At 34.3% G+C, this 144,179-nt stretch overlaps 3 protein-coding genes across 21 annotated transcripts in view; 2 read left to right on the forward strand and 1 right to left on the reverse strand.

Moving 5' to 3' along the window:
- The first annotated feature begins 20,767 nt into the window (after nt 1–20,767).
- Nucleotides 20,768–57,215, forward strand: BCLAF1 (BCL2 associated transcription factor 1). Of its 15 annotated transcripts, XR_012489180.1 has the most exons (14): nt 20,768–20,899; nt 29,820–29,914; nt 36,148–36,273; nt 36,731–37,645; nt 38,920–39,585; nt 39,747–39,916; nt 42,522–42,627; nt 43,753–43,837; nt 47,274–47,449; nt 48,656–48,836; nt 49,830–49,976; nt 54,043–54,255; nt 54,460–54,548; nt 56,668–57,215. XR_012489180.1 is itself a non-coding variant. In XM_074309750.1 (13 exons), the coding sequence occupies exons 4-13, from the start codon at nt 36,170–36,172 to the stop codon at nt 54,283–54,285; spliced, it is 2,793 nt and encodes a 930-aa protein (XP_074165851.1). In that variant the 5' UTR covers nt 20,768–20,899; nt 29,820–29,914; nt 35,758–35,871; nt 36,148–36,169; the 3' UTR covers nt 54,286–57,215. The 15 variants fall into 15 exon arrangements, 12 of the variants coding, with proteins under 12 accessions (XP_074165851.1, XP_074165852.1, XP_074165854.1 ...); XR_012489179.1 differs by having other exon boundaries at nt 54,043–54,548; XM_074309750.1 differs by adding an exon at nt 35,758–35,871 and having other exon boundaries at nt 54,043–57,215.
- Nucleotides 56,668–99,192, forward strand: MTFR2 (mitochondrial fission regulator 2). 4 transcript variants are annotated; one of them, XM_074309761.1, is made up of 10 exons: nt 56,668–56,771; nt 57,941–72,339; nt 75,736–75,803; nt 77,167–77,280; nt 79,436–79,540; nt 81,723–81,847; nt 83,455–83,681; nt 90,668–90,980; nt 96,995–97,166; nt 97,935–99,192. In XM_074309761.1, the coding sequence occupies exons 3-10, from the start codon at nt 75,741–75,743 to the stop codon at nt 98,013–98,015; spliced, it is 1,200 nt and encodes a 399-aa protein (XP_074165862.1). In that variant the 5' UTR covers nt 56,668–56,771; nt 57,941–72,339; nt 75,736–75,740; the 3' UTR covers nt 98,016–99,192. The 4 variants fall into 4 exon arrangements, with proteins under 4 accessions (XP_074165862.1, XP_074165863.1, XP_074165864.1 ...); XM_074309762.1 differs by having other exon boundaries at nt 57,941–72,099; XM_074309763.1 differs by having other exon boundaries at nt 57,941–58,092.
- Nucleotides 99,193–129,692: 30,500 nt separating this feature from the next.
- The window catches only part of PDE7B (phosphodiesterase 7B), a 427,322-nt gene continuing 412,835 nt past the window's right edge, over nt 129,693–144,179 (reverse strand). For both annotated transcript variants that reach the window (XM_074309766.1, XM_074309764.1), the window contains 3 exons: nt 141,247–141,343; nt 134,353–134,433; nt 129,693–130,081 (listed from right to left, as the gene is read on the reverse strand). In XM_074309766.1, the coding sequence (XP_074165867.1) occupies nt 129,849–130,081; nt 134,353–134,433; nt 141,247–141,343 (411 nt within the window). In that variant the 3' untranslated portion in view covers nt 129,693–129,848. The remainder of the gene's footprint in view (nt 130,082–134,352; nt 134,434–141,246; nt 141,344–144,179) is intronic.

The following is a 144,179-nucleotide window of genomic DNA, read 5'->3' on the forward strand; positions in this document are numbered from 1 at the left end:
TTTTCTGGTCAAGATTACTAGAAGTTGTTAGAAATTAGCATTCGTTAGCTGCCAGAGAGGGGTGCAATCAGCCCCACCTGAAGACTAACCCACTTTGCCAGAGGCAGGCCAGTCCTTTCATCAGATGATTATTTTTTTTTTTCTCTTCCCTTCTCCCCTTACCTCCACTACCTAACTTAATTTAACATTTACTTCAGCAAGCTCACTTTGAAAAACAGCACACACTACAAAGGGATGAATTCCAATTTCTTCTGCTGCAAGTTACTGGGGATCTCATCATCTGGTTTCCTAATGATTATGACTTGGATTCTAGCTCCCAGACTTCTTGCGGCTTATTTTCCTTATTTATCTTTCAAAATTCATGTCATGGCTACCTCTAATTATATTCACTGAAATGCAGAAAAGAATTGAAACAGAAGTTGCAGCAGGAGCATGTACCTCGGCCTTCATATTATAATGCTCAGGGTGAGAAAAGGTCCAAGGGTCCCTCTCCACCCAAAGGCCCACAATCTTGTCATCTTCCGAAGTTGGCCAAGAAGGAAAGAGACAGAGTAAAATATTGAATCAAGCTGATCCCTGCCTTTTGAATACTCCTTCCCATGTCTGGCTCCATGGCTAAATCACAAAGGCTCCTCTTCACCATACGGTTGGTGGACTGGAACCAGTTACTAATTGTCTGGGTGTGCTCCAAAGTTCACCCAGCTGAATACATCAAATGGAAATACTGTACTCAATCACAAGAAGTGGGCTCTAAGATATCAGGGAAATTCTTGGTGATTTCTTGAAAGATGCTGTCCAGGCTCATTTTTGATCATGTTTATAAGAGTCCATTAATTCTTAAATTTTCTTTCCTTGATCCATCTTCCATGTCCTTTGTTTTTCCATTGAGATATTTTACATTTTCTTTTGTTTTTTTCTTCTTTTGATTTTGTTTGGTTCTTGATGTCTGAGTCACTAGCTTCTACTTGTCCAATTCTAAATTTTAATGAATTATTTTCTTTACTTAGCTTTTTTTTTTTTTTTTTTTAACCTCCTTTTCCATTTGGCCAGTTCTACTATTACAGGAGTTGTTTTCTTCCATGTATTTTTTTTCCAACTCACCAATTCTAATTTTTTTTTTAATTTTTATTTTATTTTATAATTATAACATTTTTTTGACAGTACATATGCATGGGTAATTTTTTACAACATTATCCCTTGCACTTACTTCTATTCAAATTCTAATTTTTAAGGAGTTGTTTACTTCCATGTATTTTTTTTTTCCAACTCACCAATTCTAATTTTTAAGGAGTTGTTTTTTCAGTCAATGCGTGTTCTTCCTTTTCTAAGCTATTTATCTTTTTTTGTAGTTCTGCATGTCCATTTCTTTTCCCAATTTTTCTTCTACCTCTCTTACTTGATTTTTAAAATCCCTCTTGAGTTCTTCCAAGACAAACTTTTGAGCTTGAGACCCAATTCATATTCTTTGCAGTTTCACATGTAAGCATTTTCCTATGGCTATCCCCTTCTGAGTTTATGTTCTATTCTCCCCGTAGCCATAGTAGCTTTCTATGGTCAGAGCTCTTTTTGTTTGTTATTTTAAATAATTGAGCTCTGCTTTGCTCAATTTGCTATGCTTGGCATAGGGGACAGACACTGAACTGTAACCTTCCACTCTGAGGCTACTGATTGCCAGGGCCATACATTCCAAACTTCCCCGAAAAGACTTGGAGACTAGACCTATGATAAAATGTCAAACAGCCTTTCTTTATTGGTAATCTCAGCAGGGGTTAGCAGGAAGCAAGAGCAAATGTATGTCTTTGCATCTCTCTTTGCATCCCTGTCTTCTCTGCATCCCTGTCTCTCTCTGCATCCCTGAATCTCTCTGCATCCCTGTCTCTCTCTGCATCCCTGAATCTCGCTGCATCCCTGAATCTCTCTACTCTCTGCATCCTTCCCCTGCCTATGGGAAAGCTGGCCATTTATATCTACTCTCCTCTGGAAGTGCCCTGTGACTCACTAGTGGATCCTCAAAGGGAGACACATAGTTAGTGCTGCATCCTAAGAAAAGATCTAACACCTGTAAAATACAGCCTCCTGCCTCAGAGACCAAACCCCTTTATACCTCCTGGGTCCACCCTATTAGCTAACATGGCCTATATAGCAATTCTCAGAAGGAAAGTCTCTTTACACTGAACCAAGCTTCTTTTGGTGGAGGCCAGGGATCTAACCAGTGCACTTGGCCTGGCCTGGTCTTGTCTGTTGTGTAGGCACTCCAGGGCTTGCATTGGGGCTGGAGGCCTCAGCTGGCCTGCAGAGCCAGGTCTAAGGGGCCTCAGCTACTGCCCTATGCCTAAAGTCTCCCTATTGATTCCTGGCATCATACCTGCACTGCCTCCCATACTTTACCCAAATGAGACAGACCTTTTCTGAATTCCTTTTAAATTATTTTAAGCTGGAAATTTGTTTCACTTCAATCTTCTTGTAGGCTTTCTCACTCCAGATTCCATTTAGAGGTTTGATTTAATATTGTTTCCAAAGGAAACTGGGGAGAGCTCAGGCAACTTCCTGGCTTCTCTTCACAATCTTGGCTTGCTGCCTTTAGGAGGGGGGGAAATGGGAGAGAGAAAAAATTTGGAATTCAAAATCTTAGCAAAATGAATGTTGGAAACTATCTTTACAAATTGTTAAAAAAAATACTATTATGTAGAAGGGGGGAAAATGAAAAAAAAAAAGAAAAAATTGGGCTCATTGGCTATTGTTCTCTGTTCTTATTATATATCATCATCAAAATAGCAAGCATTTATATAGTGCTTTAAAGTTCGTAAAGTGTTTTTCAAATATCCTCTCAACAACTCTGGGAGATTCTGGTGCTGTTTTTATTCCCAATTTGCAGGTATTCTAACCTAAGCATCAGTTAAGAAACTTGCCTAAGGTCATACAACTCAAGTTTCTGAGTATAGATTTGAACTCAATCTTTCCAACTATAGGTCTAGTGCTCTATACAATGGACTTCCTACTGTCACATAAGCACAAATGTACACAAACATATAGGTACATATATAAATATATACATTCATATGTCTATGAATATGCTATAATTTTTTTCCCTAAACATAAATGATGACTTCAAACATAAACCTAAAGTTCAAAGTATCCTTGGATTTTAAGTTGAAAGGGACCTTTGAGATAATCTAATCTGTCCCCTCATTTGACAGATAAGGAAAAAAGATCCTAAAGGTAAATTCACCCAAGGTCACAGAAATAATAAATAGCAGAGCCAGGATTTGAATCTGGAGATCTTTTGCCTCTAATTCAGCACTCTTTCAGCTATGACACGCTGTTTATTTTATAACACTGTAATGGGAAAGTCTTTAAATTATCTTTCTAGAAAGGAAAACATAAAAATTGGGAAACTAAAGACTTTATTTTAATTTAATTGTACTTTTAAATATTCATTTCCTTATAGCAGCATCTGGATCTTCTCTCAAGTGACTGGCCATAAAACTGGAAAATGAAATTAAAATGCAAACATTTCCAAAGACTAATTTCCTTTGTAATCAAAAGTAGTTTTATTTGATCCTAAAATGCCTGATGAATCATTGTTTCCAAGTACTATAATCATTCAACATGTGAATAACTCATAATACTGTAATTTCTTTTTAAAATATCTTTAGTACATATTTAAATTTTTTCCCAAGTTAATTATACAAGTAAGAAATTATAGGAATTATAGAAGTACTATAAAACTATTAAGCTTCACAAATGTAGGTTGCTGGTTTGAAGCTATTCAATGTGTGATGTTAATAATATTTCTGAATCTGAATAAAGATTTAATTCTAGGATTATATTTTTTAAATAATGAATACCTCCCCCACTCAACATTTTCTCACTTCAGCTTTTAAAATTATATTCAAATTCAATAAACTTTGATTAGCCTAGGAAAGATACAAAGTTTAGGTAAAATATAGTCCCCATTCTTTTGGTATAAAACATTCCCAATACTTTCCCACCTGTGACCTAAGAGTAATCGATCCACCTTTCCCACTCAAGGCATCATAATCAAAATATCAAGGTTGAATTGGCCTTTGGGATCATCTTATGGAACATATTCCTAGTTGCTATCTTTTGTTCCTGTTAAGCATGTAGGAGCTTTGAGGCCTGTTTCTGGCCATGTGCAATGTCAGAGTAAAAGAGCTTGGACTTTGAGATGAAATAGTTCTTTATTGGCCAAACAGCCACATGAACACAAGAGAGTTATAAAGGGATCCTTCATGCCCTCAGATTTTCTCTTCATTTTTGGCAGAGAATCATACATATCCACCTCCTCATCAAAAGGATTTGAGGGAGTTTGTCCTAATCAATCGTGTGGCTTTTAACGGTACTTTAAGGAGCTTTTGAGGAATATGAACTACATAAACAAGCTTGAATTTGATTTTGGACTACTTCTTTAGAGTTTGGTTTTTTCCTTATTTATTTTTTAACCTAAAATGAATGAGAAAAGACTTGGAGGCAACCTTGTGAGTTTAAGAAGTCTAAGGTTTGGGCCCCAGTGCTAGAATACCAAATAGGAGGGTTTTGTGGGGTTCTTTTTTCTGAAATTCAAGCTCAGGCAATCTCCAACCTAAGCAAGAGCATTTATTTGAGTTAGTAAGGCAACAGGGGTGATGCACTCTGAGGATTCTCCTCCTTAAGGAAAGGAGAAGCTTCCCAGCAGAATGTGGATAGAGTTTATATAGAGAAGGAAGAGAAAAAAAGAAAAAACCTCAAAGAATTGGGTAAAGCAGGGAAGATTTTTCATGCATTTTTGATAATCGTGGGTAAGATGGAGGGGGTGGGAAAAATCTCTGTGATTGTATTTATTTCAGGTAAGGTATGCATCATTCTAGTATGATCTATCTGAAAGAGTGACTAGATTATTGGGCTTGGGGTAGCAGCTAAGATTCCATCACATTAGGTCTAAATTATAAATGGCAGCAAGAAGGGATGCCCCAGTAACTACTCCAGTGCTTTCATAGAAGATATTCTTTGAGAAGAAAGTTGGCCCAAGTCTGGCTGTTTTACCAGCAAACATGTACCAGATTGTTTGAACAGGGCAGAACTGTAATAAAATGTTAAATGCCTAATTAGCAGTTCAGTACTAGCAGTTCTATGAACAGCTTTCTGTTCTGATAAGATATAAACATCAGCTTCTAAGCAGATTATAGATAATATAAATTTTATGTAAATTAAATTATTGAATCCTTTTTAAAATTCTGTTCATTCATGCTCTTGTAGAGGATTTTATGTGTAGAATAAGTTTCTGGTTCCATGCCCGATACATGTTATACACTGAGTACCTTTTTACTCTGCTTTTTTTGAAGAAGCCCTAGAAAAGAACCATAACTTAAGCTACTTAGGATTGATTATATAACATGGGAGACATGGCATGGTGTGTCCTCATCAGAGAAGGTGTTCTACTCTATGAACAAAGCAGAATTGAATTAGCTCAGAAGAAACACTAGATGTGCAAGGTTAGAAAGTCCACCTTAAATGTTCGTAGGGGTTATTTGTGTTTGACCTTCTGGAGAGTATTTTGAGTATGTATTGGTCTGATCAATTACAGTTGGACACACTATAAGTCAACTCTAATATAGATGTAGAAGACCCTTACCTAAAATGACTAGTCAAAAATCACTCAAAAGTAGAAAGCAGAAAGGTTGTTTATTAAACCTCCAGAGGATGAGTCCTTCTATTATGAGATAAAGGAAAGAGAAAACTCAAGGTAGGAGAGCTAAAGAAGTAGTAAAGATGCACAGCTTTTATACAAGAGATTACATCACAAGTAAGAGAGCATTGAAAAGGGGGCAGGGAGGCATCTAATTGGTTGTTGCTAACCAGGGAGATTGGAATCACCTGATTTCTAGGAAACAGAACTTCAGGCTTCAGATAATTAAGCAGACAGTGGTTGAGTTAATAGACTAAATATAGATAAATGTCATCATCTCAGATTAAGTAAATAAGTAAATATGTTTATAGTTGGCCAAGGCTCAAGTAAATAAGGGCCTGCACATATTATACAGGTCATAGGGGAAACACAGAAATAATGAAAATAAAATATAGAAAAAGTATTCACATGTTCCTGTAAGTTCTTCACCTTTTCTCTCTATTCCACACATAGTGATGTAATTTTAGTCCCTTTTGAGAATGAAAGATCCCAACCCACTGACCAACCAACCGATGGGGTAATTAACTGAAGAGTTTGAGAATTGACAGGTTAGCTCTATTTCCCAATTCCCAAAATCATTGTTTGTCTACTCACAGTTCTATTGTTAGCATCAAACTCTGTTCCTGTTTCCCAAGTGCTTCATCAGTGGGGCTCCTGACAACTCATTCATCTTTAGCAGGGCTATGGTAGCTGACATTATGGTGTTTATTATCTCATGTGATCCTCACAAGAACCATGGGAAGTTATTATTCCCATTTTACATATAAGAAAGTGGAAGCCAATAGAAATTTAAATGGCACACAACTATACAACTAGTGTCTGAGACTAGATTTAACTTAGGTCTTCCTGACTCCATGAAGACGATTAATAGTTGAGGATAAATTGGGCATAAAGGAAAAAAAAAGTTATCATTCCTCCTACTCAACTTTAAACCAGTATTCTATAAAAATCCAAATATAAAATAATAAAATATGATATAACACATTAATTAAACATGGACTGTATATAGAACAGTATGATAGATATTACAGAAACAAAATGTTTACTTAAGAAATCCATTAGAAAATGATAAATATTGGATAAAATGCTAATGTATGGTTGGTGGAATTGTGAACTGATCTAGCCATTCTGAATGACAATTTGGAACTATGACCAACGGACATAATATAAGTATGATATTAATATTAATATCATAGCTAAAATATAGTTTTTTCAGATTTATCTCATCTCATACAACTCTCTGAGGTACTGTGAAAGTTATCCCCATGAAGGCACGGATCTGACCATGTTACTCTCCTCCTTAAAACTGGGACCTGCTTTCTAGAATTAAAAGCAACTTCCTTAGTTTAACATTTAAAAACTCTTGATAGTCTAGGACATATCCCATTTTCACGTCTTATTTCACATAATTTCTCTTAGCACATTCTTAGTTGTAACCTAACCAGCTATTCCATGACATAGATAAGCCACTTCCTATGTACTTTACTCATTCTTCAAATCTGCTCTCAAGCAGCTCATATGCTAATAGAAAGAGATAACACAGATAGGTGGAGCTGCAGGATAAACTGGAAGGTTTACTGGTCCTTAGAGTGCGGCAGATATCATTGGTACTTTGTTGAGAGGAAAAAAGAAAATTCCAAATTAAATTTCAGTGACTAGGATTATCCCTAAAATAAGTTGGTTGGCTTAAGTCCCCTTAGTTCCTTTTAGAATTTCACAGATGAGAGCTCTTTCCAAAATGAAATAAATGACTTGGGAAAACCAGCTGTAGTGAGGATAACTATTCTTTTGTTCTGGCTTATAAAACTAGAAAAAAATACAAGCTTTTTATCTTTTTTCCTTCTCCCCTCCCACCTAATGAGGGGGAGATCCTAATTTGAAATTGAGTAGATACCCATCACTTGGGAAATGGCTGAATAAGTTATATATAATAGAATATTATTGTTCTAGAGAAATACAGGAGACTGAATATGGATCAAAGCATAGTATTTTGTTTGTTTTTTTTCTTTTCCATGGTTTTTTTTTCCCTTTTTGGTCTGATTTTTCTTATACAATATGATAAATATGGAAATATATTTGAAAGAATTGCACATATTTAACCTATATCAGATTACTTGTTGTCTTAGGGAGGGAGGAGTAAGGAAAGGAGAGAGAAAAATTTGTAAGACAAAGTCTTACAAAAATGAATGTAGCTAGGTGGCACAGTGGATGGAATACCAGCCCTGAAGTCAGGAAGACCAGAGTTCAAATCTGACCTCAGACACTTACTACTTCCTAGCTGTGTGGCCCTGGGCAAGTCACTTAACCCCAATTATCTCAGAAAAAAAAAAAAAAAAAGAATGTTTAAAATTATCTTTACATGTATTTGGAAAAATAAAGTACTATTGAAAAATTTTAAAAATAGAAATCTAAAATGGCAGCTTCAAGGGTCATCTCTTCTGGTGTGAAGCAGAAACAGATGTGTCTTCTATAAAAGGGAATTTCTAGGCAATGCTTTGAGGTTCGTATTATTGACCAAGTTCTTAGAATTACATAATTCAAAATATTCCAAAGTATGTCATAAAAGCAAAATTAAAACTATAAAATTCTATGATTAAAGTCTTAGAACAATGTTCCAAATTCTATAAAATGGACACAAACGTGTGTGTGTGTGTGTGTGTGTGTGTGTGTGTGTATAAACTAACAAGGGCCTCTAGTGTGCTATAAAGTATACATATAACTTAACTGTATCATAAATGTAGCTTATCCCTAATTAGTAAAATAGCATAATAAACATTAATTAAGCATTTTATTAACAATTAATTGTTTTGCATTAGCATTTAGAAAGCTCTTTGGGGATAATTTGGATGGCCCATATTTCTTTAAAAAACCACTTAGAGAACAGACAATTTCCTGTTGAAGAAATTGAAACCATTTCTAGTCATATGAAAAGGTGCTATAAATCACTATTGATCAGAAAAATGAAAATTAAGACAACTCTGAGATACCACTACATACCTGTCAGATTGGCTAAGATGACAGGAGCAAATAATGATGAATGTTGGAGGGGATGCGGGAAGACACTGATACATTGTTGGTGGAACTGTGGAAGGATCCAACCATTCTGGAGAGCAGTTTGGAACTATGCCCAAAGAGTCATCAAACTGTGTGTACCTTTTGATCCAGCAGTGTTCTTACTGGGCTTATATCCCACAGAGATCTTAAAGGAGAGAAAAATATTTGTGGCAACCCTCTTAGTAGTAGGGAAAAACTGGAAACTGAGTGGATAGCCATCAATTGGAAAATGGCTGAATAAAGCATGGTGTATAGATGTTATGGAATATTATTGTTCTGTAAGAAATGACCAGCAGGATGATTTCAGAAAGACCTGGAGAGACTTTCATGAACTGATGCTGAGTGCAATGAACAGGACCAAGAGATCATTATACATGGCAACAAGATTATATGGGCCTGGCTCTGTCCAACAATGAGATAATTTAAACCAGTTCCAAAGATCTTGTGATGAAGAGAGCCATCCACACTCAGAGAGAGGACTGCTATGGGCCAGAACTTGAAACAAGGTGCTAAGTCACTGGAATGAATAGAGACAATAATTATCTAATTCAGTACCATTGATTTAATCCTACAAGGAGATGTTATGGGCCAGAACTTGAAACAAGGTACTTGAGGGGACAATAGTTAAATCTAGTTTAGCACTGATTAAATCCTACAACAAATAATGATTTCTTAGTGATGAAATGATTGGTGTGTGCTCAGTGTAGGTCATATAAGCAAGAAGCTCTCAGAGCCTTAGCCAGGATTCAATCAGGGAGATTCTGAAGCCAGAGCTCAAATTTTCTGAACCAAGACTACAGAGGGCCGGGTCACAGGAAAAGAGACAAGACATTCTTTATTATGGAAAAAGATAATAAAGAATTTGGACTTTAATACCTGGTTGCATTTGGGGCGATTACTGAACTGAAACTGAGGCTGCCCCAAAAGCCCCCCAAGAAACCTGCTTCCAGAGAACATTACATTTTAGAGAAGAATATTACAGAGGACTGTGGGAAATGAGTGTGGTTCAGAACATAGCATTTTCATCCTTTCTGTTGTTGTTTGCTTGCATTTTATTTTCTTTCTCATTTTTTTCCTGTTTGGTTTGAGTTTTCTTGTGCAGCAAGGTAATTATATACATATGTATGCATATATTGGATTTAATATATATTTCTACCATGTTTAACATATATTGGATTATATGCCATGTAGAGGAGAGGGAGGGGGAGAAGGAAAAAATTGGAACACAAGGTTTTACAAGATTTAATGTTGAAAAATTATCCATGCATATGTTTTGAAAATAAACTTCAATAAAAAAAGTTGTTAGTCAGCATGAGTAAAAAATAAATTAATAAATAAATTATGATTCTACCTACTTACTTTTTGTACCTACATTCTATGTTTTAATTGGGACTTGGCTCCAAAACACTATGGATCTGGGCATAATTTTGATAATATTATTTCCTTATTTGAAAAAAAGGATATTAATAGCACTTAATGTAATAAAGCTTGTGAAAACCCAGCAACAGGCACTGGATACAGAGAGCTGTATGTTCAGAAAGATAGGCACAGCCTTGACCAAACCTCCATTAAGTATAGTGACCAATGGAAAAGAGAAACCAAAAGAAAGGAAGAATTTTAAAAAAACTCTACAAACCATAATTTTATATTCACTTATATCACTTATTATATATAATATATGCATTCACCATTGGAAATAAATTTATTCTCCGGGCATGCAACTGAGGGTTTTTCATAATTTTCAAAAGAAGATTCAATGTAATAGAAATATAATGAAAAAAAAAAATAGGACAGAAATAACAGAGTAGGTAGGGAGAATCCAAAATATTATTATCTTGGAAAAAAATGTAACATAGATCCTATTTTGTCTTTATGTTCCTGTTACGTAGAGAAAATTTAAAAAAAGAAAAAAATTAGCAGAAATTCTGCTTTCATTATAGGCAATTAACATATAGAAATAAATAGCTGTTATTAAGACAGCTTTGAGGTACCATTTCACATTTCTAATATGACAGGAAAAGATAATGATAAATATTGGAGAGAATGTGGAAAAACTGGGGCACTAATGCTTTTTTGGTGAAGTTGTGAAATGATCCAACCATTTTGGAGAGCTATTTAGAACTATGCCCAGAGGGCTATAAAAGATTATATGATGATCAACTATGAGGGACTGGCTTTTTTTCAACAAAGAGGTGATTTAAGGTAATTCTAGTAGGCTTTTGCCATCTGTATCCAGAGAGAACACTGTGAAGACTGAATATGGACTAAATCATATTTATTTACTTTAATAGTATTTTATTTTTCAAACTACTTGCAAAGATACAAACCATGCAAGAAAAATCAGAACAAAGGGGGAAAATAAGAAAGGGAAAAAAAAAAACAACAACAGCAACAATAAAAAAGATGAAAATACTGTGGTTTGATCCATATTCAGTCTTGATAGTTCTCTCTCTGGATGTGGATGTCATTTTCCATCACATCTATTAGAATTAAAGCATAATATTTTAACCTTTTATTTGCTGTAGTTGTTTTTTTTTCTTTCTTTTGATATGATTTTTCTTGTGCAGCTTTGTAAATATGGAAATGTTTAGAAGAATTATACATATTTAATCTATTTACTTCAGGTTGCTTGTTGTCTTGGGGAAGGTGAAGAGTGGAGAGGGAGGAAAATTTGGAATACAAGGTTTTGCAAATAGATTTGCAAATGGATGATGCAAGTGAATGATGAAAACTCTTTTTACATGTATTTGGAAAAATAAAATACTAAAAATAGCCTTGAGGGTAAGTAATATGAAAAAAAATGTGAAAACCACAAAAATAATTAAAATAATAGGTATGGTTAAAAAGCATATAACTTATCACAAGATTCAAAATAAAATGCAGTAAAAATGTAAAATAATAAGTAATAACTTGAAGAAATGGAATCCTTTGCCAAAAATAAACATCTTTTAATGCAAAAATGAGAGAATCATGTTTAATGATACCTTCAGGATATAGAATACTTAATTATACATTTATGTACAAACTTTAATTTTGTAGGCTTTGGTCAGAAAGTTTCTTTGGAAGTAATAAACTTAAATCTACTTATTTATTTTCTAAAGCATGTCTGACTAAATTATTTCCTTGCTCATTGAGCTCTGGTAATTTCATATTACTTCCAGTTCAAATTGAAGCTCCACTGGCATTTAAACATTTTTACACTTAAGAACTCTGATCGGTGAAATGAATCAATTATGATTCTAGAGAACAAGTAATATAGAATATTACCTACCTCCTAGCAGAGAAATAATGCACTAAAAATGAAAAAGGAAACACATTTTTTTTGATATGTCCAGCATGGGAATTTGTTTTGTTTGACCATCTATATTTGTTACAAAAGGCTGGTTTTTCTTTTCTTTTCTTCTAGAGGTAGGAGGCAGAAAAAAACCAAAACACTTTAGAATTTAAAATAAAATAAAGCTACTTATCCCCTAGTTCCTTTCTGCCTTCTGAGTCTTGTACTTCACCTCTCTTCATATTCTAGGATTCCCTTTACACCGGCCCACTTGCTGCATTTCACACATGACATTGGCTCTCATTTCCTTGCCTTGCACTGGTTGATCCTCATTATCTGGATTGTTCTTCCTCCTCACCTCATCCTCCAGGTTTCTTTGAAGACTCAGTTCCAGTCCCCTTTCTGCGGGAGGCCTTTCCTAGTCCCTTCATCCCTAGTCCTCACTGAGATTCCACCATGAAGCAGGTACCCTGTATCGTGGGCTATGACCAGTCACCTCATCTTTTTGCCTCGTCACTGTATTTTGATGACTCTGAAAGAGTAAGACAGGTAACTTTGTACAACTCTGCCTCCCCTCAATCCAATTCCCATGTGATGTGATTCCCAACAGGTGATGTAATTGGTTCTTTTTGACAATGATGGACAAGCAACAACAATAATCTTCCATATACTCTGTACCTATCTTATGTGAACCTGGTTATTTATATGTTGTCACCCCTTTTATAATAAAAGCTCCTCGAGGGAAGGGACTATATTTATGCCTTTCTCAGCTAAGCAATATTCTCAGGATCACACAGCTTGTGTGACTGAGATAGGACTTGGTCCTATCTCTTGGCTCTCTAGCCTCCTACCATGTCAGGTCTCTAATCAACACAATTACATAGATAATTTAAGCAAAAGAACTGCATCTGCCAGAACAGCACAGAAAGTTCATGTGTATAAATGTTAGTTACCAGTAATTACAGGAATAAAGATAATGTAAATGTCATTTCTTCATATTTTTTTTTATTTCAGGAATTCCAGAATTAGACAGAGAGACAGACAGAGCTTTTGTTAAATATATATTATGTGTTGGGGCAGCTAGGTGGCGCAGTGGATAGAGCACCAGCCTTGAATTCAGGAGGACCGGAGTTCAAATCTGATCTCAGATACTTAACACTTCCTAGCTGTGTGACCCTGGGCAAGTCACTTAACCCCAGCCAAAAAAAAAAAAAAAAAAAAAAAGAAAGAAAAAAAGAATATATATTATGTGTCAGGCATAGTACTGAGTGCTGGGAGTGGAAAAACAACCAAAAATAATGAAAATCCCCATCTTCAAGAAATTTCCAAACAAACAGGAAAGACAACTCCTAAAAGGGAGAGAAAAAGTAGGGGTGGAGAGAAGGCCCAAGGTATTCAGAGGGTTAGGAGTGAGCCAAAAGAGGGGTGAACATGGCCATTCTGGGAATTTCATCATCTGAAAGTTCTGAATAATCAGAGGAGGAGCCAGAGGGGGGAAATATCTCTAGGATGAGAAGGCACCTGATGCAGTGGTAGAAAAGTCCTGAGCATCATATTAAGTCAAAGGAAATGATAAGTATTTTTCTGAGCAATTATATGATCATTTAATATATTTATTCCTATACTGGTTGCTAATCTTAAATTGCCAAAATTTTAATTTAAAATTTAAATTGCCCTAAATGAGCTACTCTGTTTCTCCTCCTCCCTCCCCCACAACCAATATAGTACCAAACCCAACTGGATACAGAACTTAGATTTCTTTGGAGCATCAATCTATGATGGCAAATCATTTATAAAAATGACATCAAAGATCAGGTTCTCTTATTTTACAAAACTCCCACACTTTCCTCGGGAGACTTCCAAACTCTGAGCTAGCCCCGACAATGTGTGTCAGTCTCATTATTGTTGCGGACATCCCTGGAAAGTCTACTGCCAAGGTAAACGTGCTTTCCCATATCATTCAAAACTTCACCATTTACTGAAATAAGGCTGCTTATGTGCTCAGACCATCAGTCCCGCTTCTAGCTGGACCCTCTTAGCCATTATCTCTCATGGAGAAGGGCCTAGCCACCCCTACCAATTATCAACAAATTGCCCTTCATAGGGCAGGAGAACTAGTCTGGATGAAGCAGCAAGCTTCCTGAAGGAGAAAAAGGAAATAGTATGGGTCAGTCAGGTCAAATCACCACCATCATGCCCTTAACTACTACCCCTCCCTTGGCCTATGGAGACAGCCCACAGATGCCTGAAGCAGAGAGGTATTGGAATGGTAATGCTTCTGTGTGGGACATGAGAGACCCCTACCCAAAATAACTACTCAGAGATCACTCAAAGTAGAAAGCAGAAAGTTGTTTATTATAGCTTCTCATGAGAGGGGGGCAGTCCAGCTATGAGAGATAAAGTGAAAGTACTCACAGCAGGAGGGCTGAAGAATCAGTGAATATACACAGCTTTTACAGATTTTGTTACAAGAGATTACATCACAAGTAAGGGGGGGAGGGACATCTATCTGGAGAGATTGGAATGGAAGGTTTATGGCTTAGGCCTTCAGGCTTTAAATAATTGAGGCTACAGTGGGCAAGCTAATAGACTAAATATCAATAAATGTCCAACACTGATAAATGTCACCAACTTAGGTTAAATAAATATGCTTGCAACTAACTAAGGTTTAAGTAAATATAGGCCTGCACATATTGTACTTAGGCAGGTCATAGGGAAACACAGGAATAATGAAAATGAAGAAAAAGAGTTCACACAGTACTCTAAGTTCTTCACCTCTCCATTCCACACACTTCCAATCCATTTACTGCAGCTATTATCATCCTGGGAAGCAACTCCCATGCAGTGACCTGGCAATTCTGTAGGTGCTACAAACATATCGAACAAAGACCCAGAAAAAGTTTTTGTCACTGAATTTTTTGCCATGATCTGGTGCTTCAACATCAGAACATTCCACCAATATGATTTTATGGATGAAAATAATTTTAAAATAATGTTGCTATCCTCTTTGCCTTTGAACCCTAAAACTCCTGGGATTTTTCCCATGTGACTTGGAGCTGAAACCTTCATGTGTTGTCCCTCACACAAGAATGAGAGCTCCTTGAGAGCTGAGATTATTTTACTTTTTTACTTGTATCCAATACAATGAATGTTTAAGTCGATTACACAGGGCAGCTAGGTGGCGCAGTGGATAGAGCACCAGCCCTGCAGTCAGGAGGACCTGAGTTCAAATTTGGCCTCAGACACTTAACACTTCCTAGCTGTGAGACCCTGGATAAGTCACTTAGCTCTGATTGCCTCAACAAAGAAAAAAAAAAAGTCTATTATATGACAGTTATGCTAAATGCTGGGGATTAAAAACAAAAACTCAACAATCCCTGCCCTCAGGGAGGTTATAATCCAATGAGAGAAGACACAAAGGGAAATTGAAAGGAAGTGAATGTCAGAAAGTATCTATCAGGGACAGTATAATATAGATGTCAAGCAGGACATGGGCAGCAAGTAGGTACTCAGACAAGTAAATACAGATGTACAAGTTTCCTTTTGGCAGCAAGTAGGTACTCAGACAAGTAAATACAGATGTACAAGTTTCCTTTTGGAGTACTTTTCTGTCATGCTTGAAACTCCATCAATGCACTGGGAGAAATTTTTAGGGTTCCACTTCCTGGAGACTGCATACTTGGGTTTTAGCATCTGTATCATCTGATGAAAGAGGAGTCTGTTGAGGGGTGGGAGAGTTAAAATAACTAGCTTGTGGGGCACTGATTATGACTAGTCAATGTCAGATTGACAAGGGGAACCCCAAAACTATTTCTCTTTCTCTGACTTTGGGAATGAGCACTTGAGAAGTTCCTTGAAGGGGAGATTCTCCTTGAAACTTGCCTCTGTGAAAGACCCAACCCAGAGAATCAAGATCTAGGTGGGACAACTGAATACCACTCTTAGCCAGAGCTGGAGATTCCAACCCCACTGAATTGGAGATTAGCCCAGAGATACTCATTCACTTCCAAGATCTTCTATTCTGATTCCAGTCCCCATCAAGAGCCACACCCAGCTTCTAGCCTAGCTTCAATTATAAAAAGAGGCAACTTGAGGCTCAATCCTTGCAGATGACCTAACATGCCATGCCATGCTATGCATAGCAGCAACCCTCTGCCCACTGAAATGATATTCTCTTTCAGCTTTACCCCCTCTTTATCACCTGTTTCCTAACAAGACTTTATACCTCTCTGTCAGGATTTCTCTGCAAGAAATTCTCTCTCTCTCTGCCAGGACGTTGCCACCAAGGAATTCAGGAAAGGCTGACTTCCCAATGCCAATCATAAACTTCTTTTGCCAGTCTAGCTTTTCTGGTTCGTAAATTCCTTTACAAAGGACCTCTGTGCTGCCAGAAGGGGGTTCCTACAAGTCCCTGCCATGAACTAAATTTTAGGGGAACATAACCCCAAACCTCTTCATTTGGTTCCCTGAACCCTGAACTAACCTCATCAAGATCATAAAAATGTAAATGTAAGCTATGAAGTAGGGTTACTATCATGTCTCTAAATTTAGGAGTTCCATAAAGATCTTGAAATACAATCAAAAGAGTAGGCCGCTAATTACATTACTGTCTTCTAAGAACAGAGTTTTGGCAAAGAGAAGGGTCACTATTTCAGAGTGGAAAGGATATATTGTTGAAGTGTGGAGTAGGGGAGAAAAGGGAGTTCATAATGAAAAGCATCCTAAAAGTTTTCTAAGTAAAGTAAAGTAAAGTAAAGTAAAGTAAAGTAAAGTAAAGTAAAGTAAAGTAAATTTTTATCTCTTGATTTAGAGATGTTCTGAATCTACAAATTCTTTTGAGGCACATAACACTGGCCTGAAACCTCAATATTTTTAGAATTTACCACTCTGAGCCCTAATATTTGGCAGCTCGTAGAGGGGAGTACTGGAACCCCAAAATATTTTCCAGAATTCAGCACTCTGCACCCATATGTCCCATCATTGGGAGAAGGCTGAAAGCTTAAATCAATCAATCAATTCAGCACTCTGCACCCATATGTCCCATCATTGGGAGAAGGCTGAAAGCTTAAATCAATCAATCAATCATTTTTAAATTACTTCTAAATGCTTGGGGATTCAAAAAGAGGTAAAAGATAGTTCTGCCCAGAAGTGCTTACTATTTAATGAAAGAGACAACATTCAAACATACAAAGCAAGTTATATACAGAAAATAAGAGAAGGAAAGACCTAGAATTCAGAGACTTTGAAATAGTGTACAATTAGCCTGTGAAGGAAATCCAAAATGCAGGCGGGCAAAAATAGAGGGATTGGGAATTCTATGTAGTGGTTCATAGTCATCTCCCAGAGTTCTTTCGCTGGGTGTAGCTGATTCAGTTCATTGCTGCTCTATTGGAACTGATTTGATTCATCTCATTGTTGAAGATGTCCACGTCCATCAGAATTGATCATCATATAGTATTGTTGTTGAAGTATATAATGATCTTCTGGTCTTGCTCATTTCCCATAGTTCTTTCACTGGGTGTAGCTAGTTTTCTTCATTATTGAACATTTGGAATTGATTGGTTCATTTCATTGTAGAAGATGGCCATGTCCATCAGAATTGGTCCTCATATAGTATTGTTTTTGAAGTATATAATGATCTTCTGGTCCTGCTCATTTCACTCAGCATCAGTTGATGTAAGTCTCTCCAGGCCTTTCTGAAATCATCCTGTTGGTCATTTCTTACAGAACAATAATATTCTATAATATTCACATACCACAATTTATTCAGCCATTCTCCAATTGATGGGCATCCATTCAGTTTCCAGTTTCTGGCCACTACAAAAAGGGCTGCCACAAACATTTTTGCACATACTGGTCCCTTTCCCTTCTTTAAGATCTCTTTGGGATATAAGCCCAGTAGTAACACTGCTGGGTCAAAGGGTATGCACAGTTTGACAACTTTTTGAACATAGTTCCAAATCACTCTCCAGAATGGCTGAATGTATTCACAATTCCACCAACAATGTATCAGTGTCCCTGTTTTCCCACATTGCCTCCAACATTGCGCATTGTCTTTCCCTGTCATTCTAGCCAATCTGACAGGTATGTAGTGGTATCTCAGAGTTGTCTTAATTTGCATTTCTCTGATTAATAATGACTTGGAGCATCTTTTCATATGGCTAGAAATAGTTTCAATTTCTTTGTCTGAGAATTGTCTGTTCATATCCTTTGACCACTTATCAACTGGAGAATGGCTTGATTTCTTATAAATTAAGAGTCAATTCTCCATATATTTTGGCAATGAGGCCTTTATTGGAATCTTTGACTGTAAAAATGTTTTCCCAGTTTATTGTTTTCCTTCTAATCTAGTCTGCATTAGTTTTGTTTGTACAAAAACTTTTCAATTTGATATAATCAAGATTTTCTATTTTGTGATCAATAATGATCTCTAGCTCTTCTTTGGTCATAAATTCCTTCCTCTTCCACAGGTCTGAGAGGTAAACTATCCTTGATTTAATTTATTTATAATCTCATTTAAAGTTATCTTTTAACTGGTCTATGTTCTACATATGTCTAATTCTATATTTCTTGTTCCTCCCTCCCATTAGGATATAAGCTCCTTGAGGAGCAAGCCCTTAAATACATACATATACATACATATATATATATATATATATATTTTTGCCTTTGCCTTTGCCTTTGCTTTTGCCAGCATCCAAAGCACTTTGCACAATACTTGGCACTCAATAGTACTTAATAAATGCTTGTTGTTTGACAGATCTAATTCTTCCGTTTTAAAGGGGAAAATGAGGTTTAAGAGTGTGAATGAGATTAGAATTTACCAGGAGGGAGGTTTATTCAACTCTTATTGTAACTGAGGCTGACCTTAGATATGTGAGAAATAACGACATAGGATTTAGGAGGGGTGAAATTACAATTATTTAATTACACAACCAGACGTGAATATCTTTTAGAATAAGAACCTCTTGGAATTAGTACTTGTCTTTTTAAAGTCCCCTAAATACAAATCCCTCCCTTGATGCCCTATTGGTACTATCATATTTGAAGAATTTAATTCTCCCTGATGAATCTAACTCTCCTTTGATAACATCACCACACCTTCCTTCTAAATCTCTACCTCTAATTATATTTTATGATGTGTTTCTTATTGAAAATTCCCATCCCATATTATATTTGTTTGCAAGTCTCAGATCCCCTCCCCATTAATTCCATTAGCCTTTTATTAGTTTTGTTTTCTTGCCCCACATCCTAACTTTGTTTCAATTTTATTTTATTTTATTTTTCTAATTTAAAGTTTCATTTCTCTGTATTTCTCTTAAGTTTTGTAATTCTGGAAACTAACCCCCATCCAAATTCTCACAGGTGGGGTCAGATGGAATTGGACTATCCGGCTCACACATTTTTAGAGCTGGAAGAGAACACAGACCCAGTTGCCAATCTTCATTTCTTTTGGAGGAAGTTTCCTTTAACCAGTGAAATCAGCAGAAGAGACTCACCCAGCCCCAAAAGGTGTCTGTGTTTGAGAGAGGTAAGGCAGGTGGTGATAACATATAAGAGAGTTCTAGAGGTGACAGTTATGAACTTGTTAAGGAACATTTCATTAGCTGAGGATCTCTTCCTAAACAACAAACAAACAAAACCTGGTCGGTATATTGAGAGCCAGTAGTGTTTTCCTGCCTTTGTAGCTTTTTCTTTCCGAATTCTCAATGTTTTGGAATGATCTGTTACCAGGTAATGCTGTAGCCATTGAGGGGATGGGAGAACTTAAGAAAAAGTGCAATCTAATCTCTGAATTGAGGTTTTTTCCTCTTAGGAATTCTGATCCGATACACTCTAGAGTTGAATTTAAGAAATCAACTTGGTCATGAACTTGGAACATCCATTGCTTCGACTACATTTTCACTCATACCCGTACGGGGGAGGGGAGGAGGAACGGAAGAGGGGGGAGGGGAAATTTTATCAGACCACAAATGCACAAACCAGACGTTATCGAGGTAGATCTTTAGATCAATGACATAGTCATCAAGCCTTTATTAAAGACTTGCTGTGTGATAGACTGCCGAGGATACAAATGAAACGCAAAATACGGTCCCTTACTCTCAAGGAACTTGTATTCTAATAGGGAAGACAGCGTTCAAGCAACTGCGTACGTTTAAAACAGTTCATCTGTACTGACGTTTGGGTTTTCTGTCGAATTTCTCTGCTTTGAACTGGCTCAGTTTGAAAGGTGCCAGGGAAAAGGGGAATCATTAGGCGGTTGTGCAAATAGCATCAGAAATTGCTTTCCTCGGGGTTAACAGACAGCCCGGGAATGACACAGCAATCTTTCGGACCCTCAGCGCGCTTGCGTGTTTGTATGTGCACTCCTTCCAGCGGCATCAGGGAAACTAGAATTAAGGACTAAAAACAATAAAATGTCAACAACCAAGAGTTTTGAGTAGGTGGCAAAATTCAATGTTTCTCCCCCCTTTTGTTGTTCAAAGGAAAGACCCGCCGGTCTAAACAAACGGGAGTTGGGGGGTGGGGGTGTAACAGCCACTTTGCAGAGCAACGCCACACTAAATCGGCCTCCTCTGGTTCCCAAGAGCCCAGAGCTAGGGCGGGAATACATCCCCATGACCCACTCACGAGAACGCCCACGTGATCGCCCGGAAGACCCCTTGCAACCATCAGTGTAGAGGGCAAAGAGCTAAGGACGCTCGACTTGAGTTTGCCCAGAAACGTGATGGCGACGGTAGGCCCCGCCCACCCAACGGAAGTGACGCTATTGATCTAGGGCGTCGAGAATGCCTCTATGGTTCTTCTCCTGTTTGTGAAGGGGCAAATGGCCGCTGTGCAGCTACAACGGAGATAAGTGCCGGGATAAACGTTCGGCCCGTCAGGTAAAGCCTTTCGGGAGGCTAAAAGACTTTACTAGATGTATAGATACTTAAGGGAAGGGTAGGCATTAGGAGGGATGACGGTGTTAAGGGGGATCAGGGTAACGTCGAGCCGTTATTTTTAGGGCCCGAGTCACTCGGGCTCTCGAGGCGCTGCTGGGCCCTGAAGAGACACCGGGGCCGGCAGGAGGGGAAGGGAAGAGAGAGAAAAGGAGCGCGCGCGGTCGCGGACTTGACTCGAGACTCCCCAACCGTTCCGCGCGCTTGTTCGCTCTAGTCTCCTGCCCTGTGGTGCTCTGCGGGCCCCAGCCCCCTGCGCGCACCCCGTTGCCTCCCTCGCTTCACCCTCCCCCATTCGGCTCGCGCACGCGCCCCCGTTGTCTTTCCTCCGCCTACGGGTCCTGCCGACGCCCGGCTGGCAACTTGTGTCGAGCTTTTATTGGCCGAGACCTTTTCTCCCAGCCGCTCTCCTTCCCGTCCCCCGCGGGAAACTATTCTACCTGGATTTGTTCTGGTAGCCGCGGGGAGGACTTGGGGTGGGGAGGGGAACGCGGTGAATCTTTACCTTAATTATCTTCCCCTCTACTTTTACTCTCCCTGGTCTGGGCCTTGGTCTGGCGGTTCCCTCTTAACCGCGCTGTTGTGACTCATCGGCCCAGGTAAGTGAGGCTTCCTTGCTTTTGCTCTGCCTTGGAGGGAAGGCTGGTGGCCAGGTAGGAATTTCCTTCCTTGCATATCCCTTTTTACACGGAGTTGGGTTAAATCCCTTGTGGCTGACTCTGGCCCCTGCGAAGAGAGGCTCGTTTTGGTATTTATTGGATCTGAGCCTGACTCCAGGTAGAGGGCTTTAGTTAACATGCCACACCTGGGCATGAGCAGATGCATTCTTGGTGTTTGCTGAGCTACTTCCGTCTTACTCCTTTTGAGACGCCATCCCCTTCGGATGTTTTTTTCTGTGGTACACGAAATGGTGGTCTTTTTGTGGTAGAATGAAAGGGTGTGGTGATTAGAAGTGGATAGGTTGTGATTAGTGACTTTTCTACGTGTTAATATATTAAATTGATTTATTGAAGTTCTCATAGATATTGGTATGAAAATTGACTTAACAAATCTTAACATTATAGATTTCTAGATTTAGAGCTGGAAGGGACCTTATGACCTCACAGAGATGGAAGGGACTTCTCTTTTATAGTTAAGGAAACTTGAATCTTAGGTTAAAAATAGCTTAAAGCATGTCACAGCTATTTACTCAATAGCCTTAGATTTGCCCATTTAAAATCAAGGATGTGTTAAATCCTATTTTTCTACTTTAAGTCTTGAAGATTAATGGATTGTAGATACAAACTTCAAAATTATTTCATTTCTAAGATTGTTTCCTTAAAATGACATTAAAACCATCCACTGCTGTAGTTTTCTAGTTTGGCCAGAACAACAACAAAAATCTCACATTAGGACAAATTTAGTACGTTATAAACTCCTTGAGAGCATAGTATGTACCATGTTATCTATTCTTTGTTTCTCCTCTCCCCCACAACCCTATCATTCTATACTGCACTGTAATTTGTAAAATGGATGTCTCCCTGAACTGAGCTGGTCCTGAGACAATAGGCCATAAATTGAACTTAAGACCTCTCAGAACTTCTGGTCCATTTTCATAGCTAGGGTTATTTTTGTGCCAGCATGAAACATCAAAATAGAACTTAAGTTGGTGGTTAAGATGAGTGAATAAGGGAAAAAATTTGTAAAGATGGGAACAAATATGTTTAAAAATAGAGAAGAATAGATAGAATATTTGATGTGTTTAGACTTAGGTATTGTTTCTGTTATTTCAATCTTGGGCAGACTTCTATATTGATATAATATCTATATAATATTGATATAATATCTATATTGATATATTATTCATTTATTATTGATATATTATTTTTGGATTTTAGTTAAAGCATGGTGTGAGGTTATGGATTCCTTTCCCATGAATTTGCTTTTATACAGAGAATTGCTATGGTATATTATTGTCATCCTTTTTTCCTCCCATATCTTTAGAAAATTCCTCTATTAATCACAGTAGGAGAACAGATTAATGTGGGTGGCTTATATAAAAACATTGGAAGTATAATATACTTCATTTGAGTGTAAGAATAGATTGAGAGGGAGACTTGACATCAGATTCTCCCCATTGGAAATCACATTACCTTCTCAGACTGCATTTTTAGTAACCAAGGAAATGATAGCAAGAAAATACTGGAGGTCTGTAGTCTTATTAGAAAAGTGATTACTACTTACTGGGTGCTCAACAGACTTGATTTAGGATTAGGAGATAGATGAAATTTTCAATTTTGAAGAAAAGAAAGTATGTTGCAAATGCAGATTATTTTCAGATTATTTTAAAGTTTATGATTCCAGCAAAATATGAAAATACCTAATTGATAAGTAATAAATTTACTTATTATGCCAAAATTTCTCTGGGACAGCAATCTGGGATTTAAGATTTGAGGGGCATCTTGGCCAAAACTTGTATTTGAGAACCATGTTAAAGATAAGTATACTTATCACTTCCTTGTTCAGATCCAATTAATTCATTGCCTAGCATCTGTAGAACACTACTAGTTATTACAACAAGGTATATAATAGATTGAACCACTTTTTATTATTGTTATAGAAATCTGAAATATATCACACACCAGGGCAATCACTTATATGAATATATATATATGTTTAAACAATATAGTTCTTCAATACAGCTCCACTGGACAGTTAATAGCTTTGTGGAATTTTAGAAGGAATTTCTAAATGACACGTATACCAATCCTTAAATTTTATAAATGAAGAACCAGGCCAAGGGCCTTTGGCAAAGCCCAGACTGGAACTCTTGATTCCTAATTAGATTTTTTTCCTCTAGAATAATAGGTTTGATATATCAAACAATATGAGAAATCAAAGTATAACTGTAACACTGTACTGTGTTGGGTGGGATCCACCTGGCATCCAGAAATTAACACAAATAATTCTTTTTGATTAATAGTATATTGGACAGATTTTTTTGGGGGGGTACAGTGGCAGAAATTCTAAAGGGGCCTACCAGAGCTAGTATTAGCCATGATTGCTTGTATGCTGTATGAGTCTAGTCAAATCACATAACCCATTTGGGAATGTGTTTTCTTTTAAGATTAGGGAGTTGGTTTAGGAATAGGAAGCTGCCTTGAGCACAGCATAGAGAAATGTAGAAGGACACTTAGTTATTTCTATGCTCATTTTTAAGGTTAGAAAAGTGTTATTTATGGTATTTGGGTATTTTTGAGTGAAGTGTTAATATTAATTAAATTAAAACTATTTTAGCGATTAGTCAATTCACTTTCCAGATTTTGTCTGGTATATATAAAATTTAATTCTGGTTCTGTTTCATTATCCCTTCCAAATCCCAACTTTTATAATTTTTTTAAACTAAGGTACATATTTTGGAGAATTAGAAAAAAAAATTTACTGAAATGAACACATTAATAGAAAACATTAAGCTAGATTATCTAAACTGATCAGTTTGGGAGAATTTAAAAAAAACAACACATTACTCAATGCTTCATTTATTCATGTATGTCTTAGCAAGGGTATATTAAATGTTAGGCAGATACAGGCTCAATGGATAGTGGGTCTTTCCTTGAATCTGAGGACCTGGACATAGATCTAGTTATGTGACTTTGGGCTAGCCACTTAATCCTTTTTTATCTCAGTTACTTATATGTACAATGAAGTGAGGAAGGAAATGGCAAACCACTCCAAGTATCTTTGTCAAGAAATCTATCCCAGCTTCTCCTAGGTTTGAGCCTAATATAGGTCCTAGCCCAAGTCCCAATGGGTCATTGTTTGGGTCCTAGTTGCCTTAGAGTAAAGGTAAATAACAATTTCTGAGGATCTTTCCCAAACACTTGTGTTTTTAGTTTTGACTAGGTATGAGGTCATACTCTGCCTTTTTTCTTACCTAGATTTAATTACCAATGGGTGTGGTTTCAGTTTAACTGGGACCTATTATAGACCTTAGCTTTAAAAAGTCAGAGTCTTGGAACTGCTTCCTGGGCCATCACTAGAAAAGGTGATATGATATTTTGCCACTGGTTCTAGATAGTTCTGGAGGAGAAAGTGACTTTACATAGCCCTAACTTAAATCCAATTCACTTACATGTTATGATATATATATGGGATAGATAATATAAATGAATTAAGAAGCTGCTGTCTTTAGACATATTCCTTTATTTTTCCTTAATCTTCATTTATCTCATGTCATCCTCTCAAGCTGTTACTTCTTTTCCTAGCCAGACTCTTAGAAAAAATTGGTGCATGCTGAGGAGAGGGCATGAAACACTACAAAAAAATATGCTTCCAGGATAAAGGACAAACCCCAACAACTTTTGTTAAGAAAATCCCAAATGGGGTCAGGGAGAGTTAGACAAGACTAAAACCTCAACAATTGTTAAATATATCATGGGAATAAAAGATTAGAAATCAAAGAGGAATATGAGGGAAAATGTCTTCTGAGCTTTTTATGAGCACCTTTTGCCCAAATGCTGTGATGTATTTACTGTCCTTATATCGGGAAAGAACTCTGGATTTGAAGTTAGATGAACAGTATTCAAATTCTGGCTCTGCCTTTTGCATCTATTTTTATTACTAGTAAAAGGAGGTTGGATGAAGAGACAGACCTTAGATGTATTTGATCCTTTTTTTTTTTTTTAAACTCTCCCTCAGTATTAAGGGAAGAAGACTGTATTAGTCATGTTATCTAGTATGGCATTTTTAGTAAACTTGAGAATGAACAAATGTATTTTTTTTTTTTTTTTTTTGGTTAAATAATCTTGATTTCACAAATGGTAATACTCTGGCATTTTGTCTTTATTATTACTAAGGACTTTATATTAAACTTTATTATTGGCATTGTGTGTTGCATAGTTCATGTATACTTGTCAGAATTCTTTGGCATGAATATTTGAGAAGAAATGTAATATGAGAAGAATATGAATATGTAAGCATCTGTAAACAAAAGCAAATATCCAATCTTTTAGTAATCTTGTTATATTCTCCAGGCCATTAATCTATTGGTATTCACTATCTTGGGGCTTTTTTGAATATAGGGGTTCAGTGTCGTTTACTATTATATCATCTCTGCACATATAGTATCACTTTTCTGTTTCCCCTTCAGGTTATCATTTAGAATTTTCAAATGTAAAAATAATTTTGGATAGAGTTTATAATAGTCTAGATATGTGGAAAATTTGATTGCAAGTTTTTATTTTTCAGTTCCCTCTGTTCTATTTACTACTTCTGAGTATTAACAGATTCATATTCTCTGGAAATAACATGAGATAAAGTGCCTAATTACTATATTGATATATTCATTTTAAGGGCCCTTTTTATTATCTTTTTTTCCCCTAACCTTGATGTAGATAGGAGGGAGTTTAAACATCTTGATTCTCTATCCTGATCTCTATCCTTGATCCTATCCTGATAATTTGCTATAGCAGAAGCTTACTTTATAAGAAGCCAGAATTTGAATTGCCATTCATTTTTTTGTCTTAATTCAATTCCATAAGCATTGTTGTCTGTTATGTGGAAAGTGTTGTTCTAGTTGTTGTTGAGCTTAAACTTGACTGGAGGATACAACATATAAATATTTAAATGTGTGTGTGCATATGTGTAGGCTCATCAACTCTATCCCCAATTCAGTATTTTTTCAAGTATGAAATGTGGTTTATTTTTATGATGATTGGGGCTCCAATTTTTAAAAAATTCTGTTTGTTTTTTTTTATTGAGAAGGTAAGAAAAGCATACCCATTGGAAAAATATAATCATACAAAGCCCTGCATTAGCCTTGTGTTCCTAGCCAAAGAAGAGAGCTTATTTCATTATCAAATAATATGAAGAGGGAGAAAGCACCAGTGACTTGAATTTATAATTTACTTTGAACAATTTGTAAGCTAGTTTGTTCATTTTCATACAATTTCTTCTATTTTGTGGATGGGAGAGGTTTAAAGAAAAATGTTTGCCTAAAGTCATACAAACAGTAAATAACAAAGCTGGTACTAGAAACTAGGTTTTCTGATTCTCAAGTTTAGTGTTCTTTCCACACTAAACACCTTTTTTTTTTTTCATCTTTTTAAAAATTATTATTAAGGCTTTTTATTTTTCAAAACATATCCATGGATAATTTTTCAACATTAATCCTTCTATAGTCTTGTGTTTCAGATTTTCCCCTCCTTCCTCCCACCCTCTCCCCTAGATGGGAAGTAATCCCAATATGTTATACATGTTAAAATATATGTTAAATCCAATATATGTAAACATATTTGTACAATTATTTTGCTGATGTTGAAGGCCTGATTGAATCACAAGGTATCTGACAGTGGAGAAGATAAAATAGTAGGAAAAGATTTTAGATCTTATTAGCACTGAAAAATTGACTGGGGAAACAATGACTTATAAAATTTTGTCTATTTTGTCATTATACAATTTTTAAAAAGATTTTTTGACATTGTTTTTGCTTTGTCTAAATTTTTCCTATATCTTCTTTTCAGAGAGCTGTCCTTTGTAACAAATAATTTTTTTTTTAAATAGAAAAGGGTAGAAGAGAAAAAATTAGTTAAAATGATCAGTACAGCTAAAATAATTATTTGTACTGTTTCATGCCTTCTTGGCATGCACCTTCTCTTCCTCAAGAAAAAAAAGGCACTGGGAAAAATTATCTTCCTATTTCTTCTTTGTGGCTAAGCTTGTTTCTGGTAATTTTAAATACAGTTAGTGAAAATTATCATCATAACAATCATATAATACTGATGGTATCCTTGAAGGAAGGAAACACAGCAGATTTTTACAGGTGATGTTTCACAGTGAACTACATTTTTATTATCACACTGGATTAAAAGATGTCACTACGAATATATGAGGTAGATAATATAAATGGATTAAGTTGGGCCTAGACAGAAAAATAAGTGAATATACTAGAGAGGAAATATATACTGGTTCTTTTCCTGCTGCCTTCAGACATATTCTTTATTCATCCATAATCTTCATTTAACTCATCTCATCCTCTCAATATTACTCTTCCTTTTCCTAGCCAGATCTTAAAAACTGGCTACACTTACTACTTCCATTTGTTCTCTTCCACTCACTTCTCAGCCCTTTTGCAATGTGGCTGCCAACTCACAGCTGAAACTTTTTTTTCTCATAAACTACAAAAAACAATCTTTTAATTGCTAAGTCTGGTAGTCTTTTGTTCATCCTTCATTTCCCTTGCAGCATTTGACATTATTGATCACCTCTTTCTTGAATATTCTTATCTGGATTTTTGTAACGTGGATTTTCCTGGTCTGAACACACTCAGTTTAGATTCTTAGCTTTGAAGAATCATCAGATCAACTATTGATACTTTAAGGGTTTGTCCTAAGCTCTCTTAGGCTCCTCTCTTTATACTTTATTGGCAATCTTATTAGCTCCCTAGTGTTATTATTTCAATGCATATGATTAACTCCTAAAGTATATATAGCTTTTTTTTTTTTTTCCTCTTGAGCACTAATCACATGTAACTAATGTTTGGGTGTTTCAAAATTGTCTAAAATAGAAAGGTTTTAAAAAACTGAGTTCAATCAAATTTCCCATTTCCATCAAGGATACATAAACAGTTATTTTCTAAGACTTGCCATTTTTATAGATACATTTTTTATATCACTTCCATTCTCAACAGCTCTCACAACTATCACCCTCATCATTTCTTAAGCATTTTCCCTGCCTCATATCAACTCTTTTCAATCCACTCTGTCAAAATGATTTCCTTATATACAGATTTTATCATATTGTTTCCTACTCAGTAAAAACTCTAATGTCTTCTTGTTTCCTTTAATATAAAATAGAACTTTTTGATTTTTTAAAGACCTGGGTAGTGACCTACTTTCCTGTTTTCATTATATTTTATTTCTTTTCTCCTCACTTGACAATCCTGCTAAATTGACCTTTCTGTTCTTCACACTTGGTATTACATCTCTATTAAGCTCTGTTGCATTGTCAGTTCTTCTATATCTGCAGTGCATTCTTTTTGTTTCATAAAATCTTTCATTTTTTTCAAGATACCTTTCCTAATTTTCCTTTCTACCTGTAAGATATTACAGTGTAGTATGACTAGACAACTATTTATATGTCCACCTGTGCCCCCACTTAATTAAATGTAAGTGCTTTGAGAAAAGAATGATTTGGTTTTTTTTCTGTTTGTATCTTCAGCACCTAGCATATAGAATGTTCTTTAGTATTTTTTGATTTTTGAGATGTATAGTTGAGAATAATGCCATTAGAGTAATAATACTATTCAAATAAAAGAATGTATTTGTGCAAATACGTCATGTGACTTTTATCCACAAAGTGTAAACTTGTTGAAATTTACTAAAAATTTAACGTAGAATAATTTATATCTAATGCTATAGAGAAAAAGAATGTTTATATCCAATTGTATGGCAGAATTTATGGAGATTATAAACTCAGAATAGTTTGAAATTTTAGGTAAGAATTTATTAGTTATATTTCTGTCGGAGATTAGATACTGATGCTTATATAATATTGCTTTAATTTCTTTGAAATTTTTTTTTGGAAAGATAGACAATTGGAATTTCCTTACGGAATATTAAATATTTCTCAATGCCTTGTTTGCAGTGCATATAGTTTTAAAAATTCCTAGTATTTGTTTATTGGGTGTAATTAAATTTTAAAATTTAATTTTTTTAGGCTTTCTAAAGACTTATTTTTAAAATTTAAAAATTCTTCAGTGTTAAAATTTTCATTTTTTCTCATCTATATTTTATGATGTTAACAGATAATATTTTAGTATACATTCCCTGTATTGCAGTCCCCATTAAAAGGCCTAAAATTAACAAAACTTTTTTGTCATTATTAGGAATTGGAATTTAGACTTTAAATTTCTGAGATTATCTCCAGGAAGAAATTTACAGTGTTTCAAAGACATCACTTGACAACTTATCAGAACCCAAGGTAAGTGTCATGGGTGCTGTAATTTTCACATATGGGAATTTGTGTGACAGATTTGTTTATTTTGAAATGTTTGATTTTAAAAGGTTTTTGCTTTTAAACTTTTCTGAGTGCATATATCATATTGCATCCAATAATTAAAAAGGTAGAGTTTTAAGAAAATGCTTGTCTTAGTTATGATATAATTTTTATTATACAAATTTCATATAAGGAAAAAGGTCTGTCTCCCATCATTTTTTCTAGTTGTGTAACTTCTGTAAACACAAAAGCAACTTTTAAAAGTTAAACACCACTGCTATGTTGACTCTCTTTCCAAAAGGGAAACTTTTTCCTCCCTTTCACCTCTTTTTTTGATCTTTTTGATTTTGAGATATTCAGGGAAAATCTGAAGGAAAAGTTAATTATAAAGTACCTATGTGCCAGGCCTGGACTGAACCCTTTACAAATATCTTATTTGATATGTAACATCAAGGTGGCATAATAGTCAGGAAGACCTGGATTTTAATACTATTTCAGACACTGAAGACTTAGACAAATCATAGCTATGCTCAGCTTCAGTTTCCTCATCTAGGTGGTAAGATGTGCTTCAGGGTGTTTCATGTTTCAGGTTATTGTTAGTATCAGATTATATAACATGCAAAATGATACAACTAAAATTAAAATCTTGGCATTTAGAGAGTTAAAATTTAGATATATCATTTGACCAAAGGCTGTGTTTTTGTTTTTAAGTGTAATTCCAATTTGTTTCTGGAATGGTTGGACCAATTCACAGTTCCATCAGCATTGTTCAAATCTGCCTCTTCCTACATTCCTTTTGAGAACTGTCATTTTTCTTTTTTGTCATCTTTACCAATTTGATGGGGTGTAAGGAGCTGCTTTAATTTGTATTTCTTTTATTAGTGATTTGTAGCATATTTTTATATCATTGCTAACTAGCCTTTGAGGACTGTTGTATATAATTTTTTGTCTATCAATTGGATGAATTTGTTTTTATGAATTGAATAATTTCTCTAAGTATTTTGGATATCAGACCTTCATTGGAGAAACTTGATGCAAAGATTTTTTTTTTGATAGTTAATAGTTTCTGTTCTGAATTTAACTTATGAATTATAAGTAGTCAAAATGATTTATTTGATCTCCTGTTATCTTCCTTACTGCTTATTTAATCAAGAACTCTTCTACTATCCATATATTGAGAAGATATTTGCTTCCCTCCTCCTCTAACTTGTTTATTATGTAATCTTTTATTATCTAGATTGCACCTTCTTAAACTGGGTCATGATCCCCTATGGGGTCTGGCAACTGAAGGTGGGAGATAGTGAAATTGTGATTTATTATCAGTAAATATTTGATATGTATATATTATATACTCTGAGTCATGTAAAAATTTCTTGAGTGAAAAAGGTTGCTAGTATTTTATTAATATAATTCCTGGGTGGATCCTGATAAATTGAAAACCAGATATTTTTTATATTTAACATTGTTGAATGGAATTTCATTTCCTGCTGAGTTGGAGAAAACTTGGTTTTTTGAGGGTGTGAGTAGTATATTTTATGTCCTATTTTGAAGATACTTGTTTAAATTTTTAGTTAAATCTCTGAGGTATTCTAAGGGATAGTTTTGTGTCATCTTTGTTAATGTTTCTTTGGATTGCTTTTTTTCCTTATAACTGTCATTTCTAGAACTTTATCATGTAATAGTGATAGATATTGCTAGAATAGGCCATTAGGGATTCTTCATTATAGGTTATGTCAGCTCTTGGTTTTAAAATACATACTATTATGTAAGGAAAAGATCCACTTATACCTATGCTTTTTATTTTTTAATTCCTTAAAATTTTTACTTTTCAAGCTTTTTATTTAAACAAATAGATGTTGTATTTTGTTCATCTTTTCTGAATGGTGTTACATTTATTGAATCAACCCTGCCTTCCTGGTGTAAATCCAACCCTGTCATAGTGCATTATGTTTTAAATATGTTGGTATAGCTTCTTTGCTGATATTTTATGGAATATTTCTTTTTTTTAAATTATAGCTTTTTATTTACAAAACATATGCATGGGTAATTTTTCAACATTGACCCTTGCAAAACCAACTTTTCCCCTCCTTCCCCCCACCCCCTCCCCTATATAGCTGGTAGTCCAATACATGTTAAATATATTAAAGCATATGTTAACTACAATATGTGTATAAATATGTATATATATTTATACAGTTATCTTGCTGCACAAGAAAAAATCTGATTTAGAAGGTAAAAATAAGCTGAGATGCAAGCAGACAATAACAGGAGTGGAAATGCTGTATTGTAGTTCACACTCATTTCCCATAGTTTTTTTGTTGAGTGTAGCTGGTTCTCTTTATTACTGAATAGTTGGAACTGATTTGGATCATCTCATTGTTGAAGAGAGCCATGTCCATCATAATTGATCATCATATAGTATTGTTGTTGAAATATATAATGATCTCGATCTGCCCATTTCACTTAGCATCAGTTCATATAAGTCTCTCCAGGCCTCTCCGAAATTATCCTGCTGGTCATTTCTTATATAACAATAATATTCCATAACATTCATATACCACAATTTATTCTCCAATTGATGGGCATCCTTTCAATTTCCAGTTTCTAGCTACTACGAAAAGAGCTGCCACAAACATTTTTGCACATACTGGTCCCTTTCCCTTCTTTAAGATCTCTTTGGGATATAAGCCCAGTAGTAACACTGCTGGATCAAAGAGTATGCATAGTTTGATAACTTGAGCATAGTTCCAAATTGTTCTCCAGAATGGCTGGATGTATTCACAATTCCACCAACAATTTATCAGTGTCCAAGTTTTCTTTTCTTTTTTTCTTTTTTTCCCCTGAGGCTGAGGTTAAGTGACTTGCCCAGGGTCACACAGCTAGGAAGTGTTAAAAGTGTTTGAGACCAAATTTGAACTTGGGTCCTCCTGAATTCAAAGCTGGTGCTCTATCCACTGCACCACCTAGCTTCCCCCTAAATTTTCTTTAATATTTTTTCATAGTTATTTGGGATATTGGTCTGTAGTGTTCCCTACTTTGTCTTATTGATTTAAATATGACTGTATTTGTGATCATAGTAGGAATTTATGAAGATCGTTTTTCATTGCTACCAAGAATTGTGTGATCCTCACTATGATTCTTTGCTACTTGAATTCTTACTTTGGCTGCTTGCATAGTTATTTTTGTTTTTGTTTTTTGAGTTTTAGCTGTATTTGAATTTGGGGATTCTTATTTTAAGGATTCTTTTAGGAGGTGACAGTTTATTTCTGATTTCATTTTGCCCTATTTTCTAGAAAATCTCGACAGTTTTCATTTTTATGGTTTCTTGAAATAAGAAATCTAGATGTGTGTTTTTATGTGTTTGGGGAGTTTTATTCTTAGATAATTTTTTTTTTTTTAAATGTATTTTCTGTTGCTTTTGTAGATGCCTTAGATTGGCTTCAGATTTTCGGTCTTTTAATTCTGTGTTATGTGTCTTGTCTCCCGTTTTAATTTTTAGATTGTTCATGATTTAGATAAGTTTTTTCATTTTCTTTTCTAACCTAATCTTCTAATTCCTTCCTCCAGAGCACTTTAATTCCCTTCAAAAATTTCATTAACTCCCCCCAACTTTTGTTTTATTTCTTCTGGGTACTGTCAGGCTCTTGGCGCACTGGTCTCCACCTCCTAGGAGTATCTTTGTTCAGAACAAGAAAAGGTCAGTGGTCCTCTGTCCTTGGTTGAGGTAGTGTTGCAGGCTACTGGTCTATTCACTCCAAACTTGTGTTGACTTTTTTAGTGGGACCCCTTTTACTGCTCTGTTTCTGTGTTAATTTTGTTTAGTCTTGGGCTGAATGAATATTACTAATACTTGGGATTTTAAATGAATATTACTGACACTTGGATTTTAAAATTATCATTTGTTCTAGTGCTCTTTATTGAAGAACTACAGCTGGATTTTTCTATGACCTTTTCCAGTGCCATTTATTTGAACTAGTTATCTTTTCAAATCTTGTCCCGAACTCTTTGTGCCTTTTCATTTGCTTCTCCTTCTCTAGTTCCCCTTCTCTCCCCCTCTCTCCCCTGGCCACCCCCATTTAGGGTCAATGAGATATATGGAATAAAATCTCATTTTACCTTTATTAGGGAATAACGTGTCGTACTTTAAAAATATATATTTTGTTAAACCTTTTCTGAGTTTAAGCCATGTGCATTTTTTTTGTGTGGAAGATGCAGATATCAATGATTTCCTGGGAATGTCTTCTTTTTACTCCCCAAAATATAGATATGAAATATATCTAAAAATACTTGAGATTAGTAAATTAAAAACAAAACTGCTAAATCACTTAAGTCCTAATGTCTACAAAATTAACTCCTAACTGTTGGGAGTAGAAGTAGAAAAGACCACATTAAGTTGTGAGGAACAATATATATGAGCGATTCCAACTTCAATTCAGATATAATGGTCTTATTGTCTTTTTGTTCTGGTGGCAAAACAAATTCTTCTTTTATCTTCTTTCATATATTTTAATTCATGGATTAAAAACCACATCTATTTCTGATGTTGAACTATTTGGTTCCAAGGATTTTGATAGTAGGAACTTTTGGGTGTTGATTTGCTATGTTTTCATTGCCAGGTTATATGTACCCCATTGTTTACTCTCTTGGGTGATAGTTTTGGAGAACTGAGCTTGAGGCAAGGCCAGTGGTCTGGGGAACACTTCCATTTCTGGAAGTCTGGCTTACCTGCTTCTTGTTAACAGTTGGTCAAAAGTTTGCATTGATTGTGTTAAGCGTGGCAGGCCTCCTCTTCATAAAGGTTGCTTTTAATGAACTTACAAGGCTGTAGCAGCTGCAGAAGCTATTGATGGTTCACATCTGTATGAGGATTACTTTCTTTAATGATGTCTTTGGAGGGTAGTCCAATAGTGATTTGAATGATACTGCTTTGCCCACAGTTAATGGCTCTCAGAGGAGTTAGCAGTGGTTTGGTTTGCTTGGTACATGTTATTTCCTGTATCTTCCTCACAATTCCTTGCTGCTGCAGTTAAGTTGGCTTTCTTGCTTCATGGGCTGGAACTGTTTGGCACAAAGAAGTGGCTAAACCTTTTGTTTCTTATGGTTGCCTGGAATAGACTATCTATTATGAGAAAATCCTAAAGTGAATAAGTTCATTGTAAACTCTTAAGGAGAAGTGTAGGGATGTAAGAGGGAGGTTATCAAATTGAAGCTTGTAGAAGCACAATTTAGTGTGGAAAGAAATGCCTTGAAGTGTGGCATTTCTTGAAATTTTGTTCCAAAGGCATGAATCAATGAATGGGTTTATATTGTTAATGAAATGCAAACATTCTAAATGCCTATTGAACTTAAATATCCAGTAGCATATGAAACTTAGTTTGTTTTAATTTTGCACTATATAGCATTTAGGGAAAAAAAGATTGCTACCCAAGGTTTCTTTTTGTATGTCTTTCTACTCTTTTTGATTTGACCTTAACCAAATGCTGTCTCTATTCCTTTTTTTTTTTTTTTTAATCAGTGTCATATAGTGCAGAACTATTACTTAGTTTTTATTTTAGATTATTATACATATAGTATAAATATATATTTAGATTAGACATTGTTGGAGCATTGGACTCCAGTTGATCAGGGAATTAATAATTCCATCACTCTTAGGAAATCTGTCCAACTTCATTCTCCAGTCATTATTGACTGGAATAGCCTGTTAACCCAGTTGCCAGATAAACATTGGTAGTCTGGTAGATTAATTTTTTGATCTCTGGCATTGTGCCATTTTCATATTCTTTGTTTCACGTTCCTTATTTGTAATATTCCAATATTTATCTTTTTAGCTGGAGTTAAGCATTTGTATTGGCCATGAAATAACATGTAATTTGTTGCTGCAATCTAACATAATTAACATCTGACTCCTGCAGCTACTGCTTTTTTTGGATTGAGCTATACAGGTGGGTTCAGAACTTAGAAATGTTGTCTTTTCCTGTTTTTTTTTTTTTTTTTTTTTTTTTTTTAAATTGCTTGTCCAGATGGAAAATTGGATTTTATTTGATGTTATCTTCTGCATTCATTAATTTGAAAAGAAAAAATAATAAATTCTGAATCATTTTGAGATGTGAAGTTATTTGTCATTTTACTTTTATAACTATTACAGGACATTTTAGAGTCAATATTGTACAGTTATACAAATCATATCTTGTTAATCTTTACTGCTCTTTTCATATCAGTAGGAAAAATCCCCTGGAAGAAATGGGTCGTTCCAACTCTAGATCACATTCTTCAAGGTCAAAGTCCAGATCACAGTCTAGTTCCAGGTCAAGGTCCAGATCACATTCTAGAAAGAAGAGATACAGGTGAATTTATCAATTTGTACCTTTTAGTTCCCCATTTATTGTTGTAAAAATTAGTTGTTTTTAGATTTTTTAATGCATTCAGTCATACATTTACTTTGATAGATGCATCAGTTTTATTCACATTGCATTCTATTCTTTACTACTTTTTAATTTTTACTCATTGCATCTTTTTTCTTAAATGTTTTAGTTTTTTTTCTTAACATTGACCATGTAGAAATGACTTGTTTACCAGTAATAATTTTTTTAAATCCAGACTTAACTTTTAAAAAAATAGATTTTTCTCGATATATTTTAACAAACAGAAGAAAAATTAAAAAAAAAAGTATTAAAGTTCTTAGTTTTGTTTTTACACAAGATATCAATATTGGTTTTAATTCCATTTGTATTATATTTAATGAAAAACATCCAGAACACTAAAATATGTTTTCATTACATTAATTGTTTTTTTCAATTTTAGTTCTAGGTCCCGTTCCAGGACATATTCACGATCTCGTAGTAGAGATCGTGTTTATTCTAGAGATTATCGGCGAGATTACAGAAATAATAGAGGAATGAGAAGACCTTATGGGTACAGAGGAAGGGGTAGAGGGTATTATCAAGGAGGTGGTGGTAGATATCATCGAGGTGGCTATAGACCTGTCTGGAATAGAAGACACTCACGGAGCCCTAGACGTGGTCGTTCACGCTCCAGGAGTCCAAAACGAAGATCTGTGTCTTCTCAGAGATCTAGAAGCCGATCTCGCCGGTCTTACAGATCTTCCAGGTCTCCAAGGTCATCTTCATCTCGCTCGTCATCCCCATATAGCAAATCACCTGTCTCTTCAAAAAGACGAGGGTCTCTTGAAAAGCAGACCAAAAAAACTGAAGGGGCTCCCCAAGAAGATAGCCCTTTGAAAAGCAAATCACAGGATGAACAAAAAGATGCATTTGAACATGACCCCTCTGAACCCATTGATGATTTTAATAAATCATCAGCAGCATCTGGTGATATTTGGCCTGGTCTTTCAGCATATGATAATAGCCCAAGATCACCTCATAGCCCTTCTCCTATTGCTACACCACCTAGTCAAAGTTCATCTTGTTCAGATGCTCCCATGCTCAGCACAGCCCACTCTGCAAAAAATACTCCTTCTCAACATTCACATTCCATACAGCATAGTCCTGAGAGGTCTGGATCTGGATCCCTTGGAAATGGTTCTAGTCGCTATAGTCCCTCTCAGAATAGTCCAATTCATCATATACCTTCACGAAGAAGCCCTGCAAAGACAATCCCACCACAGAATGTTCCAAGGGAAGAAACTAGAATACGTTCTTCATTTTATCCTGATGGTGGAGATCAGGAAACTGCAAAGACTGGAAAGTTTTTAAAAAGGTAAGAAATAACTACATTATGGCATTTAATAATCCTTGTTAAAAATAGTAATGTTCATTTCATTTTTTAAAGTCTTTGTATAAATTTGGTAATAAATATTACACATTTTAGCTTTTAGCCTGGTCACGTTAAAACTTTGTTTTTTTTTTTTTTGTCACAATATACTCATAATTTTTTCTTTAATTTTTTGAGTTGTTAGAAAATGAGAACTGAATATGAGGATAAGTAGATTTGTACTTTTTGATTCTATTGATTTTTCAGACCTTTCTGGCATAAACTTAGAACTATTAGGAAGTTAAATTATTAACTTCGGAAGTTTTAATTTTAGGTAGCAGAAGTTAACTTGTAAATTTGGGGTATTTTGACCCTATATAAGTAATGTTGAATTATTTAATGCTTTTCTTTGTAAGCCTCTCAGTTAACAATATCTGTCCGCATTATGAGTTTAATTTTCCAACTGATTCATAATTACAGTATTTTAATAGAGTTTAAATTTGAGTTTTATGTGTTTTGTTACATAGTTTTTAATTTACTGTTTCAATTTGAAGTTTTAGAGACTTGATGAGGAAGTATATCGAATATGTATTTTTTTTGGAAGTGTTTTTAATTTTGTTAGGAAATTGAATAGGCTTATTTATGCTGTTGCCACAGTTTTGTTTATTCAGCTAATATAATAATTGCTATTTATGAATGTCAGATTTTTTTTCCTAGACCAAAATATACTTATAAATTGGAAGCATTTTGTGATTGAAATGAAGTTTATGATAAGTAATGCATATTTTTGCTATTTATTCACAGAACTTACATAAGAATATTAGTATTGAAAGTAATTTGCTAAGGACTAAGTGAAATAGTCCTATTCTTTTTGGAAGGTGGTTTTAAACAAAAAGTAAATTTATGCAAACACTATGTATCTAAAAGTTATGTTAGCAAATTGAGACGCTACCTTTGTCAGTTATAGAAATTATTTCCAAAGCTTTGAAGAAGTGTGTAAATTTGGCATTCAGTGGTGTTTAGATGAACTTTTTAGAAGATTTTTACTTTTGTTAAATTGTAGTTTATTATATAATTGATAAAAGATTTTAAAAGTAGCTTGTAAAGTGCCACCTACATATGCTTAATGCTTTGCAAGCAGAATGTCAAGAGAGATTTTTCAGTGTGGGATTTATTCCTTTTGTTGCTGATCCTGTGATGTTGGGCAACACTTTAGGTAAAAAAACTGAATGATAATGAATGCAATCCAGAGTTACCATCCTCTTCTTTGCTATTTACAGGTACACAGATGAAGAGTCTAGAGTATACCTGCTTGATAGGGGTAATACCAGGGAGAAAGAGGCCCCAAAGGAGAAAGGAACAGAAAAAGGGAGGGCTGAGGGAGAATGGGAGGATCAGGAAGCTTTAGATTATTTCAGTGATAAAGAATCTGGAAAACGAAAGTTTAATGATTCAGAAGGGGATGACACAGAGGAGACAGAGGATTATAGACAGTTCAGGAAGTCTGTCCTGGCAGATCAGGGTAAAAATTTTGCTACTGCATCTCACCGGAATGCTGAGGAGGAAGGAACCAAGTACAAATCTAAAGTTTCACTCAAGGGCAATAGAGAAAGTGATGGATTTAGAGAAGAGAAAAATTATAAACTTAAAGAGACTGGATATGTAGTGGAAAGGCCTAGCACTACAAAAGATAAGCACAAGGAAGACGACAAAAATTCTGAGAGAATAATGGTGAAGAAAGAAACTCAGTCACCTGAGCAGGTAAAGTCTGAAAAGCTCAAAGAACTCTTTGATTACAGTCCCCCTCTACACAAGAATCTGGAGGCGAGAGAAAAGTCTACCTTCAGAGAGGAGAGCCCACTTAGGATCAAAATGATAGCCAGTGATTCTCATCGTCCTGAAGTCAAACTCAAAATGGCACCTGTACCTCTTGATGATTCTAACAGGTAAATGATCTGATAGAGGTGTTCAATAAATCTTGTGGATACATGAGTTAATATTGACCTGTTGTTAATCTTGTTTTTTCCCTGATAATGTTTCTCTTCATGATATTCAAACCAATGGTATTTTTTCTTGTGTGTGTGTTTTTGTTATTGATATACTCTAGACCTGCTTCCTTGACTAAAGACAGGCTGCTTGCTAGTACACTTGTCCATTCTGTCAAGAAGGAACAAGAATTCCGGTCCATCTTTGACCACATTAAGTTGCCACAGGCCAGCAAAAGCACTTCAGAGTCATTTATTCAGCACATTGTGTCCTTGGTCCATCATGTTAAAGGTAAGTTCAGATTATATAATTTTTACATAATAAAAAATTGGGAGAAATAAACAATTACGTAATCTGAACTAACTAAAGCTAACTATTAAGTCTTTGGGGCAAATTTTTTTTGGTAATCTTAGAGTGCTTAGTATGTCAAAGCCCTTTAATAAAATCTTTAATAAAAAATGTGACTTAAATTATAGATAAGTTGACAAAGAAAATCAATCCCTAGAAATCTGTTTTATAATAAAATGAGAAAATTTGTTTAACAAGAAACTTTATAAACTATTTGAATCCTGCCCAATTGGACATTTTGATGTGAAATTTCATATTATGAATTTAATTGTATTTAGTAGACAATATGGAGATCACTTATTTTATTTGTTATTGTGGTGGTATTGAATTAAAATAAATTCCCATTCTTTATCAGAATTATTTTGCTATGATATATACATTCATTAATGCACAATTTTACTACATTTGATTATGTAGTACACAGGGTTTTATGATAACAAATTTGACAGCACTTTTTGTTCATATTTCTGAAATAAAATATTTTGAAAGTTTTAGATAAATGTAGATTATTGATGTACCCTCCTGTACTAGACAAACAGCATTATAATTCAATAACTTCAATTTCTAAGTTTTCAATATTGCATTTGAAGTAATGCTGGATTTTAACTTTCTCTTCTCTCATTTTTGTGCTTCTTAGTTTTTATGGTGATAATTTATGAAATAGTGGATAAACCAAAAAAATAATAAATGTATTATTGTGGTTCTTAAGGGGAAAATATAATCCATTTAAAAGGACAAACTAAAAGATTAGGCAATTAATCAGTTTTTATATGTAAGAAACATATGGATTTAAATATTTTGGAATTCCTGTGTTTTCTTCAAAATGTAATGTTAGTTTCAAAGATTTTAAAGCTGTTCAGAAGTTTTGGGGCATTATTTTTTGGGCAGCTGCATCAGTTGAAGGCAGCTTACTTGAAATGTTTTTCCCCCCAGAATACTTCCTGGCTGGTTGGTATTGAAACCAAACCCCTTTTTCTTTCTTTCTTTCTTTCTTTCTTTTTTTTTTTTTTTTTTTTTTTTTTTTTTTTTTTTTTGAAGAATCTTTTGACTTCTGCTAAATCTACTAGCCTAAATTTGCCATCTATAATTTGTAGTGTACCATATTTTGACTGGTGAATAGACTACTGAATTTATCTTGAAATGTAGATAGCCACTAATAACCATGGGCAAATATTTTAGCCTTTGGTAGTGTAACTAGATTTGAGAACCAGTTTGTGGCCAAATTATTTTGATGAGCATGAAACATTAGGATTATTGGTTTCTTTTTTCCCTTTCATTTTTTCCCCTTTTTTTGGCCTATCTCCATATTTCACGAATAATACTGAATTTTGAGATCAGATTTTAGTAAATTTTCTCCTTTTTCATTTTATTTTTCTTTTTTTTAAACTGTAGTTATGTTTCATTATTGGTATTGTGCAACCGATCTGAACAGCTCTTTATTCATATAGAGCTGAAAATGCCCAGTGATGTTTTCTTTTTCATTGTAACTAGGTCCTGGAATATGTTTTGAAATGGCAAAATCCATGTTTCAAAGTAAAATAGCTGTTGAAAGATACAGATGCAAAAACAGGCAAAGTTGAATCTTCTGTCTTCCTGGCAAAAATGGCATAAAAACTGAGTTGCTAGCTCAAATTCCTGGGTTTCATGGAATTATGATTGAGGCACTACCCTTGTAGTGGCCGTTTCAAGTTTTAATGATTGGTTATGAGACATGTGCTGGATATTGGGCGGTAAGTTGACACAGATGTATGTTGACCTGTTAAGCAGATAGCTTGCTTCATATGTAACATTTCATAGTTCATGACTTTTTTGCGTCTTTCTAGTTTACATAATTTAAAACACATTTGTTGAGCTGGTCTTTAAAAACAAAAAAGGAAGTTAATGTTACTGGTTTCTAAAATTGTTTTAAAGAAAAGCAAGGAAAAAAAATCAGATATCAAATATGCTGTCAGGTTTGCCAAGATGCCAGATGTTTTTTTTTTTTAAATAAATACGAATAATAAAGGTGTTTTTCCCCCCACCCCGGTTAGAACTGGCAGTGTAAAGAGATTTCCTACATGTAATAATTTGTCTTAATTCTTGAAGCAGAAATTGTAGCTTGTGTTTTATGAAAACAGTCATTTCAGTATTGCACTAATTCGGAACTAATTTGTTTTCTCCAATTAATGACTTGAAACTATGTATGGGCAAGGTATAGTGATGCTCATAGACTACTGTTTATTTTTTCTTCTATTTAAGGAAAGAGTACATCAATGAAATGGGAAAAGATTCTTGACTTAATCCTACACTTATGTTTGGTTTATAGAGAGTATTGATAGGGCATATCTTTGAGGTAGCTTGCAGTGGTTGTGCTCTGTTAACCATCACTACAAATTGAGGTACAAGAATTAAGGGAACAGGGAGGAAGTTCTTTGTAACTTGCATTTTTCCTGCTAGGTTTCTTGAGTATTTTATTTACTTTTTCACCTGCTACATCCCCTCTGTCAGGAATGGAAATTACTTGAAAGTAGAAATTAACTAACCAAGTAGTATTTCTCCTAATCAACAGAGCAATACTTCAAATCAGCTGCAATGACCCTAAATGAAAGGTTCACCTCATATCAGAAGGCTACTGAAGAACATTGTACCCGGCAAAAAAGCCCAGAAATACACAGGTATGTAGCCTTGTATAAGAGTTTGGAATATTAAGACAAATGTTCATTAGGTTTTGTAATAATTCCTATACTTTCAAGTTCTACAACTTTAGTTTAAAATAATTTTAAAAATATAGTTTATTTACATTTTATTTCATAAATACTTAGCTTCATATGTAAAAATGTCCGGAATTTTTCATTGAACTTTTAAAGACAAACATATTTGTAACAGTCTGAATTTGATTGAGATTAAAACATAAAGTGCTAAATATTATTCCTTTCTTTAATAATATCTTATTTTGGAGGAACTGAGTGATGTTTTTGGGAAGTACTTCTGATGAAAACTTTCTCACTTTTTATATTGTAATTATAATAAATGTGTTATTAAAATAATTATGAAACAAGATATACAAATCTCACTTGTACATAGGAACTATATTACTAGACTTCATCATTCATGATAGCTTTTGTGGAATTAAGCATATTGTTCTGTGGATAAGCCTGAAAAACACCCATGAGTTCCAATGTAGTTGACTTAGATTTATTTGTAAATGATTAAAAAGTTTTCTTTAAAATTTTCCATTAAACACTTGATGGAAGAACAGCTGATTATAAGTGGGAGAGGTAGAGCTCTGATATTTAAGAGGCAGTGAAAATGGCAATTGATAGCATTATGGCAAGGTAATAGCCACCAAAAAAAGTGTTTTTAAAAAGATAAGAATAGTAAAAGGCACAGTATTTTGAGGAAGAAGTAAATGTCCATACATTTCTCCAGTTTCTAAATCGTTATTATAATTAGTATCATTTGTAATGATAATACTAAGTTATACTGAGAATATTTTGTTTATGGAGGCAAGAACATGCATAATTTTCTTTTTTAAATAAGGTTTCCATAGAAATTTTAAGTTTTGCGCTTAAGAATTAATTCAGTTGTTTAGACGTTGCTCTTGTGGAATGCCTATTCCTTAGTGATGGCAGATAAGAAAGCATTATCACATAAATTTATTACAACTGTTCTAATTGCATTTTATTTTTGCTAAATTATTTTGCTGATTTAAAAAAAATCCTACATTTTTTTCTTTTACCAGAATAGACAATATATAATCCTAAAGATAACAAATACACTTCATTTTAATTTATATTAAGGAGAATTGACATCTCTCCGAGTGTCCTGAGGAAGCATACCCGCTTATCAGGAGAAGAGAGAGTTTTTAAGGAAGAAAACCAAAAGGTAAGGTCTCGATGACTATTTCTATTTCATGTTAAATTTAGTGTGTTGATAATCTTGCATTTCATCTAAATGGCAAGCAAAATACATTAATAATAGCTATCTGTGTATAATTTTGAGGAATGTCTGGTTTGTTTTTATGCATATGTGTGTGTGTGTTTTTACAAAACATGAAAAAATGCAATGTTAATCTTAAAATAACATTATTCTTAACTTAAACATTGAATAGACTCAACAGGTATACTTTTTTTTTTAAGGAGTTTTAAGAAGGAAGATAGATGATTTTATTTATAAGTTATGTTTCTAACTATACAAAGGCAGTTAAAATTTTGAATATAAAGGGAAAAAAGAATAATAGATTGTGATGGGAATCAGAACTTTGATCTTTTTGTAATGGATTTGTGTTTATTTGGTGTAGATTTAGTGCTCAGTGAGGAAACTACCTTTATCAAAGTAGATTGGCATCTGTGTTACAATTTATGATTTGAGAATTGAAAGGGCCCTGAGAGGTTAAGGAATTTGTTCAGGGACATATAAAGCCTATTTATGTAAGATGTGATACTTAACCCAGGTGTTCTTACTATGGCCATTCTGACTCATGAGATGTGCAGAGACAGTGGAATTAAACTTTAAGTTTTAGGCAACTGACTTTAATATTGTTCTCAATGTAAAAAATGGCCAGCCCAGGAAAACAAATATTCCTTTCTTACTGGGTGGCTAATAATAAACTTTTATGGATTGTCTTAAGAATTTAACCATCATTTTTAATGCTATTCTCATATGAGAGTTTGTTCTGAATTCCAAGCATCTACCCTACAAATGAATCTTTGGAACATAAGCCTTTTTAAAGTTTGCAACAGAAAACCTGCATGTTGGAAAAATAAGGCCTAATCTTCAAATTTGTCAGAAGCCAGTGGAATGGAGTAAGCATAAAACATTTAAGTGGCAAAGTGAAAGATAATTTTACCTTCTGGTTATTATGTAAACCCATTTTCATGTTTACTTCAGAGCCAGATGTGGTTTTGAAGAGTAGAGTGGTAGAAATGTGGCAAAGGCTTGAGCTAACCTGAAATGCATTTCTTCCTTTTCAGGATATAAATTTTCACGATGTAAATTGCTTGATAGGGCATGACATTAATAATATCCACTAAAGACCTACACTGCTGGCCTCCTCATGATCTGTAAGATACCTTGGATTCTTGGAAGTTTTTGCCAACAATGACATTTCTGACAGGCACTACTAAGCTGAAAAAGAAATTGTTAGTTTGGGCCTAATGATGCCATGATCTGAGTACCAGCCTCATAAATTTGGCCACAAGGTGACACTATTTTGGCCCCAAAATTGTCTAAAATCACTAGTTTGTGTGGGAGTTGTAGTTTGTGTTGCTAGCAGGGGAAGAAACCATATTGATGAAATCATGAATCCTTTAATTATTGAAAACAGTAATTTCTTAAAGTAGATTTCAAGTGGCTACGGTAGACTCTGGGTTGAGAAGTTACCAAACTTGACCACTTTTATGTATGGGTTGGGAACATGTGGTACAATATTTTAATGGTTCTTTACAGCAAAGAGGGATAACCAATTTCCTTTGGTAGTTTTTTTTTTTTTTTTTATATAGATGTTGGAAGTTAGTGTTAATCATGATGAATTTGTGCATATCTGTGTGCAGGTGTATGACTAATGGCATGTGTATATTGATTGATTTATACATATGTGGGAGGGTAAGGATATAAAAATCCATTTCACACCATAGGAAGAGGTATTTCTCCCATTCTGTTATTTATGTTTTATAGTTCTTAGTAATAATTTGAACTGAAAAAATTTAGGAGAAACAATAGCAATGTGAGGTCAAGGACTATGTCTAATTCTTTTTTGTGTCTTCCACAGCACCTAGCACAGTGTCTTGAACATAGTAGGCAGTCAATTAATATTTGTTGACTCAATGAATGAATGGATCATTTAAGATCCTGTGCTGGAAACTTAAAAAGCACTGATATTCAGACTGTGATACTCAAGCTTCATTTAGCTCTTTCAGTCAGGTACAACCTATCTTTTCTGTAGCTAGAATATTATTTTATACAGACTCTTAATTGGATATACAGTAGATTTGTGACTTTTTTTTTGTTTAATGGCAAAGGCAAAAGTGGCTCCAGAGTCATCTAACTGTGAGTACCACTGCTTTAAAGGTTAAAAATCATGATTTTCCCTGGTCATAACGAAGTATCAGGAAGACATGACATTGCCAACTCTCCTTACCTCCTTTTTTCTTTTTTTTAAGTGGGGTTTTAATTATAATTTTGGCTCTGTGTATGGAGATGAAAAGAGCAAAAGTAAGAGGATTATAGCTCTTTTCTCCATTATTCTAAGCGCAAATATTTTAGTGTCTTAAAGTATTTTATATTTTTAGTAAATAGTTTTTCCTTTCCATTATTGATTACTGTCAAGCTTACCCATAATGGTTAGTATCTTATTTAAATCTGCCCTTCCCATATAATTCCACCCAAATTCATCTTCTGAAATGCCCAGTAGTTTAAAAACAAAAATCAATGGAATTGATTGTAATGAATAAAACTTCTTTAAATTAATATGTATTGGGGCAGCTAGGTGTGGTGCAAGTGGATAGAGGACCAGCCCTCAAGTCAGGAGGCTCTGAGTTCAAGTCTGCTCTCAAATATTTAAACCTTCCTAGCTATGTGACTCTGGGCAAGTCACTTAACCCCAATTGTCTCAGGGGAAAAAAAAATTATGTATTGCAATATTTGAATTGAAAAATGGCAAAATGTGGTCTAGGTTACTGAGTTCAAGATTTAATATATTTCTGACTTAACCTCTTAAACTATCATTTTAATTAATTGTTCATTTGCAAATTACAGAAAATGACTCTTCAGTTGTTAGGCATTAGGGTTGGTCAAATTAGTTTTTAGTGAAAATTGAGCCCAAGTTCCTGAGAACTCTTCTGGTATTTTATAAAGCTATTATATTCACAAAAGAAGCTACTGTTATATGGTTAAAGATTCTGTTTTTGATACCAGCTAATGAAAAATATGGTGGAAAAAGGGACACTCAATGATATAATATGCACAATTCTTCATTGTTACAATTAAAAATAATTCTATATATTCCTTGCTATCAGTTGCTACTATGTAAGGAACAACACATTTTTAAAGGCTTATAACATTCACTGGAAATTTAACTTTTAGAATATGCTCTTTCCCTCCATGTTGATATTTTTCCTCAAATTTTCAGAAAAATAATGTTTCTAAGTACATTTTTATTCTAAAAATTAACTAGTATAGAGTATATAGTATATATTATGTTTTTGTAACTTACTCTCTCTAACATTAAAAATCCACATTAGATAGGGGGAGATAGGTTGGCTATATTTTTCACTTTTATTTATATTTTAAATGTTTTATTTCACATTTGTTCCCTTAATAGGGAGATAAAAAATTAAGGTGTGATTCTGCTGATCTTCGACATGACATTGATCGTCGTAGAAAAGAAAGAAGTAAAGAACGGGGGGATTCCAAGGGCTCCAGGGAATCCAGTGGATCCAGAAAGCAAGAAAAAACTCCTAAAGATTACAAAGAATACAAATCTTACAAAGATGACAGGTAATTGTTAAAATAATCTAAGTAGGTTTTAGCTTCTAATTAGCCTTTTGTAATTGTCAGCTTAATTGCTTTCAATTTTCACTGTGTAATCGAATGTTTAAATTTAAACAATTAAAATTATTTGTTTTACAGCAAAAATGTATTTGTCTTTTACACGGCTTATGGTGGATGAGGACAAAAACTTTGGAATAGCAAGCTAACACTGAAAAAAAAAAATGACAAATTAATGTGTCCTATTATCCAGGCTACATCAGGAGGTTGGACTTCAATGCAGTGCATTTCTAGAAACAGTTTGTGTAAGAACTTTGGTTCGTTATGCTTGATTCCGCACTTTTTCAACTCATAACACCCAGAGTACAAAAATTTTAAAATGATGGCCAGAAATTTTTAACATGGGTGAGATGGGGGGGAGGAAGTACTAATTTTTAAAGAACTATCAATGTGTATTAGTCTTTCTTAGTAATATTTCCATGGATACTGTGTAGCAGTGGTAAGAGTTATTGCAGGTATGAACCTTTTGGGTGTTTTGTTAGGATCATGTAAATCTGATCACTAGTATCAAATGTTATTACATATATACACACATACACATATGTATATATGCATATGTTTATTATGTTAACTAGCTAGTGAAATCAAAATACTTAGTTTTTTTAATTGCTATTTATTGGGTCAATGTGGATTTTATTTGTGCTTCCTTAGCTGGTCTCTGTAGTATTATATATTTTGTCCTTCAATATGGTGCTATATAGGGACCGTATCTTACCTACTCTTGGTCAGGAGCATATAGCTATTTCAATTACATTGAAGAGGTAGCTACTTTGAAACTTTGCCTAAGAGACATTCTTCCTTTACCCTGCTTTTGATTTTGTTTCCCAAAGAAAAGCAAATTAAAAGAAACAAGCTAATATTTGAAATTTTAAAGTACAGAAACTTGTTCTTAATTTGCTGCCTTCTGACTGATTGGCTACAGTTTTTTTTTCCCCCCCCACTAACAAAATAAAATGAAAATATGGAAGGGTAATGGAAATGAAAATGTATCCAAGTTTAACATTCAATTATTTTACCTTTGCATTATTTTTAATAGGCCAGAGCTTTTTATAAAATAAAATAAAATAAACCCAAAGAACTCCTATAGTTTTAAGATACTACAAATTGTTCATCATTTTAAAAATAGCACACAGTATTTTTTTTCTATTTTTACAGTAAACATAAAAGCAGAGAGCAAGACCGTTCTCGATCTTCATCTTCTTCATCATCCTCTTCCTCAGCAAGCTCTCGAGAAGAAAAAGAAAGTAAGAAGGAAAGAGAAGAAGAATTTAAAACGCATCATGAACCAAAAGAATATTCAGGCTTTACAGGAGTCAGCCGGCCCAGAGGAACTTTTGTAAGTTCTGAAGTTATCTGGTCCTTTTGGAATTATATTACACATTGTACTATCCATCAGGAAAGTAATGGATCTGATCTATGATAGGAGATATATAGTTGTTTGTTATTCTTAAAGTTAATTCCATTTAGCAGTAGAAAGTCTGGCATTAGAAATCTTGCTGTCAGTAGTGTACCTTCAGTAAATGACAATGAGTAACTGTAGTACATTTGAAGGCAAAGTAGAGAGAATGGTGGACTCGGGAGTCAGGGAGACCTGGGTCAAAGCCCATCTACCTGGCCCAAAAACCATAAGCAAGTCACATAACTCCTTTGAGCCTTAGGCATTTCTAAAGACTATAAGTTAGACTGGTTGCTTTTTGGGTCTTCAGGGAGTATCCACATGAATGTTTTATTGATCTATATATAAATAAACTGGGCAGTTTCCCTGACTCTGGAAGTGATTGATTATTGTATACATTTTGAAGAAGTAGGGCAGTTAATTTTCCTTTGTGTGAAATCTGATATTTGCCACTTCTGATTTTGATTCCTACTCTATCAGAAGTTCCCTAGTAAATAACAGGGTGAATTAAGAGCAGTGGTTGTAGTAGTATAAAGTCCTTGGCTTGTAGTAGGTCAGAGGATTCATTCATTTAGTGGCTCTACAAGCAAGCAATTTCTAAAGGAAGTAGAGGACTTTGTTGGTTGTGAGAAAACGTTAACAATTGAATGTTTAGTCCTTGAAGTCTCCTTTTTTTTTTTTTTTTTTTTTTTTAAAGGGTTTTTTTTTTGTTGTTGTTTTGTTTTGTTTTTTGTTTTTTGTTTTTTTTTTAAATCTTGTGTATTTCCACCAACTTCTAGTGGGCAAGAGTTTTTTCTGATCATTATAAACTTTATATTTTCACTCCTCATGGGCTTTAGAGAGGCAGGACAAATAATGCAGTGAAATGATGGTTTGCATGTAACTAAACAGCTTTTGACTGCCTAACTAAACAACTTTGTTAATGTTAATCAGTTTCGAATTAGAGGCAGAGGAAGAGCCAGAGGAGTTTTTGCTGGGACAAATACTGGTCCAAACAACTCAAATACTACTTTTCAAAAGAGACCGAAGGAAGAGGAATGGGATCCAGAATATACCCCAAAGAGCAAGAAGTACTTCTTGGTGGGTGTTAGAAATCTGTGTGTTTGGTTTGCATTATTATTTAAAGCATACTGGGTAAATAAATTTTAGTATAGGTTTCCATCATGCTAATAGTATTTATAAATAAAATTTTACCACGATGCTTAATAACACAAAGAATAAATGTGTTAAAACATTTTTAGCTGGCTTGCAGTGTAGATAGCTTTCAAGGGCTTTTAATTCCCTTGCTCATCTCTCCTGGTTCCACTTCTTGTGTGTTCCAGTGTAGGGCAGGCTATAAGTAAATGGTAGCCATAATTAGAATGAAGTATTATAATTGCTTCATTGTTTATATGAATGTTGCTCTTTTGATGCAAAGTTGATCCTAAGACAGATTTTACAATCTATCTTTAGCATTTTCTTTTTTGAAGTAAAATAAACCTGAACAAAATTTTCTGTGTATTTTAAAACAATTCATAGAGAGACTGTTATCTTAGTACATGTGAATAATATATTAGGGAATTAGCTGATCTTAGTTGTAGGCAAACTCCTTGGCAGATTGACTTAGCCATTTCACTGATATTGAGATGATAATCATTTGCTAAGGAAAATACCTTTCTACAAAATGAATAGGTCAGGAGGAGAAAGGTTTGATTTGAGACAAATAATAGCTCAGTGTGAATTGACATACCTTTAGTATGACAGATATGATTTAAGGAGGGAAGGGTGGAAACAGCTGCTTTTTCAAGAGAACCAGTCAAGCTTTGGGAGGGTGACATAATTGTGTAACTTGAATTATTTTCTTGGTTCATTCAGAGAATCATTTTTTCCTTCTTCCTTCCTTTCCAAGACTCTAAAAGAAACTATTTCAGGAAACATTTCTTTGAATAGGTGAAATTTAGTGGATCACAGTGGAGATAAATAGTATTCTATAGTTTTTTTAAAGGGCTGCTCTTGGTTCTTAAGTGTTCCATGTATGTCAATTTCCCTAACATTTAGCTAATTTTTATAATGGGTGCTACAGCAATGTTCCTTTTAAATAACTTCTTTTTGGGGGGTCGTAGTAATAGTAAAACATTTTGCAATGTGTTTGTATTTATTTTTCTAGTTTAATCACCACCACCAAAATTGAACTGCGTTAAACATAAACTTTATTATGTTGTAAGTTTAGAATTATTCACTCTTATACCTAGTATCTAAAAATGAATGAATAAATTTATTTTTTTATAATTTCTAAAGATAATCCCACCACAGATTTAGATTCAGCTTTCTTTAATAGTTTGGCTCTGGTAGTGTTTATAATATTCAGATTAAGCTAGATAATTTTTTTCTTCCATATCACTTCAGCTTGATATAGCTACTGTAGCTCCTTACCTCTAGAAGGAGGCAAGTTATTATGACCATAATTGCATTGGTTTCTTGTCTACTTTTAGGTATGACTTTTCATGAACAGATTGATTTTTGAGTTAACAGTTAGATGGAATAGTTTAATCTTTCTGTCGATCCAATTTTTCATGATTAAGACTTCATATCCTTGGTGTTTCCAATCTTATAGTCCTGTAGTGTAGATACTAAATATAGTGTCTTTTAACATTTATTTTATTGTATATTCATTGGCTAAGTTTATAATTAACTTGAAGAGCTTTACAAATCACAAAAACAAAAAAAGGGCACTTTCAAGAATTAAGCTACCTGTAATAGCAGGAACAGTTAATTGTATCAGTATTAATTTATGTAAGCAGCAGCTAAGTGTCTATTATAGCCTAATTTTAACCAACAAAAAATTTCAAATTAATGATTTCTTTCCACCTAGTGGAAAGCTGACTAAACTTCTACCCTGATTTGTGGCCTATTAATAAATCATTTGATACACACACACACACACACACACACACACACACATGAATTTCATATTACAAAACTAAAGTCTGCTAAGGTTTTGAACAGGAATCTTAAAGTACTTTTGGAAGATTTTCAAGGGCGTTAGCAGACATTATTTAATGTAAAAGATCAATATGATAGATCATAAAACATTCCTTATCCAATTTGATCTATAGTTTCAAAGTTATTTGTTACATCATCAAGCCATAGTAGATAAATAGGTTTTAAAGCCAGGAGGACCTGGCCCAGGATAAAGCCCTGAACTTCATTCTCCTGTAGGCAACTGTCACACCATAGGTCTAATCTTTGGAGTTATGTTTTTTTTTTTAATTTCCCATAAAACTACATGGATGAACTGACCTGTGATACCTTGGATTATAGGTTGTTTAAAATGAAGGCTTTTTTTTGTTTGTTAAATGAAAAAGATAACTGTTATAGCATAGAAGAGAACCTCCTAAAGTCATGTGCTAGGTCGGTGGTGACAATTTAGTCTTAGTAGTCCAGTGGTATATAAATTATAATGACCCCTGGAGAAGGGGGTAGAGGAAATCTGAGTTTTATCTTTTATCCTGTCTAAATTTTAAAAGGAATTCATTCATGATGTGGGTGGTAGGAATGTTTTGTGATAGAAAAGAGATATAACTATGATAGAGTTGTCATGCCTCTGTTCTAGATTTGGTAGGTTTTTGCCTTGAGTGCATCATTTCAACCAGCTTGACTAGATCAGATGGTATTAGCATTCTTGTGTTATAGATTCCTTTGGTAGTCTGAAACCTATGGCTCTCTTCTCACAATATTTTAAAATGCGTAAAATACATAAGATTATACAGTAAAAATTATAGTGAAGTTGAACTATCAAAATGTTTAAAAACAAAACAGGCACAGGATGACAAGTTTAAAAACCCCATGGTATAGATGATTCTTAAGCTCTAGTTTAGCACAGAATTTAGCTCTTCGTTCTTGGATATGTGGAGCCAGTGTGAGAATTTGAGCATCAAAAGCTTATTTACAATTATCAAAAACCTTGTTTTACTCCCAACCTGAGAGAAGAGATTGCCAAGTTTGAGAGTTTTTACCCTGTCCTCCTCCCCCCAAATTATATCTATATGTTTTTTGTCGCCTCTTTTCTCTCTCCTTGAAAACATGCTTTATTCTACTTTGGAAAAGGATATTTCCTTTTATCCCCAGTTTAGTGTTTTGTACATTAACTCCATTTCCATTGTTTACAAAATCAAGAGGAGTATATACCTTGTCCTGTGTGCTCCAAGGAAATCTCTTTCAAGGAAAACACAAGAAATCTGAGGTTTTGAGAAATATGCCCAGAAGTCTCTTTCCTCCCTCCTCTCAGGCACTTTTTTAAACTAAATTTTTACCTCTGTAAATAAAATATCTTATGAAAATACTTGTTGAAACAAAAAGCAAAATTTGCTTTTCATTTGGCAAAGTATGAGTAGAACCTTTTGAAATCTGGCCGTGCTAATTAGGTGTCAAATGCTCAAATATTATCAACTTAATGTACATAGAGATAAATCTTAAAATTTTCAAATAAAAGTATTAGCACTTCTTGAATAATCACTGAATATTTTGAAACACCTTTAAGTTTTATGAAGAAATACATATGGGCTAAAAATGGCCATAATTGTCCAGATGTTTCAAGGAGATCCACAATTCTCTTGGCATACGGAATTGCCTTTACTGGATTTTCATTTATTTGGAATTCATTTCTTTATTAGTGGGTGGCATTTAATAGTAGCCCCTGTGATATATCTAGATATGTTTAGAGCTGTACATAACTTCATTTATAGAATGCTTCAAAGAGGAGGGATGGGACATTAGAACCAACTGTTAACATTCATGATTCATATGACATAGTTAAGTATTTGAAATGTTTGTAGGAAAAAAAATTAATCTTTGATAGAAAATTCTGTATATTGACAGATTTTATGATAATAAATATGATTTTATGATAATCTGTTTTTTAGGGTTTGCTCCAATAGAAGGAATCCTTGTAAGTTGGAAAAAATAACATTTAGTTATGGACCCAGAATCTCCTCAAATTTAGCAGGTCTCTATGTCAAATTTAGGTGTTTTTTAAAAACATACTTGGAGACCTGCTAACCAATTATACTTTATAAATTAAATTAATACTTAGCTGATTGTCAACGTAATTGAAATGGGGTTAAAATGCCCAAAAACATTTCATTGATTATTTTTAACATTCCTTTAGCATGACGACAGGGATGATGGTGTGGATTATTGGGCCAAAAGAGGAAGAGGCCGTGGCACTTTCCAACGCGGCAGAGGGCGGTTTAACTTCAAAAAATCAGGTAGCAGTCCAAAATGGACACATGACAAATACCAAGGGGATGGGATTGTTGAAGATGAAGAAGAGACCATGGAAAATAATGAAGAAAAGAAGGACAGACGCAAAGAAGAAAAGGTAGAAAATTCCAACTTGTCAGTGAATTGAAGAGCAGATTTCCATCAGTGTGGGCTAGGAGGGTGATGATTTGTTAAAACTTAGTAAATCTAATTTTATAAACAGAGCTTGCTATGGTTTATATATGCTATGTAGTTCCCCCTCTCCCCCCCCTACCCCCCCGGCTCTGTTAATCTTCACTTTCTGTGTTTTTTTTTATTATAGGAATAGTAAATCTGAAGTAAGATTGCAACTGAGAGCAGAACTTGCACCCACCATTTTTTTACGTGATTTTTTTGTTTTCAAAAACGAATGTAAGCATTTTACTTAAATTTTACTGTTTGCAAGTAGTCTGTAGAATTTTTGTTTTAAGTCTTTAAATATCTCAATAGTATAGTGTATGTTGAGGATTGTACTGAAGCAAAATAGAAAGTTGCTACGTACCATATTTGTAACTATCAACTTTAAAAAAAAAACTTTTACTGTTTTTGTTATATGCATTGTAATTCTGCTTTGTCTATAAGATATGGTCAAGTACAACTCTGTGAAAGTTCTGATTTTTTTCCCTCCCCCTGTTTGTCAGTGTTTTATTCCTAAGTAAACTTTAGCCCTATATACAAATCCCTGAACAGAAATTGTTTATACAGATCGTTAATTATTTTAACAGTACACAACTGTTAGCATCTTCCTTAAGTAGAACACATTTACACTGTAGGGTGACCAGTCTTTGAAGTATACCACAGAACAAGTTGTGTTGCTTTGGTGAACTAATAATAAACAAGTTCAGCACTACAGTGAATTTCTAAACTGGGGAAAATACCATTTTTGCTCAGCCTAACAATTGAGAAGTAGAAAAGGTAAGCACTTCTCATTATTTACATAATATTAAAATCAGATTAGATAGTTTGATGAAATGGTTTTTCTGCTGAGACTACTAAATAAATACAAATATAGGAAAACTTTAGAGCCCTTCCTCTTTTGCTTCAAAACTCACTGTTGGCACTCTTTGGGGACTGATTCATGGTCAACGGACAATCAGCTACTCTTTGAAGAATGAAATTGGTCTGTAACTAACAACATTATAGATAAAACTCTACCTAATTTGTACTGTTAAAAAAAAAAACCCACCACCCTTCAATGGACTTGTGATAGGGAAGCTTAGGATGGGGAAGACCCTATGAAAAACTTTTCATACAGATGTTTGCAGAGCTGAAGTATTTATTGGAAAGAAAATAGTAACATTTTAACATGATTTAAAAAAGTGGAATATCTTAAATTACAAAATCAGCTACATATACATTAGTCAATAAGAACAAACATTCACTAGAAGTGTTTTGAATAATTTGTTTTTCAAATGTCACCAATAAAACAAGTTTTTGTCAGGAAGTTTGTTGTAGCATTAACCCAGCTTCCATTTTTTTCTGTTTTAGTTTCAGTGTATAAAATGGCTTTAAAATTTTCTTTTTTTGGGTTTAATATTTACATCTTTAAAAAAAAGAATAAAAACCTGAAATAGTTAATATTAAATGTTAATTTGAGCCCATATAATTGGGGAGGAAAAAGGAGATTCCTCTTTTTCAGATTTAAGAAGAAAGCAAAATAGCTATGCTTAAATACAAGTGCTTGCTATTTCTGTTAAAGCTTTAAACATTTTAAAATGAAATTCTTCTTTTCTGCCATCATTTTTGATCAACATATGTGTTTCTGGCACCTTGGTGTTTGCAGCATTTGCCAAAAGCTGGTTTAAAAAAAAAAAAAAGGATAGAGTGGGGAAGGTAAAATATATTTGGTAAAACAAAAGAAAATTTCAGTTATGCATGTTTTCCCTGTACTAAGTTATTATCTTTAAATTGCTTATTAAAACATGTCAAAACAAAAATGCATATCATTATTACTCAGGAAATAATCAAAGGCTGAAATACCATCTTATCGATGAGTTGATCATATCCAAGCAAATAACATTTTCTTGGATATTGTAGCATTCATTAAGATAATTTATTTTACCATATTTGCTTTCCTTAGAAGGGACACTCATTGTACATTGTTGTAATTTTTGTTTTCTGAAGAAAATGAGTGTTTTTCTGTGGTAGGAACCAGATGGGACCCACAGGACCTTTGTAATTAAAGGCTATCCTGAGAGAAAACATCACATAATATTTTGAAAGCATATAACTGCTTTAACTTACTATATGTACAACAATTTTGGTTTAATTACTTCCCTAGTTTAGAGGGAAGAATCTCAGATTAATGGAAATGCATGTCTTCTCAAAAGCCCAAGGTAAAGCACAGTGTGCTTTTTTTTTTTTCTCCCAAATCCACAATTTAGCTTCATACTTACTGACACCTACACCAAAGCTAAATTGTTTTTGTTAAGAAATTGTCTAATGTTTACAGTAGCAGGAAATATTAACCCTTTGGTACCTGCATTGACAGACTTCCTTTTGCCCAGAGAAGGGAAACAAAATGAACCAAAGGATGTTTCCAGGAAGGATTAAGAAAGCTGCTTAATCACAAGAAGGCCATGACTCAGTTCTTAGGTGTGTATACCTTCCAACATCCTAGGAGTTTTACTATTAAGTGCAAAAATATATATTTTTTTTTACGCTATCAGACTGCTTTAAGGAGTCATTATTCCTTTTTTGTCACAGTTTAAATCAATGTTGGGCTTTAATTTGAGAAAAGTCTTCCCCAGTAAGGATGGCTATAAAGGTGGTTAGATGACTCCATTCAGTGTGATGTATATTGCAATAGGGACCCTTGTAAATTGTCATATGCCAATAAAATGTCATAAGTGGTAATGTGTTATTGTTTGATTACCATAATTATGAATAATTTTTCCTCCTATCAAAGTAGTTTTTCTGACCTCTTTGAGAACTTAGATTGCCTTCTAAACATTATGAATTTTATGCTGAGCTTTGTTCCATGGATTTGGAAGTGCTTTTTCAAGCCTCCTCTGGTATCAGTAAAGAACCTAAACCAAATATTTAGTCATTTGTATCACTATTTTGAGAAAGTATGTAATGATGAAAATGAATCTGTTTTATTGACTTTAAGCAACATTCTTTGAAGGTACTTTGTCTAGGTTCTAGAAAAACAAAATGAAATCAGATTGGTTCACCAGTTATTTAAGTACTTAAAATTCTTTTTTACTTCTTTGCCAGAAAAAGATGGGGGTGGGAGGTAGGGATGAGGAGGAGAAGCTTCTATTATCTATGGTAAGATCCGATTTAACTCTTATAATAAGTACATCTCCCAATAACTATTTGAAATGTAAAGCAGATGACTTCTTTTAGTTTTCAACAAAGCTTCACATAGATGTCTTATGATCTAAGAAAAATGCAAAATAAATAGTAATAATACAAATAATAATTTCATTGATTCCTTGATCTCATTGATGTGGGCACTTTTATCAGTGAAAAGTGCCATGCATCCTTGCCTTCTCACCCTGTGTGAGTCCTAGAAAGAAGAATCTAAAATGGAGACCTTTCTTAGTAGGAAGTTTTTTCACAGAAATGAGAATTTTGCTTTCTACCATATGCCTTTCATTAACCTGCACAATGAACAGGTGAAGTAATTATAACAAGTTAATAATGCATTTTATACAGTATGGGCTGCTGGCCTACTTGCCAATTTTTAATTGTCTCCTTGAAGGAAGAAAATGATTTAACTTAGGCCCCAGCAACTAATGGCCTTTACCTTGTTATAGCCACAGACTACAAGCCCATGCCTGGCCATCCAGCTTTGTAAACATATGCTACTGGTTGAAAAGGAGACTATGAGAACAGCACAAATCCATCACCACTTCTGGAAATACAACTCAGAGTACTCACCTCATTATCTAGTCCTTGGATTTGAAGGGTAATAGTCTTTGCTGTCTTATTTGAATAGTAAGGAAAGACTTTGTTTTAATCTTGTTTAGAAATTTTGGAGAAAACATTCATTGCATTTTGTATCATTTTTGGTAAGAAGCTGAATATCATCACCATTACCACTTCTGCATAAAGAAAAAGGATATATGTTTTTGGTAATGTTAAAAAAACAAAACAAAACATGGTGACTAATTATGATTATCTAAATGGATTGTCATTGTAGTCCTTATGTGACAAAAACCCATTCACTTCCCTGATGTTAAAGCAAGAAACCAGAGTCAGGTATTGTTACTGAATTTTTCTTTACCTACATTTCTCAAATACAGAAGTGGAACATTATGCTAATACTCATATGAAAACTTGAGTTTCATTCCAGAATTTAATGAAAAGAAAAACTATACCCTAGGTATTAACTATACTAAAAGGCCAATAATCTGAATTTTGTATTAATAATTTTTTAAAAACCAATCTCCTTATCTGTGGTAATCTAGAGATAAGCTGAAAATAGGCTGAATTTTACAGATTGTAAAATTCAGTCAGTGGATAGTAGATAGCTATTAGAATTTGGATCTCTGGATTCCATATTTTAACATAAACCTATTATTAAATCAGAAAGTTAGAAATTAGTTTTACAGTATTTCCTGTTATTTAGTTTTAGACTGTATCCTATAGCCAATTCACTTGGAGCAGTTTCAGTCCATAGCAGGAAAGGAACAGCAAAAATCTTAACAGAACTTTGGGGAAAAACAATAACAAAACTAACATTTCAAAAACTGATCAGTCCCTTCTTTTAGGACAAAATACAAACTATGTTTGGTACTGAAATCTTTTCAGAATTTGGCTCCAGTGTTCAGATTATTGCCTGTTACTCATATGCTCATCCAGCCAAACTGGCCTATATTTCATGCTGCTATTTCCCTGGTCCTCAGTGTTCATAAAGGACAAGCTGCTTCTAAATTATTCCTCTTCTCCCCTCCCCCCCTCGCATTTTGTATGTTTGATTAGAAAAAAAATAAAGGAAACTCCTGGTGAATAAAATTTCTTTACCTTTACAGATCACCTTCTTTTAGAATCTTGGAGTTGCCGGGGTCACTAAGACATTGAATAATTTAATTTGCCCATTTATTCATTCTGATTTGCCCTCATTTGTCACATAGTCAGCATGTTGGTCAGAATTTGAAGCTAGGTATCCATGACTCAGAAGTCATCTCTCTATTCCATGTCATGCCATTTCTTAGTATGTAGAAAATGAAATAAAGCATATATACATACAAATCTCTCCCATACCCGAGCTGAATGTAAGCTTCTTAAGGATAAGGGTAAAGATTTTGATTTTTGTCTTTATATCCCTTAGTCACTTAGGCCATCACTTGAGTTTTTGTTTTTATAAAAAGTGAAAGGAATCAGTTCAATTTTTTTTTAATTTTATTTAGAATTTTTTTCCACAGTATATATGCATGAGTAATTTTTTTTAAATAATATTATCCCTTGTATTCATTTTTCCAAATTATCCCATCCCCCCCATGACAGGCAATCCCATACATTTTACATATGTTACAATATAACCCAGATACAATATATGTGTGTAAATACCATTTTCTTGTTGCACATTAAGGAATCAGTTCAATTTTAATAAAATGTTGCTGAGATTAAAATTGGTACTTTTAAGCATTTTTACATTCAGTTTCCAAAAAAGGAGAATAGAAGTATTGAGCACATGATTTGTTTGTACTTTAAAAAAAGTCAGACTAAAAACCCTCATAAAAACTCTTGAGTATTCAATCTCAAAATTATATTTCATTTTTCTGAAACTATATGCTGTAGGATATGTGTGTATACATACATATGCAAAATGTCACTGACTAAAAATGATGGGACAGATTAATTGGTTGGATGTTTTTACTTGATTTTTAAGGTGAATGAAGAGGTACCGCTTTCCCCATTAAAAATATCAAGAAAAGGGATTAGGGATTAGCATTGGTACCTGCTAAGTTTTGAGCATCTAAGTTTTGCATATTAGAAACCTTTGACAAAGTATAAAAGTGAATTTAGTGAACTAGTGGGGGAAAATGGGTGGGATTATAAAGGAATTAACATAGGTATTCTTCATTACTCAATAGAGGAATCAATATAGTTGGAAGGGAATTAAGAGGTAGTTTTGAATTTAAAAATTCATTCCAATTAGAAAATTTCTGTCATTTAATCTGATATGTGAATCTGCATTTTTAGATTAGATATTTAAATCTAAAAAAATAGTTCTCATGTAGGGTATTTGATTTAATGAAGTAAAATTTTTTTTGATCAACTTTCAAACTTACTGAGTTAAGAAAGGGGGAACAAGTTTAATAGTATACTATGAGACATTCAAGAGAAGCAAGCTTTATATCAGGATACAAAGGAATAATAATAGACTATAATAAAGTGAATGTTTATATTATGATTTGAGGTTTGTTAAGTGCTTTGTAAATAATCTCATTTGATCCTCACAGCAATCCTGGGATGAGATATACTATTTATTCCCATTTTACAGATGAGGGAACTGAGGCAAAATTTCTTTGCTCAGTCAACACTGCTAGTAAGTGTATGAGAATCTGGTATTCCTAAGTCCCAAGTACACTAGCACTTTTTGCATGCCTTTTTTTTTTTTTTTTTTTTTTTTTTTTTTTTTTTTTATACAGTGGTCTACATCTTTACAGTTGACATACACAATGAAAGGTCCTTCTTGAGTTTGCTGATAATATTTTTGAATTACTCTAGCGAATGTAGGCTTGAATGGTTTACAGATAATTGACAAATGTAAAGAAACTTTTATAAATTTGTTCAAAACCCAATGGATATTGAAAGCACGATGTGCTAATTGAACATTGGTTGTTAACAAATAACATCAAGTTGGATGTATTTTAAGATTTTTAATAAATATTTATATGCTTCATAGTTTCATTAAAGCCTGTTGCACTTAAGGTCAGAATTTATATCATGTTAATGGTTTGCTTTTCATAGATGACATATTGATTGCATCAAGCCCAGAATATTACATTATAAAATCTTTTTAGCAGTGGTAAAAATTGAACCATCAGGAAAAACTGGAGAAATAATTAAATTTTAAAAAAAAAGCTCATAGCCTTTCATAATTATAATTAAGTAGTATTTCATTTGATCTTTGTAACAAGCATATTAGATAAGAGTAATTGGTCCCATTTTACAAATAAGGAAACTGAGGAGAGAAGTGAATTAATAACTAGGACCCAGGTCTTCTTGATTTCAGATTCACTATCAATTCACCATGCCATACTGCTTCTTTACATGTATATCATAAAAGAATTTTGATAAAATAAACTGGTTTCAGCAATGAATGAGAATTGAAAATCAGCCTGAAATGCAATGAGGAAATAGCATAGGACTTTCAGTGATGGCAAACTATTTTTTGCCATATATCTCTTAAGACTATGTTATGATTATACTGTATTTTTGTGAGTTCTTTTGCCTAAAAATATTTAAAGATGTCTAGTAGATATAAGTAAATATTAGTGAAGACTTGGCATAAAATATTCATGAGGCAATGTAATTAATGGCTAGAGATTTAGGTTGGTTGGTCAATGGTGTAATGATGGCAATTCTCATGGTAATTCTGTTATTTGAAAAGAAGATATTTTGTATTTTGAGTGGAAGATTTGTGGGAAAACTGATAAGAAATAACGCAAACTACAAATCTTTTTGTTGGTAGAGTTTGAAAATAAACTGATAGCAGTCATATAATTGTTTTATGTATTGCTGGATAATCATATAGGATGTTAATTGTATTTTTAAAATTCTATCTCCACAAGCATTGTTTACAGTCATATTTCTCAAGGTCTGATACCTTTACAAACTGCTTTTTGAAGTTGAAAATCTAATTATAGTAAGGCATTGTGAAAGTTAAAGAACCCCTGCCCCACAATGTTTAAAAATTATCGAAGTCCAAAGTCTTTGCCACTAATATTAAAAAAAAAAAAGTTCTGCTCTTTTTTTTTTTTTTTTTTTTTAATCCTTGAAAGATTCTTCTTTTTAAGTAATTAAGATGTCATAAGACAAGGGCCCTAGATGGATTCACATAAGAATAGCAACCTCCTCTTCTTATTCCTTGAAGGAATTGAGAGCAATAGTACACTTAAAAGAAGCTTCTAATTACCTTATTTATTTGAAATATTTCTTGTATTCACTTCTAACCTGTTGGAGAGCTCCTTGAGGACAGTTAAAGAAGGAACAAAATGCTTTTTAGGAAAATGGGGAAAAAAAAGATTTGCCAATTTAAATTAAGCAACTGTTTGATGAAACAAACTCTTGGTTGCCTAAACTCTGAATCCTTTCAAACCTGAATGAAGTAATTAAGATTCTTATCAATTGGGACTTTGAATTGACATGTTACATGGCTGTGAGCATAAGAGACTGTGCCAGTTGGATTATTTTTCTAATCTGGAAAAAAAAAATTAGATTTAGAATAATTATTTCTGCAGGCTTGGGCCTACAACAGAACAGTTTAGAATTTTCCACAGCATATTGCATGATCGAAGATGCTCTTCATCAAGGATCTTTTAAAGTATTCTAAATGGAGACAGACAAGAATATCTAATTTTCCTGTAGGCCTTATAAAATTAAAGGAATATGGATAATGTGAGGCAATATGGTGGAGTTAATAGTTTAGAAGACTTGAATTCTTGCTCCATCCTTGTCACTAGTTTTGTGTCCTTTGGGCCAGTTACTTATCTTATTGCCCTCAGGCAATTTTCTTTAAGAATATAGTCATTATTCCTACTCCATATTAGGTTCTTCTCTCCTCCCCCAATATAACTTTTTCCTATTTATGGTCATTAAAAACAGAGCATGATCTTTACAAAAGTCACACAAATTCAGAAAAGATGTGTACATTGAAGGACAGGTTAGGTAACTCCTTACTTGGAAAAGACTTCTAGTACAGGATTAGAATTTTCTATTACTAAATTGCAAGGGTATTGCATGACACAGACTTTTTCTCATTAATTCAAGGCTTTATAGCTAAAAGTTAAAGCCAGATTTGAACCTTTGTCTTTCTTACTCAAGCCTATCATATCATCCACTATGCTGTGCTGTCCATATTCCTCATATTTTAAAGACATTTTCCTTAGATTCTCCAAATTTGCCACTATGACAAACTGACTCTGAATGGTATTCTGAAAGATAATTGTTTACAAAACAAAAGATTAGAAAGTTAATGCAAATTTTTAAGTGATTCATTTTTTTTTAAAAAGATTCACATCTGATTCCAACCTAAATTAAAATGTTAGTGCTTTAGAAATACTTTACATACATTGTTAATTTAATTTAAAACCAGAGATTTTTTTTAGCTGTTTTGGGGGGAGAGGACAGAGAGAACCTATAATTTCATTTTTCAGGTCTGGGTGACAGAAAATTGTAGAAAATTCAGGTTGAAAACTATGTAAAATAATCTATCAAGTCAAAACATTGTAACTGTCAGATTCCTACTTAAATGCTAAGAAACAAAAATCATTCCTAAAGAAGTAGCTTTCAGAAAGGGGTTAAACTGAAACATTTTAAACATTATTCCCATTGAAATAAACACTGGTATTTCTAAAAGAGCACTTTTAATGTCAATGATTTTATTAACTACAGTAATTTTTTTTTTTTTTTTAATTATGGCATGAAATGTAAATAGTGTGAGTAAACTGAGAAGATACTTAAAAATTCATCTGGCACTTAAGTAATATTTCATGTTTTCAAAATTCTTTACACATATGATATCTTATTCTCCCCCAAATCTATAAGGTACGTTGTATTTTTATTTATTCCCCATTTACATATGAAGAAACAGGCTGATGGAAATTATGTGACAATCACATAATAAGTTACACAACATTTGAAGTAGAAATTGATGTACTTGACTCTTAAACCTCTAATTGTGCCTTTACACATGATGTTTCTCATAAATTAGGATGTCACTTGTTCTTTAATAGGAACGGTAAGCATATTACAAAAACTGAATAGATCGATTATACTTTTTTCATTTTTGGAAAAAGGCACACCAGTCTTGTCTGCTAAAAATTCAGTGCTGACCCAGATCTTTTCTATTGCATTATAGTCCTTTTTGCTTTACTCTTGCACTATTACATTTGGAACCATGGCTTTTTTACATGAGTCAACTATAGCAAATGTTAATTATATATCTGTTATGTACAAGGTACTGTGTACTAAGTTTAGTGATATATAGACAAAAAATAAAGTAGTCCCTACACTGAAAATGCTCATGTTCTCCAGATACTTACTAATTTTCTTCTACTCCGCTCAGCCATACCATAAATTTATCTTCATCTTAGATTTTTAATTTTTAATCAATTTCTCTAATAGTATTACCTTTCCAAATAGATATACTTCTTATATATATGACAAAACCTCTCAACCTTGAGCTTTCCTGAAGGGACCATTTCTATTTCCACAACCAAACTTGCTACTGAATTTTATCGCCACTTCACTCTATTACACTGAAACTGCTCTCAAAGAAAATTTAATTGCTAGATCTTTTTTGAATTCCACAATGTGGAATACAGTAGTGTTGACCACTATTGTTAACTTTCAGATACTCTATGTCACTGCATATGTAACTTTCCTTCCATGAAGAATCATCCAATGTCTTTCATGGCTCCCCTTTCTCTGTTTTTTTTCCAAAGTAAGAGATCCCCAAAAGTTTGTATTAAGATACCTTCCTCTCAGTATTTTTTTTTTTCATTGATTAACTAGTACCCATGGTTTCAGTTATCTACTCAGTAATTCCCTACTGTGGATTTCAAGCTCCAGACTCATTTACCATACATGCACATGTAGACTTTTGATCAGCTCTCAAAACAGGGGATCTTAAACTGAATTTGTCATCTTCCCCTCATTTTCTCCAATCCTCTGAAAATCTGTTCTAGTTTGTTAACTTATTTCTGTTGAGTATCATGATTTTTCCCAATTACTGTGGTTCAAAACCCCAGAATTATCTATACTCCAGGTCTGATCAGGTTGCAAAAATGATTGTACATTTTCAATTTCTGATCTGCTTGCATACACCTTGATATTCTTTCATTGTAGTGGCATTTCTAAATTCATTTACGCCCTCATATGATGATAATACCTCCATAGTGAAAAACTGGGTGATGGAATTTAGCACCAGATGTTATACTAATGATCACAATTCATTCTCTTCACTGGATTGGAAGTAGAGCAGAAAGATCAAACACCAAAGATTCTAAAGGTAAATCTCTGAAAATAGTTGAAATAAGTCATATTTGAAATATATAAAAGGCTTACTCCTTTCAAAGGATGACTTATTTTGATCTATATATTGCAACAATTCCGGGAATTGATAACAGAATGGCTAAAAGCATAAATTGCTGCTATGTGCCAGGTACTATACTAAGAACTTAAATGCCAGCTGGTAAAAAAGTTGTGCTGTTTGATTCTTTATTGCTATGATAGCTAACCCAAATATCTTTAAGTGCTTTACAATTTTCTCATTTTGATCTTAGCAAAACCCTGAGAGGTAGATGCTAGTACCACTTCCATTTTACAGATAAGAAAAATCACATAATTATTGTCAGAATCTGGATTGTTAACTCCAGATCTAGAGCTCCAGTCATTTTGCTGCCTAGAATTCCAGTGGTGAAATATGACATAATGTAGAGCTGGGGTGGTTGGGCTAGAGTTCATCATGATATTTCTTTGCCTCCCACAACTAAACTCTGTCTAGGTATTCAGAATGGTCTATAATCTGGTGTGATGATATCATTTAATGTTCCTTCTAGTTCCCCATCTTTTCTGCCTGACTTGAAATAGCTCCTTAATAACAAAGCAATAAAGTATGCTCATTCCCACCTCTATTTCTTTGTTCATATTGTATTGCCTTTTCACTTTTCCAAATTTTCCTTTAAACTCTAGATCACTAAAGTCTTACCTTTTCTACAGGGCTTTTATTTAGGACTGCAGAAAGGCAGAAATAGTAAATGCTTCCTAATCTGATAATGATGCAATAAAAACTACATTCAATAAAGTACCAGGGAAAGACAGACCAAAAACCAATAATTTAAAGAATGAAGGAATCAAACAAATCACAGAAATAATACAAAGTGTATGGGATACAGCCATAGCAGTTATTAGGGGAAATTTTATCTAAATAGTCAAATATAAGAGAAAAAGATAAGTGAATTGGGCATGCAACTAAAAAGCTTGAAAAAGAAACAAATTAGAAAAACCCAATTAAATACCAAATTAGAAATTCTGAAAATCAGATTAATAAAATTAAGTTGGTTTTGTGGAAAAAAAAAAAAAAGAAAAGAAATAGTTAAGCCTTTGGTTAATTTGCTTAGAAAAAGGGGAAAAAATTACCAATATCAAAAATGAAAAGGGTAAACTTCCCACCAAGGAAGAAACTAAAGCAATAATTAGCAGCTATTTTGCCCAACTGTATACCACCAATAAGTCTAACAATCTAATTGAAATGGATTAATATTTATAAAAATTCACCCAGATTATCTGAAAAAATAAATTATTAAACCCCATTTTAGGAAAAGAAATTGAATAAACCATTAATGAACTCCCTAAGAAAACACTGTTAACAGACCCTTACATTCCATCATACATACTCCTTTAACAATGAAAGTAAAGACAACAATGAATTTATACATCTGGATGCCTGTTTAAATTCATTTTTAGTTATTTCTCTTTAAAAACTTACTAGAATTTGCTATTAATAGCATATTTGGAATTTAACCTTCAGATTAGATTGTCTTTCACTTCATTTTTAAAAAAAATAAGCCTTTAAATAATGCTTACTGCACTAACTTTAAAAATATAAGATGATCTTCTAAAGGAGATCAGTGGCCATTTAAAAGATTCACAATCCACATAGGAAGAACCAAATGAATGAAAAATTGCATACTGTTTTGATCAAGTGTGTGACCTATTGAATTAGCCCAATGGTGTCTCTGGTTTGGACAGACACTTGAAAATGAGTTGGATTCAGAATTATAAGGAAAAAAGGTTTATTAACAATTATCCCAAATTTTTTTTTAATTTAATTTTTAATTTTTTTTAAAATTTCAAGCAGTGTTCTAATTTTTAAAAGTTCCAATAACATCAGAATTCTTATTCCTTTATTAAATTTGTTTCTATGCCCTTAAAAATCCTCTTATCTCACATCCGTTCTGTTATTTTATTTTAATCAAAGAATACAAAAGGATTGCTTAAAAACTTGACTGCTTTTCTCTTGAAGATAATGCCTTTTTTCTTCCTGAGGTCGAGTTTATTCACTAATTTATCTTTGAAAGGCATCTTTGCATTTACATTATTATTGTCATGTATATTTTCCTCTTGGTTCCACTCTTTTAAAATTCCATCTTTTTGACATCATTCTTTTTTGGTGATGCTCTATATCAGTGAGTTATGAAATACTACGGTCTCTGAAGAATGAAAAACAAGTGATTTCAAGATGAATGAATGGATGCTTGGTGAGTATAAGGAAGAAACAGCATAGGTTATTATCAAAGTGCAAGGAATGCTATAAAGGATGGAGGCTGAAGGTGTAGTAATAATTTCAAATAACTGATGTATACACCCAAGTGTGGCACTTGTAGTTAAGAAAAATTTAGATTTAAAGCAAGTTTCTTGCAGGTTAGATTTCCTTGAAGGACATGCACTAAAAATCACATAGGGAAGGCATGGATTCTACTTAAGTTCTGGGAGTGTCCACATCACTGAAATCCTTTAAAGTCTTAAAAATTATGTTAAATATTGTTAATGACTTTAAGAGAGCAAAGGAGAGAGCTAGGGGATGAAGCTCAGTTGATATTTTAAAAAACCTTTAATATTGACTAGATTTTCTTGTAATTTTCCAAAGTAATACCACCTAATAAAATATGTACTGCAACTCCCACATTTAGTTTGTTGCTTTAGTTTTTTAAATAAAGGAACTGGTACAAAATAAGAATTTCATAATTGGAGGCAATTTTCAAAATAATTTCGTTTAGAACAGTTTAGTACAAAAGTAAATCAATTTTCATATGGAGATAGTCCTCCTGAAACAATTTTTATAACCTTTAAAGAAGCAATGAAGCATATGAAAAATGATAGTTTAAGTGACTTAACCAAAGTCATTTAGTGATTGAGTTGGGATTATTATACAAACTTATGATTACCATACCCAAAACACCTAAGTATGCTGCCTTATAAATAAGAGTGGAAAGAAAACCAATTGTACACAGCATTTTAGGTCTCAGTACCTTCTTAGAAATTACTTTTTATTTCCTTGGGAATTCCCACTGGGAAAAGCAGAAGGCAAAATCGAACATATGGTCTTTGAAAGCAGGAGTATTCTTTTTGACTTCCTATGCACCTTATTTTTAGTTTTGTCCAACCTATTTGGTGCTCTCTTAACAAAGATAAATTTGACAGATGAGGAAATAGGCAAACAAGGTTATTTGGAATGTAATGTGACTTGTTCATGGTTACACAGGTAATAAGTATCTGAGGTATGATTGACCTTGGAAAGCTGAATGTCAGTGACTCCAGGCCTAGTAAATTATCTGCTGATTCCTGATTACTGTTGAAGCTAGAGGGCTGACCCATGAGATCTCCAGGGGAATGAAATACAAAGAATGCTGGGCTTGGAGTTAGGAAGACCAGAGTTTGAATTGTTTTCCAGACACTTAGTAGGGAATTTTTCCTTGGATCCTTGACCTCTCTGCCTCACTTGGCTGTAAAAAGGGATACCAATAGTCCCTGCCTTCCGAGGGTTATTGTGAAGATCAAATGATCTTAAAAGTAAAAGCTCTGGGCAAACCTTAAGTGATCTATGTTAACTATTAACTATTATCAGTATTAGTAATTTTAGCTTTGCCATAAGCTATGGGCCACTTCATTTTTCTGAGCCTCAGTTTCCTTACTGTAAGGTGAAGTTGAACTATATGATCACTAAGGGCTCAACTTTTTAACTTTTGTTATAAATAACTGATAGATTGTAGTGAACAAATTAGGGAATCTGAAATTAGTACATTACCTTATTCTCTATTATATTTCCCACAGTTAGTATACCAAATTTTTTCTTTTCTCCAGATTTCTAAACCATCTTCAGTATTCCATCCTTTTAGCCAAGGCCCACATTTCACTGATAAAAGTAAAGATGCTATTAGTGCTTTAAGAAATACAAAGGTATGTTTCATAAATATCCCTTGATCTTCACAAGAAGCCTGAGAAGGTGCAGGTTGGGCAGTGGATAAAGCAGTGGCCCTGAAGTCAGTAGGACCTGAGTTCAAATGCAGCCTCAGACACTAGCTGTGTGACCCTGGACAAGTCACTTAACCTCAATGCTTACAAAAATACCTGTTCAGGTAGGTGTTATTTTTATCCTTATTTTACTCATGATGCACAAGATTTAAGTGACTTGTCTGTAGGAAAATATTGCTAGTAAATTGAGGTTGGGTTTCAACTAGGTCTTCTTTCCAGTGCTCCTTTTTCCACCCCAATTCAACTTTTTAAAACTCCCTCTTTACATTAAAAAAAACCTCTGCCATTAATCCAATTTCTTGGTCCTTGTCCTTTGTAATGCTATCCTCCCTTAACACCCACTGCTCCCACACATCATCTGATCTTTAAAAATTTTTACCATCTATATGTGATAACATGTTCTTCCTTGTCGCCTATAAACAAGTACAGATCTCTCAAACTATGTCCTATACATTTCCATTTTACATCCAGACTCCTACAAAAAATTATTCTATGTACTTTCTCTTCACTTCTTAACCCTTTTCAATCTCATCACTCAATTAAGACCACTCCACAGTTGCCATTGATCTCTTGATTGCAATCTTTAAGATGTTTGTGGCTTTTGCAAACTACTGACTGATCACTCATTTTTTGTCTTGATATTGTTTTTGTTTTTGTGTTGTCATTGTCTAGCTTCAAATAAAATAGTTGGTCAATAACTTGGTCACAGGTTGTTACTTTGAATTCCTGCCAAAAAGTTGTCTACATGGAATTTCAACACTTTATTCAGTAGAAAGGAAACTGTCTTTTAATAAAATATAAAAAAATCTCAATTGATGAAGTAATCAAGAAGTATTTATCAAGGACTTACTGTGTGCCAGGCTAAGGGATAATGAGGATGCATAGATAATTAGACAAAAAAAAAAAATAGACCTTACTTACCTTCAGGGAGCTTACATGCTAATAGGAAGATAGCATTTAAACAAATGAGTGTGTGTGTGTGTGTGTGTGTGTGTGTGTGTGTGTGTGTGTGTGTGTATATGATAAAAAGTATATGGAAGATAACTTTAGAAGATAAAGTTCAACTTGAGCTATAATTTCAACCACTTGAATTAGCAAATTAGCAGAGTGATGTGGTGGAAATTGATTTTGAAACCAGAGAGCTTGAATTCAAATGCTGCCTCTGCTACCTAATGCCTGCCTAAATGACCTTAAAAAAAAATCACTTAAATTTTCTGGTGTTTAAGATTTTTAATCTTTAAAAATGAGAATGTTCTCTTAGATGGTTATTAAGGTGCCTTCTGTCTAAAACTTATGGTAATCAGAAAAAACTATAATTCTTAGTGGCTTTTGCAGATTGTTAGAATAAGAGAAAATTTGCTAGAAAATAATGACAACACATATGAAACTACTAAGAATTAGGCTTACTTGGTTTGATGGCTAATGAAGCATTTCCCCACAGTAAGAGTTGGCAAATTTACAAGTTTTTCCACAGTGGGGATGGCTTAAAACAGTATACATGTGTATATGTGTATGGATGTATATAAAGCTTTCTCCCACTCTCCAGGTGCCCTATGTCATCTCCAGGGCCAAACTTTCATAAGCTGGCTTTTCAGTCTTTTAATATTTTACTTCCCCACCTACTTGCTGTTCCTTATACAAAACACTTCATTTCTCATTATGGAGCGTTTTCTCTGTTTTAAGCCTGAAATGCCCTCTTTATTTCTGCCTTGTGGCTAAAATCCTAGCTATAATCCCATGAGAAGCCTTTCCTGAGTTCCCATAATTGTGGATGTCTTTTCTCTGTTGAATATTCCCAATTTATCATGTTTGTTTCTGTGTGTGTATGGTGTAGTGTGTAATTGTTTCAATGTTGTTTTCCCTCTTCTTTAATGTCTGTTGATAGAGCTTTACATAGATGAATTATTCAATTAAGACCTTGATTCCCTATCAGGGGTCTTATTATTTGCTGCTGTCTCTCCAGGCAGCTTTATCTGGGCATGCTGTGAATTGTGTACTACTAAAGTATTTTAAAACACTTCTTAACCTGATATTACCCGTCAATTTAATTATCCTCAATGACAAGCAGCTAAAGTAAAGCGAGAAGCATTATTAATTACAGGAACCCACAGCATTTAATACGCAACTTTACCGGCTCAGCAAATTTCTGGGGATGGTGGTGGTGGTGGTGGTATAGGGGTCTTTTTGGAACCGCCGGATACATACACTGTTCAAGGCCAGGGCTGAAGTTGAGACCAGAATAGCATGCATCTCAAGAATGGAAAACGTCTGAAATGTGAGCTACTAAATATGGAGGGGGAGGTTGACTGGCCTAAGACCGCAGCGAGCAGAAAGGTCTCCTGACTACGCCTGGCTCGAGCTGTTAAGGGTGGGCGTGGGTCCCGGGGCTAGGGACCGACCTTGACCGGGTTAGCAGAAGGCCCTTCCAGTAAAGCGCTGGGGAAGGAGGACGGGTCAAATTCCAAGGCACTCCGGACACTCAGTATCCACGAGGGAACCGAAAGCGCTAGCGTGGCCTAACAAGATCTAAATTAGATCCGACGATAAACGTTCTCTCTGGATTCAAGAAACTGCGCACTCGGGAGTGCTAAAATGTTCCTTACTAGGACTACTTGAGTTCCTATTGGTCTCCCAAGTTGAAGATACGCCTCTCAGGGGCTGGAGAAAGCTCCTACTCTTTCCTATCACCGGATCTTTTGATTGGCAGGTAAGACTGTCCAATGGGGGCAGGAGGTCTGGGGTTGGTCCAATACGATGGGCTTTAGGCCGCGACGCGCGGAGTTTGAGTAGTCTGTGTTTGCTGACGGCTGCCGCCGCTGCAGCAGCTGGGAGGACCTGGCGTGAGCCGCGGGGACTAAGTCGAAAGACTGACTCGAGCCTGGACAGTTGAAGCTAGTGCGAGCGCTTGGTTCCCGGTGGCCTCTCGAGGGGCCTAGCGGTGCGAGAGGTAAGTGAGCGGATCCCGGCGCAGAGTCCACGGGGAGGCCCCGCTTTCTGCCGCCTTGTTCCCCAAGGTGTTCACAGAGCCCCGGAAGCCGAGGACCTGGGTGAGAGAGGGAAGTGGAGGAGACTGGGATCTGGGCCTCGACTCCGGGGCCCGGTCCAACTTCGAAGCACACTGGTCATTAATATTACCTTGGACGTTCTTCTTCCTCGGTTTCTTCTCCTTAGAATGACCTAGACTAAATTACAAATTATTTGTTCAGTCATTTTCAGCCCTGTCTGACTTTTCGTGACTCCACTTGGGGTTTTCATGGCAGAGAAACTAGAGTTTGCCGTTTTCCTCTCCCAACTAATTTTACAGATGAGCAACTGATGTAAACAGCGTTAAGTGACATGCTTAGGGTCGTACAGCTAATGTCTAGTGGAGGTAGCGTTTGAATTCAGATACTCTGGATTCACTGCCCCTCCTAGTTGATCCCGAGTCAGAAAGAGGTCACATCCAGCTTCGGCGGTTCTGTGTCCCAGGCCTGTCTCGTTTCCCTGCCCTGAGATTAGAGTTTAAAGAGACTCGCTCCTCTCTAGGAGTTTACAGTTTTAAAATACTGTTTAAATGCTGATAAACCCTTTCTCCAGATGTGCTAATCCTAACTGAACACTCATGCATTCCAAATGCTAACGATCGTGGGCCCTAAACAAGTGTTTATTTACTGCTAGTGCAAACTACTTTATGCTGTTGTGATTCTAGGAAATATGGAAAGTTGAAAATGGTTGTTCTCCTCATTATCGTTTACAGGAATGAACCTTTGTTCAGAACTTTTATCAATTGGTTGACTTGATCAAATTAACTTAAACCCCTCCTCCCCCTCCCTCCCCCCACCAAAACATATCTTCTGGTTGCACAAAGATGACATTGAACTAGGACTCGCCCTCAAAGAGTTAACATTCTATCTGGGAGAGAGAATAGTTCATATATTGATATAAAGAAAACTAATACTCAGTTCAGGAGAGGGCAAATATCATCCGCTCTTGGTATCCAGAAAGGCCTCATAAAAGTTCTAAGGAGTCAGGAAGAAGTGAATTCCAGTTATGGTAGCTTTGGCAAAGGAAAGTAGAATATAGTGATATATGAAGAACGTTAAAAAGGGCCATTTTTCTGGATGGTATAAAATTGGTCGGAGTCAGGTTTAAAGTTGTCTTTCAAGGCCAGAAGTTTATATTTGACTCCAGAAGTAATAGAGGTCCCCTAGAATTGAAGTATGTGGGGTAAAGAAAAGGATATAAATTGGCAACTAGATTGGGAAGGGAAAAGACTTGAAACTTTGAGTACAGTTAAGAGGTCTCATTTTTTTTTTTTTTTTTCCCTGAGGCTGGGGTTAAGTGACTTGCCAAGGGTGACACAGCTAGGAAGTGTTAAGTGTCTGAGACCAGATTTGAACTGGGGCCCTCCTGAATTCCGGGCTGGTGCTCTATCCATTGGGCCACCTAGCTGCCCCCAAGAGGTCTCATCTAAACAAAAGGTGATGAGGGCTTGAACTTGAGAAACAGACATGAATGGATATAAGGGGCAACATGTGCAGGAATTGACAGAATTTGGTAACAGAATAAAAGTGACTGAGTTTTCAAATAGGAAGGTGGAATCCTCAGCAGAAATGGGGAAATTCTGGAAAGAGGGAAGGTTTGGGAGGAAAGAGTTTCATTCTTTGGTATGTTGAGTTTGAGATAGTTAAGGGACATTCATTTGGCAGTGGTCAATAAGTAGTTGATACTGAGTATGAAAGTTAGAAGAGCTACTAAAATTTACTAGTTTAAAATTACTTTAAGGAACCCTTTAGAATTTAGCCATATAAAGATAATTCAACTGAATTGATGAAATCAAGATTAGAGTTGCACCTACCCTTTTGGTATATCCACAAGAGTTGTGATGAGGATAATGATCTAGCAAAAGAGACTGAGGATTGTTCAGATAAGAGGAAAACCAACAGACTTAATTTCATGAAAACCCAAACAGGAAGGAGTATCACTTCAGGTCAATAGGATGATTAACAGTATTAATGATGCATAGAACTCAAGGATGAAGATGAAGAAACCATCAGATTTGTTGTAGCTAGTGATTTTGGAGTGCAGTTTTGATGGAATGAAGAAGTTGGAAGCTGTAAAACATTGAGGAAATGTAGGTAAGGAAATTATTCATTATTTTTCTTAGAATTTAGCTATGATAAGGAAGAGAAATGATTGATGGCAGAAATATTGGGATCAAAAGAGGGTTTTTTATAAGAACTGGAGAAATCTGGATTTGTAGACATTTGGAAGGAACCTATATTTCTATGTATGTTTATAAACACAGTACATTTTTTGTAGGAAAGGCCAATTATTAGTGGGGGAACTGGGAAGGGCTTTTTAAAGTTGTGGCTTTTGAGCTAATCTTTGAGGGAAACTAGGGTGAATTCTCACAAGAGGAGGAATTCTATTTCAGCTCAAGGGCGCAGTCTGTGCTAGACAGGTTAGATGCAGAGTGGCCTGCCATGGGAAATAACAAATAACCACTTGCCAGGGAGATGAATTAGGACAATAGTTCTGGGAGAGTTATTAGTCTGTAAACATATTTTAGAGAGAGACTATGACAGAGGACCTCAAATCAGTAAGAAACCTTTAAATTTTACTGAACTAGGGAGTGATATGGTTAGACCTATTTTAGAAATATTAGTTTGAGTGATGTGTCATAAAAAGAAATTAATCTAGTTTTGAAAAGCCTGAAAATAAAATAAATCATATACTCTAGTAAAAGATCTAAATTTGAAGTGGTTTAGCAAGAAAAATAATTGGGGAGTTGAGAAAACTAAATTTAGACACTTAGCTGCCCTGAGCTATCCAATTGTTTAATGAGGTTATCTTTGGAAGTTTTTTAGTGATAATCTTTATGGCTACTTTGTCTGATATATTGTTGTAGTGACACTGTTCATGTGAATTAGACCAGATAACCTATTTAAGGCACCTTCTAATTCATAAGTCCTTGATTCTGTAAATTCAATAGTAATAGTAACTACCAGCTTGGAGAACTGATGGAAGTTTTAGGGGTTAGTTTTTTATAAGTTTCAAATGAATATATAATTCTGTATTTGAATACCCCACTACTAAGAGAGTATACTTAGCTTCTTTCTGGCACATTTCTTCCAATAGCCTCCTTCCTTCCAGAATAATTCTTATTCAGGATGGAGTTGTTTTTGGGTGTCTGCTTTATATCCTTTAACACAATTTTCATGCCAGTTTCTCCTATAAAGTCATGAAGTCTAAAATTTTCCCACATCTGACATATTTGTCCTTTTATTTTCAGTTAGAAAAAAATTGGAAAATATTATTCTGAGTCCAGTGTTTTATTGAACTTAACATTCTACCATTTCAGTGTCAATGTCTCTCATGTTGAATCTCCTCAGACAGTTCCTGGAATATTTTGGCATTCCCATAGAACAGGTAAATATATTTCACCAGACAAATGACCTCATTGTACTTGTCTTTAAGTTGTTTTAGATGAATTTAAAAATGTAGACATTTAGTCTAAGGCAACATTTACATTTCTTGTTAGGTAGAAAGAATGCACATTGCTTAGTGTGTAAGAGATTGAACATGGTAATGTTCCTTTTTCTAGGCCTTTATTCAACAACCACTTTTTGTGTCCCATACTTCTAGCTTCAACTGTGATCACAAAAGAACTTAAAGAACATACATAGATTCTACTGTTAAGGAATTTTTATAAAATAGCTGGGTCAAAAAGAAGATACAGATAAGATAATTTGTTAGCAACTATGAGATTTGTATTTATTTTGTACTTTAAAATATGAATTTGAAGGGGAGGGATTGATGGAAATATAGTATTGGGCAAAGGCACTTTGATATCAGTGGATCAGCAATAGTAATTGATTACCTACTGTGCTAGTAAGCAGGTGATTCAAAAAATTATAGGGCAGTCAGTCCTTAAGGAATTTATAAAAATAGCAAAGCTAATAATCAGTCAATCAGCAAGCATATTTAAAATGCCTACTTTCTGTTGGATACTCTTCTATGGATTCAGACAGAAAGAGACATTTTTCTATTCTCATGAGCTTACATTTTTGATAGGATCATATGCATATATATAAACATATACAAATAAAAGTGATTTTGCTGAGTAGGTCACAAATTTCTAAGGAGATCAGGAAAAACTTCATATAGAAGACAGTACTTGACCATAGAATCATGGACAGTCATATGGGACCTTAGAGATAACTAGTTCAAATTTCTCATTTTATTCATGAGGAAACCGAGGCCTTAAGAGTTTTAACTTGCTGAGGTCATATAGGTAATAAGCACCACAGGGATATTTGAACTCCCTTGTTTTTGACCTCTGAACTATTGAGTTTCCTTTAGTTGAATGGTGAAGGAAAGTAGCAATTTCAAGAAGCAAAAATGAGAAAATACATCCTAGGCAGCCAGGGACTCTAGTGTATTTAGTGTTGGGCCTATAGGCCAGAAGTCTTGACTCAGGGTTTCAAATCCTGCCTCAAAAACTGTGTCTATGTGACCTTGAGCAAGTCACATAACTTCTGCTTGCTTCAGTTTTTTAAAGAAGGTAAATGGAGGTGATAAGAGCCCCTAACTCACAGGGTTCTCTTTGAATGATCAAATGAAGTAGTATTTGTAATCAATTTAGCATAATATCTGACACGTAGTAGCTTCTTAAGAAATGTTTTTGCCCCCTCCCCATTTCCCTAGAAAGGATATTGCTTTATTTGGAATGGTTAAGTTTTTTCCAAAATAATAATTATTGTTTATTTTTTTTGTGGGGTTTTGGGAACAGTTTACACCAATATGGGAAGCTCATGCAAATGGTCGAAGTATTATTCGAGTTATAGTGACACGTTTACCTTCAAATCTCTTTTCAAGAACAGATTTGTACCAGATATGGTCCACTGTAAGTAAATGTCATTTTTTCTCTCTGATAGTCGCCAAAAAGTCTTTGTTTATAGTTACTCAATCTTCTCTCTTGTTTCTTTGTTTTTATGTAATTTTATTTTAATTTTTTAATTTTCAGATCCAAATTCTCTCCTCCCTCCACTCTCATAGCCATTGAGAAGGCAAGAAATGTGATACTCTTTATATGTAAGAAATCATGCAAAACATAGCCATATTATGATAAAAAGAAGCAAAAAAGATAAAGAAGTAGAAAAAAAAGACATGTTTTAATTTGCACTCAGTTTCATTGGTTATATGGAAGTAGTATTTCTCATCATGAGTTTTTTATAATTGTTGTGGATCATGTATTGACTGGAGTAGCCAAGTCTTCAATAGTTTATCATCAGTATAACATTGCTATCACTGTGCAATGTTCTTTTACTGCTGCTTGCTTTGTATTAGTTCTCATAAGTATCTCTCGGTTTTTTAAAACAATCCCTTTCATCATTTCTTACATCACATAATATTCCATCACAAATCATATACCACTGTTAGATATTTCTCACTTGATGAGCATCTCCTCAGTTTGCAATTCTTTGTTATCCTGCAAAAACTGCTATTTGTATTTTTGTTTAAATAGGTCCCTTCCCTTTTCTTTGCTGCATTGGAAATATCAAAGGATATGCAGAATTTTATAGTCCTTTGTTCGTAGTTACAAATTGTTCTTAAAAATGGATCAGTTTACAAATTAACCAATAGTATACCCACATCCTCTTTAGCATTTGTCTTTTCTTTTTCTGTCATGTTAAGACAACCAGATGGGTGTGAAGTAGTACATCAGAATTTTAATTTTCATATTTCTAATTACTATTAGTACTTTAGAGCATTTTTTTATATAGCTATTGATAACTTTTATTTTTCTGAAAACTGCCTGTTCACATTCTTTGACCACTTACCAATTAGAGAATGGCTTTTATTTTTATAAATTTGACTCAGTTCTCATTTGAGAAAAATGATTTTTGTCAGAGAAACGATATAAATCCCCCTCCCCCCCGATTTTTTCTATTTTCTTCTAAATTTTCACTGCATTAATTTTATTTGGGCAAACTTTTAAAAATCTAATGTAATCAAAATTTAGCTTCCATGATCTTCTCATTTCTTTTTTGGGTCATAAATGCTCCCATAGATATAACAGGTAATTTTTTCATACTCCCTTCATTGACATCAGATAGCACCTTTTATTTCTAAATCATTTGCCCATTTTAATCTTAATCATGATACATAGTGTGAGATATTGGTCTATATTTCGTTTTTGTGTATATATAATTTTATTATTTCTATCTATATTATTTGCCATTTGTACATTAAATGAAAATTTTATATCTATTGGTCAGACTTGCTATTTGATTTTTGAAATTAGTAGAAATAGAACAAAGCAAATGAGGTAATTCTTTTTTTTTTTTTTTTAAAGTTTTCTTGTTCATGTCATAAGTAAATGATTTTTTGTAATTTTTGCCTAAAACAAGTTTTTCTGTCAAACTACCTTATTGCCTCTATTTTGCTAGGAGAAAGTTTGGGGAGGTTAGGTTTGATTTCTGGAATAAAATTTTAAAATACTTTTATAGTCTGTTCTATATGTTAGTAAGGCTTTTGACAAACATTTCATGATATAATTGTGGAAATGATGATTTGTAGGCTGGGTGATAGGGAAGAATGGTAGCTGATTAAAATATGTATAACATATTGATTGACAATATATAACACTGACTAATATCAGTTTGACTGATGGTCTCTGTTAAAATGTTCCTTGAATTTGTCTTTCTCATTATTTTTATTAGTGACTTTAGATGAGAAAATAGATGGTATCACATAATAAATTTGAAGACAACACAAAAGCTACTACATTAGATGATAGACTGGAATAATGGGGGTAAATTTATATAATTTAATAGGAATAAATATAAACCTTCAAAATTTAAAAGGTTTTTTGGTACTAGTATAGAGAGACATGAAGCTAGAAGATAGTTTATGTGAAGGAAATTTAGGTGTTTCATAAAGTTCCTTCCAACTCCAAAGGCTTCAATTTAATGTACTTTTTGTATGTGTTGTTGACACTAGATTTTTAAACTGGTTTGCTAAAATAAATGTTTAAGTTTATTTTTACATTTAAATAGATTTTACCAATATGGGAAAATAAGGAATATGGATCTACTCGAAGTATTGTTCGTAGTATTGGGAAAATTCTTCCTTTAGAACCTTGTCCAAGACCTAATTTTGAGGTAAGTCGATTATGGCATTATTTGATTTAGCATTCTGGGTCCTGCTAAGCATGAAGTATAAGGTTTAGGAATAAAAGAGAAATGAAAAAAATACTTTTAGTGAATTTAAAATCTGATTCAGAAAATGAGTCATTTTACTTTTGATCTGATGTGAACTTTTTATCTTTTTCCACAAGTCCTCCTCTAGGAACTTCACTTCTACATCAGTAGCTATCTACCAGACATTTTAAACTGACAGGCCTGATGGCACCTCAAAAACTGATCTCATTTTCTTCTAAAAAATTTTCCACTCAAATTTTCCTGTTAAATGTGCTATCCTTCTTAGACTCTCAGATTCATATTCAAAATCTGGCATTATTTTCAACTCTTCTCTCTTGTTGATCTGTTTCCAAAATATACTCCTTCTAGAATCTCAATTTTTCTCACATCTGACCTCTTCTTTATCTTAGTGCTGACCCTATCACCCTTTGCCTAGTTCTTTGTCTATTCTGAACTTGAATACTAGCAAAAAAAAAGCATTTCCTTAAACATGAGAAATAAAGAGGATTACCTAGGAAATCTTGAATCTGTTTCATACCCATTAATTTCAAAATGATCCTTGTCTGTGCTTTGTTCTGAACTTTTTTCCCATCTGTATATTTAAAAAAATATTTCACTCTATTTTGATGTTACTATGGCTAATTGCCTTCTTTTCACACTAACCTCTTTTCTTTCAGTGCTTTCTTTATTGGTTCTAGGATAAAATATAAACTGTTTAGCTTTTTTAAAAATTAAATTAAATTCCTCCTCCCCCCATTACATGTAAAAACAATTTTAACATTTTTTTTTTTTTTTTCACATTTTGAGTTGTAAATTCTCTCCCTTCTTTCGTCTTCCATTGAGAAGGCAAGCAATTGCCCAAGTATAGGGAATGGAGTAGGGTCCTGCCCCAGCGTCAGCAAAGGGACGTCTTTAATTTTCTGACCAGTTGTTCAACCTCTTACCCTGGTCTGTGGACTGAGGGTTCAGAAACTATTCCTGTGGTCAGTTTCTCAGTTGGCTCTCAAGGCCTGTTCCTGGTTTTCTGGGGCCTGGTTTACACTGGCACAGTGTGCACTGGACCGTGCAACAGCCCTTTCTTGGTGAACTTCTAAGTTGTCTTGGGCTTGAAAATTCTTTCACTAGAATTTGCTTTGAGACATTATTTAAGGGAGGGGCTTAGAGAGAGCTTAGGGGAGACTTTGCTTTTTCTCCACCAGCTTGTCTCCATCTGCTTTTTAGCTTTCAAAGCCCTTTACAACCTAGCTCCCACCTATCTTTTCATCTTCATTGGATATTATTCCCCCTCCTGCACTCTGCTACTTCATGAATTCTATTTCTATTTCTCACAAGGAGATGGAAAAATCAGACCAAAAGGGAAAAAAAAGATGAAAATACCATGCTTCAATTCATATTCAATCTCTAAAGTTCTCTCTCTGGATGTAGATAGCATTTTCCATCCCAAGTCTATTGGAATTGCCTCTTCAAGTTATTTTTCAAGTAATTTTGCATCGGATTTGGCTTTTTGTGACCTATTTTGGGGTTTTCTTGGCAAAGATACTGAAGTTAGTCTATTTCCTTATCTAACTCATTTTACAGCTAAGGAAACTGAGGCAGTTAAGCTTTGATGCTGGATTTGAACTTAGGTTTTTCAGATTCAAGGGTCCAGTATTGTATCTGCTGTATCATTAAGGTACCCCAAACTTTTCAACTGGAAAATCTGGGTTCAAGTCCTACCTCTTGATACTTTGTGACCCTTCACTTCATCTTCTTTGAGCATTAATTCCTTAACTATAAAAACATTGATAAGTAGAGAGCTTCTCAGAAAGAAATTCTAATAAGAAAATGAATATAAAGTGTTTTGCAAGAATACAACAGTACGTACTGTGTAGGTGTTCTTAGTTAGTTATTTTCTTATATTCTTTTGAGGTTAACTAAGGAATTTTACTAGAGAAAATGAACAGAATATTACTACTTACTTAGTTTTAGTAAAAAGAATTGTGTAATCACTTCTACTCTTGCTAACTAATGGGAATATACTTATCTTTTAATCATTTTTTACACTTAAATTTTTAAAAAATCCTTTTATTTCTATGAATTATATTTTTTCCTCAAAATTCATTTATCTCTATAGACTTGATCTTTTTTCTCCTTTTTCCTTTAGCTGTTCCAGTACTTACATTCCTTAGACTATGAACAACATGCATCTGCTCTGAGCCCCATAATTCCATCATTTGCTGATATTTTATGGGTGGCAAATGATGAAGAAGCTAGATATGCCAAATTTAGGTAAGCTCATTGTTCTGTAGTGAACTTGCAAAGTTTTTGAATAGATAATGATCTAAATCTTTATAAATTCTAGGTATTTGATAAATTTTTTTTTCCATTTTGTTTTTTTAAAAGCTTTTTATTTTCAAGACATTTGTATGGATAATTTTCAACATTCACTCTTGCAAAACCTTGTGTTCCAATTTTATTCTTTCTTTCCCCCCACTTCCTCTCCTAGATGGTAGGTAGTAATCCAATATATGTTGAACAGGTGCAGTTCTTCTATACATATTTACACAATATTTATAAATGTCTTTTAAAAACTGACATTTTGTTTATTAGATATGCTTTTCTGGTTTTGTCAGTCTATCATGTTGATAAGTAAAAATTAGGGTCAGTGGTGAATAATATATGTAGGAAAAATAAATATTGATCAGAATTATGCCCATTTTTATTAAAATACTCTTTTTAATGTTAGACACAACCTATTTAAAAGCTTGGAATTTTTTGAATAATAAAGAGCACCACTTGATTTGCTATCTGTGGTAGGAGAGATGGAAGGTTTGAGTGTATTTTTGTAGGATACAAATCTTTTCTTACTAATGTAGAAATCTGGATTAAATTACTAGATAATATGTAGTGTGCCCCAAGAATTTCCATATTTATATAATTATAACTTGGGTTTAATTATTATGTTATGGAATGATAAATTTAATCTAATATTCTATTTAATTTTCCCACATTTGCCATTATGGGATATTTATTTTCAAGGAATTAGAATACAGTAAATTTACTTACCATTTCTTTTAATAGGATCTTCAGGTTAAAATCATGACTTATTCTTGTAACGTTGAAGTGTTTTTGTTGTTAAAGTTCAGAATAAAAGAGTAAAGTTTTTTTAAAAAGGGATTAGCAGGATTTTACAAATTCAGAGGTCACAACTTATTTTCAAATAATTGAATGGTAGTTTTAGACCTTGCTATGTATGTTGCTTATCAGTTACCAAAAAATTTCATTTAGAAATATATGGTCTTAATGTAGTATTGGTATATACAAAAAAGTCCTTTGTCAATTGAGTAGATCACTCTATTGAGAATTTGTAGAAAGATGTGTGATTCATAGGATGAGAGGGAATGGATGTGTGATAAGCATCAGTGGAGAGAGCACACTTGTTGATATTTTAGTCATTTTATTTGGATTACACCAAATTGCTTCTCAAAGTAGGTGTTCATTGCTTTACTAACAATATACCAGTGTGCTTATTTTCCTACAACAACTGCGACATTGACTCTTTTCATCTTTTGTACTCCTTTCCAATTTGCTAAGTGTAAGGTAAAATAAATCCAAGGTTATTATGAATTTTATTTTTCTTGTTAGTAATTTGTAGCATTCTTTCACATAATAGCTATTAATGATTTGCAATTTCTTTTGTTAACTATTCATATCCTTTCACTGCTTTGCTAGAGCTAATTAATAAATTTAGTAATACAAATATATAAAAGTTTTTAAAAATATTTGTAAAATTCTAGTTAGTACTAGAGATTGGAGAGTGAGTATAGCCTGTCTGCAGGAAAAAAGTTATGTCCTTTTCCCTAGAAATTTTTTAGTTATTTTTTTTCTCTTTATAGAAATTGTATGTGGAAAAATTATGAGGACAAAACTGAATTTTTCAATCCACTGCCTCCATCTTTAGTTCCTTTGTCACCTGTTTTAAGACAAAGAAAGCAAATAAATGATCTTCCTGTTACTGAAGCAGCAATTAAAAAAATAGCTGCCCTTGAAGATGAGCTAACCATGCTTCGTTCCCAGATTGCTACAATTGTTGGAATGCAAGAAGTGGAAAACAGGTCTTTTGGTAAGTTTACTTCAGCTTTTATTTTGATAATTCTTAACTAGTATTTTAATCAGTCTTACAGTCCAAACCATGAAGGTATTCCTATATAACATACTAAACTGATGGTTGTCCACCTTCTGCTTTGAGACCTAAAGAAAGGCTTGTTGGGACAGCTAGATGGGCTTAAGGGGATAGATAAGAAGTCCTAAAATCAGAAGGACCTGAGTTCAAATTCCAGATACTTAATACTTCCTAGCTGTATGACTTTAGGCAAGCCACTTAATCTCAGCAAAAACAAAAAAAGAAAGAAAAAAAAAAGGTCTGTTGCTTACTGTAGAGTTCTGAGTTCCCGATTCTTTCAAAATTATTTGTCTTTACCATATCCGTATCTTTGTATAAATTCTTTTCTTCTCTTTACTCTGAGTTCATACTGGCCAATAATATTCCATTACATTTATATACCATTGCATGTTATTCCCCACTTTTTGGGTCCCCCCCCCCCAATCGTCTTATTCCTTGCTGTCTTAAAAAGAGCTATATGTTTTTTCATATCCTTATTATGAGTTTGCTTTATTTAGGACTAACTACTCTTCCACCAATTCCCCCATCTTCCATATCCCTTTTGCATGAGATGAATGTATGTATATATATGTATGTGTTCTCTTTTCTTGCCAAGTTCAGATGAAATTGAGTTTCAAGTATCAGTTCCATCACCTCCTTTCTCAACCTACTTTTTTCTTGGATGTAAGTCATTGCATAATGTCACTTATTTTTAGAAATGGTTGGATTTTTTTGCCTGGTTTCTTTCAAACTACTTGGGGATGTTTACAGATCAATCTTAAGAACCAATTTGTAACTTTCAGAATCAGTTATTAGGCCTGATTAGGTCATGAGTTTAAATCTGTTCACAGATACTATTTATGTGATGCTGGACAAGTCACTAATTCAGTTTACCTCAGTTTTCTCATCTGTAAAATGAACTGAAGAGGGTAATTACCAAGAAAATTCCAAATGGGGTCTTGAAGTGATAGACACAGTTGAAATGAAGAATAATGAAATTTAATTACATTCACATTCTTTTCCTTTTTTTCATTACTTTACCTCATTAATCTGCTTTTTCTTAAGCTTTTGTTCCAGGTTCTTAAGATTCATTAATTATTCCCACCTACCTATCAGTCCACTATGGACTATTTTTCCTTAACTTTAGGCTTTCGCATTTTTAACAACAGTGGATATTGTAGAACACTTAAGTCTAGAGTCAGTCAGAAGAAATACTTAAGCTCAAATCTAGTCTCAGATACTTATTAGCTGTGTGATCCTGTGTAATTCATTTAACTCTGTTTTCCTCAGTTTTCTCATCTGACAAATAAACTGGAGAGGGAAATGACAAACCAATGTACTATCTTTGCCAGGAAAACCCTAAATGGGGGTCACAAAGAGTTGGACATAATTAATTGATTAAAGAATACATATTCTCTTTTTATGTGTTTTGTTCAGCTACCTTCTCTTTATCTCTCTTCCATTTCTTCTACCCAGTTCTTGTTTTGGAGGTATAAGGATTCAAAAACATTTTTATTCCATGTTTATTAAACACCCCAGAAATATTTTCTTGTGCAAAGTAGGGTAGAAAGAAGATTGTATGTAAAACAACAAGTCTGTTGCTTATCGCTTGCTTTTTAAAGAAAGTATATAATAAATGAACATATTATTTTCAAAGTTATCTATTTGCTTCTTAAAATTCCTTTTCTGTATATTCGAAAAAATTAATTAATCTGCCCTTTTTATGGCCTACCTCTATACTCCTGAAGTAAAAAAAAGCTCTGCTATACAATACATAGCCTAGTTAAATGGATTTTCTCATTGATCATGTCCAAAAATGTGTGCCTTTTTCTGTGTTTTAATTTGAGTGGAAGGTTTCATCTTACTTAGTCTTTTAGTCTCCTGTTTTATCATTACTCTTATCAGAGTTCTGAAATTTTACAGAGTTGTTTTTCTTGATAATTCTATTATTGTATATTTTGTTTATTTCATCACTTTCTACAGATCTTTTTAGTTTGCTCTAAAACTATTTTGTCACTTCTTATGACATAATATTTCATTGCATTTTCCAATAGGGAGATACCCACTTAGTTTCTAATTTTTGGCTAAGAAAAGAGCTGCTGCATTTTTGTACATATAGGCTTTTTTTCCCCTCTGGATTATAGTGTTATTGGATGCACACAGAGGATACACACAGTTTAGGCACTTTTTGGAAAAAAAAGGAAGGGATCAGTTTTCCTCCAACCTCCTTACACCACCACTCCCTGCCTCGACAGTATTTGTCTTCTTCTTTTGGCATATTTGCCAGTCTTATGAGCATGAGTTTGAACTTCAGAGATGTTTTAATTTCTTTATAGAATTGTTATGATTACTAATTGGTTGGATTTCTTTTTTGAAAACTGGCTTTTATCCCTTTTACCATTTATCTATTGAGTTATGGCTTTTAGACTTTTTAAGTTTGAATCAATTACTATTTATTTATTTATTATAGCTTTTTATTTACAAGATATGGGTAATTTTTCAGCATTGACAATTGCAAAACCTTTTTTTCCAACTTTTCCCCTCCTTTCCCCCACCCCTTCCTCCAGATGGTAGGTTGACCAATACATGTTACATATGTCAAAATATAAGTTAAATACAATATATGTATACATGTCTAAACAGTTACTTTGCTGTACAAAAAGAATCAGACTTTGAAATAGTGTACTATTAGCCTGTGAAGGAAATCAAAAATGCAGACAGACAAAAATAGAGGGATTGGGAATTCTGTGTAGTGATTCATAGTCATCTCCCAGAGTTCTTTCACTGAGTGTAGCTGGTTCAGTTCATTACTGCTCTATTGGAACTGATTTGGTTCATCTCATTATTGAAGAGGGCCAGATCTATCAGAATTGATCATCATATAGTATTGTTGTTGAAGTATATAATGATCTCCTGGTCCTGCTCATTTCACTCAGCATCAGTTCATGTAAGTCTCTCCAGGCCTTTCTGAAATCATCCTGCTGGTCATTCCTTACAGAACAATAATATTCCATAATACTCATATGCCACAATTTATTTGGCCATTCTCCAATTGATGGCCATCCACTCAATGTCCAGTTTCTGGCCATTACAAAGAGGGCTGCCACAAACATTCTTGCACGTACAGGTCCCTTTTCCTTTTTTAAAATCTCTTTGGGATATAAGCCCAGTAGATCAGTTACTATTTTAGAAATGAGAACTTTAACAGAAATTTTATACATCCTCACAGTTAATTTCTTCCTTAATCTTTTAATTTGTTTGATATGAATTTTTATGTTGAGGTCATGCATACATTTGGAGCTTATTTTGGTATAAATTATGAAGTATTTCTGTAAGCCTGATTTCTTCTAGCCTACAATCCCAGCAGTTTTTCCTCATATGAGTCCTTTACCCACTGATTAGGTTTTTAGGATTTATTGAATACTAGGCTAATATATTACTATATCCTTGTAAAAATTGTCCTTGTTCTTTATTCTTTTACTTTATCAGGGTGTACAATCTACATGATTTTCCAGATTAAATTTCCTCAATTTCTCCTAAATTTTGTCATAGTTCTCCTCACCAAATTTAATTTGACTTATTAGTCCAAATTAGACTTTACTAGTCCTGAGCTCTCCAAGTCACCAATGTGATTTTCTTTTTCATGACTCTTATATGATTCATTTCCTTCTTCCCTTATTTCTATTTTCCCCCACAGAAACCAGAAATTGCATGGTTATCATTAGTATTTTGTGAACCTGTGATTTTTATTGAACTTACCAGGTGGTGTTTCTAAATTGTTAATTCAGTCAATCAATTGAAGACCCTTCTGTGCACACCACCCCCAGTGACCTTGGCCTTCTCTCAGATTGCCCATACACACAAGCCATTGCCATGCTATGATCTTAAGTATTTCCATGGTCATCCCCATGCCATAGTACTTAATTAGCTCTTTGAAAAGTTTTGATGCTTATGTTTTGTGAATTGAATAAAGACTATGAAAGATTTATTTTTGTAGCCTTCAAAAGAGACGACATAAAGACCTGGATTTGGTGTCAGAAGAACTGAATTGAAGTTTCAGGTTCACTGTATGACTGGGCAAGATGCTTTTACTTCTCTTACTTCAGAATTCTCATCTTTAAAAGGATAATTATGTTTGTATTATCTCCTTCACTGCAGGGAAATTATTTGCTGATCTATATTTAAAATAAGGTTGGAAACCTTTATATAAAAGATACAGCAACTTTATGTTGAAGTAGATAGTATTTCTCAGAGGAGGGATTTCCTAATTTTTTTTGACATGTCTTTCTCCTAGGAAATTTAACTAACTTTCCCATGTTATTTGTACATACTTAGTACTTATCAGGAACCATTTGTTGTATAAATTAAAGTTATATATAGGAATATTGGATGTTGTCCTCATTACTAAAATTTCAGGATAATGGAGGTGATTTCTCTTACACTGAGTTAGGTAAGATACTACTGTATAGTAGGTAATAGATATATCAGGTTTACACTAGAATTTGCAAGTTAGTCATGTTTACAGTACTCTTACAATTTTTACATTTAAAATTTTTTGTTGATTAAAAATAATTAAGATCATATATATCATGTTAAGTAATAACATTTTATATTTTCATTTTAAAATAGTCTTTGAAATCACATTTCATTAGCCTTTTTACTCTGGATTTTTAGTGTGGAATATAGAGTCAGTTCTGTTTGATTTGCTTTATTGGAACTTCTTTGCAAGAGAATTTCCTTCTGCCCCAGGAGGCATATAACTATTTTAATGGCATTTCAGGAATAGTTCCCGATTTGCACAGAAATCATAATAGCTCATATTTACATGTGATTTTGTAAAAGGCTTTTTAAAAAAAATTATTTTTGTTACATTTTTAGTTACTCTCTCCTACCCTTTTCACCTTGTACTAGAGAAGGCATCTTGTACATAGATTTGTAAATCTATGTAAAACCTTACTATGTATAATTCTACTTTATTTCTCTGGACATAGATGGCATCTTCTTTCAAAAATTCTTTGTAGTTGATTGGTTGTTGCCAATTTTCTTTGAACTATATTTCTGTTACTGCATACAGTATTATCTTACAGATGTTCATTTCACTTTTCAATATTTCATGTATGACTTTTCCATGTTTTTATAAAGTCAATCAGCTCCTCATTTCTTACAGCACAGTAGTATTCCATCACAATCACATATTCACAACTTGTTTAGCCATTCCCAAATTAGTGGGCATCTCCTCAAATTCTAGTTTGTTAACACTACAAAGAGAGTTACTGTAAATACTTTAGAACAGAAGGTTCTTTTCCTTTACTAATCAAGACTTAATAGTGTTATTTCTGGCATATTCACAATTTTATTGCTCTTTGAGCCTAATTTCAGATTGTTCTCCAAAATGTTTGGATCAGTTCATACAGTTCCATCAACAATATATCAGTGTACCAATTTTTCCATATTCCCTCCAACATTTGTGATTTTCCCCCTCTCCTAATTTTAGCTAACCTGCTAGGTGTGAGATATCTCCAAGTTGTTTTAATTTGCATTTCTCTATTTATTAGAGCATTTTTTCATATTACTATATATAGATTTGGTTTTTTTTATTTGAAAAACAGCTGTATATCTTGACTATCAATTGGGAGATAACTTACATTCTTTTTTTAATCAATTAATAAATCATCTATTTATTTATTTATTTATTTATTTATTTATTTATTTATTTATTTACTTATTTATTTATTTATTTATTTATTTATTTATTTATTTATTTATTTATTTATTCATCCATTTATTTATTTATCTATCTATCTATCTATCTATCTATCTATCTATTTATTTATTTATTTATTATAGCTTTTTATTTATAAGATATATGCATGGGTAATTTTACAACACTGATAATTGCCAAGCCTTTTGTTCCAATTTTTCTCCTCCTTCCCTCCACCCCCTTCCCCCATATGGCAAGTTAATCAATACATGTTACATATGTTAAAGTATAAATTAAATATAATATGTGTATACATGTCCAGGCAGTTATTTTGCTGTACAAAAAGAATCAGATTTTGAAATAGTGTACCATTAGCCTGTGAAGGAAATCAAAAATGCAGGCAGACAAAAATAGGGGTATTGGGAATTCTATGTAGTGGTTCTTAGTCATCTCCCAGAATTCTTTCACTGGGCATAACTGGTTCAGTTCATTACTGCTCTATTGGAACTGATTTGGTTCATCTCATTGTTGAAGAGGGCCACGTCCATCAGAATTGATCATCATATAGTATTGTTGTTGAAGTATATAATGATCTCCTGGTCCTGCTCATTTCACTTAGCATCAGTTCATGTAGATGACTTACATTCTTATAAATTTAACAAGATGTCTCTAATATATTTGAGGTATCAGTCCTTTATCTGAAAAACTGTCTATAAAAGTTAGCCCCAATTTTCTATTTTCCATCTAATTTTGTACAAAAAACCCTAATATAATGTAATTAAACTTTTCCATTTTACATCTCCCAATGCTCTCTGTCTCTTGTTCATTCATAAATTCTTCTCCTATCCATAAATCTGATAATGGGTTCATGGTGTTATAGTTTTCTTATGATTATCTCCCTTTTTATCTAGGGTCATGTATCCATTTTGACTGTTTGCTAGTAAATAGTGTAAGATATTGGTCTATTCCCAATTTTTGCCAAGATGCTTTCTACTTTTCCCAAGAATTTTTTACCAAATAGTGTATTCTTATCCTTAAAGCTTAAATCTCTACATTTGTCAAACACATGCTTATTCAAATCATTTACCACTGTGTATTGTATGTCTACTCTTGTTCTATTGATCTACCTTTCTATTTCATAGCCAATATCATATAGTTTTGATAAGTATTGCCTATAACATAGTTTAAGATCTAGTACTGCTAAACCTTCTTTCTGAGATGCTTTTTAAATAATTTTTGTTTTTAGATTCCTTGAAATCATACGACATGCCTGGTCATTTGGCACCATTGTCATCAATGATTTCTTCACCATCCCCTGTACCAGAATGTTTTTCAACCTCAGTGGTTCATCCTCCTACTCCTCCACCTCTTCCACCTCCTCTATTAGTTTCTAATATCAGTGATTCAAGCAATTCAAGAGATGGACTTAAAAAAGAACGTCATATTGCAAATAAGACCAATGCTAGCAAATGTGCAGGAAACCAGAGAACTAAAGATGTTCCCAGCATGATGGATGTTCTGAAGGATATGGATAAAGTCAAGCTGCGTGCTATTGAACGGTAGGTTGGTTTAATTTGATATACAATTAATCATTTCTCAATGATGATTTTCATTTAAATGAAATTTTAAATATTGAAGAAATACATCATTTAAGATTGCATTATACAAAATAAAACTATGTAAGCTATTCAGGTTTCTTGATGCTGTAAATTAAGCTACTATCTTTGTGTATAGTTAACTTTATATAGAAAACCAATTTTTTCTTTTTTTAAAAAAAAACTTTATTGACATGTTTAATTTTTTTACATCACTAGAATTTCTCTCAGTATCCCTTCTCCCTATGTCAGGAAGCCATATCATATAAAAAATAATTTTTTGTTAAAAGAGGGAGAAGAGAAAAAAAAAAAAGCAAAACTGAACAGTATATTGAAAATGCCTGAAAAAGTATGATGTACCACAATTGTGACCTCCCATAGACATAAAAATAATGTCTCATTTTGTATCCTAACTCAACTCATAACTGTTTTATCCATAATGAATGGCTTGTAAATTCTTTTTTTGTAGTCATTGTGACATATTTCTTGTGGCATATTATATATTCATATACCACAATTTAGTCATTTTCCAATTGATGGACATTATTTTGTTTCCAGTTCTTTGCTATTACAAAAAGTTGTGCTGTAAATATTATTATGTCAGTAATAAAGGGTGTGGACATTTTTAGCCCTTTTTTGGTATAATTCCAAATTGGTATACTGATTCATAGATAAAATATCAACAATGCATCAGTATTCTTCCACAACCTCTTCAGTATTGACTATTCCTTTCTTTTGCTCTTTTCCAATTTGCTGGGTGTGAGGTTAAATTTCAAGGTTGTTTTGATGTGCATTTCTCTTATTCTTATAGATTTGGAACATTTTTTCATTGGATTGTTAATAGTGCTTTCCTAGGTAATTTGTGTTTTCTAGTTAATTGAATATTTGGTTATTAATATTAAATTCTCTTGTTTGATTCTTCCTTGTGTAGTCTGTTCCATTGGTCTATTTCTCTATGCTTCCAGCATTACCAAATTGTTTTGATGACTTCCTCCCTTCCCATTCCTTGTTCATCATTTGCTTTACATGTTAAATTGTTTTGTTTCTCCATGAGTTTAATTATTTTATTAAGTTCTATAAAATATACCTTTGATAGTTTATTTTGACAATAAAATTGTAGAGTAGCATAGCCTAGTCAGTCACGAGCACAGAATATTTCCACCACCATTTAAGTACTTTTTTGTAGTTATTTTGAATGGAATTTTTTTTTTTTTTTTTTTTTTTTTGTATTATGTAGAGGGCTGCAGATAGTGGGAGAATTCTGGGTAAAGTATAAGACCCTTCAGCCCAGAGGGAACCTGCTAACAATGTCTAGTTGGCTCCCCATCTTCCCTAAAGGCTCTTGCCCTTCCTGAGAACTCATGGGGCATTGACAACTTGTATTCTACTTGAAGCAAGGGATACTTACACTAAAGAGGCATTTACATATCAACAGCAGAGTGCTTATAGTTAGCACATGCTCAGTGTGTGGTAGTGATGTAATTGTACTAAGGTATTTAAGGGCTGAGAGGACTTGAAATAAATGGACCCCATTTTTGACTAGCCTTGTGGGTCTCCTGATTTTTCACTCCCTCCACCAGGGCTGGTCTTGAGATTCTCCAGAGAGGTAGTCCGGATGGTATATTTTGGCACCCCAGCATAGGGACTCTAGAAAGCACACTACATTATTGCCTTTTAGATTTCGTTATTATAGTGAAATGATGCTGAGAAAATTTATTTCATTAGATATGTCCTATTCCTAACTAATCTTCTGTGTAGATATTATTGGATATTAAAAGCTTCTAATTAAAATGGGAAGAACCATTATCATTCCTGGGGAAAGTGTGTGCCCTATTAATAGAAAGTGCCTACATTTATTTTCACATAAAAAGAATAAGTATATAAGGCTGTAAAAAATTCTCTGTATAATTTTTGTGTTTACATAGAGGAATTGTCATTTAACAAGTTTAAAAACATAACAAATTTGGTATAGAGCTGTCTTTTAGGTTGCCATGATGCTTAATTTACTCTTTTACAATAAATTGTATAATTTAAGAAAGTGTATTTCTCACTGCTTGGTTTTTGACTTTACTGGCTGGCTTAGGGTAGATTCTTCCTATGAATGATCATTCCACCATCTATTACCAACATATAGTTAGCCAAGACAACTAGGCATGGGACTTTTTTAGGTTATGGTTTATAGATTGAAAAAACAGATTTGCAGCATGGCTTAGGCATTAAAACCAAAGTTCATGGAACAGGAAGATAAAACTGGAGTACTATAACAATTTTGAGTTGAAAGAGACTTCAGAGATAACCTAATCTTAATTATTAGAAAAAAAAAAGTATAAGTTAAATACAATATATGTATACATGTCCAAACAGTTATTTTGCTGTACAAAAAGAATCGGACTTTGAAATAATGTACAATTAGCCTGTGAAGGAAATCAAAAATGCAGGTGGACAAAGGTAGAGGGATTGGGAATTGTATGTAGTGATTCATAGTTATCTCCCAGAATTCTTTCGCTGCGTGTAGCTGGTTCAATTCATTATTGCTCTCTTGGAGCTGATTTGGTTCATCTCATTGTTGAAGAGGACCAGGTTCATCAGAATTGATAATCATATAGTGTTGAAGTGTTTGATCTGGTCCTGCTCATTTCACTCAGCATCAGTTCATGTAAGTCTCTCCAGGCCTTTCTGAAATCATCCTGTTGGTCATTTCTTACAGAACAATAATATTCTATAACATTCATATACAACAATTTATTCAGCCATTCTTCACTTGATGGGCATCCATTCATTTTCCAGTTTCTGGCCACTACAAAAAGGGCTGCCACAAACATTCTTGCACATACAGATCTCTTTCCTTTCTTTAAAATCTCTTTGGGATATAAGCCTAGTAGTAACACTGCTGGATCAAAGGGTATGCACAGTTTGATAACTTTTTGAGCATAGTTCCAAATTGTTCTACAGAATGGCTGGATGTATTCATAATTCCACCAACAATGTGTCAGTGTCCCTGTTTTCCCACATCCCCTCCAACATTCCACATTATCTTTCCCTGTCATTCTAGCTAATCTGACAGGTGTGTAGTGGTATCTCAGAGTTGTCTTAATTTGCATTTCTCTGATTAATAATGACTTGGAGCATCTTTTCATATGGCTAGATATAGTTTCAATTACTTCGTCTGAGAATTGTCTGTTCATATCCTTTGACCATTTATCAATTGGAGAGAGAATCCTTGTTTCAAATAGTTTTGGCCCATAACAAATGCTGCCTCTGAATTATATATTCTTTTCTCCTTTATCACTGTAAATAAAATAAAAAGTTTCCACTCAAGGTTCAGCCTCATGTTGACTAAGTTGCTGTAATAAATATATTTTGACTCCTGAAGATTGGGGAGGTAAGATTCAAGAAGCGAGGTGGAAAAAGATTTACTTAATTAATTACAAGCAAAGTACATTTTTCTTAGGGAGTCGAAAAGAGAGTGAAAAATCATGATAAATTCCTGCTGCAAATAGAATAAAGTTGAAGTTTAATATTAGTTTTCTCTTATATCTCTTCTACATCTTTTTGAAGTCATGCAAAACATTTCCGTATTAGCAATGTAAAAGAAACCACAAACAAAATTATAAAAGTAAAGAAAATTTAAAAAGTAAGCTTCAGTACGCACTCAGAGTTCATTCATTAGTTGTCTTTCAGAAGGTGGATTGCACTTTTCATCATGGATCATTTGGAATTGTTTTGGATAATTGTCTATTCAAAATAGATTTCACAGTTGATCGTTCTAGCAATATTGCTGCTACTATATATAGTGTTCTGGTTATACTAATTTTACTTTGTGTGAGTTCATATAAGTGTTCTCAAATTTTTCTGAAACCATCCTGATCTTTATTTCTTTATAGCACGATAGATTTCCACTCCAACTTATTTAGCCATTCCCTAATTGATGGATATTCCCTCAATTCTTAATTCTTTGCTAACAATAAAAGAGCTGCTATAAATATTTTTGTACAACTAGTTATTTTCCTGTTTTCTTTAATACCTAGTAGTGGATACCAACAGTGCATTAGTGTCCCAGTTTTTCCATATCCCCTCCAACCTTTGTAATTTTCCTTATTTGTTGTGTTAGCCATTTTGACAAGTGTGAGAGGGTACTTCAGAGTTGTTTTTAATATAAAATTATTCAGTTGTGATTTTTAAAGCATCTTTTAGTCACATGACTATTAATAGATTTGATTCCATTTAAACTCCGCATTTATATTCTTTGATATTTATTTATTAATTGGGAAACAGCTCTCATTTTTATAAACTTGTTTCAGTTCTCTAAATATTTAAAAAATTAGTTTTTATCAAGAAAACATGTTGTTGGAAAGTGTTCCTTCCCCAATTTCTTGTTTTCATTCTAACTTTGACCGCATTAGTTTAATTTGTGCAAAAGCTTTTTAACTTCATGTAATATAAATGATTTATTTCCTATAATTGTTTAGTCATAAACTCTTCCCTTATCCGTAGATCTAAAAGGTATATATTTCCATGTTCCCCTAATATGCTAATGATATTAGGCTTTATGTCTAAATCATTTATCCATTTGATAGTATCTTGGTATATAGTGTGAGATGTTGATCTATGCTTGAAAAGTGCTATACACAATCGAAAGAGGCTTCGATCAGAGGGATCAAGTTTCTCCGTCACTGAAAATTTCCAAAGGCTGAATGCTAGGTTATGAAGGAAATTGTTTTAAACTATGGCTTAGCAGTTCTAGATTTCAAATTATATCACAGAGCAAAATCAATGCAATAATCTGATATTGTCTTAAAGAATAGAGTGGTGGATCTGTAGAGTAAGTACACAGTACACAGGAATATCTGACCATAATAATCTAGTATCTAATAAACCTTTGGGTAAAAATTCAACATTTCACAGCTTCCATCTGTGGCTTTAAGTTCTGCCTTTTCTGGGGTCAAGGAGAACAAACTAATCTTTCTTTTATGTAACAATTTTGAGTCACTGAAGAGAGCTTCATATGTTCCCTACGACTTTTTAGTGCTAAATAACATCCTTCCACTGATGGATTTTGCATTTTTCTGTTCTATAAGGCTGATCTGGTTTTTCAGTTACTCAGGGTTCAGCTCTCTTTTAGAGATCTTTTTATTTATTTTATGTAATCCTGTTTAAAATGTAATCATGTTTTTTGATCTCTAGGTCCACTTATTTGCTGCTTTGGTTCATAATGTCACTTCCCATTTCCCTAGGTTTAAATTACTCATAATAACCATTTCTTACTATTTTATATATAATAGTAAGAAATGGTTATTATGAGTAATATTGCACAGTTTGTTCAGCCATTCTTTCAATTCATGAACACTCTTTTCCCCCCCTTCCCTCCTCCCAATGGAACATTCTATGAATGCTTTTGTATATATGGAACCTTTGTATCTTTCTATGATCTCATTGTAGTATATCTATCCAGCAGTAGGATTACTGGGACATGAATCTAACCAGTTTTTTTCAATTTTTCTTTCATAAAGTTCCAGATTTTTTTCCAGAAAGACAAGATCAATTCATAGCTCCACCAACTAGGTATTAGTGAATCTGTGGTCTCATATCACTCCAATATTGATTCTGGGTTGTTTCTCTCTCCCCCTTGTCCCCTCCACCCCCCACCCCCCCTTGTCAATTTTTTTTGACAGTTTGACGGTTTTAATGTGCATTCCTATTTTTAGTGATTTGGGGTATATTTTGAAACTATTTCTTTCCTTTCATCACTTTATGTATTGGGAATGATTTTAGTGTTATATTTTTGTCAATTCCTTAAATGTCTTGATTACCAGAATTTTTTTGGTGATATTGGATGGGAAAAATCTCCCTAAACTTTTCAAAATTTGAAGGCTTTTATATATAAAATTTATCAAGCTCTGCCTTATATTTCTCTACTTATATATGTTTATTACACATAACAAAGTGATTAAAATTTTAATTTATTGAAATTTCTATAGGTCACCTGGAGGGAGACCTGTTCATAAGACAAGAAGACAAAGTTCACATTGGGATCCAGTGTCTATAATTTCTCATGCACTTAAGCAGAAATTTGCATTCCAGGAAGATGATTCCTTTGAAAAAGAAAATAGTTCTTGGGATTCTTCATTTTCCAGTCCAGAAACTCCAAAGGTACCTTTGATAATGTGTCATCAAGATAGAATTTTCCTGATATACACTATCTATGCAATAGAATTTTGAAGATAGATCTTGTTTCCAGATTCTGTTAATATAATTAAACATAATTGATTATATGGTTTTGTTGATACTAATTACTATGTCTTATTTATTTGTACTATAGCCTGCAAAACACAATAGGCTTTTTAAATTAAAATACTTAGATCATCTGTTTTTCCTCCCCAATTATACCAATCATCTTATTCTTTGAAATTCTCATTTGATCTTTAAAACAATCCTATCAGTTTTGAATATATTACTACTTGTATTTAAGTGAACTATGAATTTATATATCTGCTGATGGAGCCAAAACTTGAATCCAGATCTAACCTGCATCCCTTGATTGTACCTTGAGCTCCATGTGATAATTAAGAAAAGATTAAATTATGCTCCGTACATTAAGAGGGCAAAGATAATAAAAGATTTCCATGAAAATGGGTAAAATAAAATTAGAATTTTTAAAGTAATGATTTATTTATGCAAAGAACTATAAAAAACTAGATGCTATTCTGTCATGTTCAGAAATTATTTCAAGCATGTCAGTTTTTCATCAGATTGTGAGTTCTTGTGATTTTTTTTTTTTTTTTACTTATTCTTCATGTTTCTTAGCTCCTAACACAGTGAGATATTGAGATAATTAGTCAATTGAAAATTTGTTTGCATTTTGCCTTTTTCATAGTATATTTAATTAATTTTTGTGTTTTAAAATATGCTTAATTTTAGTTTGGACGTCGTATCTTGCAGCCAAATGGACAATGTACCCAAGAAGTTGACGACAAAGTATCACAAAGATGTCAGTGTTAAAAGTTTTACTTCTCTAGTTAAGAGTGAGCCAAACTTGAAGTAAAATTGCCTCAAATTGTATTAAATAGTGGCAGGACCACTTTTTAAAGAACTAAATAAAATGGGATGCACTGGAATATATTAATGTGTAACTATGAAGCTTACCTATGTGACCTCTTATAGATTTTTCAATAGTCAAACTTATGAATGAGATGTATATAGGTTTTATTGCATATGCAATTGTATCTTGAAAACAAATATTAGATGACCTAATATTTCTTATAATAGAAGTGCTCAAGTGTTGCCATGAGAGAAACCATTTTAAGTGTATAATGAAATCTTAGACTGCAGTATAATATATACCATTTATTCAACAAGGTGCTAAGAAATTAGAACTCCTCTTCCAGTTTTAGAAAGCTGCTATACCACTATCATGGATATCCTTCCTAATTTATTTGATTAATTCAGGTAGGTAGCCTTGTGCCTTTTCTTCAAGTGTAGCAATCTCAGCTGGCTTTAAATTGTCAGTAACCTGGTTGTCTTTATTAAAGATTGTAAGATTTTAATTTCTTTATTCAAACAGCTGTAGGTTGACTCACTAAATGGTTGCACTTTGAGATTTGTAAAATTGTTCATGTCATGTTGTTATGTTCACAGTTTTGTTTTTTTTTTTTTGCCCTTAAATGTGGTTTTACAGAAATCCTGCAAACATAAATTTTTAGGGAATCTTTTGCTTCTTAAACATTGCATAAACTTGTTATGTAAATGTTATATGTATCATGATTTTTTCCCTCTGTTCATTTTCTATGCTAAATTTTTTGTAAATAGAGTTTGTAAAATAAATGTACCTTCCCTACTTGTACTGGATATCTATTGATGCATGTTTGTTTTGTCCTGAAATATGTTTTGCTAGGAGTTTTGGGGTTTAAGAATAAAGGAGTAGAAAAACAATCACTTCCTTTCATTAGTAGGTATGCACATTTCTTTATAATTTAAGTACCTTAGATAATATTTATATAAAATGCCAAGTTTGAGGTCACCACTTGACTGCTTTGTATTAGGTTTAGGTATTCTGAGAGAAATGAAAACTGTTTAATTTCCTTAAGTTATACAAATGATAATTTATTTCTTTTGTTTTAATTAAAAACAAAAAAATGTTCCTTAAACATAAGACTTTATTAAAACAGTTTTCTTTGAATCATGCAGTAGTGATTTATTATGCTTTCTAAAATTTTCTCTCTTCCTTTTCTTGTTCTTAGGAAAAATAAAACAACTTTTCCTTATATTCCTCTGAAAATTGCGTGTAAGGGGAGGGAATTACAAGTGAGGAAAGTATTAATTGATATATATCAATAAGCCTGGGTTTTCATCTTATCTGCCATCTTTGAGTTTTGTGATCTTATATAACTTTTTAGTTATTTAGTTCCTGTATGATAGTGGGATTAGATGTTGATCTGTAAGGTCTCCTCTTGTTCCCACATTCTATGATAGAATTATGGATATCTGAAATGCTATTTCTTTATTGATACAGATCACAATCTCTCTATAACTTAATAGATAAATCTCTGAACTAGTTCTTGGATGACAGAGTCCATCCATTGCCTGGTCCAAATAATATTTTGAAAAAAGAAACCAATACCCAGAATGTTGTTGCAATTTTTTTCAACTTAATTAGAATTTGATTCAATTCAACAAAGATTTATTGATTACTAATATAATGACAAATGTTTCTGCCCTTAAGAGGCTTATTCTACTAGGGAGGAAACAACACAGTAAATATAAAATAATTTTTTGGGAAGTGACATTGGCAACTTAAGGGAATTGGAAGGACCTCTTGAAGGAGCCAGTTTACCTGGATCTTCTAGGATGGTTTGAGATAAAATATTGTGTACAGAGAACAGAAATTGGGCCAGTTTGGAGGATAGCCTATGAGGAAGATCATGTGAATTTAGCCTAAAAAGAAATTTTTAAAAATACATTGCCATTTAACCACACTTTGCCTCTGTTCTCTCAACTGTAAGATGAGGATAATCTTCCAGGATTGTTGCTAGAATCAAATGAAATTTGTAAAACTCAGCCTGCACTAGTGCTTTGCTTTTTCTTGATTGGATCTTCCTCCAGGCCATGCCTGTTAATTGGGAGTGTCCCATAGGGCTCTGTCCTTAGGCCCTCTTGTCTATACCTTACTTGTTGTTTTACCTTGATTATTTTATCAGCTTTCATGAATTCAATTATCTCTGTGGTGGTGATGCTCAAGTCTTATCTAACATTGACCTTTTTGTTGACCTCATGACCTTTTGTTGTCCATCTCCAATTGTCTTTCAGACAGCTCAAACTGGATGTCTTACAGATATCTTAAATTTAACTCGTCCTAAATGGAACTCATTATTTTCTCCTTAAAAGCCTTTCTTTTTCCTAACTTGCCTGTAGTTATTAAAGATATCCTCTTTCTCTCAGTTACCGAGGCTTGCAACCTAGAAGTCATCCTATACTCTTCACTCTCTTACTTTGTCAATGTTGCCATTGGCCAGTTGATTCTACCTTTGTGAAAGCTTTTGCCTTCTCTTCCCCTTTTTATTCTCACTGCCATCACCCTGGTGCACGTCCTTATTATCACAGGCTTGGACTATTGTAGTAGCCTTCTGGTTGTTCTCATTGCCACAACTCTCTTCCCATTGTCTTATTTTCCATCTATCCATCAGAGTGATTTTCCTTAAAAGCAGATCTGATTACTCAAACTCCAGGGGCTTCTGATTAAATTCAGGATTAGGTATAAAATCTTTGTTATGCAAAACCATTCATATCCTCTTCTTCCTCTGTTTTCCCCATATATCTTTCTAGTCTTCTTACAACTTATTCATCCCCACATACTCTGACTCAGTGACACTGACTTTCTTGCTGTTTCTTGTACAAGATGCTCTATCTCCAGACTCTCATTTTTATGACTATTCCCTCATGTTTGAAATTCTCTCCTCTTCCTCCCCCTCCCTTTCTCCCTCCTTCTTTCCTTTCCTCTCTCCCTCCCTCCTTTCCTCCCTCCCTCCCTCCCTCCTTTCCTCCCTCCCTCCCTCTCTCTTTTCTTTTCTTCCCTTCCTTCCTCCCTCCCTCCCTCCCTCCCTCCCCTCCCTCCCTCCCTCCCTCCCTCCCTTCCTTTCCCTTCCTCCCTTTCCCTTCCTCCCTTCCTCCCTTCCTCCCTTCCTCCCTTCCTCCCTTCCTCCCTTCCTCCCTTCCTCCCTTCCTCCCTTCCTCCCTTCCTCCCTTCCTCCCTTCCTCCCTTCCTCCCTTCCTCCCTTCCTCCCTTCCTCCCTTCCTCCCTTCCTCCCTTCCTCCCTTCCTCCCTTCCTCCCTTCCTCCCTTCCTCCCTTCCTCCCTTCCTCCCTTCCTCCCTTCCTCCCTTCCTTCCTTCCTTCCTTCCTTCCTTTCCCTCCTCTCTCCCCCTTTCTCTCTTTTCTTTCTCCCCCCCCCCCCCCCAATTTCCTGGATTTAAAGGCCCAGCCAAAATCTTTAATCTTTAATGCTAGTGTCTTCCCCTTTATTGATTGTCTCTAGCTTATTCTATACATTACATGTATTGTACCTACTTGTTTGCTCCGTGTCTCTCCCAACATATTGTGAGCTTGAGGGCAGGAACTGTTTTGCTTTTCCATATATCCCTGTTAATGCCTGACATATGGTAAGTATACTGGTAATGTGTACACTGGTAATGTGTACTGACTGATGAGTTAAGGTGGAGGAACCATCTTGACAGTTTTATGTAGTAACATTTCCCATCTTTGCCACAAGAGAGCAGTATGACACTAATAACAGCATCTTTCCTAATGTTTTCATTTTTAACAGCCTTAAAATCCTAGTCATGGAAAGTCTCAGGGATTTCCTAATTCAACTTGTATTGGAATAAGAATTCTCTCTACAATATTTTCCAACATGATTATCCAGCCTCCCTTTAAATGAAGATTTCCAGGGAGGAGTAAACCATATGATGGCAGTATTTTACTTTCAGGAAACTTTAATGTCCTGGAAATTTATTTTCAGTTGACATCCATTCCTCTGAAACGTCACTGTTTTTCTGCCTTTATGTGGCCCAATAAAAGAATTCTAATTGCTCTTTTCCCTTTCTTCCCATCACGTCATTGGAGATAGCTACTAGGTCTTTCCTGAAGTTACTAGGCTAAAAGTTCTTAGTTCCTCTAATCTTTAATTTTGTCCCTCTCTTTTGTATATGCTATGGCTTGTTAGTTGCCTTCCCAAAATGTAGTGTTTAGAAATAGTAGTTTTTCTGATTGCTAACACATCATATTTACTTGAATTCAAACCCATGTTATTTCTGGGGTGTTTGATTCAGAATGTACTTAACTTTTGTTATCTAGGCCAAATCTCTACATCATCTACATTTCTACATCATGTCCTCAAGAATGTCAAATGCAGCGCCATAATCCAAAAATACTATATGCCCTATCCTGATTTCTTAGATTAACACCACTTTCTAAAAATGAAGTTACTTCATTATTCATTTCTAATGAAGTCAAGTGATTTTAACAATAATCACTGATTCTCCTGAGTATTCACAAACTCTCTCTTTAAAAATTATTTTAAAACATTTGCCTGGAATCAGGGTCATTGGCGTATAGTATGAGAAATGCATTTTCTTTCTCTTTTTCCTCAAAAGTGGGATCATACTTACCTATTTCTAAATCTATGAAAGTTTTCCCATTACCATGAATTTTTTTAAAAAATAGCTCATTAGTCATAAATTATTTTGGTATTCTCATAAATATTCAGATCTTGGTGGCCTTGAATTTTTTACAAGTTGTTAGATTCACTCTTTGGTCGAATAGAAGTAGGCAGGAAAAATATTTTTAAGTATTGACTTCAAAAACATGTTTTCAGAAGAATATGCTTAAACAATGATCACAGACTCATGTCTTTAAGAGACAGAGAGATGGTCTTTTAATGAGGCTTTATGAACTTGGAAAATCTCAGGCTACAGGTGTGGATCCTAATTGGGGGTTGGTACTGTTATTCTATCAAAATGGGGAGAACAGTTAAACTAGACCAAGTTTGCATGGAAAAGATATGTTGGAATAATATAATTTTGAGAGGATAGCATAATGTTTTATCACAAAATGTCCAATCTACTTGTGATGAGCTTTTCCATACTTGGTTGATAAGCATTTATTACATACCTAGTATCTGCCAGGCACTGTGCTAAGTGCTAGGGATGTAAAAGGTAGTCCCTTGCTCACGTGGAGCTCCCAGTCTTATAGAAGAGACAACATATATTTAGACAAGGTATATACAGCACTTAGTAGAGTGTCTGTCACATAAAAAAAATGTTGATTGATTGCTATAGGATAAATGAGAAATAACAGATGGTAGGTGCTAAAATTAAGAAGTATTGGGAAAAACATCCAATAGAAGGTTAGATTTTAGTTGGAACATAAAGGATTCCAGATGGGGACAAAGAGGTCAATAGTCTGAAACAAGTTACGACAGGATTCCAGGTGCAGGGGACAGCCGGAAAACAGTATTGCCAAGAAGAAGGTAGTAAGAGCTTTTTTAACAAGATGTAAGAACATAAAGTTACTTGCATGCCACAATGAAGCATCAAAGTTAGATATGGTGGAGGTAATAAAGAAAAAAATACCTTGGAGTAATAATTTATGGAACAATGTCTACTTTATAAAATTATAAAAGATTTTTTTTTTTCAAAGTAAATATACCAGAAATCTGAATGTCATACCTTTTGAAGTCACTTTAGTAGTCATGTAATATTGCTCAAAACTCCTTGAAAATGAGGTTTGATAGGGAATAATTAATAGATCAATTTGGTTAGATTCATGAAGGGTAGTTAGAACAAGAATGTGGGGGTTGGTAGAAGCCAGACTATGGATAACTTTACATAATAGTAGCTCAATAAATGTTTGAAAAATCAATTACTAATTCCAAAAGAGGTATTCTAAATGTGAATAATAGCAGCATTATTGACATGAGATCTTTTAAAACTGACTAGTGGTGTTTCTTCAAGGGCATCTCATGATATTTTTGATGGGGGTTCTTGAGAATGGTTCCTTTTCAGTCTTTATCATCCTTCTGGAAATCCTTTGTTTTTTGGGTGCTACGAAGACTTAAAATGGACATTATTTTAGTCTTTCAAAATTGATCGGATTCCTTTTCTACCAGCTAAGGATTTTGGAGATTATATGGTAAGGAAATCACTAGACAGGAATCACTGTGTGAGTGGATAACTGCCTAGACTAAAAAATACCTTAAATGACAAGGCATTTTATTTCCTTAAATCACAAAATTGAACTAAGTGATATCACTGTGGGTTTTGCATTGTCATTTAGTAAATAAAACAGTGGTCATCCCTCTTCTGATTTTTTTCCCTCCAATCTACAATAACAAATACTTGTAAATAGACATAATATATTATCATAGTATATTCACATGGAGTCTCCTTTCCTGTCTCCTGGATATTTCAAGCCTTTATATGTAAAGTTAGAAAGTAGGAAAAACTTAAGAGATCTACAAATGGCACTAGCAATAAAATTACTTGTACATAGTTTTCGTGTAGAGAGTCAATGTCTGTTACATACCTATTTTGTGCCAAGCATTGTGCTAAATGCCAGGGATACAAATACAAAAAAAAGAAATGTGGTATCTGCTCTCGAGCTTATAATCTACTGGGGAAAGACAACACATAAAAGTCTGGAATGGGGGAGGGTAACCAGAAAGAGATAGACTACTAGAAGCTTGCTGGAAAAGTTAAAGAAGTCAAGGGATAGTATAGTCATGTGAAAAATGAAATGGTCCCTTCCTACATGGAGGGAGTTCAAGGCCCCACTTTTCAATCATGGTGAGCTATAAGAGATATAACATTGAATGATTTTTGTATTTCATGAGATCCTATGATTTCAGGGATATTTGAGAAATCTAGGTGAGGTACTTCATCTCCCATAGCAGATCTATTCTTTCATTGTAACGCATCATCTTAGAGAATTGCTTGAAGCACTGAGCAATTGAGTCTCTTGATTAGGATCCCAGAGTTTGTCAGAGGTCAGATTTGAATAAGTTTCTCCTTACTCCTTACTCCACATCCATTACAATAGGCTGCCTGTCAGCCAGAAAAGACATTTAAAAATCTAAAATTATACTTAATATACTGAATATATACATACATATACACTGAATTTATCAGTGTTTTTCTTTTTCTTTGCTACTGCTAGGGATGTTACAAATCATTTTGCTCAATACTGTTATTAACAGATGAGGAAACACAGAAGCAAGCTTGCCCAAGGTTGTGCCATATTGCCTATTATATCACAATTATAAAGGGTAGAATGACAAAAGAAAATGAGAGGTAAATATGTACCATAAAGGCAAATGTAAAACTTGGATTGCAGAAGGATTAAAGCTGAATGAAAACTTTCTTGACAACTTCTGCTATGTCATTGATCTTAAATCACTGCTTATGTGCTAAAACTTTATTAAGATTTTTGCATTTTTTAAGCAAAATATTTACTTTGAAAATATTGCAGAAGGCTGAAATATTTTCAAAGTAAATATTTTGCTTAAAAAATGCAAAAATCTTAATAAAGTTTTAGCACATAAGCAGTGATAAAGAAATATATTTGTATTGTTAAGGATTAATCGTATGTATTATTAAAATTGGGGAAGTGTTTCAGGTGATGCTTTGATCTTCTATTTATTAAACTTTGTTGTCATACTTAGTTGAAGGAGAAAGCAAGTCTCAATGAAAGTTTCATGTTTCATTAAGGAATGTGAAGAAAAGTGATATATTTACAATGCAACCTTTAATTTTTTCTCAAATCATATTTTTAGAACCATAGTTTACTTTTGAGCTAACCAAAGATATTTTTAAAATCTAAATTTTTTTTCTTCATTTAAGACTTAGTTATTTATTTCTGCTTCAATTCAGTCTGAAAACATTTATCCAGATGATGTCAAAGTGATAGATTTTTAAAATAAGAAAACAAACATGAAAACATGAGGAATCTCAGAAGTTATCAACTCAGGTCTGAGTAAGATTATCATCTACAACATTTTTTCTTTGAAAGAAACAAAATGAGGTGAAATCTATAAACTTGCCAAGTAATTCTTGCTATTTTGGGATAGTTCTAATTGCAAGGAAGTTTCCCCTTACATCCCACCTAAATCTGTAACTCTACATTTTTTTACCCATTGTTTGATCTCTTTTTAAAATTAAATTTTATTTTCTCTAAAATACAGATCCAACTCCTCTCCTTTGCTGCTCTGCTTACCCCCTACAAATAGAAAAAGCAAGAAAAAAATGAAACCTGTTACAAATGTGCAGAGTTAAGAAACAATTGTCCTTATTGGCCATGTCCTAAAAATCTCTACCTCAATCTATAGAATCCTTCACTTCTCTGGAGATGGGGGCAGTATGTTTGATCTTGAACCTTCTGGAATTGTAGTCATTGTGATTATTCAAATTCCTAAAGCCTTTCAAAGTTGTCTATACAATATAGTTCTGCTTACTTCACTTATCAGTTTCAAAATATCAGACATATTAATTTGCCACCAAATTTATATTCCACATTTTATTCAGCCATATCTTTATTAATAGCTACTCCTTCAGTGTCTGATTCTTTACTACTACAAACAGAATTGTTATAAAATGTGTGTGTGCCCTTTTCCTTGTTCTTTAATCTCTGAGGTATAAATTTAGTAGCAAGATCTGTAGGTCAAAATTTTATACAAGTTAATAGTTTTTTGAGCATAGTTCCAAATTACTTTCCAGAATGATTGGACCTACCAGAAGTGTGAAAAAAAAATTCTAAAATAAACAAAAAACTTGTTTTCCAACTACCCTTCCAGTATGTTTTTTTGGTCACCTTTGCTTACATAATGGGAGTGAACTGATTTGATTGTCTTCAGAGTGGTTTTAATTTGTATTTCTCTATTATTCATTATTATTTCAGTTTCAGAGTTTTTTTCCCCCACAAATTTAGTGATAGCTTGAATTTCTCTTAAGACTATCATGTCCTTTGATTATTAATTGAGGAAAGTTTTTTTTTTTATATTTGAATAAGAATTTTATTAATCTTAGAAACTAGACTAAATAAATGCTGCAAAAATATCCTGCTCCCCATTTCTTCCTTCTAATTTTAGCTTCATTGGTTTTGTTTGTACAAAAACTTAAAAGTTTTATGTAATCAAAATTGTCTTTTTCACTTTTTATGAGCCCCTCCTTCCATAATTTCTTTGTAGAATCATAGATCTGGTTAGGAAATTTCTCCCATTTTCTTCAAATTCATTTATGATGTTATCTCCTTATTCTTAATCATATATTTATTTGGAATTTCTCTTAATAGACAGTGTAAGATCTTGATATATAGCTACTTTCTGCCAGATTGCATTCCAGTTTTCTGAAGCTTTTGTCAAGGTGAGGTTTTGCTCCCATAATTAGATCTTTGGGTTTATCAAACCCAAGTACATTGTATATTGTTGACTCAATCTGTTCCACTGATCAACCTCTCTACTTTTTACCTAGTATCAAAATGCTTAGAATTATGGTTTTGTAGTACAATTCAAAATCAGCTGTTGCTAGGTTCCTTTTTTTTCGAGATTCGTGACTTTTCTGTTCCTCTAGAACTATTATTTTTTTCCTAGCTCCATAAAATGATTTTTTGATAGTCTGATTGGAATGGCATTAAATAAGTAAATTAATTTAGTAACATTGTCATCTTTTCATTGGCTCAACTACTCATGAGCAAAGTATTATTTCTCTGATTATTTTTTGCTCTGTTTTTACTTGTATAAAGAATGTTTTGTCCAATATATGATTCTTGTGTTGTCTTGGCAGGTTTACTTCCAAGTGATTTTATGTTTCATGTACTTACTTTTTAAAATAATATTTTTTCCCAAATTGCATGTAAAGGTAGTTTTCAATATTCATTTTAAAGTAAGATTTTTGAGTTCAGATTTTTCCTCTCTCCTTTCTCCATCTTTAAGATGGCTAGCAATCTAATATAGGTTATGTGTACAATCATGTTAAACATTTCCACATAAGTTATGTTGCGAAAGAAGAAACAGAACAAAAGGGAAAAAGCCCTGAGAAATTAACCCTCCCCAAAAAGTGAAAATAGTATGCTGTAATCTGCATTCAGACTCCATAGTTCTTTCTCTTGATATGGATAGCATTTTCCATCATGAGTCTCTTGGAACTGTCTTAGATATTTGTATTAGTAAGAAGAGCTATGTCTTTTATATTTAATCATCATACAATGTTGTTGTTATGGACAGTTTTCTCTGATTTTGCTCACTTCACTCAGCATCAGTTTATGTAAGTCCAGGTTTTTCTGAAATTCACCTGCTCATAATTTCATAATATTTATATACCATAACTTGATATGTTCCTCAATTGATGGGTATTGCCTCCGTTTTCATTTCTTCGCCACCACCCTTTTTTGTATATGTAGGTCCTGGTTTTAGCTCTTTAGGTAGAGTTCCAAATTCCTCTTTAGAATGGTTGGATCATTTCACACCTCCACCAACAGTGCCTAAGTAGTGTTCCAATTAATAAAAGGCCTTTAAAATATTATAAAAGTAAATGTTGAAAAATAATAAATTAATTTTTAAAAAATTGATATAAAGTTTTTGAATAAAATATTAGTAAAGAGACTATATCAATATATCACAAAGACTGCACAGTATGACTAAGGTGAGCTTGTTGTACCTCTTAGCTAATTCCCATTCTAATTCTTTCTCCCATAGTTCTAATTTCTTTTTCAGTCCCCCCCCCCCCCCCAGCAGTCTATTTTCATTAATACAAACTTTTTTTAGTTCTCTCTTTTTTCTTTTTTCCTTTTTTTTTTTTGGTGAGGCAATTGGGGTTAAATGACTTGCCAGGGTCATACAGCTAATAAATGTTAAGTGTCTGAGGATATATTTGAACTTGGGTCCTCCTGACTTCAGGACCAGGACTCTATCCACTGTCATCTAGCTTTCCCTTTAGTTCTTTATAAAACTCTTCTTTCATGTCCACCAGGAATTCTAGTTGAACTAGAACACCAAGCTGGGTTTTTCTTGAGTCATTTCTTGTATCTTTTTTGGAGTCATTCTTTTCTTTTGGGCTTGTGTCCTGGGTATTTTTGTCACCATTATAATACTTTATTATTGGAATTCACATATATTGGAATATATAGGAGCCACCTGACAGTGGCTGCTGGAGATTCAACCCAGAATGGATCTCCTCTTGTGAGAGGATGATACAAAGAGACTGAGAGGCAGTTGCATTGTCTGACTTCTCTCCTCTTCCCTCTGACTCCAATTTATCTCATTCCCAGTCCTTAACACCTTGCAACTCCTTCATATTTTATGATCCACAGCTGTGGAGGCTCTCGGAGAACTGACCTGCCCCTTAACACTTTATATTGTGATTCTGTTTTCCTTTGTCTTGATTTGAACTTTATGTTGGGGCAGTTTCTGGGCTCTTCTGGAGAAAATGACTGTACTAATCCTGTTGTTTCATTCTTTGAATATTGAATATTGTATTTTTTCAAGATTTCAGGGACAGCTCGAATTAGATACCCTATAAAATTTTAGTATTCTCAAAATAGTTTGCTCTAGGGTAAAAGCTGATCTAATCGTAACATGCCCACATTTTGATTGCGAAATACAGGAAAAAGGCAGAGTAAATTTTTCAGATCAGGTTACTTAGTCTCTAAGGAACTTTGGATAAGATTTGGGCAAGAGCACACAAATGGAGCTTTTTAGCAATTGAATGAATAAGACAAAGTACTAGGACAGGAAGAGATGCTGGGGAAATCCCTGAACTATGTGGGGTGAAGGAACAATTGCCATCTGGCAACATACTCCCTAGTTCTGGGTCACAGCTCCATTAGAATTTGAAGAGGGGACTTGTCCCTAGAAGGGGCAGATAACAGTGGTCATAGTCATGGACCCTGGCTGTGTATTGAGCAAGCCACAAGTCCAGAGACAAAGAGATAAAGTATGACTCATGTCAGGAGCAGAGCAGAGACTGTAGCCAACAGTCCAGGCTGAAGCCTGCAGTGGAATAACCAGGATCGAAATCCAAGACCAAAGAGGAGTTTATAATTCATGTCCTTTGAAACCCTTTCAGAGGGTTAATAAATTGTTGAGACCAGCAACATGCTCCTAGAGCATTCAACCAGGAATAAGTCAGCAGACTCAAAGCTGGGGATAGGATCTTTGCAGAGTTCAAGACCAGGAGGGGAATGGGCAGAAGTCATCCCAAATTATCTCACTTTGGGATCACTAGAAACTTGCAGGTCTTCAGCCTGAGCTGTGAAAGTAGAAAGATGAAGATAGAAACTCAATCTAAACCAAAGTTTCTTAAAATTGTGGGTTGCAACCCTATATGGGATTGCATAACTGAATGTGAGGGTCATGATGTTGATTTATAATCAGTAAATGTTTGATTTGTTTACCTCTTTTATATCTATATATCCTAGGCTGCATAAAAATTTCTTGGATGAATAGGAGTTGTGAGTGGAAAAAGTTTAAAAAATCCTGGTCTAGACACTGCCCCTCCCCCAAAATGTGCAGTTTAGCTTTAATATAAAATCCAATGTAAAAAAGTTGACTGGAACAGTGCACAAATAACTGAAAAGAATCCAACCATAAGTTCAAAATGCAAACCCAGAAGAAAGGAATGGTTCTAAAACAAATACAAGCAAAACTTCAAAGAAAAATATAGTTGGGATACCAAACCAAAATTCCTATAAGAGAAAAAACAAGAGTTAAAAATTATTTTAACAACCAAATGACAGGAGTAGAGGAAAAAACGAGAAATGACTAATAAAGATACAAAATGAGAGGGATATGAACATTTTATAGCTTAGAATAAGGGACATAAACATTTTATCTAAGAAAATAACACTGAAATTTGGAATTGACCAATGGATACTAAAAGCTCTGAGACATCAAGAACTATTTTTGAAGACCAAAAGACTCAAAAAAAAAGATTCTTTCTATCTTATGCAAAAAATAACTGATCTGGGAAAGCTATTGAGGAGAGATTATTAATTGAGCTACCTGAAAGTCATGGCCAAAAAAAAAAAAAAAAAAAAAAGCTTAGACATATTTCAAATCATTAAAGAAACAAAGATAAGATGACCACTTAGGTTTAGAAGGGACAGAGGAAGTCCATGTGGTAAATGTCACAGTTTTTAAGGATGGTGAAGGATTGAAGGTATCTGCAAAAGGGGAGGACCCCAAAGGCTTGGATAAAAACTCTGACCTTGATTTTGCCAAAAAGGTGACTTAGAGAAAATAAATACCAACTCATCTCTATATCTGTTTTCCTATATTTTTTTCTTTTTGCTATTCAAGTTATATTAAACATTTTAATATCCAAGTGTATGATTTGTATTTTACATTTATTTACATTTAGATTTCATTCATTGTTGAATAGATCATGGAATTATGCCTAGAATCATTAGAATGAATTACAATCTTTATTTTGAAACACAAATTTCAGTCACTCAGTAAAGATTTATTGAGCAACTGTACTCAGTCCCAGGGATACAAAGAAGGTATTTGTTCTGTCTACAACAGAAACATCAACATATACTAAACTATAATCATCAGGGTATCTGAATTAAGCTTTTTTATAATAAGAATAGGGACATTGTTTGAGTCATCAGGTAGAGAGGCATCCAGGTATCATAGAAAGAAGGTGAGGCTTGGGAGTCAGGAAAACCTCAGTTTAACCCTTCACTTGTTGACAGATCAGCTTCCATCTGTCAAACTGGGATAACAATGCCTATAGTACCTAACACATAAAGTTGTGAAGATCAAATGAGATAATGTTTATAAAGCACAATAAAGTCCCTAAATTGCTATAGACAGGTACCTTTACTTACAGGTCATTGTAATTATTATGCTTCAGTTTTCTCAGTTAATCTTATTAATTATTCTTCCATTTTCATGTTTCCTTTTTTCTCCACTTTGGCAGTAGAGTGTTCTTCAGCAGGACAATATTTTGGAGCTAATCTGCTTCAGAATATTCTCCTTAGGTTAAGAGACTGCCTTTGGCTGAAGAATCCCATTTTAGCAGTCTTAAATCTGCTCTTCCTCTGAGCTAATGTCTGGCTGAGAAGATATATTATAGTCTTTTGGTAGAACTTTGTTTTCTTAGTCTTCGCTAGATGCCTTTAAAAAACAAAATGAGAGGGGAGTGTAAAGACTTTGTCCTTGTCATCAGTTGACCAGTCTATGGGACATCATGATGTGGTAGACAAGAACTTGAAAGGCTGGGGTTATTTAAAGTGATAACCTTTTTACCTAGTCCTATGCTTTTCATATAAATAATCCTGGGTGACCAAAGGATGACAAGGCCTTCTCCAGTATTTAGAGGCTTGTCTTGCTTTTCTTTTGTTTTAGTAGTAGTTTCCTCCCTTTGCACTCAAAATTATCCAGCATCCAGTGTGATATAGTGTAATACTGTCACTGCTACCCTTCAAGTTCAAACCTCAAAAGTTTGGCTTATGTCCTGTGCTTAAACTATCTCAATATGCTTCTTCAAAAGTCTGTGAAATTTTCTATAAACATCTCCAGCTTCCTTTGGCAACCTGTTATATACCTATTGTGTATACTTTATTTACCCTCCCCTCAATTCCATTGATTGATTCTCTCTGTAATGAGTTTATTTTTTCAACATTTTTTTTGCCTCCCAGTCCCCCTTCTCACATTTTCCACAGGTGAAATCAGGTTACAGTGAGCATCAAGAGCTTCTTAGAAAAGAGAAAGAAGTCACTGAAAGGTTTCATGAAGCCCGAGGGTGCTGTGTGTGAAAGGGGGAAGCAGTTGCTTGCTTAGCTTTATGCTGGTTGGTGTTACATAGCAGCTCAGAGAAGTGGTGTTAAAGGTTGATTTAATGTATATAAACCGGGTCATTTATGAAATCAAATACTAGAACCAACTCTCCTTCATTGGCTGCCTCCCTGAACTGCTGCCCATCAAATGAGGACAAATGAGAATATCTGTAAAGCACATACAGCTTCTGGCACATATGGTTCTTAATAAATACTTGTTGCCTTCCCCTTCCCTTCCAAACCCACGGTACTTCCTGAAGTACAAGGAGATACAAAAGTATAAGATGTGGAACTTGTTCTCTAGAACTTACAGTGAGACTAAATAGCCCATGTCACTTCTAGGCTTTAGAAGCTTCATTATTTCCCTGTTGTTTCTGGAAAAAGAAATAAAGACCCACTTGCTTCTCCTTTTGCACTGCCTTCCTAACCTCATAACCTGAACTCTCAAAGTAGCCTGCTGATTTCGTCGTTGGGTGTCAAGTCTCTTCCCACTCCAGTCCATGCTTCACTTAACCATCAAGCTGATCTTTATAAAGTAGAGATATGATCATGTCACCCTACTATTTAATTCTAATGATTTTCTCTTAAAGATAAAATCCTCTATTTAACATTCAAAGCCCTTCATAATATGACTCCTCAATACTTTTTTTAGTTTGCTTAACTGTTAATTACAGTGTAATCCATTGACATTGGTCTCTTTGCTATTCCTCACCCAAAATGCTCCATCTCCCAACTATATGCATTTCCTTTGGCTGTCCTTCCTGCCTGGAATGCTCTTCCTCATCTATGCCTCCTGGCTTCCCTGATTTCAAGTCCCAACTAAAATCTCACCTTCTACAAGGAAGCCTTTTCCAATTTTCTTAATATCTAGTAGCTTCCTACTTTTTGATTATCTCTAATTTATGCTGCATAGAATTTCCACATAATTATTTTCATGTAATATCCACTAAACTGTGAGAAGAGGGACTGTCTTTGATTTTCTTTGTATCCCTAATACTTAATATAGTGCCTGGCACATAATAGGGGCTTAATAAATGCTTATTGATTGATTGGTTCAATAAAGTTTTAGCTGTAGGAATGGAGAGAATGTGATAGACATGAGACATTGTGGAGGTAGAATTGACTGGATGTGTAGAGTGAGAGTAAAAAGTTGAGGATGACTCAGAAGGTGTGCTGGAAAAGTAATGGGCATTTTTGAGAGAAATAGAGAATTAGGGAGGATTTAAGGGCAAAGATAATGAATTGTTCTAAACGTGTTAAATTTAAGCTGAGACATCTTGGTGGAGATGGGTTGAAGATATATAATTGAATCTTAAAAGGACTAAAGACTACATAAGCAGATTTGGGAGTTATCTGCAGCGTAACCATAAGATCACCTCTGGAAAGAGACCTTTAGAGTTTAAATCCCTCATTTTACAGATTTGCCTGAGGCTGAGAGAAGTTATGACAGTTTTATCCAGCTGGTTTCATTCAAATCTAGAGCAAGATTTGAATCCAAATCTTTCAGCTTTATGCTAGTTAAACCCAGAGAAATTGAGACCAATTGAGAAGGTTCACCAGGGTAGAGCGTTGGGGAATACTGATACATACAGAGAGGAATATGAATGATGCTTCTGCTCCTGTCAAGGAGACTGAACAGTAGTAGTATGATAGGTTGAAGAACCAGGAGTGAGCAATTTTAGGAAAATTGTGAAGGGCGAGAATATGTAGAAAGGAAGAGAATGGTCAACAGTGTTAAATGTTATAGAGCGGTAGAAAAAATTGAGGATTTAGAAAGGTCTTATTAAGAGATAAATGGTGACTTTGGAGAGGACTATTTTTAATTGAGGGGGTAGAGTAAGAAGTAAATTTTTGAGGGATGGAGGAGTGGGAGGAGAGAAAGTAGAAACAAAGGAATATACTTTTTTTAAAAGTTTATTTGTGAATAAGAGGAGAAATAATAGTATCTTCAAGCATGACAGTCACAGATGAACGTTTCTTTTAAGATTGGGAGTTACATGAGATATTTGGAGTTAGTGCCTTTAAGAGAGAAAAGAAAATTTGGAACAGATGTTGTAGGGAGTGCAAAAGAGGGAAGATTTAAAGTGTTGCTGGGTAGTACAAAAGGCCCAATTGATACTATATAACATAAATTTGTAGTGAATCCAATCATTATAATTGGATGACCTCTTCCTGCAGTGCTCTAGCATGAGAATAGGGAAGGCAGATGGAGGGAATAATCCAAGGTTAAAATTTGGAGAGTGGTGAGCCATGATGGGATGTGGGGAGGCAACGAATTCAAAAGTAGAGGATAATCTAAGAGTGTCTGGCACATCACATAATCTTAATACCTGACTAGGTTCAAGATTTCAAAAGGAATAAAAAAGAGACCAAGTAATAGGTGACATCTTAGGAAAGTAGGATTGTGTGGAATGACTGGAGACTAAGAATAAGGGTTAAGATAGAGAGAATGAGAAAATAAAAGGGAGTAGTATAATCTACTCTTTGTCCTCTCTTTACCTTTTTCCTACTTCTGTTGCCAGTTAGTTTGTTGGTTCTCCTGTATAATGACTCCCCAGTTTCCTTTATTGCATCATCATCTCTCTCCCAATCCTTGGGTGTCTTTGAAAGAATAGGAATGGAACTTGTGATTTTATTAATACAAGGAACTTCCAAGAGTCCTAAGGGATTAAATGATTTGCCTAGGTCACAAAGCCAATATATGTCAGAGACAGGATTTGACTTTATTTAAAAATTTTTTTTTTCATCTATTCATTCATTCGTTTGTTTATTTGTTTATTTATTTTATAGGTTCACTTTTTTTTTAAATTTTTATTTTTTTTTATTGGATCCGCTTTGTCTGGCTCCATCTTAACTAAGTTTAGGTCTCTTTTCTTTCTCTAACTCCTTTCTTATTGATCTTATTAACTTCTGTGTAGTCTGATAGACCAAATGATCAGTATATGTTTGAATTACAGGATGCTGGAAGTCACTTAGACATGAAGCCTACAAGACTAGAAATGTTAAGCGAAAAGCTCATAGGACAGTGGAAACCATGATCCATTTCTACTGGATCTGGAGTGAAAGTTCAATTTTGCTGGCCGTATGTTTCAATCTTCATGCATTCATGGGCTCCACCAATCAAAACATGGTGACTTGCAGGTTGTTGCTCCATTATTAAACCAATCTATAACCCTTCTCAAAGGATAGGTTTTTATATTCCCAGACAACAGCTGAATAGGAAAATACTTTCAATGCTTTCATGCATTTTCCAGGGGCAGTCTTGTGCAAGGTCTCTTAGGAGAATATGGGAAGAAGGGAAAATGTTCTTTGTTTTTGTTTTTAATTTTTAAAGCTTTTTATTTTCAAAACATATGCATGGATAATTTGACATTGACCCTTGTGTTTCAGATTTTCTTCTCCCATCTCCTCCCCTAGATGGCAAGCAACCCAATATATGTTAAACATGTTAAAATATATGTTAAATCTAATATGTGTAAATACATTTATATAATTCTCTTACTGCAGGAGAAAAATCTGAGAAAAATCAGATCAAAAAGGAAAGTAAAACAATGGAAGCAAACCACAAAAAAAGTGAGAATATTATGTTGTAATCCACATTCAGATGGCTCTCATCCAAGATCATTGGAACTGGCATCAATCATCTCATTGTTGGAAAGAGTCACATTCATCAGAATTGATTGTTGTATAATAATGATGTTGTCATGTACAATGATCTCCTGGTTCTGCTCATTTCACTTAGCTTCAGTTCATGTGAGTCTCTCCAGGCCTTTCTGAAATTATCTTCTTGATCATTTTTTATAGAACAATAATATTCCATAACATTCATATGCCATAACTTATTCAGCCATTCTTCAGCTGATGGGCATCCACTCACTTTCCAGTAGGAAGAGAAAATGTAACAAGGAATATGACATAGTATCTTTGGGAGAAGTTTGTAGAAGCTAAGAATGAATGTACATGTGCCCCTTAAAAAGATTAAATTTTCTGAGTCAAACCACAGGCTGTTGATTGTCTGCAGGCCTCTATAATAAATCATTGAATGAAAAAGCATTCATTAAGTACTTAATAATTGCTAGGCATTGTGCTAAGCATTGGAAATACAAAGACAGCTAGGTCCTAATTAGTGCAAATAATGAATCCCTGCTTGTGTGTACAGGAATTCTCACAATGAAGTTATAATTATGTAAATATTATTTCAAGCCCAGTGGAAATATACAGTGGAAATTCAAATAATTTAATTACATAGAATTCACTATTTGCACTAATTGAGAACTAACAGTACAAAAGAGAAGTCAATTCTTGCCCTCAAAAATCTTACATTTTAATAGGGAAAGACAACATATGTAGTGAAGTGATGACTAGGGAAGAGTTTTTTGGTCTGGGAAGTCACAGAATGATTAGGAGAGCTATAAGGCAGTAGATTGGGATATCCTTTCCAGTAGCAATAGTAGTGTTGATTTAACTATTCCTAGAGCAAAAATTGGAAAAGCATGGGGAAAAGGTAATTGCAGCAAGAATCAGAGAATCATGAAATTTTAGCATTGGGACTTCAGTGGCCATATATAGTTCAACTCCCAAATGACAAATAATCTCTATAATGAAAAATAATCAAACCTATTCCACAAATTGTCACCTAGTTTGAAGATCCTTAGCCTGGTCTTTATGACCCTTTATAATCTGGCTCCAGTCTTCCTTTTTTATTTAATTTAAATTGATTCATGATAATCCATTTTGGTCAAACTGAATCAGTAGCTATTTCCTTAGGATAACAATAAACATTTACTTCCTTGTTGTGTGCCTTATTTAATGTTAATATTCCAAAGACTATAGGACACAATTATCTTTGTTGTGATATATTTCAGGGAATCGTATATGATTTTGAAATAAACTTGGAAGATTCCTTGTTGTTGGAGAGCTCTATCAAATGGGAAAATTTTATATAGTGTATATTTATAGTTAACAAATAATATGGTGGGATCTTTTATCATTTCTCCTTTTCAATCAATTGAATTACAAAGATGTGGTTTACTATAGTATGTTATAATGAGGGTTGTCCTTGATGTATATTTTTAAGATTATTCTCATATTTTTGTAGAGATGCGAAAATGGGTGTGAGAGTTGGTAATTATTTATATTCTTTGTCATTTTTTTGGTAATAAGATCCAAGGATTTTCCCAAGCCTTTGTTACTTTTTATGTAATGTTTTGAGGATCCATCCCTCAATACATGCAAAAATATGTCCTTCCAATTTGTTGTTCCATTCTAGTTGGCCTTCCCATTCAGTTTCCATCAATTCTATTCAATGAACATTATTCTTTGGCCATATTCTCACCAGTCTGCTTGCTGTTGGACCAGAAACTATGCCCTGGAGTACTCCATTCAGCTGTGAAGCTCCTGCTCTGGAGATTTAACTCTCCTGATTGTTGAATGCTTTAGATGGTCTGACATGTATGTATGTCTCTATCCAGGCTTTATTTTGCTTTCTGGCCATCTTTTCTTTAGCTTTTCTCTGCTGGTCATTTACTATATCTGTATCTCTCTCAATTTTCCTGTTTTGGTTCCATAATAAAATCATTTCTGCCTTTGATACTGGGAAGGAAGTTCTTCTGTGGCTCCACTCACCATTAGGGGTAATTTTCTAATCCAAAAAACCCCACTTTGCTCATGTCTCACTTATGTGTATTTAATTTACATGTATAAACTGTTTGCCTTAGTTTCCTCATCTGTAAAATGAGAGATACTAAGAGCTCCTATATTTCAGAATGGCTGATGACAAAATGAGATGTTGTCAAAGAATTTTGCAATCCTCTAAATGCTATCTAAATGCTAGCATTATAATTATAATTATTTTTACTTTTTCATATAGCACTTTAGAGATTGTGAAATTAGAGATCAAATGTAGTGGCTTTATTTGATAGATAAAGGAGTTTGATATCCCTCCTTCCTCCTTTAATATTGTGGGGTTGATTTTACATATTGGAGCTTCTCACCAAGATTTATTTCTATAAATTGTTTTGCTCTGTATTCTTGCAATTTGATGAGGCAATGTTGTTGATTAATCACTTAGAATTCAATTTGCAAATATAAGCTGGTTGAGACCAGAGATATTTTTGGTAGTGATAGAATTATTATTATTACATTCTAGTTAAGGAAGAATGTTAGATTACCTCAGAGTTCCATCTACATTTTATATTAGCAGCAGTTGTGGCGTTTACAAAGATTACTCACCTGTCTCAAATTCTTAGTAGAAACTCCAAAAAGCCAAGGAGCCTCTGAGCAGCATGTCTGAATTTAAAGGCAAAGAAGTAGTCCCCCTTAAATCTTAAGTCAAGTTTTAAGTTAACATTTTAAATCTTAAGAACTGATTCATTCTCAAATATTAGCAGTGTCAGCTTAGCCCAGGATGTGCTTTTTAATGGGAAGAAAACTCTTTCTTTCTTTAAAGTTAATGTAGGAAGACGTAGGTTGTGTTTGTTAGTTTTTTTGATTCCTCGTTCCTGATATATCCTTAAAGTGGATGTGAACTGATGATATAGGTAAGAATTGGGACTTGATCTAAGTTCTGTATGCTGTATTGATGGCTTTTAAAATTCTAACTGTTTGGAGGTCTGGCAGAAACTCCCTATTTCTTACTGATAATCTTTCGATATTATTGTTAATCATTGATAACGTAATATTTTCGATCATTTAAAGAGTGTTAAGTTGGTTAGTTTGGAACCAACTCCATTTTGTTTTTCAAATTTATTATTCTTTTCCCCTTTCATCCAAAGCCTAGAAGACTGGATAGCTGTTGCTTTGAACAGCAAGCTCTCTGTTTTCATCAATTTTGGTTTGGCTCTCCTTTCAGAAGCTGGGGCAAAGGTCTTTTGGCTGACTGCCTCTCATCCTGACCCCTGATTCTCAGCATCCAACTGTTGCCTGATTGGTTGGAAGAGAAGCCTCACTCTTTCCTTAGAGATGTTGTTTGAGGTTTTTATGCCTCGTTTCTTTGGCTGGTTGCCTTCTGACATATGGGCATGAATGATTCCTTGCTCTTTATTCCTAAATTAGGTGTGATTTCTTAACATGTAGTATCTGTTAGCATCTACAACTCTCTAAAGAAAAGCAGAATATTTAACTACAAATGTTCAGTGATTTTCTATTGCACCTAGGATAAAATAAAATCTCCCAGCCTAGTATTTGAGATCTTCACAATCTGGCTTTAATTTCCCTTTTCAATCTAATTTGAATCTTCCCCCTCTCCATGTCTCTCCTCTCCCTCCCCCTATACTCTGTTTCAGCCAAATTTGAATACCAGCTGTCTCTGATCTCATCCTACTCTTATTGCATCTATTTGTATTTATTTAGATGAGAAAAACACATAGGATTTAGAACAGGAAGAGACATAGAAGTTTTAGTCCAGCTCCTCTTATTTTACAGATGAAGGAACTGAGGTAGAGAGATTAAGTTACTTGCCCGAGGAAAAACAACTAGTAAGTGTCTGTGGTGAGATTTGAAATCAGGTCCTTTTGACTTCGAGCTCAGTGTGCTATATTCACTGTCATTTCCCTAACATCCTCCACATCTTTTTTTTTCTTTCTTTTTTTTTTTTTTTTTTTTCCCCGCCCCAGAGCCACTTCACGTACCGCTGAATTCATGAAGCTATTCCTGATATGTTTGTAGGGCACTTTTTTGGACTTCTCTTTTCCCCTCTATCACCTTCAATCTCTTACTACATTTACTTGTGTGTCCATATAGTGCCTCTCCCATAGACTTTTCAGTTCTTTGAGGTGAGGATATCCCTACTGCTAGACATCTTATGAGGGCTACTAAATGTTTATATTAAACTGAATTGAAAAATCTGTCTTTTTCTATGTCAGCTGTCAAATGTCAAAGCACTTAAGATAATGTTACAGTTTAAAAAGTAAACAAGATGAAATATTGAATATGAGCAAGAGATACTATTCTATTGTTTTTAGTTGACTAACACTGGTGGGTCTTTTCCTCTTTGGGGAAAAAAAAGGAAAAAACACAGAAAAGAAAAAAGGAAGGAAGAGGTAAGATTGAGGAATGAATGTGGATAAAAGTAGAAAGAGATATTTTTCTTCTTTCTGCTAATGAACTCCTTATCCTTCTGTCATTATCCTGGTCTCTTTTTTGCCTCTGTCTCTGTCTCTATCTCTGGGTCCTTTCTTCCCTCTCTTCATTCTTTCTTAAAATTTTAAAAAATATTTTATTTTGCTTAATTTAAACCCCATTCAGTGACAGGTTAAGGTCTTGAAGAAGTTTGCATTTTTGTGGCTAATTTGTTTTTTTTTAACTTTAATATCTTATCCAAAGGGGTCTTATTTCTCATAAAAAATTAACCAAGGGTCCCCCATAAGCTTGCTTTCATTTCCACTTGTTATTCTCTCATCTTCTTTTTTGTTCTCCTCTTTCCCTCTCTCTCTCCCTTTTTCCTCCTTTCCTCTCTCCCTTCATTTCTTCCTCTCTCTCCTTCCCTTTTTTCTCCTTGCATTTCTTCTTTCCCTGTTTCCTCCCTTCTTCCTTCTTTCCTTCCCTCCATTCCTCCTTCTTTCCCTCTCTCCCTCCCTGTCTCTCTATTTCTTCTTGAAATAATAAATTGCCTTTTCCCAGCAAATGCCACAGAAACTTTCCCCCAAGTACTTTCTGTCTTTCATGATAAACCATAAGCAGCCCACATCCTCTGTAATTTCCTTTTTATTAGTTGCCTTTTTCTGAACTTATGAATGTTTATATATATATATATATATATATATATATATATATATATATATATATATATATATATATACACATATATATATAGTTGAATTTGAAAAAAAGTTAAACCTCTTAATTATATTCTTGACTTTATTGTGGAGAAGTCATGACATTTTCACATAATCTAATGCTTTCAGCAAGATTTATATGGCATCACATTATGTGTATATCCCTCTAATATGTGTTTTACATATATGTGTATTGTTTCACAATGTGTTTTAGAACAAGTAAATTGATTTAAATGAAAAAAACTTTGATAATTTATTTTAATTCTGGTCAGATCTTTTATGTTTTACATGGGAAATTTTCACATATTGAATATTTATGCCAGAGTATTACAAATGTGAGGGGTCTCTGTTCCTTTCTGGATAATGTTTCTCTGAGAGGAGGGACCAACTCCCTTACATGAAGAATAAATAATAAATTTCTAACAAAAGAAGAGCAATTATGCCTTCAATAGATGTGACTCACTCAATGATCCATCTAAATGAGATTTTTGGAAATACTGAAGTTATATTAGCCCTTAAATAGTTCATAGAATCACAGAATTATGCATTTAAGAGCTGAAAGAGGCTTGAGACCTTCAAGTTCAACCTCTTCCTTTAACAGATAAGGAAACCCGTGTTTGAAGGGTTAAGTGACTTGGTCAGGATGGGTTCAGCTAGTTAAAGGTTGGAGGCAGAAATTTGTCTTCCTGATTCAAAGCCCAGCTGTATATGAACTCTCTATAGTCAAATAATCTCATCCTCACTACTTGTTTTATGACATAGGATACACCAGAAAAAGAATCCAATAATATTATTCTGCTCAATCCCCTTTCAGTAAGTTGTCTTGAGATCTCCCCAGTCATGTGGAATACCCTCTCTCCGTAGTTGGGGAGACTTACTACTTTTCTAAGTTATTATTTGGGGATAAATGAATGTTGATTAAATCATTAATTGCAGATGTGCTATTAAGGCAGACTTGATATTCTGTTGAGTTTTGAGTTAAAAGAAAACTTTCGAAGTATGTAGATGAGTCTTTTAGAAATAAACATTTTTGTTACCAAACCTTTGTAGATCTCTAAAATGAATTTATTTACATAAAATTTATAATTTGAAGAGGGCCTTAGCTATCAGTCACATAGTCTTTATTGTCTTTCCCCTCTAACCTTCTCCACCCCATTTTTTTTGCAAATAAGGAAACTGAGATTGGAGAAATTAAGTGACAAGTCCAAGATCATACAGACTATATTGAGCTATATTGAGATTTGAGTTCATTTCTTCTATGAATTGAATGCTCTTTCCCCATTATATTATACTACCTCATATGATATAGGGCATCCCAAAACTCTAGTGCAGATTTATTCTTTAATAACTTCAGAAGTATGTGCCACAAACATACAAAAATATCATTTGAAAATTTATTTAAATTTTATTCCACTTAGTTTTACAAAGTTCAATTAGAGTTTTTACAGAGTTTGAAAACTGCCTAGAACCATGACACAAGACAGTTATGTTGAATTTTAATAATATCATATAAGTATTTAAAATTTTAAAATAACCTTTAACATGTTCTTTTTGAAAATTTGTAGTATTTATACTTCTGAGTTACTAAATCTTAAAACTGCATAAAAACTTTCGGACACTTTTAACAGATGGACAAACTTTTTTTCTGGTCTTTTCCTGAGCATCTGAACTAAGCCTACTATATAGAATTTTGTCACAATATGGCTTTCCTGTGGAAGTATGACCTATCTAAGCTGTATTTTTTCCACTAGGCTTTAATGGTTTCATTGATTGAGAGCACCGTGAATTTGAAAAGCTGTCCAGTTTTTTCTGTTGTGTTTTTTTAAGATCGAGAACTTTTGAAATCCCACCAGCTAGCTTTTCTTTGTGTTCCAAACTCCATTTATTTTGAAAGCTATGGTTTCTCTTGAGACCACAAAATAAATTTAGTTTGTTTTTATTAATAATGAAATCCCCATGGAATTGAATCCCACACTGATGACAACTGTGCAAACACTATTTAGTTTTTTTTTTATAAGTGCCTTTTTTTCCCCATATGCATGACTTTCTCATTAGTACTGAAATTCTCGTAAACTTGGTGATTGACTCCGAGTGTTAGAAAGATTTGATTTCAAGTGGAAAAAGTGGGAGGGAGATAGAAATTGGTAGTTCTTTACAAACTTCTTTCATTTAGGACTCCTTTATCTACTGCTAAAAAAAATTGCACGCATACTTGCCCATAGAAAGAACAGTAAATTTCATCTTCTATATTGGCTAAATAGATATATTAAAGGACATGACATATACTTCCTTTATTTAAACTTGAGAGTAGCGATTTGATGTGTCAGCACATGTAGCAGCATTCTTGTATTTTTATCTTTTCCACGGAAAGATGAATTGTCTTTGATCTCATCATTCAGATGGGCTTTCAACTGCTTACCTTTGGTGATCAAAAAAATCATCTACATTAATTACATAGTTTTTAGTTCAGTATATCTTAGCAATTGATGCTTTCATACTCAGGAACTCACTTGAATATGCTTGGGATGAAAACTTGGATAGCCTAGCATGAATGAATCCCAAACTTTTTTTTTTTTTTTTTTTTTTTAAATAATTAGGGTTATATTCATAGTCTTCTCTAGCAAAGTCAGAAAACAAATAGAACCAGGTTTCTCTGTTTTTGATGCTTACTGACAGAAGACAAAGGAGACAAATTCTTGTTTAATGTAAAAAAAGTAACTCAGATGCATCCAATTAAAGTTGTGCAATTTAGACCCCATACCTCTAATTCCCTCCCTTTAATAACCTTTTTTTTTTTCCTGGTCTACATTTACAGAATATTTGATGACTAAAATGATAATATCAAAGGCATGATATAAACTACCTTGCTTTTAACTACAAGGGAATAATGAATGTTGCCAAAGAACCATCGATGGAACCCCAATTTCTTTGGAGTTTTTTTTATCCCTTAAAAACAAAAGCAAAATGTTAATTGGGTTATAGTGCTATATCCTAAAATTTTTCAGGCTATTATATTGTCAGGATGTGTGAGGTATATCAATTTATAATAATCTCTAACCTAAACCCTCTAAAAATCTAACTGACTTCCATCAAAAATCTCAAATAACAAATAGGGGTAAAATTCCTTATTTTGTCAGTATTTAAGTATTTTCATTCTCAATTGTATGTCTAGGAAGTACAAGTAGTAATTCTTTTGCTCCATTTCTAGTGTTTTTTTTTTTTTTTCTTTTAAAAAACTAACCATAATAGTATTTTGTACAACTATTTGTCAAGCAATGAACATTGAGAAGCTGCTTTGAAATGTGTAGTCTCTGTATATATCATGTATAATTGACCTCTTTCTTTGGGGACAGTAAATGTGGACTTCAGGAGGTACTCAAGATAATCTAATCATCAAGCACCTGTTAAGGGATTCCTGAGATATTCTAGTATTTCTTATTCTGGAAGAGAATCTCTCTGGAAGAGATATAACTCAACTGGATAATTGCTTTGGTTCATATGCTACTAACATAAATGTTGAAATGTATTCTAATTGTATTTTAAAAGATTTTTTTTTTGAAAGTCTTTTTTTCATACTTGATTCTAATATCCTATACTGTAGCAGGCCAATGACATTGACAAGGATAGAGACCACTAAGTGGTAATTTTCTTAGTGGTAATTTGAGCAAGAGATTTTAGGGATTTATTTAATCAATTGGACAAAAAAACGTTTAAAAAAATTAAATTCAAGGTAATGATTTTTTTTTTTTCTTTTATAGTTAATGAGGCAGGTTTCCCAATGTAAAGTAAATGGGGAAAAATCCAACTCTTTGCTGCTATTTGCCTAGCATTTAAAATTTTCTTTTTGTTTTGGTTAATTGCCTCTTTGAAAAGTTATTTCTAAGTTAAAAGTTTAAAGATTCTCAAGGCTTAGGTAATCTGAATGGGAATCTTTGGAAGTTATACAATACCATCTGAATATAACACTACTGAAAAGCAAAACATCAGCTGTTTTGATTAGCTAGACTTTATCTTCATTAACTCTATTAGCAGGCTATATCTAAGGACAGACAAATCTGTCTTTTCCCATTTGGCTTAGCCCCAGAGATGTTCAAGGTTCAGATGGGTCCAAATGCACTTTTGAAAAGCTTGTCTGACCTTCACATTAGAACACTAGATTTTCACTATTGTTTATTATTTCCTGGTATAGAATATCTGAGAGTAAAAGGACATTTTTCCTTGTAAACAGCTTATGATTTTTTTGTTCTTTTAAAAAATCTATAGAAATTTGACTATAAAGTTTAAAAAAAAAAAAACTGATCTGGAATGATTAAATAGAAAGGCACCGAAGTATGTGAGGAAACAACACGTAGTGTAATTTTTTTTCTAGTTTCTGGAAAGATTTGGGCAGTGGTTATCTTTAGGGGACTATGATTCTGATATGTAAAATAATATTCTCAACAAGTTCTTAAAAATGATCTTGCATAATCAAATGCACCATTATTTCTCAGCTTCTCTTAAGTAGGGAATTTGGCTTACTGTTTTGTTTATTCTATAGGAGATCTCTAGTATAGGATGGGAAAAAGTACTCTTAGTTTTTTGTTTGTTTTGCTGAGGCAATTGGGGTTAAATGACTTGCCCAGGGTCACACAGCTAGGAAGTGTTAAGTGTCTGAGATCAAATTTGAAGATCTGAGGAATCATCTTTTCCAGTTGCATTCTCCCCAGTGAAACTGACAAATTGATCCATTGAAAAAAGTGTGTTTGTGAGAAGTAGACCATTTACATAGCATAGAAGTTTTATATGAATTATCTTTATTTTTCACTATTCAGCTGGAATATCCAATGACTGGAGAAGCCAAGGTTGGGCAAAATTGCTGTTTTTGAAATTTCAAAGGTACCCATTGAGGAGCTTGTTCAAAAGGAGCAAGTTTTAGTAGTTTGCCTCATAAATCTAGGTGAGATCTAAGCTCATGAAAATGAATCAATTCCAAATTGTTACTCAGTTAACAGGTATCATATTATCATTGCAAACAGGTTGTAATGGGGATTATCACATGGTATTTCAAAATAGTTGGCTATTATCACGGTCCCTTAAGAAATTTGGAAATGAGCATAATCTTTATTTGAATTTAGAATAGTGCCTGTGAATGCTACCATAATAGAGAAAAACAGTCAAATTAATCTCATCTGGCAAGCTGTTCTCTTTCAACTTGATTTTACTTTTAGCTTTTCTAGATTTTTGATTTCTCTTTTCCAAAGAAATGAGGGTCAATTCTTGAGGATTCATGGACCATGGCAGAGTGGAACAATAATAGCACAAATAAAATCCAATGAATCCAGTATTTTCGTTTCCCTTCTGAGTGCAACATTCTATGAAAGTAGCTAATGTGAAAAGCATCTTAGAAGTGATTTTAATTTTGCCACCTCCTTTCTTTTCTGTCTTCTATTGGAGATGCTAATGCTAGGCAATTTTTAAGCAGCATGCAATTAGAAAAACAGAATTTACAAAGTGGACAAGCAGGCACTGAGTAACTGACAGTCAGTGCTCTCTAGCTCATGCACCATGGTTCACTTTGCTCACAATTTTTATTCTGAAAGCCAGGTTCATGAGTTTTAACTGGCATTCTCTTCCCTTGCCCCAAATTCTAAGGTTTATATTTATGACTCAAGATACTATTAAAAACAAAAACACCACCCCACAAACCTTATTCATTTATTTAAATTATAATTTAAACATGAGGCATTTTTAAATACAAAGAAGTCACATATCTAGCTATAAAGAGATCTCACCTTTTCAAATCTCTATTAGCCCCATAATTCTTGTATGAACTTAAAGATGTTAAAAACAGGTTATTCAGAAGCCTTCTCTACAACATCCAACTAAAACTGGTAGACTTGACAGATTTGGGAAGAAGAGCCTATCCAACCTTTCACTTACTAATGTCTCACTAAGTCCAGAATAATAAAGAACACCTTGAATTATTGTTATGAAGTCAATAACAACAACAGTGCCCTCTCCTCATACTTAACTTTTTCATGAATTTCAATGACATTCATCCATTTTATACAGTTTTCATAACTTGAATTAGATTAGACTACCTGATAGTTTCTTTTGTTATGATACCAAGACATCCCACATTCCTAAATTTGTTATGATACCAAGACATCCCACATTCCTAAAATTTCTATCAAACTTATAATTCTGCTAGGTTTGCACCTTTCTCCAAAGAAGCTCATTATAACTAGTTCATCTCTCTAATTTATCATTACATAAAGTAAGAGGGAACTACTGAATTTTAGAAAATAAGATTGAGCTGGCCATAGCTGGGAATACAGACACAGTTTAGTGATGGCAGATATAGTCATTTTTTCCCCAGTAGTGTTGCTGAAAAGATTAAAAAAAAAAAAAGTCTTATTTTCATCTAACATGACTTAAGCTAGAACTTGTGCAGCCACACAGCTCAATGCACAGAACTTGGCAAGAGGAGTCGAATGCCATAATTGATTTAACGTGCAAATCCTTGCAAAAAACACATTGGAACTAAAAAGAACAATTTAAGGTGACTATTCTAGCCAAAGCTGTAATTAGCCAGTGACCTTCGACAGTAAGAATAAAGACTTGAAGGAAAACAAAATGTTTGCCTTTTTTTTTTTTTTTTAAATGACACCCTTCAACTGAAGCAGTTGGAGTGAATGTTTTTGTGAAATGAGGAAATCAAAAACAGCTACTTGAAGACCAAAGAAATGAATCCAAACCATAATGAAGGCATTCTTTGGTACTGTAGCCATAACTGACAACTTCATAGGTGTAAAAAGTATGGAATCCCCAAATTAGTACATGGTGGCAGAGTCATAGGTGGTCTGGGAAACTTGCTAAGTCTCCTGTGGAGATTGCTGACTGCCGTAGCCCATAGCAAGAGTCTTAAGAAACATAAGCATGTCAGTTGACTTGTCAAAATATAATGGGTAGCATTGCTGTATTGAAAAATTACTTCAGGCTTTGTGAAGGATCTCATTCATCTGAGAAAGTGATGTCAGGTGCCATAGATCAAACACTATGGTCTTGAGTGGAATGCATGTGAAGTTTCCAAAAACTCTCTTAAAAAGGTTATTATACAGTTTTGTTTTATGATCTCAGCGGGAAAAGCGAAAATGATGGGCATGGAGAGGCAGTTCAGAAACACGTCTGAGAGTACATGAGTTCAGAAAGTTTTCAGAAGGTGAAAGATGATTAAAGTTAAGGCCTTTCTCTGCAAACAATAGTGTATTAATAAACTCTATACCATATTTACAAATGCTTTCTCTTGTATTAAAACTAACAATATTCTGTTCACAGTGCTATTGTTTATACAGGTAGCAATCCCATAATACTTATGGATTTTGGCATGGAAATCAGTAGCGCCTTATATTTACAAGAAATGTACATGCATGAATATAAACATGTCATTGAAATGGAGGCATCAAAAATGACAGATTGGTTAATGGTGCAAAGGAATAGACTGTACAACATCTTCCCCGCAGATCTGACAGGAAAGGACTGTTCCTTAAATTGAGAAGATGCCAGTCTCTTAACATAAAGTGGCATAAAAATTATTAACAAAAATGAGCCTCCTCTGGGACTGGTTGGATAGATAGAGTAATCTTAGTCCAGAGTTTTAGATCCTTTGTCTAGTGCACAGAATATAAAAGTTAAAAAGGTTTATTATTATTATTATTATTATTATTATTATTAAAATAAAAGATTCTTTCTCTTGCCCTCTTTTTGCTCACACACTTAAAACCAATGTCCTCTGAGTTCCAGATTTGCTGGTGGTTTATTGTGCAGCTCAATGGCCAGATTTTAAAAAACTGTCCAGTGCTCTGGACCTATGAACTGCTGCATGTCACAGTATGACCAAGGGCAAATGGAGTTTGTGGCCAAGAATGCCTTCCTTCATCTCCAGTCTTCCCCTGATAGTTGCGAAGCCTGTTCCTGGGACCAGTCTCAGCACTTATTGAACGGAGTTCCTCACTCAAGCAGCTAATGATCAGAAGTGACAAATGGCTTTGATACGCTTAGAAAAATGGGGATGGAGGGGGTCGAAAGAGCACAGGAACAAAAACCCAGAAACAGTCTGGGTTTATTGACAAGGACACCCTTAGAGATTCTGTTTCCTTTCATATTCTCGATGGCCCTGTGCACACTGAGATTTCAAACTTCATCCTGACTAGCAGACAGAAGATCGCAGTGTCAAAGGGAAGAGGGCAGGACTCCTGTTATGGAGTGTCTCCTTCATTTGTAGTCTGCTCTTCATTTTCAGTCCCTTGGTCTGTTTGTTCATTGATCTTGTTGCTATGACTGTCTCCACTGCTGGGGTGTGTGTGTTGTAAACTTTTCCAATTGACCAGGTTCCTTGTGAGATTGCTTAGCATATTTTCAGCCAGTGGACTGTTTTCTGTAAAATGGGACCATTCCTTGAAGAGTGGTTCAGCAATATGGGTCATAAAACCTGGAAAAACAGAATTTAAAGAAGATTATGATTAGACTACAAGGGCAAGTGATACCATGAAAAGAGTACTTGTTTTGGTATCCAAGGACTTAGATTAAAATCTTTTGATGATACTGGGTAAGTTACTTTTGGGTCTCAATTTACTTATCTTTAAAATTGTTGATCACTGAGATCCCTTCCTGCTCTATATTGAATCTGAGACACTTATGGAACAATCCTTAGGTAGCAATGTCCAGAAGGTAATCAATAATGAGGGACAGGAATCCAAGAAGGTTAGGGCTAGATATCTAATTAAAAAGTCATTTGTGTAGAAATTATATTTGAACTCAAAGAAGAAGTCCATATCACCAAGGAAGAAAATGTGGAGAAAGAAGAGCCCTCCCTGAGGAGGTAGGAAATAAATGACCTTATCTGAATAATTAGGCAAAGACATCTGATAAAAAGAGGAGTGGAATAGTCTCTGAGAAGAGTAGAAGCAGTGGATAGAGCATCAGCTCTGAAGTCAAGAGGACCCGAGTTCAAATCTGACCTTAACATTTCCTAGCTGTGTGACCCTGGGCAAGTCACTTAACTCTAACTGCCTCAGCCCAAAACAAATAAATAAAAGGATTACAATGTCAAAGATTAGGTTAGATAATATGAATTTGTAGTGGATGCAGGGGGAAAACTGATGTGACTCCCTCCAATAGGTTTTGAAATTTCAGAAGTAGAAGCAGAGAAGGTGGAAAGGTGAGATGGAGGTATCCAAAGGTTGAGAATGGTAGGGTTTAGATGGCAGAAGAGCAAAGGGGCAAGAAATTCCAGAGGAGAAGGCGGTGCATTGAAGTGGATAATTATAGATAGGGTCACGACTGTGCAAGAAGGAGTATGAGACTAGAGCAAAATTGATGGATAAGAGAAAAAGAGAGAAATGGAGATTATGGTGAGGATAAATAATAGGTTTAGGAAGAGTGAGGCTAATGGTGAGGTAGAAAAATAGATGAAGATCAAAGAGGGGACATAGAATTCAGGATCACCTGATAACACAGTAATATGTGACAGTGCGATTTAAAATATTATTGGCCCTCTGGGCAGTCGAAGTGGAGTGAAGATAAAAGTTCCTCATTTTGAGAAGGAAGGCTAGAAAGAGGCTAGAGAAGGAATATCAACATAAACTCTCAAAGTATAAGGGTAGAGATATAAGGCAGGTAATGAACTATTGGAGAAAGGAAGGAAAGTAACTTGAAGGCCCATCAATTCTTGCCATAAAAAAATTTATATATAGATATATAGATGATATGGAGCCATTGAGTGAACCTCAGAAGAAAGGAGTTTGTTGCATGAAGACAAAGAGTGGGTCAGCCTCCCTCTTCTGGCTCAGTGAGTTAGGAAATATGAGAAAAGACAAAACTGTTAGAATTGATAGGTAGAGAACATTTTCCAAAGAGTCAGATTTCCTGGAGCACAAGACGGAAAAAGTATGAAAAGATGTTTTAGTTTGAAGAAAATTTCACTAAGGGATGGAGGGTTCCAGAGGGCACAATTAATGAGAGGCAAGAGAAAGAAAGGAATGGGGAAATAACAGTGGTGAGCTGGATAGATGGATAATAGTTCAGGGAGAGTCAAAGAGAAAGGGAATTTTGCTTTTGGAAACAATTACTAATTGACAATAAAATCTGCATTCGCTACTTCCTTGTGTTTTTCTAAGGAAAATGCTATGTAAAGCACCAAAGCACCAAGGAAAAGTGAGTTATTGTTGCTGTTTCCACCTGATTTTGTTCCAAAAGTTGAAGAAGGGATGTTAGTCTTTACCCAGGATCCCAGTCTCTTTATTACTTGTCACCATTAAGGTGGTAATTCTCTTCTCCTATCACCATCAGAATATACCTTTCAAAAACTTCTATATACATTGGCTAGTTCTGAAAAGTTAATATTTCAAAAGAGTGATAGAATGTCTACCTCTGCTCCGAGTTCATTCATTTGTGAGTATTTTTTTTTTTTTTGAAAGCACCTATGATATTAAGGGAATTTCATGATAAAAAACAAAAGTGATAGGAACTTAATAGGAACAGCAGAGATTAAGAAGTGGCATGAATACACAAAATTATATAAGAAAAAATTTAACATTATCTAAAACCATGATAGTGTGGATACTGATCAAGAACTAAACATCCTGGAGAATGAAGTCAAGTGGATTTTAAGAAGCATTGTAAGCATTGTAACAGTAAGGCAAATGGAAGTGATGTAATTCCAATGGAGCTATTTAAAATCCTAAAAGATGATAATGTAAAGTGCTGCACTCAATGTGCCAGCAAATTTGGAAAACTCAAAATTCAGTGGCCAAGCCTAAAGAAGGACAATGCTAAGGAATGTTCAGATTACTGAACAATGGATCTCGTTTCACATGCCAGCAAAGTTGTGTTTAAAATTCTGCAAATGCGGCTTTAGCAGTATGTGCACCAAGAAGTGCTAGAAGAGACAGAAGAGGCAAAATTGCCATCATTTGCTGGGTTAAGGAGAAGGCATAAAGGAATTCCAGAAAAACATTTACTTCTGCTTCATTGATAACACTAGAGCTTTTGACTGTGTAGATCACAACAAAATGTGACAAAGGGATGGGAGTGCCAGGTCATCTTTCTAGTCTCCCTGGGAATCTGTATGTGGGCCAAGAAGCAATAGTTAGACTTGAACATGGAATTGATTGGTTTCATATTGGAAAGGAAGTATGTATGATGAGGTTGTATATTGTCACCTTATTTATTTAACTTACAGAGCACTTTGTGTGAAAAACCAGAATTAAAGCTGCTGGAAGAAATAATCTTAGATGTGCAAAGATACTACTCTCATGGCGGAAAGTGAAGGGGAATAGAAGCCTCTTGATGAGGATAAAAGAAGAGAGTGTAAAAAGCTGGCTGGAAGCCCCTCTGGGGGGGAGAGGGGGCAAAACAAACAAACAAACAAACAGAAAACTTAAGATTTTGGCAACTAATCCCATCATTTCTTTCAAATAGAGGGGAAAAAAGTGGGAGCAGTACCAGATTTTATATTGTAGAACTCAAAATATTATTGTAGACAATGACTGACTGACTACAGACATGAAATTAAAAGATGCTTGCTCCTTGGAAGGAAAGCTATGGCAAATCTAGATACTAAAAAGCAGAGTCATCACCTGACTGACAAAGGTCCGCAGTGTTAAAGCACTGGTATTTCCAAGAGCAACGTCTGGCTGTGAGTATAAGGAAAGCTCAGTCCTGCAAAATTGATGCTTTCCATTTGTGGTGCTGGAAGACTTTTGAGAGTCCCATAGACAGCACGATTAAATCAGTGAATATTTAAAGAAATTAATTCAGACTGTTCACTGTAAGTTTAAATTCTGAAGCTGAAATTAAATTCCTTAGTAACATAATGAGAAGATTACACTCATTGGAAAAGACCTTCATGTTGGAAAAAATTGAAGACAAAAGGAAAAAGAGAAACCAAAGGATAAGATAGATACTAGTGTGATAAACATGAACTTGGACAGTCTTTGAAAGATAGAAAGGCCTGGTGTGCTATAGTCCATGGGATCAGGAAGAGTTGGATATGATTGAAAAACAGAATTATTTACTGGATAGTGCACTAAATGTTGGGGATAAAAAGGCAGAAATAAAATAATTCCTGCTCTCAGGGAGCTTCAAATTAACTTTGTGGTAAAATTAGATCTTTTTTACAAGATTTTAAAAGTAATAAATTATACTCACAAAAGTAAAAAAAAATGTAAAGCTTGAGAATCATGAAAAGAATTTATATGAACATGAAATCAACTGAGGGATATAAATGTCATAAAACAAAAGTTTCAATTGATAACAGGGTTTCCTCCTTCATACCTACCATTACATAAACATTTCAAGTTTAATAACATAATATTCTATAGGATTAAGATACTCTTAATTAAGAAGTGTGATGAAAGAAGTAAAAAAGGATTGAATTTTGTGAGCTTTTAAACTTTTTGTTGATTCAATTCTAACTTGTAAAGCTAATGTAACTTACTTCATGTTCTTTAGCAAAGCCTTTGCTATGTTTTTCATTTTTCCTTTGTATGCGTATGTCTTAATAAGTATTGAACACCTACTATTTAGTTAAATAACCAACAGTCGTATTCTTCCTTCTCATTCTGAGTTCAGCCAATCAAAGGATCTTATCAAACTTCCATTTTCAGTTTTGCAGACTTATGTAGGGGTGTGTTTATTTATTAAATGTCTCCTGGCAGTAAGTCCATGACAAACTAAATTAAAAATTCAAGGCCAGCTTACCAATTTGTATACTAGGGATTGAATCTTTCTGTTGATTACACAAAGGACTTATTTCCATTTCGAATTTCTGCTCGAGGTGACCTAAGAAGAAAGGAGAAGAGAATATATTTGTAGTTTGGCATCTGCAAAAATAAGTTTATAATTCCTTACCATCTGGTTGGGAAAAGAAACTCCAGAAATTGCTACTTTGTTTGTTATCATCATCAAAAAGCTTTAATAAAAAGCTTATTTTCTCTGTCTTGGCCCAGTAATTATTGTGAGATTTTAAAATCTCAGGGAATTAACAGTTCAGATTACTACAAGGTCTGCCTAACTAGTTTCAGGACCAGGAGAGGTCACAGATCCTTAATCAGGCGTATGGTGCTAGGAAAGCTAGTTAAAGGTCACACTTTGAATTACCAGTTAGAAAGATGGATTTGCTCTTTTCATCTGATGGTAGCCAAGAATGATCAATAAACAGGGAATGGGCAGGCTTGATTAAAAAACAAACCCAAACCTTTCCTTTGCAAACATATATAACTCATTTTAACAGAATCTATCTTCATGTGTCTGTTAGTCTCTTTAAATGGAGAACCATTTTTGGATTCCGCTTTATACAGTAGAAATAAAAAGCAAAAGGTCCAACTAGTGGCTTTTCATAAAGATGGCAAATGCCTTTTGTAAGTTAGGTAGTTGAAAGATCCCTCATGTGAAGATGACCTTACACTATATAGTACCTACATGCTCCCTTTCTATTCTCCTCTTATATGGGGAGGTTGAAGATATTATAGACTAGTTTTTCCAAAATGTGAAAGCATCAGTAACAGAGGAGTAATGATTATGGGCAACTGTTAAGGCCCCTGTAATAATGGCAGGAGAGCCTGGAATACTACCCAGCTAACCTTTTCAAATGTAGACAAGTAAAAGCTGAAGCAAAATTTCTAGCCCTTACTCATTCAGTCCACATTGTTCAACTCTAGCTGTTACCCAAATCTTTTACTTTCTAGGTTTCTAGAAGGCATGCAATTTCCTCATTAAAGAGAAAGTCTTCTAAAATTGGATCTCTTTCCTCACTTCCCTGTTTTTGTCACCTGTATTATCTACCTCAGAATAAGGTCTGAAGCTTTGGACTCATATTTTACTTATTCCTTTCCTTCCTGTCCTCCACACATAATCTGCCACAACATCCTACTTTTTTCTCCTTGCCTTTTACAATATCTTTTAGATCTGGTTGTCTCTTTTTATGAAATCTGTCACCATGCTGGTCTGAAATCTCATCACTTCACACTTATTACAAGAGGCTTTTAACTTAGTTCTTTGCCTCCAGTCTTTTCCTCTTGAATAATTGCATAGCATTCATATTCCTATGTACAGTACCTTTCCCCACAACCCTGTCACAATTCTGTTTTACAGAGAAGGAAACTGGAGCTCAGATTAATATAAGTGACTGGCCTAGGGTCCTATAGCTAGTAAATGAGTCATGATTTCAATCTTTCTTGAATGTTCTACTCTTTCCACTAGACAACATCCATTCTATCCAAATTAATCTTCTCAAAGTCAAAAAAATGACTCAAAAACTTATTTTCTAAATTTCTTGGTTTGATATTTAAGGGCCTTCAAAATCTGGATTACATTTAACTTTCTAATCTAATTTCATCTTACTAACCTACATGAAAACTATAGCTGTACTGTTTTACCCTGTCTTCTAAAAACATTTTATTCATTTCTATATTCATGTTATCTTTTCTCCATTCTTCTAAAACCATTTATCCATCATTCAAAGTTGAACTTTAGTTCTATTTTCCCTATGACACTTTCCTCATCCTCTCCAAATCATAACAACCCTTTCTACAGTCAATACATATAATTTATCATAGACTCCAAAGGTTGGAAATGGCTTCAAAGATTACCTAGTCTAATTCTTAATGCTGTACAACATCATCAGCAAGTGATTATCCATGCTGTGTTTGGATATTTCTAGTGACAGAGATCTAGCTTGTAATGATATTTTTAATCTTGACTTTATCTCTTCAAGTTTTTTTTGTTATTTGCAAATTTGATGATCATTTCATCTGTCTTCTATCCAAATTATTGATAAATATATTTAAAAAGACACAAGGTGCTTTAAAAATGTTAAAAAAAAAAAAAAGCACAAGGTACTTCAAGTACTTCAAGAGATCTCTTTCTAAAGTGACATTAGGTGATTAGATACTGATATTTGGATCCAGATTTTCAATCAGTTCTATTATTTATTCCTCCCAAGCATGATAAATAATCTGTCGTAATATATTTTGATAAGAATATGAGACCTACCCTAAAGCATGTTGCTAAAATCTGTAAATCATGTGTCCAGCATTCCCCTTATCTACCACTCCAGCATTTTACAACATAGAATTAGGACAGTTTGGGAACATGTACAGGGAAATGTGGAATTCAAAACAGGACCGTGAAGCAAATCAACTTTATTGAGGGGGATTAAAATATGAAGGACAGTCCAGGAAGATAGTGAAAAGAGGCCTGGTCCACAGAAGCCCAGATAAAATTGGGTACCTCCTAGAAGGCCCCAGATAAAGTGAGGTACTCTCCTCCCAAACCAGTCAAGTCTAGTAGGTTTCTATATGGTCCTTAATCTGGATCTTCAGGACTAGGCTTTGGGGAAAGGGAGGTAGAAACCTGGACCCTGGAATTGGTATTGATTCTTAGTAGAGGAAGACCATCAAGGAATTGGAGGCTAATTGAGACTTTAACTCCTTGCTGGTTGGAAAAAGGCTTTATAGGCTGTTACTACTGGACATACTTTTGACAGCATGATTCAACTTCCCTGTCAGGAGTTTCTGAGCTTCCCTAGTTGGTCTTCATTTAGTATGATGGAGAGATTACTTGTGTCATTACAAGTAAATCTTTTTAAAGAAGGAAGTGAGATTAGTTTGTCCTAGCCTGCTCTTAATGTGGATATGTTGGTTCCCATGATCACTAATTTCTTTTCTTTATGTTCACAAACTTTTAATAACATTTTAATGACTAGAGTTTTCCCAGCCAAGTTTGTTTTCTCAGGAAAGTTTATTGATCTATAGTTTGAAGACTTCGCCTCTTTTTTGAATATTGGGAAAACATTCCCTCTTCTCTAGGACTATATTCTCTTGTTTTCTATACACTTTCAAAGATGAATAATATTAGCTTTACATAATCACATCTTTCTGTTTTCTCAATATCCTAGGCTTAACATTTGAAATAATTGATGGCAACTACTTGTTTTTTCACTGTATCTTTATTTATACTTCAGTTCCTTAATATTTTTATCCTATCCTGTCTAGTCAAAAAATAATTCTCTTTGGTGGAGAAAACTGAAATAATAAAATAGACTTCAATAGTTCTGTCTTCTTTCTATCATCTGTGATCATTATAATATCTACCCCAAGTGCCACTTAGATAACTTCTTTGATTCTCTTTTTCTAAAAGCAAAATAAATAAAAAAACCCTATCATTTTTGTTGCCTTGCATTCCTTTTCAGACCTAGTTCATCTTGAGCATTAGCACTACTAACACTATCCTTATATGATTGTGCCATGCTTTTGTATTCATCATTAGCTGTTCTTTTATCTTTCATATGTCTTATCAAAGTCTTATCCAACTGATAAATTTCCTATACATAAATACCAGTTTTTTTAATTCTCCATTTTCTTCTTGGGAAATATGTCTGTCTTTAGCACTTTATTCTCCACAAGTTGACATCTCTCCATGGATAATTTCCCCTATAGAATTTTTAGGCCATGAAACTCTTCCCATCTTTGAACTCTGACAAATGTTCTCCTAAAATCTAGAGTGTCTATCACACTATATATCTGAATTTTCTCTCCTTTATATCACGAAATCTAAACTGAGAACAGTCATTTCCTTCCCAGGTTCCTGTAATTACTACTTTATCATCTTTGGTTTATGTTGCTTTTAAAATGTGGAAGTCAAGACTGAATAGAGAACTCTGGATATGGTCTCACTCATAATGGAAACCATTACCTCTCAAGTTCTGGTTACTGAATTTGTTAATGCATTCTAAATTTGCATTCAATTTTAATTTTTGATTTTAATGTTGATTTTGCTGTAAGCCACATTGAACTTGCTGATGGGTTGGGGAGGGTTCCTTGGATAACAAAATTTGTGATTAAATACTAAAATGAAATCTATTTTTTCTCTGTTCTATTATTTCATCATAGTGTATTCCATAACTTCTCTCAGTAAGCTTTTTTCTTTTTATAGTTTTATGGTTTATACACTTCAAGACATTTTTCTGTCAGTATAGTCTAAAGGAAGTTTCAGCTGAATGCAAGAGTGATTCAAAGGTTTGTCCTTAAAGAGAATATAGAAATTGGCCAAATTGGTTTTATTGCAAACCTGAAGTCAAGAAGCATAATTTTCTGGGATCTTGGTCATATTGCCTCGCAATACTTATGATGAAAATATAAAAAAGGGGACCCACCATGAATGGTTGATGGGATCAGGGATTCAGTCAGAGTCTGGAAGGGACCTCAAGGACCATATAATCCAGACCCTCTGTTTTATAGATAAGGAAACAGAGATCCAGAGAAGTTAGATAAGATACATTAGGAGCAGCATTTGAATGCAAGACCTCTGAAGAGAAAATTTTAAATGAACTTGACAGGGTTCTTCGAATCAAATCAACACACACACACACACACACACACACACACACACACACACACATATATATAAAATATATGGAGTGTCTCATTCAAAGAATAGCAAGGAGGTCTTGAGTGGCATTGGCTCATAATGTATAATCCACTTTTTTATTAATGTTCTTCAAAATATACACAACAATGAAATATCTATACATGGTTCTTCCTAGGTGCTCTTCTCTGGCCCATCACAGTTGGTGAGGACTGTATATGAGGAGCAGCTGTCATAACGTGAAAAGCAAAGCAAAGGGCTACTTATCAGGGTCAGCTACCTCCTCATCCCTCATCACCAGCTAGTGCACTAATGTCAACAAGACCAATAAAAATTTTAAAGAAGTAACCTAAATAAATTCTTGCTGTGGCTCCAGCATATTTGCTCTTGTTCTGCTCTCAATGTGGAGAGATTATAAATTATCATGCAACTAGAACTAATTTTGTATTCTTATCAACCACTCAATCCAAGGGAAATTTGTTCCACTTTGTGCTGTAAGAACTAGATGATTGCTCATAGATTCTGAAGGAAAAAGTTGGCCAAAAAAAAAGGAAAAAAAAGTCTGTTGGTCCTAAGTGAACTGAATAAATGTCTTTGTAATCTCATTTGTAATGACTGAAGACATTACTTAGACAACTTTCAAGGAACTCTCTAAAAGAATTATTGCTATTATTTGATGTCCCAACAATACCACAATAGGATGTTATGATGACAGTAATCCTTTCAAGTTCATTCTTGCATTAGGACCTGAGTCCCACTCACAGAAAACCTGATATTGTAGCAGTTAACAAGAGTAGGGCTGTAACAGAACCACTATTCGGAATGATCCAACAAATGCTGAAGCAAACTCTACATTTTTGTATAAGTTTAAAGGATTATCACATCTCATTTTAAGTGCCTCCTTTACTGTCCTCCTGGAGAGCTAGTGATGGAACAGTATGGCAGAAGAGTAATTTTAGAGTTAGAGAACTTGGGTTCAAACCCAGCCTCTGACAATTGCTACCTGTGTGATTTTGGACAAGTCATCTGACCTTGATTGATGGGCCCAAATTTTCCCATTTCTGAATGAGGAATAATAAATGATTGAGTAAATGACATTTAAGGTACTTTCTAGCTGTACTTATGCTCCTCAAAAAAGCCTAGTCTAATCCTAGCATTTTACAGATGAAGAAACAGAGAGAACTTAATGACTTGTCCAAATTCACATAGCTAATTAATTAATAATGGCAGGGCTGGGCCCTGAACTCAGGTTAATGAACTTTATGGCCAGTGTGCTCCACACAATTATTCTCATGTCTTTTTTTAGATTAATCCTTTTAAGCTTCTTCTCTAATGTGTGGAGTCATTTGATTTTTTTTTTTTTTTTTTTTTTTTTTTTTTTTTTAATCAATGCTTTTCTACCTTATTGTTGAGGCCGTATTTGAGTTGTTTAACCTAATTTTTTTTTGGCAGACATCTTTCATTCCTTAAAAGAGGAAGAAGATAAATGTTTGGCTGCTTTTCCCATATTCTTCCTGTCTTATTACTCTTCCATTTGGTGAAGATAATATTGTCATTTTTCTCTCTTCTCTGCCCCTTACTCCCACCTCCAACCCAAGTATTTAAATGTCTTTTTAGGTTTAGCACAGCTCATTAAAATGAAGGTGGGAGTAATATAAATAAAAGTGTGCTTGATATTTACTCCTCAGTACACCATCAGAGGAGCCAATAGATTTCCAATCCATCCTATTGCTCCCTCTCTTTATCCCTTCTATTCTAAAAAATAGTTATTTCTTCCTCCTTTCTCTATCTCTTTTTCCATCTCTCTCTTTCTCTCTCTCTCTCTTTCTTCCTTCCTTCTCCCCCACCCCCGTCTCTCTGTTGCTGTCTATTTTTCTGTCTCTTCTGTTTCTCTTTGTCTCTCTCCCTCTCTTTCTGTCTTGCTCTTTCTCAATGTTTTTCTTTCCTTTTCTTCCCCCGTCCTTTTTTTCCTTCCTCCTCTCCCTTATTTCCTTTTCATCCTCTTTTCCTTCCTTCTTCCACTCATTCGTTCACTCATTGCACTCATTGATTTATTTGTGAATTTTTAAAATTTAGTTCCATCTTTATTTCACTTTTTTCCCCCTTTATCCAGATAGTTTGTAAGATTTCAGAGGGAGGGAACCGGATTGCAGAAACTGGTAGCCATGTGAGATGACACCCTTTCAGTTTGCAATCCTAGACTGGGTGAGGTGAAAGGAGACGACTCACCTTGCCTAAAGAACTCCTCACAGACCCTTTCACTCCACTGTTTGCTCAGCTCCCAGATCCTACAAGGATTGCAAATGTCAGCACACTTCAGCGCAATCTGAAAAATGAATAGTGGGGAGGGAGGGAGCAGAGGCAGAGATTGTTAGTGGGCAATCCGTCAGCAGCACATGGATGGTGGGTCAGAGGCCGGACTTGGGGCACTCTCTCTGCTTCATCAGAGAGCAGCCCCCATTTCTACCAGCCCCCCCTCCTGACAGGCCTTGTTCAGCCCTTGCACCAAGCATCCCTTCACAATGCTCACGTGTAGTAAGAATAAGAGAAAATTGCCGTTTCAGAAGCCCGAGCCGCCTGGATAGAGGAGCTTTGGGAGGAAGCTGCTGCAGCCTGGCTCTCGAGCTGGAGGCTGCCAGCCAAGACCGAGGAGGCAGTGGGCCGGGAGCCAAGCCAGTTCGAGAAGGCTTGGGCTTCACTTCCCTAGTGGTCACATTGATTGACCTTACATATCACTTTAATTATGTTTGTTTGGATTGGTACTGCCTGCTTCTGTGTGTGTGTGTGAAAGTCGGCCCTGAAGACCCAGCCTGGGTTTTCATTTGCTGGGCTGAAGGAGAGCCCACTTAGCGTCTGCCAGGTTGGTGGTTGCTCTAAGACTTGGTCAATAGCAAAAGCAGGCTGACCTCAGGGAGGCCAGGATGCCAACTGTTTTCAGGAGTTCTCTCCACCAAAGAGGCATTTTGAGCTTCCAGGACAATAGTTCCCCAAACATTCTTCAGTATAAGTGCGTTTCCAATATGCAAGATTACTGAGACTGGGGAAGGTAGGGTAACAAAAGGGGTACCTACTGCTAAACAAATTATGGCATAAAATGTAATGAGATTATGGCTCCTTAAAAATGGTGAAATTAACAGGAAACAACAGATTTCTATGAACAGTGAACAATCAAGAACGACTTACACAATAGACGATCACAAAGACAATTTTGTGAGACTCTCTGATCAATGCAATGACCAATCTCTGCTCTGGGGGATCCACGATGAAGTATGTTACACTCTACAACGCCCGACTCAAGGTGTGAAATGAGACATAGCTTTCTGGGTGTTGCCAATATTGGGAATTTGTCTTGCTTGACTACATTTGTTACCAAGTTTTTCTTTTTCATTCATTTTGGGAGGGAAATAAATGAGAAAAAACAGAAGGGTGGGCAAGAGATATGTATGTTGTAGGGATAACAACGCTATTTGTTCTTATTTGTCCCAAGTCAAGAAGATAGTGAAAAGATTTCCATCACTGGTAAGGAGTAATAGGGGATATCCTCCTTCTACCCATCCAAAAATATCTCTCTACACATCCTACCTAGTAGGGATTTATTTAAATTATCCTGGTCCTCTTTAATATGCAAATATCCTAGCTGGCTCTAGGTGGAGCCGTGAATAGGGTGCTCTACTTAGTGTAAGGAAGACCAAGTTCAAACAATTGCAGCAAAGTCATTAAAGTCTCTGAGCCTCAATTTTCTAATTTGCAAAAATGCTATTACCTCACAAGGTTGTTGAGGATCAAACAAAACTTCGGGAAGACTACACCTATCAGCCTATTACACTTTGGTGTGAATTTTATTCAATAAACATTACCAAAGGCATAAACAGCACCATGCTAGGTACGGACTTGGCACACAGCAGGCCTTTAATAAGTGCTTGTTGACTGGGTCAGATACAATTTTGCTTTGAATTAATGCATGAGCAGAATGGACAGTACAGTAGGGGAATATGAAAATAGAGAATCAAAGTTCTAGAGAATTGCAAAACAAAGAACTATGTGAAGTCCAAAGTAAGAGAGGGATTAGGGAATCATAGGACTACAGATTTAGAGTGGAAAGAGACTTCCGTATTCACATGCCCTCATTTTTCAGGTGAGGGGACTGAAATCAAGAGTGATGAATTGACTTGTCCAGTGTCAAAGCATGAATTGACCTCTGACCTGAGATTTACTTTTTTTTTCCCTCTTACATTACATTACATTATCCAGGAGACAAAGGAGGCCAGCATCTTTGGATTGTAAGGTTGTAAGAGGAAGGGGAGGTGATTTTGGAATTGGATACTTTTCTAAAAGTCAGACTTGGGTAAAAAAGACTGGAAGAATTGGGTATATGAGGCAAAGGGGAGAAGAGTTTCTAAAAGACTGATTCAGATGAGCCTGAGGCTCTAGTAACAGCATGTACTGGCCCTACTTTTGGCAAAAATACTTCAGTTTGCTGATAGAGATGATACCTGTGACATAATTTGTATGTGCATTTGGGGGAGAAAAATTTTAACAATGCAAGCTGACACCTGTTTTGCAATTAAACTGAAACCCAAAAGACCTTAGCTTAAAAAGGCTGAGGTCTCCTATTGCATTTGGGGCCATTTTCTTGCCATTGGACTCTAAGGAGAGTGGAAGGTTGATGAATGCACAGCCCTGACTTCACTTAAACTTGCAAGTCAAAATATCATCCTCCTGATGTCATTGATGGTCTTAGAGAATGAAGAACAAACAAGCAATAATCTGGTTTTATTTTTTTATTTATCTAGAACATAGAGAAGGTGACTTTCAATGTCTTTAAGAAATGGGTTCTAAACCCAGTCCTTTCTTGCTCTAAGGCCCTTATTCACCAGACCATGCATTCTTCCCAGGTTGCTCATGCATTAATTCAAATAGTAGGGCTCCTTTGGAAGATTTTAAACTTCATCCCAGTTGTTTGTCAGATTCAGTCCAGTGTTTCCTCCAGCCAATCATTTCCAGCCAATTTCCCCCACCCACAAAACATTTGAGTAAGGAAAAAGAAAAAGAAACCATAGAGTTGGAAAGGACCATATAAGTCAACCAGTCCAACTTTCTCATTTTAAGGATAAAGAAACTTAGGCTCAGAGTAATATGCCCAACACTTAGAATAATGCCTG

Source organism: Sminthopsis crassicaudata, chromosome 4 (genome assembly GCF_048593235.1).
Source record: "Sminthopsis crassicaudata isolate SCR6 chromosome 4, ASM4859323v1, whole genome shotgun sequence".
Lineage (NCBI taxonomy): Eukaryota > Metazoa > Chordata > Mammalia > Dasyuromorphia > Dasyuridae > Sminthopsis > Sminthopsis crassicaudata.

Excerpts from the sequence above, each read along its gene's own strand:
- BCLAF1 (XM_074309750.1), top strand. The coding sequence starts at position 36,170 with ATGGGTCGTTCCAACTCTAGATCACATTCTTCAAGGTCAAAGTCCAGA. Across the intron at positions 39,917-42,521 it reads CTTGGTCCATCATGTTAAAG|AGCAATACTTCAAATCAGCT; the intron begins GTAAGTTCAGAT and ends CCTAATCAACAG. Across the intron at positions 49,977-54,042 it reads AGAGCAAGAAGTACTTCTTG|CATGACGACAGGGATGATGG; the intron begins GTGGGTGTTAGA and ends ACATTCCTTTAG.
- MTFR2 (XM_074309760.1), top strand. Across the intron at positions 75,804-77,166 it reads TTGGCATTCCCATAGAACAG|TTTACACCAATATGGGAAGC; the intron begins GTAAATATATTT and ends TTTTGGGAACAG. Across the intron at positions 81,848-83,454 it reads GCTAGATATGCCAAATTTAG|AAATTGTATGTGGAAAAATT; the intron begins GTAAGCTCATTG and ends TTCTCTTTATAG.